This window comes from Abrus precatorius, unplaced genomic scaffold, assembly GCF_003935025.1.
Source record: "Abrus precatorius isolate BTA unplaced genomic scaffold, Abrus_2018 Scaffold6, whole genome shotgun sequence".
In the NCBI taxonomy this organism is placed as follows: Eukaryota; Viridiplantae; Streptophyta; class Magnoliopsida; order Fabales; family Fabaceae; genus Abrus; species Abrus precatorius.
In genome coordinates this window covers 11782216-11924664 of record NW_020874406.1, presented here as the reverse complement: position 1 = coordinate 11924664, position 142449 = coordinate 11782216, and the positions used below count along the sequence as shown (strand labels likewise).

Genomic DNA, 142449 nt, shown 5'->3' with positions numbered 1-142449 from the left:
GTCCTAGGTAAGCCTAAGACAAAGTCTATACTAATATCAACCCAAGTAGTTTTGGGTGTGGGCAAAGGTGTGTAAAAAGGCCTTGAGGTAAGACCTTTGATTTGGCCTGTTTACATGCAAGACATCTAGAACAATGTCTTTGCATATCCTTTTTCATTTGGTGCCAATAGAAATGTTCACTAAGAGTGCATAAAGTCTTATCCCTCCCAAAGTTTCCATAAGTCTCCCCTTATGACTTTTCCTAAGTAAAAGTTCTCTCATAGACCCTCTAAGTATACACAACCTATTGCCCTTAAACAAGAAATCTTTTAACCTATGAAAGCTATGTGAGACTGTAGACTCACAGGAGAAGAAGATTGTAGAGAAATCTTCATCCTCGTGGTACAACTCCCTAATCTTTTCTAAGTCATGCATATTAGCTTCAAGAGAAGTTAAAAGGGTTTGCCTTCTAAAAAAGGTGTTAGCTACAATGTTATCCTTACCCTTCTTGTACTTTATAACATAAGGGTATTGTTCTAAGTATTCTACCCATTTTGCATGCCTTTTATTCAATTTGTTTTGCCCTTTCAAGTATTTTAGTGATTCATGATCACAAGGTATAACAAACTCTTTTGGGATTAGGTAGTGTTCCCAAGTTTAGAGGGCTCTAATCAAGACATATAATTCTTTGTTATAGGTGGGATATTTTAATGTGGCACCATTGAGTTTTTCACTAAAATAAGTTATAGGGTGCCCTTCTTATAGCAAAACTGCACCTATACCTATGTTGAAGGCATCACACTCTAGCTCAAAGGTTTTAGAAAAATTAGGTAGAGTTAGTATGTGTACTTATATGAGCCCTTCTTTAAGCTCTATGAAAGCTTTTTATTGCTTTGGTCCCAATTAAAAATCACATTCTTGTTCACCAAATCATTTAAAGATGAGGCCAAAGTAAAAAAAAAATCTTTCACAAACCTCCTATAGAAGCTAGCAAGCCCATGGAAACTTCTAATCTCTCCAATATTCTTATGGGTTGGCCAATCCTTGATGGCCTTCAACTTAGACTCATCTATGTGTACTCTTTTTGAGCTCACTACAAAACTTAAGAAAATGACGTTATTCATGCTAAAGGAAGACTCATCTAAGTTAGCATAGAGGTTATTATTTCTTAATGCAAGTAAGACTAACCTCAAATGTCCTAAGTAAGCTTGTAAAGATTTATAATATATCAAAATGTCATCAAAATATATCACTACAAAATATCCTATAAGCTCCCTTAGGACATGGTTCATAAGCCTCATGAATGTACTAGGGGCATTGGCTAAACCAAAAGGCATAACTAACCACTTATATAATCCAAGTTTTGTCTTCAAAGCCATTTTCCATTCATCCCCATCACTAATTCAAATTTGATGGTAATCACTTTTAAGATTAATCTTTGAGAATATAGTGGAACCACTAAGATCATCTAACATATCATCTAGTCTAGGCATGAAGTGCCTATACTTGATGTTATGTTATTGATAGCTCTACAATTGGTGCACATACGCCATGATCCATCCTTTTTAAGGACTAACAACATCAAAATAGAACAAGGACCAAGACTTTCTCTAACCCACCTTTTACTTAACAAATCTCCTAGTTGTTTCTTTATTTTCTTGTTTCTTAAGGATTACACCTATAGGTGGGCCTATTGAGTAAGCTAGCACCTGGAACTAAGTCAATTTGGTACTTTATCCCTCTTAAGGGTGATAGTTCATGAAATATGTCCTCAGGAAATAAGTCCCTAAATTTTTTAAGTAGAGGAACTACCTTATTAGTATGAGTGAAACCTCATTAGTTAAGGCATAAAAATCAAAAGAACCTTTGCAATACAAAAGGTATAAATCTTGTTTAAAAAATAAGGCTTTCTTAATTTCATGTTTTCTAGCCAACAAACTTTCACCCTTAGGTTCTTCCTTGGCTTGGTTTCATTTTTAGTGTGTTTTCCTTCTTATCTTTTAGGGATCCTACGAGTTTAGATTCTTTATCCCTCTTAACATTCATTTTAATTTGATCTTCTATTACTTGCCTAAGTGTTAATAGATGTAGAAAATACTTCTTACTATTATGAGTAAAAGAGACAATGTTGGTAAAGCCATTATGATGGACCTTCTTATCAAATTGCCATGTTCTTCCTCAAAGAATATGACCCGCCTCCATGATAATTACATCACACAAAACCTTATCTTCATGTTTTTCAATGGAGAAAGTTACCCTAACTTGTTTATTAACTAAGAGTTCACCCTCTTGGTTTAACCATTGAAGCTTATATGATCTAGGGTGAGGAATAGTGGCAAGGCTAAGCTTACTCACTAACCTTTAGCAGGCACAATTGGTGCAAGAATTCCCATCAACTATTAGGGAACACAATTGGTGCAAGAATCCCCATTTGACCACATCATCATAAATTTCTATTTCTAGATAATTTACAACAAGCAAATTGATCCTAGTCTTAGAAAGTTCACAACTTTCCAGCCATGAGCTCTTTTTCATGAATCAAAATGTTATATTAAAGTTTGTATCTTAAGTTATATTCAATGCTTAGTTCATTGCAATGGGTAAAAGAATAAGTTCATCCTTACTCAACCTCAAGATATTTAGTTAGAAATAATGGAAATAAATAAACTGAAACTGAAATATATTGCAGGAAAAGAAATCATGTTCACAGAATGAGCTTACAACAGCTAAGTGAAATGAGAGAAGCTAATGTTCCATAACAAAAACTAAAGAAAAAAAGGATGTAACCTAAGATCCCATAAGAATCCTCTAGAAATGAAGTAAGAAATTTGCCCTCACTACCATTCTTACGTAAACTATACGAAAACCTAAAATTTTGCACCTCCCGAAAGACAAAAGATCTTTCTTTTAATAGAAAATTTTGCTTTTATATGCTCTGTCAGCATCGTGTCCCTCACAATCAGAAGTTCATGTCTCCACAAATTTGTTCTATAGTGATTCAATTCTTCTCTTCAATTTCAATTACCATTTTTCTTCTAATTCCTTCAAAATTCAAATGTCAGCAATTTACATGAATGATTCATCAATTTGTCAACAATTACAACATTTCATTGAATTTTCTAATTAATTGCATTAACTTGTAAATTTAATTCAATGAAATATGCCAAAATCCTTTAATTTTCTATATGAGTCAATGACTCATCACAACCCCAAACTTAAATGTTTGTTTGTCCTTAAGCAATTTTTTTTTCTTTTTCTATTAAACAGATAGGTTTAAAATTCTAGCAAACTACCCTTTTCCCTTCTTGCAACAGCAAAAATTAATTTTTGATAATCACAAGCAAACATCATGACATCGAGGATTGAATTAAACTCCCTTTCAGGATTATTGTTTCACTCATTGCTCTCAATGTATCAGCTTGTGTTTAGCTCTCTTTAATGCATTTGCTGTTATTCCTTGACCTAGATTTGGCAAATTTCTAACTCACATCTATTCATGCAATTAGTTATAATCAAAAGGACTTTATAAGGGTTAAAACTTGGTTAGGGTTCAGGTGGAATAAAATTTTTGGCTGCTGTCTATTCCTTATATCAAAGAAAGTATGAGGGATAAATTAGAAAATTCAAGAATTTGGATATTTATGTGCACTTCCTCATTGTGTAATTCAATTTTTCATCATTTCAATAATTCAAATTTAAGCAACAGCAATTGACTACCTAATTTTCTAGATATATACACCACCCCAAAATTAAATTCAGTGCTTGTCCTCAAGCAAATAATAATGCAACCCCAAACTTAAAATTTCTAAGGTATCCAAAAAGGTGCTCATACTTTCTAAGTCATAAAAAAGGACAAATTTGTTTTTCACTTTTGGCTTATGGTGAAAATATGCAAGAAAGAAAGTAGTCAGGCTCAAAGGGTTAAACAAAAAAATAAAAGAAAGGTTGGCAATATAGTTAAATAATTGTTCAACAAAAAAAAATAGCCTCAATCACCTTCTAACATGAAAGCATATTAAGAGAAAGCAAAAAATTGACAAATCTTGCAAAGAAAATAACAATTACAGTAAGCATGCTCTCAACAATGAAATTTGGACTCAATTGCTAACATGGTGAATAAATGAAATTTAAGCCAAATGATGTTCAACAATGATGAAATTTGTTTGTGAATTTGTAAATTGTGAGAGCTGTGCAAAAGTTAAGCAGGCATTTACTTTATGTAAGGGGTAAGGAATATCAGACAGGGACAATTTTTTAGTCAAAACAATAAAACGTAAGGTGCAAAAATGAAGTGATTATGAAAAAAAAAAAAAAGGAACTCCCCTGATAAAGTAGAGGCGTGAAACTAGCCTCCCCAACATTCATCAGAGGAGAATTTCAACTACCACTGGCTGCACAAATAAAAAAAAACATAAAAGAGTTTACATTGCAGAATAGTGGCAAAACATAATTTGTCCATGAACATCTATGTACTCGCAAAATAAAACTCATTATTCTAAGATAGAATTCCAAAATGAAATAATTACAAACTGAAAATAAAGCATATTTAAACAGAAATAGAGACAAAAGTAGTAAAATGAGAGGTAAGTAAAGTTGAGTGAAATTCTTTAATTGTCTTTATCTTCTTGGGCGTCAGCTACTGGGTCAGAATTTGTGATCATCAACTGCAAAAGTTCACTGCATGAAGGCCCTTCTTAGTCAGTGTCGTGCACTTGCAGGTCTTGGGCAATTTTATCTACCTTGGCTTCTAGCCTCATCATCTCTTGCATTAACAATTGTGTTTGTCAGGCTGTGGACTTGTGCAACTAGGCTTGTGATTTTTGTAGCTGGGATATGTCATCTAGCACTAAATTAAGTTGTTGTTTGCTGGTCATTGTAGATGAAGAAGATGTTGCAGTTGTCGGGTTGCTTGATGGTCTATCTAGGCGCCTATGTGCGTTTTTAGCAAAGATGTCAATAGTCGCAGCTGTAATCTAATAAATGCATATTTTACTAGGTTCTTAAGTAATTTTCTAGGTTATTTTTGATAGAAAATATAATTTGAAAAGTGAAAACTACAGAAAAATATATAAATGTTCAATAAAGTAAATTGTTGTCTTTAGTAATTCAAATTATGTGAATTTGATAGAGTTTTGATGTAATTTTGTTAGTTTTGTAGAAGATTCTAAGCTAAGAGTCTTAAGGATAAGGATCAACAGAAAAAATAAAAGAAAGTAGCAATTTTAGAGACAAAGAGCAAAGAATAACGAAGCTAAGTGTTGGGCGTTATCACCATTTCTGAGGAAAGTGATCATTCCAAAGCTTAAGCTCAGAAGCTAACCTGTTCGTTATCACTATTTCTGAGGAAAGTGATCATTCCAGAGCTTAAGTTCAAAAGTTAACCTGTACGTTAACACTTTTTCCAATAATAATAACCACGCCAATAAAGAAAGGCTTTGCGTTATCATTATTATAAATACTAGTGATTGTTCCAGACCTGGGGTAAAAGGAATAACCTGTGCATGATCACTAATTCTGACAAAAGTGAACACGAGCAAGTCTGAGTAAAAGGAATAAGTTGCGCATGATCACTATTTTTAAGTAAAGTGAATACGCGTAAGTGTGAATAGAAGAAACAAGCTGCGCGTGATCACTATTGTTGAGAAAAGTGATCATGCGCATAAGTAAAGAGCAAAACAAGCTACGCGTTACTACTTTTGTCAATAAAAGTGATCGTTCCAGAGAGTATCTCAGCAAAACAAGCTGTGCGTTGTTACTTTTGTCAATAAAAGTGATTGTTCTAGAGAGCATTTCAGAAAAACAAGTTACGCGTGGCTCCTATTGTGAATAAAAGTGATCACACGCATGCTATTTGAGGCAATATATCTCTGCGTTGCTACTATTATAAACAAAAGTGGTTGTTCCAGTTATGAAGACCACCAAAAAGCCTTCTGCGTGGTTACTTTATGTTATAAAAGTAACTACGCTAGAAACGCGATAAATTTTATAAATATGAAATCAGCTCAGAAACTTGGGATCTTTTTTTTTTTTTTTCATTTTCACACCTTAGAAAGAGTTAGAGAGGGAGATTGGGGGTGACTTCCAAGCTCTAGACCTTGAGGAATCGGGCCAGAGATTGGATTTATGAAGAAATTCTGCAGCTCCTCTTCTTCTACTCTTTCTCTTTCTTTTTCTTTTAGGAACATGTTCTGATTTCTTTTTGTTATGGATTGATGGATCCGATTTTGATATTGTAAATTGATTGTGAATCTGGATTTTAAGACTTTGATTGTATTGAATGTTTAATTCTTTCCTTAATGCAATTCTTGAATTAACTATTCAATTGAATTGAACCTAGAGGATTTTCATCAATAGAAGTTGAGTTAATTTCTCAAATCTGAATTGAATGTCAAGGTTATGGATATCTTAGGGATAAGAATTTGTGATCTTGTGATCTCTTAATTTCTCATACTTAATGCAATATTTGATTGATTTACACCTAAGGAATTAGGGTAGTTAATTGAATATTGGGATCATTGAGGCAAGGAATTGTCCTTTGATTAATCTAGTGAAATTGATCATCAATCAATTAAGGAACTTAAAGTTTAGATCTACTTTCGTTTTGCAATTGATAAAGAGGTGAAATAAGTCCTAACTTCATTCACATATAATTTCATTACTAAAATTCGTAGCTCTATTTTGTTGTGATTTTCTTATTTCTACACTTTATTGCTTTTGCTTGCAAATGCTCAAAACAATCCAAAATTTGTTTAGCTCAACTAGTTATTGATTTGTGAAGTGGTAATTGATAGAATTAATCCCTGAGGACGGTACTTGGAACTCAAATGAATTCTAAATTTTATTACTTACTACAACTACTACACTTGCTAGTTAGTGTTTTCTCAGCTTTGTGACATAATCCATTTTGACTTCTGAACAGGGATGTCATAGGGTCTATGGTAACATTTACCCCCTTACACAGTAGTGTAATTAATAATGGGAAAGCTAGGGAGCACTGGCTATTGTCGTCCATAATTTGTCTAATTTCTTGATAAATAACTTGGCCCACATTGATATCTATTCTCATAACAATACAATACAGCAGCTGGGCTCTCCTCAGGAGCAGGGTGGTGTTGTGCATAATGGGGCTTAGGGATCTAATAATAAATTGGAACCAAGCACGAGGAATGGGCAGGAGATCACTAACCATTAAACTCCTTGGTTCAGAACTTCCCAAGGGTGTCCATTCTACCCCAGGCTCGCACAAGATGCGAATGATGGCTTCATGATCAACTGGCTGCTCTAAAAGTAAAGTGTAACCTTCCTTCTCAATTGCAAAATTATTGGAAGGGATTTGCAGCTCCCTATTGATGACTCCAGGTGTAAAGATAACTTTGGTGCCCTCACCACAGTATGATATGGTGAGAGGGTAGTTGTAGCTTAGGGATCCACATTTCCATTGGTATAAAATTCTCTTACTAAGGTCTGCAACACTCGACATGTCAAACTACAAAAGAACTCTCAATGTCGGGTTTGAATTGTGAGTTGTATAGGTTCATACTCTGTCTCTTGCAGCTTAAAAGCTTGATCATCTACTGTTTTTTTGAGCTTTACATTTGTGTTGAAATGTTGTTCATGCATTGGAGTCCTGAATGGACCAACATTTCCTGATTCTTCACTTTTAGAGTCAGTTATCTGAACACAACTCCCCTTTGGGCAGTTGGCCATAGTCATCTTCCTTATCTGCAATTCACAGCAATTTATCAAAAAATTAGTGGCAGTGCAGAAATTTAAATAAAATTGAATACAACCCAAAATTCAAATTCAAAAAATTAGTGGCAGTGCTATTTGGTTAATCGTTGAGTAAGACTAGTAGAGAGTGTTTTGATTGAATACTTTACTCCTTTTAAATAGTGTTACATATGCTTGGGTTATATGAAAGCTGTATAATTGCCGGCTAGGGAGCATTGTGTTTACAGTGATGTATGATGGTGTTGTTGAAAATGGTTAGCAGTACGGGTTAGGGATTTAGTGTTAAGTGTGTTGTGCGTGTGACAACCTAAGAATTATAGTTAAGGACTTATATTGTCTCATTTTAGGAAGAAGTAAGAGTTTTGGATGTTGAGTGTCTCGCTCAAGCAAGATAGTTCTCGCTCAAGTGAGACTGAGTCGTGCAGATTTAGGTATTCTAGAGCGTTCTTGCTCAAGCGAGATTAGTCTCGCTCAAGCAAGACAAAATAAGATCTCTCCAACTGTCCTCTTTCCCAAACGAGAAGGGATCTCGCTCAGGCTAGAGGCAATCTCCCTCAAGCGAGAGAAGCTCGTTCAGACGAGAAATCGTAGGAAAACTAAGCAACTCTCTAGACCTAACCTCACTTAGGAGAGAACTACTCGCTCAGGCAAGATGCTTCTCACTCAAGCGAGGTGTTCCTCGCTCAAGCAAGAATAATAAAAATTTGAGATGTTTCACTATCTAGTTTTCTTACCCAGGTGAGGATGAGCTCGCCCTGGTGAGAGAGGAGCTCGCTCAAGCGAGAGTGCGCGGGCCTGGAGGGGTATTTAAGGAACCCTAGAGTAGAAAAATGTTCATTTCTCACCAGACAGCCTTTTTCTCTCAAGTTTTTCTCTGTTCTATGACCTCTTTCCCTTAGTGAAAGCCTTCTCAAAGCTAAATTCTTTTTTGATCAAAGTGAGAATATCTACCTTATCAAGATCCAGGTGAGTTTTTAGAGCTCAATTTTCCATCTTTACTCTTATTCTTTGTTTTCTCTTTCTCAAGAGATTTATACCATGTCATTCTGAGTAGATCTGGACCGTTCGAGCTGTATTTCATACCCAAATGCTTGATCTATCTCTTTGGGATTCACTAGAAGCATGATCATAGAACTCATTCCAGGTAAGGGGAGCTTAATTAAGCTAATTTGGTTCATGTGATATATAATCTTGTTTTAGCTAAGGATGAATTGTTGCATGAACAAGCTTTAGGGTAAAACTCAAAGTATATATGGTTGAGTGTATTTCTCTGCTGTATGATAAATGTTTGAAATGCTGTGATGGAAGATGATTGTGATAAATGTGCCGAGGATGTTAATATATGTGGAAATGTTTAATTAATGTTTTGAGCTGCTTAGTTTCCTTGTATAATATGTACTGAAATGCTTAATTAATATATGTATACACACACACACACACACACACACACACACACATATATATATATGGCTGTGTTATTGAGGCTGAATGAAAGTGTATGTATTGTTGTATTGCTGAGGTTGAGAATAGATTTAACTATGTCGTATTATGCTGATTTAGTTGTGCTACATCACATTCATCTTCATCATTCTAGAGCTGAATAGGACATTGAGTTGTACTTTCTGAATCCAGATACCGAGATAGGTCGCTCCTAAATCGAAAACGGTTCCTCTGAATTATTAAGACTGTGAAACTAGTTGGAACTGAATTGTTGCATTTGCATTAGATGGGCTGAGAATTGATTAAACATGTTTGATCAATTGACTGCGACTGTTGTGCTGATTGTTGTGAACTTTATGAGTTATGTAAATAATTTTAATATATTCATAATCTAGTGTTATGATTCTTATTTATATAAGCTCACTCTTGCACTTGTTGTGTTATTATGTGTGTGCTGCAATAATCGTATGGTGGTACGTGAGCAGGAGTGACAAGTGGAGTGTCTAATTTCCATATTGGAGAGTTTGGCTAAAAAGTAGTCTAGGCCAAAGATTTTGGGATATGTAGCTTAGTTTTAGTAGTCTAGGTTTTAGTGTGAACCTAAGCCACTTGGTTATAGATCTAATGTTTTGATGTAACTATAATGCAAAGACTTTATATTTTGAACTCCATTTGGAGTAATTGCTGTAATTATCCATATACATTTATACCATCTTTGTATTATGTAAAAATGTCTTTGGGGCTTCATTATTCTGCTGATTTGAATGTTAAAATCAAATTTTCTTTAGAAAAATTATATTATTTATAATATACTTGTAGTAACTCATAAATGAAATTAAATTGAGAGTAGTAGTTCAGAATGTCATTAATCATTTACAAAAAAAGGTTGTGACACATACCCTACAAGATCTTATAAGCAAGTAAAACAATTCATGCAATACAAGATCCTAACTAAGCATACTAGTCAGTGTGCATGAAATAAACTAGCAACCTACGCGCGATTAGCCTAATTAACTAGGCCAAATAGGGCCAAAAGTGCAATGTCCAATGTTTAATTGCAAAAAATTCAAAACCTACAACAAAGTTCTACAAAAATTAAAAATTTCCTGCCCTAACAAATAAAAGAAAATCTCCAAATACAAGGAGATTTGAAATGCACAAAATGAAAACTCCAAACTAATGTGTTTCTCCAATACAAAAACTTTCTAAGAAGCGCAGCTCCAAGTCACCAAGTATCAAAAGACAAGAAATTGTTAGTGAAAAATAACAATTAATATGTGAATTTTGGATCAAGGACCTCATCACTCTTCTCACCTATTTTACTCAAATTTCAATTTGTGTTTACTCTCTTTTTAGACCTTTTCAATAGTGTGCACCCTTGCCTTTTCTCTCTCTACTCTTAACTAACAAGAAAATCAAAGTAGAAAGTCAAGCTACTCTTAATTTGATCACCTAATACGCTACTATCATAGTGAGTCCTATGTTTATCTCAAAGAAGCCAAAAAAATGATACGAGACTTTAAGACAAGCAGAAAAGTTTGAAAGACAAACTAGCAAAACACAATTAGAATTAAGCATACTCAAAGAGAATATTATATGTATGACAAACTTGAATAAGAAAGAGACAAACTAGAATTAAGGACTTTTGAAAGTAAGCATTTTAAAGAAACCTAAAACTCTAGATTATACAAACTAGATTTAAGTTAAACACACAAAATTAGCTTTTGGTTTCACTTCAAGAAACTAAATTCATACATTCACAATTCAACACATAATATTTGCACACTTATGATATTCAAATTTACTCTTTAACCTTTGTTTTTTCTTTATTGTTTTCATTACTTTTTTTTTTCACAACTTTTTCTAGCAAGCATTTTTCTTTTGTATTTGTTCTTTTCTTTCTTTCTTTTCTCTTTTCTTGTTGTTCTGGCTTTTTCTATATTTATAATTTTTAAATTTTTCAATCAATCTGTAATTTTACACAAGTATCCACACATTAACAATACTATTTTTAGCAATAACACATTTAGTTCACCCTTGCAAGTTATCATAATTAACGAAAACAACAACTATAGTAAGATGATAGAATAACAAAACAAGAAAAGCACAAGTAGAAAGAAGTGATTGAATCAAGAAAATCACTACACAATGGAACTAGAAAATAAGAAAACAATGTAAAAGTGCTGAAAGGGAGATAATCCATATGATCTTTACCATGATGTAAGGATCCATCAATAAAAAGTAAACTCAAGTTCTCTACCTAGATTACTAAAGAGAAAAATAAGTTTCATCAAACTTACTAGATTTTATAAAATCTAAAAAATGAACCAAAGTTACCAAAATATAAAGGAAGAGTGGCTTATATAGACAACAAGCTACATTAGTGATTGGGTTATGTCTAACTACATAAGAAGGCAAAAGCCCAAAGTTACAAAATACACTATGAGACCTAATCATGAATTATACAAGAGAAATAGGTAGGTTTTCAAAGTGTGGCCTTCTATGAGCTTAGGCCCAAGGTGCCTCACTAGGCCCACAAGCTTCCCTAGGACTTCTTTGGTTTTCTTAACCCTTGACCTAGTCATAGGGCCTTGAAGTCCCTCTAAAGCATCTTCTACTTGGCTTAAGCTCTCCAAGCTAGTGAGGCTCTCATCACCATCAATCATTAGTATATAATAGAAGAGTCCATAACAAAATAGTCCATAACATAAGTCTGTGATTGTCTCCCAACACATTTGACATATGAAAAAGCTAAAAAGTAAAAACCTTAAACCAAATTATAAATTTTAGCTTCTGATTTATTAATGAAATTCTTGCATGATAAAAACAACTACATAGAAGATCCGAGAGTAAGCAATGTCATAACAAATCTATCCAATTATTGTCTATAGCAGTTAGGAACTATTCTACAATCAATTATTGTTAGTTAATCCAATATTCATAGAAAATCCTATCATTTCATCTCCTTGATATATAGAAACTATACGACATTAGCCATCAAAAGCTAGAAAGTAGAAAGCACCAATCCTGCGTAAAAGTCATTGCTTTGTAGTAAGTTTTGCCCTAAGACGAAATAATCCATGGATGAAATAACAACTATCATTAGTCATGAATGCTGTCCATGGTATACCAAAAAAGATCGTCAACTCATCATCGTCCTCTCCTGTGAAGGTATATTTTCCTTTGTACCTGATACTGTAGTCCTTAATGGGCTTTGTCATGGCAGACAATTTATTGTCAAAAGTAAAAGATGTTGGTCCTTTGCTTAGTATTCCTAAGAAAATTTCAAAGCAATGGAATGAGGTTTGCAGCTCCATACAACATTTAACTGCCAAGAAAAGACTCTACTCCTCTAGGTGGAATGGCTGTGAGCAAATATGTCCATTAGGAAACATGCCAACACAATGACTAATGATTCATAAAAAATGGATCATCGAGAAAAAAAGAAGAAGAAGTAAACATTTGTTCAAAAAGCAACTTATTTTGTTATATGTCTGTAGTATGTGGAAAGAAACAACTTTGCTGACACTATCAGTGGTTGAATTGCATTTGACTACAAACTGCATGAAGGAAGATCCAAATAATGTAAGGCAGTTTCACAAGTCATACGCATTTTTCTCAACATTCTACTACAATACCTTACGCACAAAGTAACCACAAATTTATCTGCAACTATCAATATATCCAATATATCAGCAGCAGATGTAGTTCCTGATAAAGAATTATTGTACATAAACTTAAGAAGGTCCATCATGGCAGTCTCTTCTGCTCCAACAAGGATAACTTAAAAAGAAAAAGTAGCATTATCTGACATTTTTAGATTTAAAAACTAACGTTAAGCATAGTATTGTATAAACTAAAAAGGAGGACAGGCAAAAAAGAGTAACAAAAACCTTCAGCTCATATAACCAACTAAAAGAACATTCTTCTCACTGAAATATTGCAGATCAGTTACCTGAATCATGAATTTGAAGAGTCATATTTCATTGCTCATATTCACTTATCCCATTTGTAAAACAACTATAAGATGAATGCAAGCAAGAAGTCATTGAAAGTTGGAGCATATGGAAAAAAACATCAAGATTTAAAAAGAAAATTAACAAAAGGAATTTAAATAAAAAAGCAACATAGGATATAGTACAACAATATACTTTATAAAAGAACGAGTATTTTGCTGCAAGAATTGGAAAACTTATAGGTAAGGTCCTAATTGTTAAATTTTTTGATTGACTCATACTCAATGATAAATTATTGCCATGGGAAACTTCATCACCTGATGCATTCATAAGAACTCATCACCAACTGCAACATTTAAATGCTTGAATAAATAAAAAAAAAAACACTTATACTGCACTAACAGGGTTTGCAAACAAAGAAATTCATTTTCACTTGGTGACTTATAAGACTATAGAATTATTATCACTGAAGCATCTATAAATTATCAAACTCATAACCAATAAAAGTAGTTGTAAGATTATATGCTACTATTGCAGAACTGAATGATCCAGTTCTTCCTAAAAATTTTAAATATAAAGTCAAGATTTATGCATATATAAGATAAATATGAGCAAATATTTATATATTTAACTATATTAATGAAATATATTTACGAGTTTAATAGTAAATGATTTAAATAATTAAGAAAGATGAACTGGTTATTAACTATTTTCATTGTAACGTTCACACTGTTATAAGCCATTTGCGCCCTATGTTCGAATCTGACAATAACATACCATAATCAAAAGGTACAACGGCCCGAGCGACCAAACTTAACATAAATGTAGCCACTAGAGCCATTCTAAAAAGAGAGAAATTAGCACTACTTAGTGAAATATGTTCTTTTAGAATCAATTTCAAACCATCTGCTAGAGGTTGTAACAATCTGAACGATACAAGAACTAAATTGAAACCATGGTCAAGTGTGTTGGTTCACATATAATGTCTTTAATGGCACCAAATGATGAAATGACATGACTTTCAAATGAATAAAGAATTATGTAAAGATATAATTGTTTACTTGCATCTAAATTATCAACTATAAATAATCTCCATTATTGAACAAGTAACGAATTTTTACTTTGTATAACAAATGAATTTGAGTGTTCTTAAATTTCAAGTTCAAGAGAAAAAATATCTTGTTAGTGCTAGACAAGAAATTTAAAGGTTTCATTGTATCTTGGGAGAGTATTGTCATCAACCCATAACAACTTTGTGTGGGGCGAATATCTCTCTAAAGATAGCAATTAATGTTGTGCCTTAAAACCAATATTTCAAATTCTTGTTCATCATCTTTTACACCAAATTATTAACAATTTTAGAGAGATTTTCTATTGAAGATGACTCAAGATCAGAATACTACTTTCAAGGCCATGAATCAAGAGTTTGTCAAACTAGATCGATTCGATGGGACAAACTTCAACTGATGGAAGGATAAAATGATGTTTATTCTTTTTATACTAATTCTCAATGCTACTGAAGATGTAATTAATGAAGAAAAGGAAAGGATTGTCTAATTGAAGAAAAAGTGTGATGAGACACTTGCATGCTGATGACACATTCTCAACACCTTGTCAGATACTTTATGATTTCTACATGTCAATTCCATTACCATTGGAGATTTAGAAGTCTTTAGAAGAAAAATACAATAATGAATGACAAAGTACAGATAAATTTATCATGTTGAAGTATTTTGAATTTAGTATGGTTGATAATGTGTCTATCATGGATCAAGTTCATGAGTTACAAATTTTTGTAAGTAGAACTCGTGATCTACAAGTAATAGTTCTTGAATCATTACAAGTTGGAGCAATTATTTCAAAATTGCCTTCATCTTGAAATGATTATAGGAAGAAACTCCTACATCTTGGAGAAGACTTCTCTGTTAAAATATTACTAAGGCATTTACGTATAGAAGAGGAAACTCGAAAACGTGATGTTGTGTATCTTTCTCAAAGCTCTAAAGCGAATCATGTTGGAGAAGTAAATGCCAATAAAGGCAAAGAAAGAAATCCTTTTTGGATGCCAAGTAAGATAAAAAGAGATAAAAAGAATGCTACCATTGCCACAAGAAAGAGCATGATATCAAGGAACAGTATAGTTGAACTTTACATCATGAAAGAAGTTAAACTTGGTAAATGTACTTCATATTCTAAATATAAGGAAGAACTTAGTTTTTGCTAGTCTTTTGTGTAAGAGAGGATTCAAAATTGTAATAGAATCCGATAAGAACATCTTGCTTAAAATGATATGTATGTAGAAAAAGGATATTATACTCAAGACATGTTCAAATTTAGTATTAATGATAAGTGAATGATTCTCTGTATGTTGTTGATTCTCTTGATTTATGGCATAGTAGATTAGCACATTTAAATTATAAATCAATTGAATATATGCAAGTGCTATAGAAAGTTTAATGCATGCAATGCATTGCACTAGAAAAAATATAGCTTTTGTTGTATGCAAACTATCAAGATTCACATGAAAATCAAGTAATCAACATTCAAAAACTTGTTTGGAGGACAAGTGTACCCGTTGAGAAGTAATAAAGGGTTCTAAAATAAATTTATAAAATATCATCCCACAAATATTGATTTTCAATTACTAAAAATTTCTTAATTCAATTGTTTGAGCCTAAAAGATATGAAATTAAATAAGAACCAGAATTTAATTATAAAATTAATTATGAATAAAAGCAAATAACACAACATACGTCTTGGTTAAATTTATAGGAAAGAAACCTAGGGCATATAAGTTTTTTCATCCAATCTTTTATGTTATTTTTCCATTTAACTCTAAATTTGATTTTCTTATGATCACCAATTATTCATACAAATACTATTAATATCTAATGATCATGCAATACTAATATTATTTTCTCTAAATTAATATCCCCAATAATCATGCAAGACATCAATTAAACAAAGTATAAAACACCTATGAACTTGTTAATTTAATAATGATTGAAAGAGAAAGATTGGTTTAGTCCACATAATCCCTTGTCTCGTTTTATCCTATAGATCCATTAACTAATTGAGGTACGGTCGCCTGACGATATAATTAATTAGGATTATAATTATGTGCAATAGGATAAAAGTTAATCACGAACGAAAATCAAATATAGATTAAAACTTCAAAATCCCATAAATTCATAAACAATAGTTCTCATAGCCTTAGCTATGGACTTAGTTACTCATGCTATAGAGAAGAACTAAAACAATCATAAACAAAATCATAGAGAAAAGCAAACTAGAAAGAGATGATTTTTTAGTCTTTAAGTACAGTCACTCGAAGCTCCAAGTTCCACTAAGAGTATGCCAATGATCCCGTGCAAGAGAGACAAGATGAAAGGTGTATCGAAAAACAAAAGACAAGATGTCTGAGGTCTCTCTTTAATAGGGCTTGAAAACCCTAAAAGTTCTTCATTAATTGGTCTTGTCACAGATGAGCATGGTCGTGTAAGGCCATAAGCACGGCTGTGCATAAGTTCGAAGCACTCCCATGCTTGATGATAGGGTCTGGGCATGCTGACTATTGCAAAGCTCTATTTTGTAACCAATTTTGGGCCCAAAACACATTTAGACCTAGTTGTGGTCTTTTTATGCTAAACTAGACAATATACAAATAAATCAATGTAAAACCCAAATAAAATAAAGTTCAAACATTAATATATGAGCTATAAAAAAAGGTCTAATTTAGACTTATCAGAAAGCTATAACAAGAAATCTTGATTATCTCAAGAAAACTATAAACTTGGGATTATATTACAGTAATTATACTATTGTATTGGAAGGTTATTCCAATGCCAGTTGAATTACAAATATAAGTGATAATAAGTCCACTTCAAGATAGATTTTCACCATAGGTGGTGGAACAATAAGTTGGGCCTTAAAGAAACAAAAATGTATTTCACATTCTATTATGGAGGCTAAGCTTATAGCTTTATCATCTGCTGGTAAAGAAGCAGAATAGCTTAGGAATTTGTTATATGATATAAAGTTATGACCACAACTAATAAATGTCATTTCAATCTTTTTTAATAGTGAATCAACATGTCTCGAGTACATACCAAAGTTTATAATAGTAAGTCTAGACATATAAGCCTAAAACATGAGTATGTGAGACAATTAATAGGAGATGGTATAATTACCATCACATATGTAAAATCTCAAGGGAATTTAGCAGACCCACTGATAGGAACCCAACCTTATTCTAATAGAACACTAGTTTTAAGGTTTAATGGGTAACAATTAGTTATTTAACAATTTAAGCACTGAGATATAGGATTTAGTGCCATATATATATATATATATATATATATATATAGAGAGAGAGAGAGAGTGAGTGAGTGAGTGAGTGAGTTAAAACTCTTAATGGATTAATAATATTATTTATCAAAGGATTCCACCTATATAGGAGTGGTGCCGCTTCAGTCGAGAATTTTAAAGATTTTATTCTCATAAATTTTCATGAAACCAAGATAAGCACATAGAGAGCAAACTTTACACTAAAGGAATGTGAAATATATTTACAAGTTTAATGTAGATGATTTAAATAACTAAGAAAGATGAAACGGTTATTAATTGTTTCTGTTATAACGTTCACAATGTTACAAGCCATTTACTTGTGACAGCAAGAACTAAATTAGAACTATGGACAAGTGTGTTGGTTCACATACAATGCCTTTGATGGCATCGGATGATGAAAGGACATGACTTTCAAATGAATAAAGAATTATATAAAGATGTAATTGTTCACTTGTATCTAAATCATCAACAATAAATAATCCCATTATTGAACAAGTAATGGACTTTTACTTTGTGTAACAAGTGAGTTTGAGTGTTCTTAAATTTCAAGTTCAAGAGAGAAATTTAAAGGTTTCATTGTATCTTATGGGAGCATTATCATCAACCCATAACAACTTTGTGTGGGGATGAATATCTCTCTAAAGATAGCGATTGATTTCGTATCTTGAAACCAATATTTCAAATTCTTGTTCAACATCTTCTACACTAAATTATTAACAATTAAGACCTTTAGCATAACAAGAATAAAATTGTCCATAGCAAAGAAACAAAGATACATGTGGTAAGAAGGTGCGGCCTCTTGTCATTGGTGGGGATGGAATACAGGTCGAGTATTACTACAATGGTGAGATTTTGGTCTAAAAAACCCATGTTATATGTGAAGGTGAAGTTGAACTCAAAACCATCATCAGCGACCTCTGTCGTATTTGAAATCAGTTCTTAATCACTTGCAGTTGTCAAGAATCAGAAGTAACTAACAACTCAAATAGATGTATTTTATTTTATCTTTTGAAAGTAAAACACAGTTTACTTGATGTAATTTTTCAGGCAACACACACCTACATGCATCCTTAAACACTTATCCAAAAATCATTTCAAGTCATACTAAATGCTCAATCTACATCACAAGTTTCAAAAGTAAATATACAAATGATATAATATAAATTTATATTTTTTGTAATCTTAAAATATAATGTATCTATATAAACAACTTCACATTTGTGCATTACTTAATTACTAAAGTGTTAACATCAATCTTTAAAATTATTTTTAAATAACTAAAGATGATAATTTTATATTAAAATATATCTATTAGATCAATAATACAAATAATACAAAATAATTTATTTTAAAAAAATATTCATTTTGGGTTGTTAAAATTAATCTTAAAAATTAATATTTACTTAAGTATAATATTAACAAAACTTTTTAAATGTTATTGATTTTAGTAAATTTGTACTATGATAAAAACCATTTCATTTTGCGTTGTGACTTCATTATTTTAAAAACTTGTGTACAAGAAATTACCAAAATAAAAATATTTAGTTAATATGAAAAATAAAAGCAATGAATAAAAATTATTAAATCTTATTTGAATAATGGAAACAATTAATAGGTAAATATACAAATAATATATTCTAAATTTATAAATTTTGTAATCTTATAAAATATAATGTATTCTCATTATATATGTCTACGTAATTTCACATTTGGAGCATTAATTATAAAAAAAAATTGTTAGCATTAATCTTTAAAATTATTTTTAAATATCTGAAAATGATAATTTTATATTAAACAAAATTTTTTATTACATCAATAATATGAAAATACAATAAAGTTTTTTTAATAAAAAAATCATTTTTGGGTGGTTAAAATTAAACTTAAAATTTGATATTTACTTAAGTCTAATATTAAGAAAACTATTTAAATGTCGCTAATTTTACCAAATTTGTATTCCGATAAAACTACTTCATTTTACGAGATAATGTAACTTAATTGATTAAAAAACTTGTGTGCATGAAATTACCGAAATGAAAATATTTAGTTAATATGAAAAATAAAAGCAATGAATAAAGACTACTAAATGTTATTTGAATGATGAAAATTAAAAGGTAAATATACAAATGATATAATCTAAATTTCATTTTACGTGATAATGTAACTTAATTGCTTAAAAAATTTGTGTGTGCATGAAATTACCAAAATGAAAATATTTAGTTAATATAAAAAATAAAAGTAATGAATAAGGACTACTAAATGTTATTTGAATGATGAAAATTAAAAGGTAAAAATACAAATGATATAACTTGCAAATATAATGTATTATCATTATATACGTGTACATAAATTCACATTTGCAAAATTACTCAATTACCAAAAATATTAACATCAATCTTTAATATTATTTTTAAACAACTAAAAATGATAATTTTATATTAACAAAAAATATTTATTACATCAATAATATAAGATGCAATGGAGTTTTTTTCTTTTAATCTTAATTTTGGATAGTAAAAATAATCTCAAAAATTGACATTTACTTAAATCTAATAACAAAATTATTTGAATACTTCTAATTTTATCAAATTTATACTACACTAAATTATTTCATTTTACTTAATAAAACGTGACTTATAGCTAATAAATATTAGGTAAAACTAGTATTTTGTTCTCTATTTTTAAAATAAATTTCAATTTCATCCTTATGTTATTTTTTAGTTTATTTTAATCCTTTAATTCTAAAAATATTTCAAATATATTATTTTTTCGTTAAAAACACAACTCTATTAAAAATTTATTTATTTTATATACATTCTCCCGTGCCTCTACTTTTTCCTCCCTTCTCATTCATCTTGTTGTTACTACTATTAATAATAATGACTTTCACACTTTTAATTATTGCCAACAATCTTCTTTCTTTATTGAGATGACTCACTCAACATCTCCAATTTCAAACTCATCATTAACTTAAAAGAATATTATATATCTTCTTTAAATTGATGATAATAATTTCTCTAATATCTTAGATATTAAAAAAATATTTACACATTTTTTAAATAAATTAGTAACTTCAATATTTATTAATATAAAATTAATAATAATAGTAATAATTTCACGTGTGAAGATACAAAATACCCTCATAATTTACATAATACCCTAAAAATTACTAAAAAAAATAAACTTTTATCAGTGTTAATATTTTCTAAAAAAAATAAATTATTTGAAATATTTTCAAGAGTTACAGGACTAAAATAAAGATAGTAAATAAAGTTACAAAAATTGAAACTTTCCTTTAAAGTAGACGACTAATTTTGCCTAAACATTATTTCATAATAAATTGTAGGGAAAGTGGAGATTCCAAGTGGGGTTAACCAAAGTATTCACCTAAAAACGTGAGATTCTCCCACTTTGGACAAACATGTTAGGCGCTGGCAGGACTCATAATGATGGAAAGAAAAAATGAATGTAAAATTTATGTACATGGGTTGAATCCATATCTAATCGTTACCAATTCTTCATGTACTTTATTTATTTGCACCAGGAACCCCATATTGAGAACAGTTGTACTACTATCACAACGCTGACAGCAATGTTCAATATATTGCTACTTAATTACCAAAGAAGCTGAAACCAACACTGAGTTATTGCGAACACTTATTGTTAAGTTGAAAATATTTATCACTAAAACTTTAAGACCATCGCAAGCCCCCCATCAAATACGACATGAAAAAAGTGACTAACACCCAAAAAATGAAGTTACCAAATAACATACATACTAAGATTACAGGAGCGATGGCACGATACATCTTCCGATCACATACAAACTCAGCAGTAAAATATAAAAATTCTAAGGGCAACGAAACAATACACAACCAATGTCTTTAAACAGCAACTTGTCCAAAGAGCTGTTTGCGGATCTGCAGAAAGAAACAATAAACTTTAGAATTGTACTTCTACATTTTCTTTGAAGGGGGAATATGCAGGAATTAATGAATGCTGACACGAAACTATTGCAGATCAAAATATCAACTACATAGAATGACAAATATATTTACAGAATAATTACAAAACACCATTAAGACAAATGACCTCAAAAGGAAATTTTGCAATCTATACTGTCTGCAAAGACAAAATTAAACAAACCAAAGAGGTAAAGGAAATGTAAAGGAAATTGGGCAAAAGTCCTAAGATGGAACATCTCTATTAAACAAGGAAACCGAAAGCGCAAATCACTATTGGCATCAGGGATATCTGGACCAGTCTAGCAGATTATTAAAGTGAATAATATCGAGGAATGAAGTGCAGGCAACACCCAAAGAGAAAAAAAATCTTGAAGAAACAGAAAAGTGTCACAAATGCTCTGAAGTCATCTGAACAAATACTTGAATTGTTTGAAGAACTCCGTCCCTTTTCACTGTTCAACAGCAAATATTAATCTTAATGTCCCTCCCAACATGCTTTATAGTCCGTCAGTGTTAAATCTCCCAGTTGTTGCTCACAGTGTGCATAATTCACCAAATGCATTTTATTTCAACATTGGAAGTCCGATATTTTTTAATATTGATTATAAAAGAACCATAACCTTGGCAACAACTAGTTTTGTAGTAGTTGAAAATATTACAATAAAAATTAGCAGCAAATGTCTAGCATGATCATTATGACACAGAAAGATGCAAAGTGTGACCAATAATTCATCGCAAAAATTTACCTCTGGTAGCTTTTTACGAAACACCACATCCAAACGTGCATCAAGGGTGTTTTCACACACAATCTTTCCATCTCGAGAAGCCAACACCACCCCTCCAGAGCTGAACAATGACAAATATAATCAAGCATGTTGAAATTAAATTATCAATGCCAAAGCAGCTAGACAAATAATATTGTTTCAGGAAGCATCCCCAGTCAACTATACAAATGTCAAACAGTAGTTACTTCTAATTTATGATTTGTCACTAATGGTTCTACTTTCTAACCTAAAGATTATATTGCAGCCAATCAACTAAAAAGGCAAAGTGCAGATGAGAACTAGAAGCAAAGGCCTGACTAACAGAGCCAGACAAATTTATATAAGCCCAATCCCTAAAATAGCAGGTAGTTTAGAGTATGAGCTAGTAGCTGAAGCCTGAAGCTAAACAGTTGCTCGGGATTTAATTATAACAACAACATTACCAATAGGGATCATGGGAATTATGGTGGCTGGGGGCAGGTGGAAGATAGATGTTGTCAATAATGATCTCTGGTGGATCACCACCAGCCTTCTCCGCATACTCTCGAGTAGCTGAATCCAACACTTGCTCTACCAAATGCACATCATCTTTCCGACACCGTAACAAGACAGAAGACTCCTTCAACCTCAGCAAACTCTGCCAAATACAATCACTATATTATGTTCCAAATCCACAAACACATTCTAAGTAGCCCAATACAATAACATCAGATTTGTGAAATAATATTTTTTTTTTTTTTAGGGATGTGGGGGGAGGGGGGGGGGGTTGAGATGGCTTTCAAATACAATCCTTATATCATATTGCAATGACTTAAGAATGACTTGTAAACTTGTAAAAGGGTAGAGAATTGAAATGCTCAGGGACTGAACACATCTCCAATGACATCAAACACATCATGGTGAGGGAGAACATTGGTCAGTGTCAAGTGAGCAATTTAGTTATGATTTGAAACAATGCATTGGTTCATCTGTGTCTCCAGATAATTGCAAAAATCTCTCATTAACATATTCGATATACTAGTACCATCTTAAATAATACAGAATTAAGGCAGGATAAATAAATAAATAAATAACAATGGTTGCTCTAGAAAACGGAAATGTAAGAAGTAATCTTAATATTATTTTCCAAGTAGACTTAAGATGGCCTTGTCACCAGGAAAAAAGATAAAAGGGTAGGATTGAAACCATGACATCAACACACAAACTGTCGTCAGTGACATGTCAGCAATTAGTTATGTTTTGAAACAATGGCATTGGTTCATCCATGTCAATGTATAACTGCAAAAACTTCTGATGAACTTTTTTCTTTCCTTTTCTTTTTATAAATGCTTCTTGTGAATATATTAGTTGCATGTAGTCATGTACAATAATAATACCATCATAAATAACAAAAATAAGGCATGATAAATAAAAAGTAACTAACATTGAATTGCCTACATACTGGTTGCAAGTTTGCAACTCAAAAATGAAAATGTGAGGAATGATGTTAATAAAATTACTTAAAAATATTAGGTGAACAAAGTACAATATGAAAATCTTAACTGACCTGAACAATGAGATCTTGTAAAAGGTTTTTGTACACATGATGATCACGGCTCACATTCAAAAGTTCCTTGGATGCTGCTTCTTTCATGTTATTAATCACGTCATCTTGAGCTTGAAGAACTTTAATCCGAGAAGCATTCAACTGCATAGAGTACTCGCTGCAACAAACAATCATGCAATGAAACTTAAATTTTCTGAACTACCACCATTTTTACAAGTTAGAATAAGGAAGATATAGATTATTTAACTGCAAGAAACAAACAAATCTCCAAAACTAAACTCTTGATCTCACTCCTTAATAGGAAAAGGAATTTTTTCAATCATGATGCTTTGGCAATAACATCAAATGAAAGTCATTCGCCGTACATGACATATGCCCATAGTTTGGAAACGAGTAAATAATGTAGCTAAACAGTACCAAAGGGATCCGTTAGACTTGACTGTAAGTCAAGCTTTAGTAGTAAGCACAATCGTCATTAATCTTTGTGTCACTATCACATACAAGGATCAATAACTGCGTCAATACCTTTATGAAAGTTTAAAGTTGGGAATTACAGTAGAATTCACCATATATAAATGACAAGCGATGAAACAGTCGAATGAATTTTTCTTCTATATTGATTTGAAAGAAAAATACATAGAAGCAATGGAGTAAGTTACATCTTCTTGCGAATTTCAACTTGCTTCTCTTTGCGCTCGTACTCTTGGCGGATCTTCTTTTTGTCGGCTTCAACCAACTGCAACTTCTCGATGTTGAATTCCTGCAGAAAGAGAGAGAGAGAGAGAGTAATTCAGAACTAAAGCATCGATTCGATGGTGATTCAATCCAAACAAAGGGCAAAACGAAGAAACATGCAGCGCAGTGTTGAAGTGAGCGTAATTAAGTACAAATCAACGATCTAAAGTGGAAAATAAAATGATCGAGCCGAGAAACTGAGAGATCAATTAGAATGGTGAAGTGGAAGTATGGAGAAAGGAAGTGATACTTCTTCGGCGGAGACAGAGATCTCGTTTGCTTTCTCCTCGGCTTCCTGGCGGATAAACCTGACCATCTGCTGGATTTGCTTGGAGACATCTGCGTCGTTCATTTTCACAGAGGCTTCGGAATCGAATCGGAGAAGATCGAGGGAAAAGGGAAACTGCTACTGCGGAGGTGTGAGCCCTTCGCCGATCGTCGTTTGTGGATGAGAAATATGAAACGACAGCTAAGCCTTTCTATGAACCTTCCAGGCAATATACCAATAAATACCCTCTTCTTTTAACCTTTTTTGTTTTATTATATACAAATGTAAATAAACTGTAATTTTTTAAAGGGTCTCTAAAATATTTAGTAAAATATTATTAAAAAAATATTATGTTTATTATTTATTATTTATCATTTAAATTTAGATCACACAGTTTAATAAAATTATTATCCTGAACTTAAAAAATTATTGATTAATTTTCTCCTTCATTTAATTAATTAATTAATTAATTAGCTTTTTATTATTAATATTATTCATTAAATTTTAATATTGAAAATAAATTACTTTATTTGTTTCTTTTTATCTGTCATTTTGAATTTAATACAATGTTTTTTTTATATTTTTCTTACACTTTATAAAAATCTCAATGATTTTAAATAGTTGTTATATTATGGATAATTAATTATTGTAAAGTTTAAAATTAATAAAAATATAAAAAATTCTTATAACTTAATTGCAGATTAATATATAAAGTATATTTTATTTTTAATATTTAAAATTAATGTCTAAATCAATAAATAAAAAATAGCTAAACAGATTTTAAAAAAAGGTAAAATTGAAAATTAAGTAATAATTTTTTTATAATTTAAATATTAATTTATTTTTAAAATGGTTTAAAATAATCTTAAGAAAAAAATTAAGAAAATACATTTTATGGATTAATGTGTAAGTGAATTAGAAAAATATTTGTGATTTAATTTATTAAAATTTAAACTATGCGATAATGAATTATTTGTAAAATAATTGAGAACTAGAAAAGGATGAAAAATATTATCTGAAACTTTTAAACGAGAAATAAAAAAGAATAAAAGCATGTTTATTTTTATTTTCTATGAATAGTTTTATTTTTAAAAAATAAGTATATTTTTTATTTTTTATTTTTTTTAAATGGAAAGAAATGTAATCTAAATATTTTATAAAACAATGATAGATAAAAAAAAATGAAAGAAGCATCAGATATTACATGTGAATTTTTTTAATTTATGTTAAAAAAAATAGATACTAAGAAACATTATATATGTTTTATTAAATAATTTAAATTATTATATATTTAACATTTTTTTACAATTTTGAGGTTAAAATATTTTCTTAAACTTATTAACAAGTGTTTTCCGACCTACATTGATAAAATTAAATTTTTTTAATAAAAATTATAATAATTGATATTTTATTGAAAATGAATAAGAGGTAAAAAAAAATTCAAAATTTTAAAATTTGACTTTTAAATCATCATAGAAACTTCGTGCTTGAACACGCTTTTGTTGTTGTTGAACACATATGTTCCTGAAGATACTTAGATTCAGGAATTCATAGCCCTATACTAAGTCCTTATAATGTTTTCAAAAGGAAAAAGTCCTGGATCAACAAGGTTAACTTATTGATTCTCAGGAAACAATCGCTAATAAAAGAGTATGTCCAATCCACTCGAATGGACTAGTGTGATATACCTGCCACCAAAGAAGAGAGGTATATTAATCTCGAGATCCCTAAAACCTTCATAGACCATTGGAAGACTGAAGGATATATTGTTCTACACTTTGGAGCAATCAGATTAGTCCTATACTGCATGGTAGGAAAAATCTCCTAGTTACTGCCAGAATCTCTCTCCTTGATAATACTTACCTCCACTATAAACATGTTGTTATAACTACTCTTTATGCTGGAAGTGTGGTTCTCACCATCTTCCTAAATTATAATGTCTCCTTGAAAGATAAAACTCTTCCAACCAGGTTGAAAGTCCAGATTCAACTCACTAGAGCTGAACAAATAGAAGAAGTCATCTCTGCAACACTTCATCATCAAATGATCTATAGGCTACAGAATCATGCCCATGACCTTCCTCTTCCAGGAATGGTAAATGACAATCTCTTTGTCATAGCTAACAGAAATGAAGACGAAGTCCCATCTATTATTCAGGTTCCAAGACAAATTCCTAAGGAAGAACTCCTTAAGCTGATCCCGCTTGAGTGGACAACCAACTATGAGAAGATCAGGAAAAACAACAAACCAATCCAATCTTTTGAAGCTACTTTCAGAAGATCTGTTGATGGTGGTGTCCGAACTATATTTAAAAAACCTAAAGATGAACCAAGCCCTTCTTCCAACTGCTTCCAATCACTTATGGTTGTTCCTGTTGGAAAAGAACACAGAATTCCAGTATACAGCTTTAAACCTGATGGATCTTCCATCTTTTCAGACAAGTTTGATGGTCACTTCATGTGGGATGTTGATCCTTCCATGTGTGATCCTGACTGTAACTGCTGGATGCATACTGGTGAAACATCTGATGAAGAATCAGATGATGATGATGAAGACAATCTGAGAAGAAAGAAAAAGAAACTGTGCAAGCCACCTCCGAAGCCTAGAAGAAGAGACCCTGGATTTACTTCATGGGTAGGAATAAGGAACGAAAGAAAACCTTTGTCCATCTATGATGAAGCCCTAGAAATCTTGAGAAAAGAAAGCCTATTATCCATACCACCTTGTGATCCAGACTTGATCACATGGCCTTCGCCTCCAGGATTGTGCAATTCTTTCAGCACATCCTTAAAAAAGGTTTCAGTTCCTGTTCCCTGTATGATGTTTACAAAGTATGATGAAGAATTTCTTTCATTAGAAAGGAAAGTGGATCCAGTCACTAAGGTCAATACCAGACCTTTAGTAATACCCACTGAAGTACAACCTGATGGAGTCCTTAAAGCTCCATCTCAAGTTAAAGAAGTTCTCAATTGGCAAACAGAGAATTCTTTAGCTCAAAATAAACTCTTAAAGAAGATGGACGAAAAAATGGACCGAATTGTTGAAACTATTCATAAGAATGAAGAAAGACTCCAATATCTTTCTGATAAACTCAAAAGATGTTACAAAGAATCGCAGAAGCAAATTGCTAAATTGGAGTTAGACATCTCAAAACTGACAGAAGAAAAAGTCATTTTCACTGGAGAATATCATAAAAAAGATAGAGAAATTAGGAGACTAAAAGAGCAAGTCAAAGAAATGGATGAATTGATTGCTGCTAAACGACAGAATAGGGAAGCTGAAGTAAATCCCTTTCTTGTTCCACCTCCTGTACAATCAAGTTATTATTCTCCTTTCAGTCCATCTCCCTTTTATCAAGGTACTTTTACGGCACTATCATATTCCTTACCCTCTGCTTACAGACCTAAACCTAGGTCTTCTACACGTGATTCTAAGGGAAAAGGAAAGATGAGCATTTCTTCTTCAGAAACCATTAAGACAAAAAGCTTAGAATCTTTTGAAGAAGAAAAATCTCCACCAAAGAAGTCATCAAAAGAAAGTCAAGAAAGAACACCTTTTATAGGCGTAACACTTGAAGAAGATGACCTAGCTGATGATTCAAATTCCAGCTTATCCGAAGAAACTGAGAAGGATTCCCATGAGGGATCTTATGAATCTTCAACAGCTGAAGAATTCCAGAGTGAATCAGATTTGTCAGAAATCAAATCCTCAGACGAAAAATTCACCAATATTACTGAAATGTTGATGGTTAATACAGCACAATCCAGTAATCAAAGAAGATCTTTTTTATGATTCACCTGATGAAGAAGAAGAAACCAATAGACGAGAAAAAAAAGGATCAAAAATTAATGGAGGTCCTTATTTCACTCTTGATGATGTTTTTTCACAATATTGGAGAAAAAGATTGCTTGATTTTGGAGCTTGGTTAGATACTCAATTCATGAAGTTAGATGCGGATCCATACAAATTCATTGAAGAATTCTGTTGCAGAATGACTAGCACCCTAAAAGAGTGGTACCACAACCTTGGCAGTGTCAAACAGGACCAGTTTCATCAACTAGGGAATACTCGCCAGGTTCTTGGAGCCATACACCAGGAATTTGTGGATGACATGGATCTCTATGATAAAAAACACCAGGCAAGAATATTTTGAGATGAGATGTTGTTCATTAAAGAAAAGTGATTTAGAAAAACATCATAAAAGAATGGTAGAAATTTTCTATCTTCTTAATGGATACAATGATGTTAGTTTAAAAAACACTTATGTTGCTTCTCTTCCTCAAGAACTACAACCAGAGATTCACAAACTTATTGCTGCCCAAGGACAGGATTTAACTAATCTAAGCCTTGGCCAAATTCACCAGAAGACATTGGAATCTCTTGATAAATTGTGCAGGACGCATCTATTTATCTCTGATGTGATGAATGAAAGATCAAAGTTCACTAAAGCCTGCAAAAAAAAGTACCTTGAAATTGGATGTAAGGACAAAAAGTGTGTCTGTTCATCCAAGAAAAAGGGAAAAATAAAGAAGTTTTCAAAGAAGAAGAAGAAGATGAAATACTTCAAGAAGAAGAACAAAAGAGGAAAAAACAAAGGCACGAGGTGTTTTATTTGTGGAAAGAAAGGACACTTTGCCAAAAAATGTCCTAATAAGGATGTCAAAGCTCAAAACCTGGTATAATCATTAGACCATGTTGAAGGGAACATTGAATCAGAATATTCTGAACAAGAAGAAGCAGACCAGGATATTGTCTTTACTATTCAAGAATCGTCTTATGATTCTTCAGATTCCTCTAGCAAAGAAGAAGAATATATTCCTCTTTATTTTACTCAAGAAGTAAATAGTATTCTTCAAACTCCATCACAACCTTGTGTGGAAGTACAAGTTCTTATCAACAAATATGCTACACCAATCAAAGCCATAACCTATATGGATACTGGAGCACAAAGAACCATGATGAATCCAGAGGTTCTTCCAAAAGAATGCTGGACTCAATATACTACCAGTTTTGTAGCAACTAATGGAAAGATTTTCAATACACACTTGATTTCCAAAATGCCCATTGGAATTAAGTTGTTTCCAGATTGCATAATTTGGATTAAGCCCATAGGAACTCATCTTCCTAACAAAGATATTCTTCTTGGAATGGATGCCTATTGTTTGACTGATAAACTTTATATTCTTCCTAGAGGAATAAAATTCAAAAGAAATTTTAAGCCTTACATGGATGTGCTGAAGCTCTACTCTCTTGAAGAAAGTATAGAAGAATATTCTGAAATAAAGGAGCAGCTGAAAATCCTATGTGCAGATGATCATGAGAATTTCTCTCATTCTAATCCAATCTGGAACAATCCAGATTTTTTTATAAAACTTCTTTTCAAGCTTAATGAAGATATCAATCCTACTAAAACCACTCACCCTGGAATGAGTCCAAGTGATCTTCAGATGGCTAGACAAGAATGTAATGAACTTCTTCGTCAAGGATTGATTGAACCAACCAAATCAGAATGGGCATGCCAAGCATTCTATGTTGAAAAAAGATCTGAAAAGCTCAAAGGAAAAAAGAGGTTAGTAATTGATTATAAGCTTCTGAATCATTTTTTCAAAGATGATAAATTTTCAATCCCAAAAACCTCCTCTCTTCATACCCTCATCAAAGATGTCATAATCTTTTCCAAGTTTGATTTAAAATCAGGATTTTGGCAACTTGGAGTAGATCATGCTGATAGATACAAAACTACTTTCTGTATACCAAATGCCCAATATCAATGGAAAGTTCTTCCATTCGGTTTAAAAGTGACACCTTCTCTATTTCAGAAAGCAATGACCAGAATCTTTGAACCTATCCTTGATAGTATACTCATCTACATAGATGATGTATTACTATTTTCAAAAGACACAGAATCTCATAAAACCCTTTTAGACAAGTTCTTTAATCTTGCCAACACTTATGGGATTATGCTATCAGAAAAAAAGATTTAGCTAGCTCAAACCCAGATAGATTTTCTGAGAATGCATTTTTCTCAGGGAAATTATCAACCACAGCCTCATATTGCAGAAGAACTCCTGAATTTTTCTGATGAAAATTTTACCGTTAAACAGAACCAACAGTTTCTTGGAATTTTAAATTATATTAGGGATTTTATTCCTAATGCAGCAAAGTATACAAGTCCCTTGTCAAAATTGCTAAGAAAAAATCCTCCACCTTGGAGCACTGAACAAACTGAATCTGTTCAAAATCTTAAAAAGATAGCTCAAAATCCTCCACCATTGAAGATTCCCGGAAATGGAAAAAGAATCTTGCAGACATATGCTAATGATCACTACTGGGGAGCTGTTCTACTTGAAGAAATTGATGGAAAAAAGGCATATTGTGGCCATGCCAGTGGACAATTCAAAAAATCTGAAAAGCATTATCATACAACTTTCAAAGAAGCCCTAGCAGTCAAGAACGGAATCCAGAAATTTGACTTCTATCTAAGAGGTCACAATTTTGAAGTTCAGATGGATAACTCTTCTTTTCCCGCCTTGCTTGATTTCAAAAACAAAATGTCACCTGATCCTCAGGTTCTCAGATTAAAAAATTGGTTCTCCAGGTATGATTTTACTGTTAAACACATCAAAGGAGAAAAAAATGTTGTCCCTTGTCTGTTGTCCAGACCAAAAAAGCCTATTGCCATTGTCACTTCCATAAACACCTACCATTAATTTTCCCACTCAATGTTGCAGAGACCAGTACCAGTCAAGATCCTCTTCCTATGTTTCCTCCAGAAATGAGGAATGACGGTTTCATTACACTAGAATACATCAAAGATTTTGCTTGGAATCATATGTTCCATTATCTAGCTCTTTCTCTCTCCAACCATAATGTCAAACCAAAACCCTCATGGTTCCAACCTGATGCACCATACTTAAACATCTTTGCTTTATTAATGGATTTTCCCATGATTGAAGAAGATGTATGGTATCTATGGTGTGTTTCTTTTTTATTCCATTATCCTATAGTTTTTCCCACATTCAAAATGTTTGAATTCCTTAATAATTCTCAAAATAATTCATCTCTGCTGTGGAAGTTTCTCACATGGTTTCAACCCATCCATAACTGGAAAAGAGATGTCCAAATTGAAATGGAAAGACTTAGCATATGGAAAGAAATTAATCTGCCTCCAACCGAGTTTCCAAAGCATGTAACGGTGGTGATTGTTCACAGACCATATTTTGAACATTCAGTATCAAAATTTCTTTATACTCAAAATCAAGTTAAAGTCTGGAATACTTATCAAAGCATTCTTGAAATATCAGAACCAGACAAACCACCCTTTAATCAGGCAGATCTGAATGTTCATCTTTATGTCGAAAATGGAACACAAGAAGAAATGATCAAGGTAAAATCCACATGTTCTAAATTAAAGGCAATGGACATTATTTGTCCTCCAAATGCTGATAATCCAACAATGTGGGACAAAATTCAAAAAGTAAATCCGTCAGTAACCTGCTCTAGTATTACTTTTGGAAATTGGAAGACAGAAAGTCATGTCATATTTCGTGATGAAGCTGAATCATCACATGCTGCAACAATAATGGATTCCCAAGATCACCAAGAAGGATGGGGCACTGATGATGATCCTAACATGTCACCAAGTCACGAGCCTATCTTCAAGGACTGAAGAATCTCTGATAAAGCAACTTTATGTGATAAAGTGTCTTTATATATTATGTTTTTAGTGTGACTCAGATGTACTTAAAGTTTTTCTTTTGTATGCTTGTTTAAAGTCACTTTGTAAAAGGTTGGAATCTTATCCAAACCTGTCTGATGTAATAATTATGTCTACTGTCTATCCTCTATATAAGGAGGAACTCTTGCCATTTGAAGGCAGACCAAATTTAAATAAAACTTGTGTGTTTTCATATATCATGAGTTGTTTCTAAATTTATCTCTCTGAAAGCTTTGTTTATAATGACTATCCTCTAATCCCTGACTAGAAAGAAGTATGCTCTGCACTTGCCATTTATTGGATCCTGTGCATCAGAAAATTTCTAGGTAAAAGATCTTGTTGCTACGGTCCTCTTTATTGTAATTTAGAAAGAATGATCAGCATAAGTATAAGAAAAATGCATATGGGTTTGCTCAAAGTATTAGAAAGTGTTGTTGGTTTCTTTTTGGGTTATGATATAAGGGGCTCCGGTGAGTAATGGTATCAGAGCCTTCAAATTGTTTGATGCTCATATCCTCAGAGTTTATTGGCTGGACAGTTGACAGACCTGGAGAGACTGTATTCACAGTCGCTCCTATCTGTAACAATGCCACGAACTCTTGTATTTAATCAGAGCCTAACGTTTCTATTGAAGGAGGGGATAAGTGTAATAATCATTATAAATAAAGTAAGGAAGAGTCTCCACAAAATCATGAGTATAACTACAAATACTAGCCAAACTTCTTCTACTGAAATTTCTCCTATTCTCCTAAATTCACCAATCTCTCTACCAAAAGACTGTATCAGAACTGCTTCTAACAGATTAAGAACTTGATAGAATACACCTATGTTCTTGAAGATGTTCAGATTCAGGAATCTATAGCCCTCTAATCTATCTATCTATCTGGATTTGAGTTACCTGAATCTTTTTTTCCTGACATTATAATCTTACAAGTGTTGGCAAGATTAAAAACTTGTCTAAATGATAACAAAAATGGGACATCGATCTCGTTCTCGCTCAGATTTCTTTTCACCTAGTTTGGTTCCCTCTTTTTTCCGCTCAAAACAAACTACGTGCGTCAAAAAGTCTAGTGGGAGGGAATGTTTGTAGAAACAAAAATGCAGTGCAGCGTTCGTTGGGTTAGACACACAGAACTCTGTTGAATACGGGATTAAGGTCGAGGTTATCGTACCCTTCCCGGGCTATGTTTATATTTTTCCCTCGCAATTGCCACTAAATTCATTTTTTTGTATTCGATCTCAGCTTTTAGACATCTCTGTTGAAACTTGGAACAGAAAAAGCAGATACACGAACCCTGAAACTGAAAACGGTTGTAACGTCGTCTTCATAGTTCAAACTCGAAACATCAAGGCTCAACCAAACAGTTATCTTTGTTTATTAAACATCGATTTGCTCCTCTTTTTTTCCTCCGAACCCAAACTACAATCTCCGGATCTGAATTTCAGTCTCCGATACACACTTAGATGAAAAATTTCTGACACTTTCTCGAACGAGAAATGCGTAGCCGGGGATCACAAAGCCGGTTATCTGGTCACTCTTTTGGATCTCGAGTGTCTGTTCTCATGCTTGCCATGGTTGCTACCATGGCTACCATTTACGTTGCTGGCCGGTTAGTTAGCTATTCTATTTTCAAATTTCTTCTCCTTATTCATAAATCTTTCTTTTAACTTCCATTTTATGCCGTGTGATGCGCAGGCTGTGGCAGGATGCGGAAAGTAGGGCATATTTAATTGAAGAGCTTGAAAAAAAAACTGGTCAGGTATGATGTTAGTTTTCATACATTGCATTGCTTGTGTGTGTTTTGACACCGAAATTTTGTGGTATTGTTATTTGAACCTTTCCTCGTCTGTGCGTGAGTACAATGCAATCGCTAGTGTGTTTGTTTTTAATTTTTAGCTGTCGTCATAGGATAACAATGAGGCAGTATAGTTCATCCGATTTCAGGGTCACTTGGCTGTATCTGTTGATGATACACTTAAAATTATAGCCTGCAGGTAATTTTCTAATTGTTCTAGTGGTGCCAACGTCATTTTGGTTGCTGAATTCGAATTTGGCTGTGAATGATCTTCATCTTTTCCTGACGCTATTATTCTCTTATTTTCAGGGAACAACATAAGAAGTTGTCAGCGCTTGAGATGGAACTAGCTGCAGCTAGACAGGAAGGTTTTGTTCCAAAGCACTTCTCAGGAAATGATGGGAAGCATGCTACCAAGAAGGTGCTTTCAGTTATAGGAATAATGACAACCTTTGGCCGAAAAAAGAACCGAGATGCAATCCGTAAGGCTTGGATGCAAACAGGTAGCTTTTCCGTTGGTTTGGTTTCCTATAGCAACATTATTGCACGTTATGATTCTCTTGTTTAATTCAGGAACACCTGCTATGTGCAAAATTATTTCAGGGTAGACTATATCAGGTGTTCCGTTATTATTTCAGGTTTTCTTCAGTTTTATCATTTTCAATATTGTATCTGAATGAAATATGACCAATAACTAGGTTTAGGATGCATTCCATTTCCTTGTGAAGTCAAAACTCAGAAGTTTGGACACCTAAGTGTTTATCACTTTTCAGTTTTGAATAATCCACTATTCCTTAACTTTTGTTACCCTATTTCTGTGCTTTTATAACTTATTTTGGTTTATTAATGTCAATATGATTAATTATATCTGAAAATAATCACGTTAATAATTTTTTCATTGATGAACTTCTCTACTGTAAATATAGCTTCCGTTTTTTAGGCTTTTAACATTTTGATGTAGTTTACAGAAGTAGAACTTATTGATGCTTCATTTGCAGGTACCGCCATGAAAAAACTGGCTGATAAAAAAGGCATCATAGTGAGATTTGTAATAGGAAGAAGGTATAGTTTTAGTGGTTCAAATTCAAATTTAGCAAATGATTGGCTTTTTTACTTTTTGATCCAATTGGCATTTCCTTCTATGCAGTGCAAATCACGGAGACAATTTGGACAAAGAAGTTGAAACAGAAAGCAGTCAGACCAATGACTTCATCATTCTTGTATGTTGACTTTTATACTGACAATTTCATACAACAACATTTCACGTGGCTATATGGACTGTGATTGAATGTGTAGGCCTGATAAAATGAATTAAAGATGCTTTCAATTGTGAAAAAAAAAGTCTTGGTTTGATAGAAGTATGGCTTTATTCTTTTTTGAACTCAATTTTGGGAAATTGGTAACTTGGTATGGCCAAGGTTTGTTCCTACTCGTTTGTAGACTATTGAGCTTGATGTGATGATGGAATCTTGGTTGATATTTAGATGTATGGCACAAAGTTGTATGTATATTAATACGTTCAACAATCAAATATTATGTTGTCATTAGCTTTATTGTTACTTCACAGGATAATCAAGTGGAGACATCTGAAGAGAAAGCAAAAAAGATAAAATCATTCTTCATTTATGCAGTGGACAACTGGGATGCTGAATTTTATGCTAAGGTCAATGACGATGTCTATGTTAATCTTGGTATGTGGTCTGTAATTCTGTCAGGTGTTGAAAAATATAATACATCTCTATTGTTATATATACATATATGTACATATTAGACTCCTTGCTTACTGAATTCAGATGCCGTGAGGATTTTTCTAGAGTTTGATTCAGTGGACTACTCAGACTTGTTGTGTAACATTGTCATCATGAATATGCAATTTCTGATCAACCATTTTCTCCCATAAATTCTTTAGGCTATGTTTGGATGTCATGTTTTGGAGGAGAAAGAGGGGTTAGTGGGGTTTCACTCTTATTTGACAGTTATTTAATTAGGAGGAGAAATATTAGGCAATTTTTTTATTCAGGTTTTTTAATTCTCCCATTGTGGGAGACTTTTCTCTCTCTTACTCTCTCGTACTTTTTCATAATTAGAATTTTTTTTTTTTAAATGTTAATTTTTAAAGTAATAATTTTTTATAAAAATATAAAAATAAAATTATTCATTTTTAGTGAAAAAATATTTATCTTTTATTTTTTGAAAAAATAAAAAGGATAAAAAAATATGAACAAAAGATATAAAAAACAATAATATCATTTATATGATTAAATCTTTCATTACTCTCTTCTCTCAATATTAAATATCCAAATAAAGAAAGGGTTTTATGAGAGAAAATACTGAAAACGTTCCCTTAATTCAACAGATTCTTAGGGATTAATATTCAGCTCCTAAAACTGATATCTATATATGGTAATAAAATAATTTTACAATAAATAGGTATAAATTACATCATATATGCATAATTGTTCTGACATTAATATCCCTCCTCAAATTGATGCTGGTAAGTCAACCAGCAACAATTTGCCAACAAGAAACTGATTCAAGAAGAAGAGTTCTCACCATATCAAGATGACAATTCTTTCTCTCAACTTCATCATTTTGTGGTGGAGTTGAAGGACAAGAATGCTGAGAGATTATTCTCATGTTTTGTAGAAACACTTGAAATTCTTTAGATATATTTTCCACCTGAATCATATCTCAAAATTTTATATGTTTGGAGAATTGAGTCTCCACGAAAGATACAAGTTGTTTAAAAATAGAGAAAACCTCTGCCTTAGACTGAAAAAAATACACCTATGTAAAGCGACTGCAATCATTTATGAAAGTAATAAAATACTTGTAGTATGCATGAAAAATAATGGGAGCAATACCTCAAACATCACTATGGATCACATCAAAACATTTAGTTGCATGGGATGAATTAGTAAGAAAGGACATAACTGTACTTTTTTCAAGTTTACATGTGGTACAATCAAAGGAAACATAAAGAAAGTGAGAATTTTTATTGCTCCATGATCCAATTTTAAACAAGGTACTAAGAACATAAGAATTTGAGTGGCCCAGGCGCTTATGCCACTCTTGGTTTCCAATTTTAACATCAGTACAAGTAAGGGAAAATAAAGAAAATTTAGGATAAATCGGAGGAGAAAGATGTGTAGGAAAGAGTGGTCCCACTTTAGGCCTTTTCACGATTATTTCCCCCAACACTTAATCCTGTACAATACAACCACAAGAAGAAAATTGCACATTACAATCATAATCATGATCTACTAATTGCTCAACAGAAATAAGATTAGTAGATAGGCTAGGGGACACAAAAACATTAGTCATGGAAGAAGAAATATCACCAACAACACTTATTGGCAGATAATTGTCATCATTAGTATGTACTTTTTGACTTCCATCATATTTTCAAACATTAAACAGAGGTACAATTGTATTTGTCAATGATTAAAGGCTCCGGAATCAAAATATCAAAGGATAACAAGATAGAGAGTTTATGTGAAAACTTGTTTCTACCTGTGAGACCTGTCTCGTTACATACTAATTGTGAAACTTTACAAGAGAGAAGATGCCAAAAATGCTCCCTTCATTCAGCAAATTTTCAGGGATTATATTCAGCTCCTAAAATTGATATCTATATATTGTAATAAAATAATTCTACAATAAATAAGTATAAATTATAACAGATATGTACAGCTGTTATGATATTAACATATCATTCAGATGTTTAGAGGAGACTTAAAAATGAGCTATGTTATAGGCCTCACTTGTAATATTCTGAACGTTACTATGGTTTTCTTTTATGATACTGGAACTTAATGGATCTTTACTTGGTTATTGATAGTGTGAAACTATTTCTTCTACAGATGGCTTTGGAGGAGTGCTAACTTCTTATTTGGACAAGCCCCGTGCTTATATTGGTTGTATGAAATCAGGCGAAGTTTTCTCTGAGCCGTGAGTATTGTCAAAATGCTTCATTGGGCAAAAAGAATAGTTTATCATTGTATTACAATATCTTTTTGCTTTTTCTCATTTTGTCGGAATCTTATTTTATAGGACAAATAAATGGCATGAGCCAGACTGGTGGAAATTTGGCGATAGAAAATCGTGAGTAATACAGACTTAATTAATCATTATGCGCACACACACACACATATATATGGAATATTGATAATAAGGCTGAAATTGTCCGGTCTAGCACATTACCAGAGGTATTGCTTGGTTTGAGAATAATTTCCAAGTTGTTTTTTATTTAGCGCCAGTATGTACGATGCTATTACTTTTAAATTCTTGTTTCAGAAAGATTTACCAAATCTACTGTTATGATACCTTATCAAAATATATTTTGTTCCCATTGTATGAATTCTTCGATGAGCTTATGCAGCAGTAGAATTTTGATCAATAATGATAATGAGCGAGACTGTTTCTATACAAAAGTTAAGCATTGACAATTTCCCCCGAGCATGATGTCCTGATGAGTAGCATATGCCTCAGAAGTGGGATTACTTTTTTAATGGTTTTCCTAACTAATGAATGTGCGTATTTAAAGGAAAAAAATGTTTTTTAATTATAAAAGATGTATACAAAATTATAATAGCTGTATGATTTAAAAAAGAAAAAAGCACTATAAAACTGCTTTATTACTTTTCTCAGCTTCTAAAAGAAATTCTAAAAAAAATATATCATAAATCTGTTCCATAAAAGCTTATCCAAAAGCATCTATCCTTTGTCTAAATCATGGTATTAGATTCAGAAATTGTTTCTCTCCCTTCCTGGCATTTTTTTTTTTTGTTGACATTCATATTCGTGCTTGTTTGATTCAGATACTTTCGGCATGCTTCAGGCGAGGTCTATGTCATTTCAAAAGCATTGGCACAGTTTGTTTCAATAAACAGGTATAGTTCCTTGTTTTGGTATGTGCATTTTTAAAAATCCTTGTAACAATTATATCAGAAGGTGGGATCAGTATGAAATGTTCACTTTGCAGATTTATTCTTCGTACATATGCACATGATGATATAAGCACAGGATCATGGTTTATTGGGATTGATGTGATGCACGTTGATGAAAGAAAGTTGTGCTGCTCCTCCTGGTCCCCAGGTCCCTTTCTTTCTACCCTCTTTCACATACACAAGCTTGTAATTTATGGTTAGGAGTTAGGACCTTATCCATTCACCAATTATGGTTTGGATAATGAATCATCCTACAAATATTGCACACATTGGCTTAATTGTGCTGTAAGAGTGAAATAATCCCTGGGTTATAACCTTGTTGAGAGTCATTATGATATTATGTTTGTGCAAAACACGGCTCCCCAGTCCCCACTACTTAAGCCACTTATAGTGGATCAATGGTGGCAATCTAATGTAGTTTGCACAAAGTAATAGTCTCAGTATAATTTTCATGAATTCAGGTTAAATAAGACAAGACTAGCAGGACTGTAATCAAACAAATCATATTGGATGCATTAACTTTACTGTTTTGAAGTTGTATCAATCTTGATCCTAGGCTGTCTCCAGTCATAGGCATTTAGGTTGGAAATTGGAATGGGTTAAGTATTACTCATAATGGATCCGTTATGATTTTTCTTAGAAAAGAGACTTAGCATGTACGCACACACAAAAGGTGATGGATTTAGCCATTTGCACAGTTCCATTTAAACGAATTCTTATTAAATATTTTTGCTTCCCATCTTTCAGGGGCAATTTGTGCAGCAGTATGAGGACTTGCCACTGAATTTGAGTAACATAAAAGGAATGTATAGCAAACAGAAACTGTTACTTCCCGCCATTATTTTTGCCTCGGGTGATTTTCAATTCAGATAATCTCAACCAGCAGTTGATTCTGCTACTTGAAGGCAGGGGAGCTGTTGGTTAGGAGTTCTGCCTCTGACAATAGATACTTACATACATGCTCCTTGGGATGGTCGAAGGTATTTTGAGAAATTTGCATCATGTGCTCGTCTGATTTTGAGAAACTGCTCCTTCCCCATTTAATCATGTAATATAAATTATAAATAGCTCTCCCCCATTCTTGTTAAACTATTCATTTTTACCCCGCGGGATAAATGAAAGAATCTCATAGCAACTTAATTAAAGGAAACATTTTTTTTTTTAAATTTTCTTATTAGAGTTGAGATCCACATTGATTTCACTCCTGATTGAGGTTGGTCGTTCTTACTTTAGACAATCTATGTTGCATAGAGCACCACATGCATTCAAGCCTCTTCTGCCTAGTTTATTTTTCTTTGAATAACATCGAGTATGTCAAGGGCACTGTCATAGTTCTTTACAGAGATGTTTGATATATATTTCTGTAAACTTTGCGAAGTAGATTTTCTTTACATATGATAGACATGGTTGTAGGTATAATTGAGCGATGATGTTTGTGAACTTATTTCTTTTATACTTTATTGACATGCAATATCACCCACCCGCCCACACAATACTGTTTTCCTTCTTTCTAGTGTGGATGTCAATTTTTATGATTGTACTATTTTTCAAATACTCTAATCGACTACCGTGTTGTCTTGCATTAAACCCATATGGGAACTTTTTTACTGAAACATTTTATGGATATTATTTGGGGGCTTTATCCCATGACTTTGCTTAGAATGTCTGCACAATTTGAAATGTTAGTTAACGTAGGATCTAATTATTATTTAATTACTTTTTTTAAACGTCAATAGGATCGACATTTATACCAAGGGTAGGAAGATAGATTAGAGTTTACAAAACTTAAAGCTGACCTGGTTTTTAAAATCTAAGATTTGAGTCAGACTATATTTTAAGTTTTCATCTGACTTTTTTCGAAGTTAGTTTACTTTAGTTTCTTACGCATGCTAACTAAGCTTTTATGAAAAAGGCATGTTAAAAAGGTTGAATTCACTTTAATAAGCCCTTTGCCTAGAAAGAGACAAATATTTGATGGTCCACTTAAAAAGATATAATTATTTTATAAATAACCTTAGATATAATTATTTTAATTAAGTTTATTACAAAATCTCAAGTTGAACTTAATAAATAATGTGGGTTAGATCATAACAAGTGAACCTATTTCAATTCTTATTTATACCCCCTGATATTGGCATGAGAGATGAAAAGAAGAAAAAAGAAGTTTAATTTCTCCGTAAATTCGGGTGGAACTTGGATTCTATTCTCCCCCCGGTACATCGACCGGGAGCTGTTCTGGTTAAACACCATATGTTGTTAGAAGCATGCAACTTCCCGGAAGTTCCTCAAAAGGCTGTTTCAGAGTACACTTTCATTTTGGACCAATGAGAAAAAAATGACACTTTCATTTGCGTATCTGATGGGCAGTTTTTCCTACGCTTTCAGTCTGGGAAATAATAAATTATAAAATGCTAAGTTACAACCTCCAAGTTCTAACTGAAACCAGTCTCGTTTAATTTTATTTGGCTACGAATTCTAATATCAAGTGTGAACTTCAAATTTGCTTTTAATTGGTCATTCAAAATGGAGAAATACTTAATCAGTCGTAAAGTAGTATCATATATTTAATGGTTTAAAATTTAATATCAAGTATTACCATAAAACTAAGAAAATATATTCTATTTCAAAGCATCGTATATTTTAATTAGATGAATGGACTACTTTAATCATCCGATATTTTTCTCTAAAATGGCCGGCGCTGTTGGACTATCTGCACTCTTAAGACAAGTTTTCGGTTTATGATTTGTTAATTACTCTTGCAGCATGCAATTGTGTTCATTAGTTTATTTTTTTATTCTTATTTATTTCACTTATTCGTTTTCCCATCAAATTCATGCATGTTGACTAAGCAAAATGCACCGACTATTCTGACAGATAAGGTGCTCCAATCTTCCTTTAGCTTCTAACTCCAATCCCACGTTTTGAGGACTAAGTTTTCCTCTTTTTCTCGTGTATTTATATCGTATAATTTATACGAACTGAAAATGATTCATTCCAAACAACCCCAATGGTCCTTGTCACTGTCTCACATTCTCATGTTTTTCCCCTTTCACTCTATGACGGATCCAGCACTAACCTGTTGACCAGGCTTAAGCTCTGACTTGCACGATCCACACAATTCCCTCGAACCAAATTCAAACTTGGCTCGGGTCTAATCTCTTGGGGGGTTTGAAAGGGCATACTCTGATAGGTCACGTAACTGGGTCGTTAATTCTGGTATTGCTGAGTCACATGTTCGTATTTGAGTCACAGTAGCGGTTGAAACTTGAAACCCACCTGTATAGATAAACCGTAGAGCCAAATTTGAAACTAGTCATGCCCATAATCATAGATTTGGTCTGAGGATTATGTTTATGACCCCTTCAGTATATGGCTTTTTCATTTATCTAACCCATTTCCTTAATTCGTCATAATCATCCACCCTTTATTATCAAGTGCGTGCTTGTTTAGTCAAAAAATTACATTCATGCTTCAAGCAATCGCTTCGTTATGATAAATACACATGTTTTGGCTAAAATTTCTTTGTTTAAAATTAATTTTTTAACGAGTAGAAAGTTCTAGCAAAAGTCAACGATTTTTCAAATTTTGTTAAAAAAAACATTCTGCAAATATAATTCACAACGTTTTTAATAATATATTTGTATTTACACTTGAAATTAATGTTTATTTTATCATCTGTATACAATTATTTTTAAGATATAATTATCAAATATTAATTAGTTTTTTAAGATAAATTTCTGTTTATAATTTCACACTTTTCAAACATATCCTTTTTTATTTCACTTAATTCCTTTAAATTTGGTTTATAGTAACCATGATTAATAAACCTATAATCATAACTAAATTAAGTAAAAATAAAAATTATAATATTTTACATTTACACAAATTATAAAAAGTTAAGTACAGAATTATAAAAGAAAGAATATAATTTATTTATTTATCTTCAAATTATTTCAATTTTTGTTTATCTAATTAGAGATAATAATGAATGAATTGTGAACAGAAGCTGTGCAAAAGTGGCAGTACAACTAAAAAATCAAATTATAAAAACTCTGAAATTTGATCAAAGTATTTTATATAACATACATTTAACGTGTTATAATATATATATATATATATATATATATATAAAAGGACAAGATCTTCTCGTACTAGTATAAGTTTAAAAACTTACACTTAATCTGAATATTTTATTTAATTTATATTAATAAATTATAATTTATTACTTCACCGTCTGTTAAGTTAAATAAAAAATTCACATTGAGTCTAAAAATTTTTAAATTTAAACTAGTATAAGAAGATCATTCTTTATATATATATATATATATATAATATTTGTTATTAAAAATTCAAAATTTATTATCATTACAATAAAAATTAACATTATTAATATATATAAAAATTAATAATAATTATGGAACTAATATACATAACATTTGAAAGAGATTACTAGTCATTATTATTCTAAAAATAATAACTAGTTCATTTATTATTATTAGAAATTATTTTAAATAATATTTTTTATAACAATTTTTAAATAAAATAATATTTAATCAATAATTAATTTAAATTAATAATTTATATATTATTATTCAAATATATTATTATTAATTATCATTTCTTAAAATTAATGTTGTTTTTATTACACGATATTATTATAATAATTATATTTTTAAATGAAATAAATATAAATTAAAATTATAAATAATAAATTATTCATGTTCAATGATAAACTTAAATATAATAAATATAATAAAATTTTAATTAAAATATATCTTCAACATATTAAAATTAAAAAAAAATACTTAGTATTTAATTAAACAACTAAAAATAAGGTAAAAAATATTCTCATACATTTTGATCCTACAAATAAAAAATTAACATTAATAAATACAAATCAATTAATTAATTAATTTTTAGGAATGTAATTAATAATGATTAAAGTAATTAATAAACTTATATCAGTGAGTACGTGAGTCATCAAATAGCATGTTAAATGATACTGCCTCTAGTTCTTTTTATATAAAACAAAAAATCAGATCACTATAACCAAAGAAAGCAATTAAATCAGTTATGTTTTTTATAAATATCAATTTTATTTCAAAAATACACATGATATAGTTAGTAATTTGTATATTTAATGATACTAATAAAAGAAGGATATATAAAAAATTTAACAATTAATGTATTTTAAATCTATTATTTACTTCTTATAATAAAGATAAAAAAAATTCTATTTTATTTCTTATAAAAAAGATCATAGAGAATAATTCTTTTGATAAGATAGTTCATTGACGTTTCAACTTCATCTCAAGGTCTTAATTTAATTATTTTTGTTGAGATTTAAGAATTAATATTTGAACATCAATCAAATCACATTGAGATTGCAATTCAATTTATAGTTGAAAATTAGTCTCTTCTTACTTCTTAAAATGTTAGTCAATTCTTGCATTTATATTTCTAAATTATTTTATTTTTCTTTTTGCATTTTCAACTTGATTTTAATTATTTGTTTGTTTATAAATTTTGTTGTTATTGTGCACTTACAAAGTCAAGTGAATGTGCAAAATGCTCGACCAATGACACTGGTAGGAGTGAGCCTAGATTAGATTTGTATAAATTCAATTTAAATCTATTTTAAATCTAATTATGTAGATTAGATTTTAAGCCAATTTATATTATATTTTAAAAAATTGGGTTAAAACTAGTTTTTGAATTTAGATACAGTGTAAAATCAGTTTTAATAATATACTTCCTCAGCATAGCAAGATATATATATATATATATATATATAATACAAACAGAGAAAAGGTAAATATCACATGCAACAAAATTTAACAAAATGAGTAGCACCTATTACTTTTTTCAAGTGAACCGTCTTGGATCAACCATTCAGCATAAAAATTGGTTTTATTAAATGAGATCCAAAATTTATCTCAAGCAGTAAAAGAATGGGTTGGATATCTAATTTTTAAAATAATCCATATTTTTAAATTTAATTTATTTTAGTTATGGATATCATTAAATCTAAATTTTTGTCACACTTTAGACATTAGAGCTTGAGAAATATCTTCTTGATATATATCTCCTATATTCTTTAAATCTTCTTATTTCAACTATCACAACTTTTAAAAATATTTTTTCTTACCATAAATTGGGACACCGTATGGAGTACACCATGTTCCATTATATCTGACTCATGTGACCCTCTATATTTTTACAACATTCAACTATTCATCAAATTTTGAATCTTTCTTCTATTAAAAATGAACAAAAATAAATAAAAAATTAAAATAATAGAAGTTAATTGATAAATTACTTAAAAATAAAAATAATACACATTAAAATTTTCTGTTTTACATTTAAAAATGACTAAAGCATGATATACATGAAATTTTTTATATCATTTTAGATAAACTACCAATTAAAAATTGTAATAAAAAATATCAAAATTATCTTTTGGAGTTAAAATTACTCATATTTTAATCATAGAAAAAAATGAAGTTCTATGAACTCTTACAATTTATGGTGATGACAGTCACACAAGGAAACAATGTTCCTTCACAAATACATACAATAATTTATATATAATGCATACAAAAATAACATAAAACACAAAAAAAAAAAAAAACAATTTCAAATGCATTTTGCACAATTAATTTTATACTACTACTAGATTTAATTTTTACTTTCATCGATTAGTTTTATTTTTTCAAGCTCTTCTCCTATATAAAATGAAAAATGATTTATTATTATAAGTATAGATAAAATACATAAACTAAATTTAAAGATAGTGAAGTAATTGCACTTAAACTTTAGAATCACTTTATTTGTTTTTTATTAGTCAGTTTCAATTCTCAGGCGACACATAATTTTACCTTTAAGATATGTTCAATACAAATAGTGATGTTTATTCTGATATTAAGATTGCATTTGTTTCATGTAAATTCATTAGAAAAGAAAAATCAAAATATTATAAATCAAAATATTTTGTTAAGTTATAAAAATATGCATAAAACAAGTAAACAACAAAGATACACTAAACTTAATATAAAGACCAAAAAAGGTCAATTTAACATTGTAATTATTCAATATTATATATTGGACAATATAAAATATACTTATTATAATGTAACTAATAATGACTAATAAAATAACATTAATCTTCTTATGTTTCCATATTGCATCTACATTATTCTTTGAATATTTCTTTTTCAGTTATTAACTTGAAATAGTACTCGTTTGCATAATACAAAATGTTGCTTTAGATTTTAGACTTAAAAAAATTTGCATGCTTTTCACAAAAAGTTGTGGAGGAGATTGAATATGAAGAGTTTTTCCCTTTGTCATTTTTTTTGTCTTTTTCTTTTGGAGTTTTACATTAATAGTATATTCAAGTCTCTTTCTAATGATTTACTTGCCTGAAATAATAGAATAATTTCAAAAATAATATTTTTACTTTTTTTAGAAAATAAAACTACTATATATATTTAAATTTATCTCAGCTTGTTCAATATTAATCACCTGTGAGTTATCAAGTGCAACATTAAATTGAGTTTTGTTCACTCATTTTTTTTAAGAAGTATAAATTGATCATTAAAGACTCTTTTAGAATTCAATACTAATGGATTTACTTTATGCTAATACAATAATTAACTATAAAAATAAAAAAGAAAATATAAATGAAATTATTAAATGACAATAAAGAACAACACCAGTTAATCTTATTCAAAGTCAAAAAAAGATTTTTCATAAATATACAAATTTAATAGTAAAAGTTGCATTTACCTTTCTTTACTTTAGAGCATGAAAAATTGTCATACTAGTCTTGTTTATGAATTTAATATAGATTTTTCATCATTTTCAGGTCTATATTTTTATTTCTTTATCTTTAATCTTTTGATCTTCATCATTTTTGTTGTTTTTGATGTTCTCAATTAGATTAGTTAAAAATAAAGTCACTTGAGACAATTTTAAATCTTCTATTTCTACTTTATTCTTTCTAATTTTTTTGTAGTCTCTATATGTAACATGATTTTGTGTGAAGTAATACCAATAAAACCAACTGTATTAATAAAAAACACAATTCAATAAAAAGAGAGAAAAGATAAAAAAAAAAAATAAGTGGAAAGAGATTATAATTATATTTCCTACTGTAAATTTTTTTTGTTCATAATGTACACTTAATATACATCTATGACTTTTTCTAATTTTACTTCATAATTTATTCTACTTACAAGTCCATCAAACTAAGTGGAGCACTCTGTGCACGATATTAGAAACTATAATTTATTACATTTTCATCTTTTTTTATCAATTATATTAGTCTTTTTATTTTAATAAGCATTTGTTCAAAATTTGAATTATTTCTAAATCAAAGAACTATATTAAAATCAAAATATTATTTTATTAATTTATAACACTATTATATAATATACTTAATTTAAATTATTTTAAACAAAAATTAAATATTATTTAATAATTATTTACTCACGTAAAAAATTAATTTTTCTACATATTTTCTACTAATTTATAACCTTAATTGCTACACTATATCTTGGAATAAAGATTTTAACGTCTTAACAGAAAGAAAGAAGGTTGTTAGAGAGTGCAGGTGAACTGTGGCATGACAAAATCAATATTTACGGGATTTAAATTATTTATTCAGGTAAGAAATTAATTTTTCTAAATATTTTTTACTAATTTACAGGATTTTAACATCGGAACATAAAGAAGGAAAGTTGTTAGAGACTGCCGTTTGATTCGTTCTATATGTATATATATACATAGCAACCTGTGAACTGTGATGTGACAAAATCAATACAACAGCTTATTCACGGTTTGTCACGGAAAATCCCTCATTTTCACCCGCCGTGGTGACTCACATGTTATCGTGACTGGATTTAGTAACGTTTGGTAAATCATCCTTGCAGAAGAAGGAAGAGACACTTCTACCATTGAAACTGGAAAGAGACTTTTATTGGAATTGGATTAGAGATGAGTAATTCTGCAACCGAGGGTAATAAAAAAGTAGCTTCTGCATCGATTGAACATGTCAAGGACAGGAATGGAATAGACCGAGTAATTCTTCGACACCATCGAGGACCTTCAGTTCTGGTTAGATTCTTTACCTTCTGCACAATCTTCATCCTTTCTTTCGGTTTACAAACTTTCTTTCGTTTCTTCAGGTTACTTTACATGGAGGACAGGTTCTTTCTTGGAAAACAGAACGTGGCGAAGAGTTGTTGTTCCTAAGTAAGAAGGTAAAGAATAATTCTAATATGAAATTCTCTACATAATCCTAACACCGTAATATATCTTTATTTACTATTTTTAATAAAATATTTTAAAAAGATATAGTATTTTCTAATGTAAACTGAGACTGTATTGTTCATTAATAATTATTAATTAATTAATTTTATATTGATTTTGTAAATTTAGGCTATCTTTAATCCTCCAACGCCGGTACGAGGGGGGATTCCGATATGTTTTCCACAGGTATGATTATTTTTTTTATTTAAATAACACTGTGAATTGCATAAAATAGATAGATAATAAGGAGATTAAATTTTCCAGTTTGGAAACCGAGGGACACTGGAACAACATGGATTTGCGAGGAAAAAGATCTGGGTTTTTGAGCAAAGTCCTCCACCGCTTTCCGGTGATTTCAATGAAAAAGCTTATATTGATATGCTGCTCAAATCATCCGAAGATGATACGAAGACATGGCCACATAGGTATCAGCTTAATTAACAGCTTTCCACCATATTTTACTAACATCAATTAAATGGGAAGACGTATAATTAACTGTTGCTGTGAATTTCGTGACATTTTAAATTATTTTATTCAGCTTCGAATTTCGCCTAAGAGTATCCTTGGCACCAGACGGTTGTCTGACTCTGATATCTCGCATCAGGAATATCGACGGCAAGCCTTTCAGTTTCTCCATTGCTTATCATACATATTTGTCCATCTCCGATATCAGGTCTGTTTGCTATTACAACAGTGTATTAATCGACTTTTTTCATGAATATGTATGTATTCATATGGTTATTTTCTTAATTTTAATATTGGAACAAGCATAACGTGCTTTAATTATTGACAGTGAGGTGAGGGTAGAAGGGTTGGAAACTCTTCACTACTTGGACAATCTATTGGAGAAGGAACGTTTCACTCAACGAGATGCTTTGACGTTTGAGTCTGAGGTGACGCAATCGTGATGGTCTAATTATTCAGTTAAGCCTAAGATTTAATGAGCTTGCTAATTTTTTTATTTTATTTTCCCATGTTTTAGGTGGATCGTGTATATATCGATTCTAGCGACATGGTAGCTGTTTTAGATCATGAAAAGAAGCGAACTTTTGTGATACGAAAGGAAGGGCTTCCAGATGTTGGTAAGTATATTCATGGGTAACTGTTATAACTCAAAATCAAATACAATTGTTAGGCTTAAGTCATTCTCTTACACAAAATCTAACAACCCTTATCAACTTTGGTATTGCACAGTGGTTTGGAATCCCTGGGATAAAAAATCCAAGTCCATTGTGGATTTGGGGGATGAAGAATACAAGCACATGCTATGCGTTGATGGTGCATCAGTTGAAAAACCAATCACCTTGAAGCCAGGTGAAGAATGGACAGGCCGCTTGGAGCTCTCTGTTCTCCCATCTAGTTGATCTTTAGTTTGCAGACACAAAGCAATTACTAACGGGGAATAAATCACTAAGCATTGTTTTCAAGCGATAGTTGTTTGTGCAACTCTTGTAACCTCAAATCTAAGGCCGTGACTTTTTTTTTTCTTTTAGCATAAGCTGCCCTTGATTATGAAAGGGGACAGGGAAATGAAAATTACTGAAGAAAAAGACAAAGTGGATTGATATATTTAGGAACTTGAAAATGAATTGTTTTAACTTGGTCAAGCGGAAAATAATTTCATTCTCCAATTTCAACTTAGCACGGCGTTTCTGCAAAGAGTGTTCCATACCGAGCAAATTGCTGTTGTAGGACCCATACCCACTTCCAATAAACAAATTGAATAATTTTATTTCTTTTTCCTTTTTCAAAATGATAAAATTCTGCATTTGAAAGAACAATCAACTATGTGATGCATTAAATATATTTTCCTAAAAATAAACATTAATAACTGTCCTGTGTATTGCTTGAATATCTTTAATTTCAGATAAATTTTTAAAAAATAAATTAAAATGACCGAGTAAAAACATTTAAAAATATAAATAATCACGTCTTTTTAAAGAAATACAGATTATTCTAGTGACAAGAAACTTAATAAAAAAATATATACTTCTAAATCTGTGATTCGTGAATAAAAAATAAAAAATAAAAAATAAAAAACATTCTATGATAGTTTCAATTTTTTTTATTTGACTCGAATTGTTTGTTTTGATATCAGATAATTATTTTTTAAAAATATCTACATTCTCTAATACAAATATAATTTATATTAATTTATACATATATTTAACGAGTTAAACTAATTTTATTTAATTTTAAATTAAAAAGCATATTTTAAGTGGAAAAAGAGTTATGTTACTTTACTTTCAATTTGCAATAAATTTATTGGTGGACAAAAAAGGTGGTTATGTGGTGTGTAGAATGAAATTTATCCTTGATTGTATTCGTTAAACTACTCTTCAAAAACCACTAATGGTTAAGTAATATATAAAAATACATTAAATAAACAAGCAGAGAGTTAGATTATGGACAAGGAAATTGAATGAATTGCATGGATAATTTATAAAATTCATTATTATCATTATTACATTAAAATATAAAATTAAAATAGCCGTACAATTTATATAAATACATTGATAGACGCACGCAACTATATACCCCCGCCGGCTTTAGCATATCAATCTTAATAGCGATTTAATCCGTACAACTGTTCTTGCACCAGAAAAAGGAAATAAGGCAATGCCTGATTTCTGATACCCAGCCAAATGAAGCATAGTAAAAAGAAGTTATTTTATTTTTTTGGTAAAAAAGTGATGTGAATAGTTAACTCTTTTTTTGGGTTCAAGTGGCAACTCTCTTAATTAATGAAAATAAGAAAATGCACTCGTTCTGAAGTGGACCCAATAAGCAAGGGTCCAATACTTCCTGCTGGGCCATGATTATCTGTGTTAAAGGACCATTCGAGTTGGGTCAACCTGAAATGAGACCCAGTTCAAGAGTCACTATCTTCTGAAATATTCTGGGCAAAATATTGTGAGATCTTTCAATTGTTTTATTGTTATTTGGGCTCATTGAAATGCCTTTCTAGTGGGGTTTTCGTTTTGGACCTCGAACTGTTGACTGAAAAAAGAGAGGGAAAGCATCCAGTTATTTACATTAAATTAATGTATAATTTTGCAAAATTACACGTATAACTTTTACATAAAATATGCGTAGATACTTCTTATACAAATAAACGAGGCAAAGAAAGTGGTGGAGTGAGGACATCTGAGTTTAAAGGAATCCACATGATAAATTTAATCGTATTTATGCTTCCAACTAAAACAGGGTCGATGATAAATTGTTGTTTATTTTGATCGAAATAGGTACTCTCTCTCCCATTCTTTTCCATTTTTATATTTTACTTGTTAAATGAGAAAATATGAAATAAAACATGTGAAGGCAACAACAGGTATCTTGATACCAATTTAATTTTAGTTGGAAGAAATAAACAGTAGTTACTCGCATGAAATTCTGATTTTATCACATTTTCTCAATAGGAGTATTCTAATATTATACAGCAAAATTTGGGTATCCTTGGTAGAGTGTAGGTGCCAATCTCACGCTCACATGAGCCTGCCATTAATGCTCTCTAGCAATAAGTTACAGCATTTCCGACGCCGTTAATTTTCACTTTTAACCTCGCATTGGATGCCACACTTTTTACCGATCACCGTTATTTCTAACAAATCATAACTTCGTACTTTTTATTCTTCTCATTTTTGCCTCGTCTTCGTTTGGAAATTGTAGTGCTGTTAAACGACGACTTTAGAGTAGCAGAGTCAGATCTGGAAAGTAAACGACACGAGTGATAGGGCCAAGTGAGCACCCTCTGCTTTTAACTCTGCTTTCCTTCTAATAATAATAAATCTTAAATTTTACCTTGGCCGCAACTGCATGCACGTTCTTCTATGCAATTTTCTGTGTGTCTGCTTCTAATCCCGTTCTTTTTTTATGCCCTTTCTCACTTTCCTTTTTCTCTCTCACGCATTTTCCTTTCTTTTGTGTTTGTTTGTTTGCTTGCACTAGAGCAGTTGCATTGCATTTGGTTTCAGTGCAGAGCAGAAACATCTCGTTCTCTGCTGGAACATGGATTTTTTTGCACGCGTTTTGTGTTCAATCTACATTGTGGGTTTCGTGCTCTGGCTAGGAAATGCAGGACCCATTGAAGACAAGCGAGTTTTGCTTGACTTCATTGAAAAGTTTCCTCCCTCAAGGCCTCTCAACTGGAATGAGAGTTCTTCCCCGTGTACCACTTGGATTGGTGTCACTTGTAACGAAGATAAGTCACGGGTCATTGCCATTCGATTGCCAGGGTTTGGATTTCATGGCACCATTCCTTCGAATACAATAAGCCGCGTCACGGGCTTGCAAACGCTGAGTCTCAGATCCAACTTCATAACTGGGCATTTTCCTTCTGATTTTTCCAATCTCAAAAACCTTTCTTTTCTGTATCTTCAGTTCAACAATTTCACGGGGCCCTTGCCCGAATTCTCTGTTTGGAGGAACCTCTCTGTTCTCAACTTGTCCAATAATCGTTTCAGTGGCAGCATTCCTCTCTCGATTTCGAATTTGACACTGCTTGTTGCTTTGAATCTCTCAAACAACTCCCTCTCTGGTGAAATCCCTGATATTAAGTTGCCCCAGCTGCAGCAATTGAATTTGGCTAACAACAATTTGCACGGTGCTGTGCCCCTCTCCCTCCAGAGGTTTCCTGAGTCAGCATTTGTTGGAAACAACGTTTCCTCCCATGCAACTCTCCCCTCTTCAAAACCGGGTTCTGAATATGAGAAACATGGAAGGCTTGGTGAAACTGCGGTGCTGGGAGTTATCGTTGCCGGTGCTGTTCTTGGTCTTGCGGCATTCATTGTTTCTATCTGTGTGTGCTGCTTGAGAAGGAAAAAAGGAGATGCCTTTGTTGGGAAGTTGCAGAAGGGTGATATGTCTCCGGAAAGAGTAGTTTCAAGGGACCAGGATGCAAATAATAAACTTGTTTTCTTTGAGGATTGTAATTATGCCTTTGACTTGGAGGATTTGCTAAGGGCCTCTGCCGAGGTATTGGGGAAGGGAACGTTCGGTGCTGCATATAAGGCTGTCCTAGAGGACGCTACCACAGTTGTTGTGAAGAGGTTGAAAGTGGTAGCTGTTGGAAAGAAGGATTTTGAGCAGCACATGGATCTTATTGGAAGTCTTAAACATGAGAATGTGGTTCAGCTAAAGGGGTATTACTATTCCAAAGATGAGAAACTGATGGTGTATGATTACTACAGTCAGGGGAGCGTCTCCGCTTTGTTGCATGGTATGTGGTATGAATTCTTTTTCTGTTACAAGTTACTTTCGAAATAGACATTGGTTCTCAATTGTTAAGGATCTCTTGTTTTTTGGTACTTGAATGTGGTTATTGCTTTTTAATTTTGAGTGTTTCACTTTCTTCCAATGGCTGCATTCAAAGGAAAAGGTTGCTTCTACATGCTGGTATGTTAAACAAGTTTAAAATGTTGTTTCTTGATAGTCTTCTTTTGATCCGGAATTTAGCCATGGCAAAATTAAATGGATACATAAGATTTTAAGTTTGAAAAATACTTTTTGGTTGTATGTGTTTTCTGAAGCCAAAAAGATCTTGGCTTCTCTCTGGAGGGCTTATCCTCTGTTTCTCATTGCTGTTGTTCTACATTTAAATGAAGTGCTTTATGTGAAGAACTCAAATGCCTCCACGATTAACGTATTGGAAGCTCTTGCCTGGAGTAAGTTGTGTACAGAATCTTCTTGTACCAAAGATGACCATACATCAAATTAATAAAACAATTAAAACAAATCTATCTTGAAATTTTTATTTCAGTAAGTACTACACCCAACACAATTATGCTGTCCAAACTTCTGTAAAGACTAATGCATTCTGAAATTTTCAGGTAAAAGAGGAGAGGATAGGGTCCCTTTAGATTGGGATACTCGGATGAAAATTGCTTTGGGTGCTGCTCGAGGCCTTGCCCATATCCATTCCGAGAATGGTGGGAAGCTTGTACATGGCAATATCAGATCCTCAAATATCTTTTTGAACACAGGACAGTGTGGTTGTGTATCCGATCTTGGCCTGGCAACCATAATGAGCTCAGTTGCCATACCCATCTCGCGAGCTGCTGGTTACCGAGCGCCTGAGGTTACATACACCAGGAAAGCAGCACAGCCTTCAGATGTTTACAGCTTTGGTGTGGTGTTACTAGAGCTTCTGACTGGGAAATCTCCGATCTACACAACTGGTGGTGATGAGATTGTCCACCTTGTGAGATGGGTTCATTCAGTTGTGAGGGAGGAGTGGACAGCTGAAGTATTTGACTTGGAGCTAATGCGATGTCCCAATATAGAGGAAGAGATGGTGGAAATGTTACAGGTAGCAATGTCATGTGTGGTAAGGGTGCCTGATCAAAGGCCTGAGATGTCAGATGTTGTAAAAATAATTGAAAATGTCAGGCAGATTGATGTGGGCAATCAGCAATCATCTGAGAACCAAGTTGAAAGTGCAACACAGCCCCCTTTAGCCACTTAGCATAAATTTTTTCAGCATGGTAGTGACAACTCCTCTTCCTTGTCCTCCACCCCAAAAGGAAATGAACGATAGAGATTTGCTTGCTGCCTTTATTTATTTGATTTGAGTGCATCTGAAAATGTTTTGTTACAAATTCTATGGCCTTTCCCCCTTACAAAATCTGGTCGCTGAAACGGCCACTTTCACTACGTTTTTTCCTTGTAATTCTTGTTCAACACATTTGCTTTTACCCCCGAAGAAGAACTAACAAATTTGATTGATTTTATATTATAGTATTTTAATGCGAGAAGGGGTAAAAGGAAGCACCCGATGATGATGCAATCGGGTGGTTTCTTGTCTTCTTGCTAGTTGCTAGACTGAGTATACAAAATATTTTAGAGGTCCATTTACAGGTCATGGTCATAAAGATTTATATGAAATCCTATAGTATGTCATGATGACATACTCAATTATCTATAAACCTAACCACGTTAAGCTCTTTGATCATTGTTGTAGTTCATACTTCATATATATTCTATGCTTCGTTATCATACTTAATTAGTGACAACAGTCACAATTGTTATTGACACGCATCACATGTAGATGTGTAAATACTAGTCAACTAACTGCAAGAAGCTGGACTCAAATACGCATAATGCAGTTCCCTTTGTGATGGGAGGGTTTGGTGATTTTAATATCTCATGTATTGTGTAATTTATTTACCAGTAAATGTTGTTAATATCGATTCGCGCGGGGATATTAGCTTAGGATAGATATCTCCATAGACATTGTAATAGTCTGTACGAAAACCTTTCCTATATGATATTCGGGTGTGGAAATTGATTGTCCACCTACTATGCACGTTAAGTTTTGCCATAGATGAATTCATTCTGTTGTGCAATATATTGAGGTAGATGGCTACTTTCTCTGGTAGTTAAATCTTTAAATGTCTCAACGTGTGTGCATTTCTGGTCACTAATGAAGAAGAGGTAGCTCTGTATAGTAGCAAGGAACATTATGGGTTTTATCTTCATTATTTCATGATGGGATTATGTCTATGGCGTAAATTCAATAACATGTCAAAGGATTAGAAGCTCTGGAGACTGGCAAGATAAATAACGTTTAACCAACTCTAACTAGAGATCTCACCGTATGACTTGTGCTTGTCATACAAAGCTAATTATATAAAAATTTTGGTATGGATTGCTCTTCGAACTTCGATGTTACTAAAATTTCTCAATTTTGCGGACAGAAGATATTACAAAGTTGGGCTCTTATAAACATAAGGCTCATTTTGTTGATGGAATTTGGTTTATCCAGTGACGATTATACACTTGACTTGTAGGGTCTAGATTTGGTTATTAATTTTCTTTAGTAAGTATTACGGTCTTGAAGCTTATGGCAAGCCTTGAGTTTTTTCTAAGCTTTGTTGAAAATCTAGTGTAGGTGGAATGAAGTGAACAAGAGCAGACCAAAATAAAATAAAATTATCATTTCATAATTTGGATATAATAAATAAATTTACTGATAATAAATCCATTCATCTTATCATATATCCCTAAATATGATGGAGAAAGAAAAAAAAAATATATATATATATTAAATAAAATGAAATAAAATAAAATATATGAAGATTTGTTCGTTTTATCTTTAATTTAAATAATAATAATTAATGTAAATTTATTATACTAAATATTTTATTGATCCAAACATAACTTTTAAGCTTGTAGAAACAAAACAAAAAAAAACGCTTAAGGTATGTCTGTTTGGCTAGTGATGGTTTGGGGGCCGTGGGAGAAAATGGCACCAAATAGTAGATGATCTTATGTCCCTTAATCCTTTACAAACAAATAGATTAAAATAAAATCATACCCTCATGTAGTCCAATGCTATGTTGGCAATGCTTTTCTTTCTTCCTTTCTTTCTTTTTGGGTCAAAAGGCAATGCTTTCTTTAAAGTGAAAAAACTGAAAAATTATGGACCTCCAACTGGTCCAGTGAGCGTGGCCGTGAGTCCGGTAACGCCACAAAGGCTCTCTCTCTCTCTCTCTCCCTCTCCTGGCCCAGAAAAACACTTTCTTTCTACATTTTTCCGTAGTTGACCAAAAAAGTGGAATTTTCTCAAATTTTTCCGTGGAGTAACAAAACCGCAAAAATATAATTGATGGCCCATTGATTTGACCATGGATTGGGTTGCCGCAAAAGATTTCTACAGCTTGAATGTTCTGTAAGAGAAAAGGAACTGGGGCATCTCAGAACAATTGACCCATCCCCAGAGATCTCAAAAATGAAAATAGACATGGCTGGAAATTAGTGTTGGAATTGAATGGACAAGCTAAGATGGTCTAATAAAAATGTTTTAAGGGTACACTGCTATACTAAAGTTATAAATAACTAGAGGAAACAAAGTTTTAAGTCTACACAGACTGAGCTTCATAATAGATATAAAATCATTCTTGGGCGTTACATTATTATTATATTTTGCTAGAGAAAAATATGCATTACTTGCATAACTAATCCATACGCTTGGGAAAGGGTTTTTTTTATAAATAGGCCTGCTTCTTTCCATTAAGCCGAAACAATCTCCCTTCGGATTGGGAATAATGAACATTAATTGTATTTACATTAATAAGACAAAATATAATAAAATTTAAAATCATAGAATATATATAGCATTTGCTTTTGATCACTGTTTATACTATCCAAAAAGTAGACAAGACTCGGAGTGTGGAAAGAAAACATTGAAGGAGTTAATTTTCACTTTGGAGTTTTATTATGGAAAGATAACATTTGATGCAGAAGCGATGAGGGTGCCGGTGATGCACATGCGACCGCTACATCTTTATTAACTTCGCCAGTAGACACCTTTTACTTTCCTGCTCCACGTGTCCCTCTCGCCCCAAGGACTCAAAGAATAACAAAAGTTGTATAGAAAACATTTTCCTTACATTAATTAGACTTAATCTGATAAAAGTATTTACTTATATCACAAATTCTTGTGTAAATATTTGTGCTGATTATAAAATATTATTAATAATAATTATACGAGTTGCTATTGTTGAAATAAGTTGTTTACAATTTTAATTCCTTAAATTTTATCTTAGATCGACAGTATTATAAGTAAAGCAAATGACTTTATATTGTCTAGTGAGAGTGGTAATATCTCCGATCCCTCTCTTTTTTTGTTTTTAAATATTAAATTAAACATAAAAAATTTAAAACATTTACGGGTTTCTAAAAACCATGCCTCTAATCTCTAATTGAAAATGATAAAATAGAAAGAGTTGAAATATTAATTGTCCTCCAATTGAGACAAACGGTGAGAATGACAGGATGAGCTCCATTCCATTCGGGAAGATCTAAGTAGTGATGGACGACTCGATTCGCCACATGTTCCTGAAATTGCTACGTACTGACGTGGACCGTTCTGAGAGATAAATGCATGCTAATGCTAATGTGATTTTAACAACATAAAATATATCAATTTTAATAATATATACAAATAATCAAATATAAATTAAAATAAACATCCTTAAAAAAACGAAGAGAGAGTAGTATTTAAAGGCTTAATTGTCTGAGACATTATGATGGTGTAATGATAATAACTAAAAACAAAGCACATCTTGGCCACACTGCTCATTGACTTCAAAAATAAAAAAAGGTACATATGAGTGCGGTTAAACTTGAAAATGCTAAGAACCAGAGCTTCTCTCTATTTTGTGGCTCAATGCTTGCATCAAAGTATGCAATTACACCTTGGAGACCATGCTTATTGTCTTCTGCCGTGCCGTTTATCTCTAACGCCATTCTACTTCCCATGCATCTTTCTTCCCCTCAATTTTCTTCTCCAATAATTCTACTTAATTATTAAATATTCAACCCCATAACTCTATATACAAATTTAGAGACACGGCCATGTCGTCTTCTTAGAAACTTGCTTACTTGTTATATGTTCTTTTTATTCCGATTTCATCTTTCAATTAACTCCAAGTTTCAACTAACTAATCTACTATTTCATCAATATCTCTTTCAAAAACAAAATAAATTTTATTTAATGTCTTAAAAATATTGATTAATTAGAAATTATATTTAATATAATAAATAATTTTCTATTATGTTTTAAAAATGCGTGTTTTTTAAATATATAGAAATAAAAAAATTCAAATCCCAATTACTTGTCACGACTCAAACAGAAAATGTGAAAAATAAAATTTCTTTAACAAAGTTGCATGCCAAGTACACATAAATTAAAATAATTCATGCTAACCATTGGCGCCAATTTCTAAGGTGCCTGTCAAGTCGCTATTTGATAGTGTTTTTTTATATATATTTTAAATAAAAATACATTTCATTTTAGAAATTAATTCTAACACATTTTAACTATATTTAACAAATAATAACATGTAGGAGACACGTTTAAGCCGTAATTAACTGTTATTTGAGACGTAATCGGAAGCAGATTTAATAAAATTGTATCATGTCACAACTTATGTGATATTATAGATATTAAAAAAATGAGATTTAAAATTCTATTGCCTGTATTGTCAGTCAAAGGGGGACTGATCCGATTCCAAGTGTCTCACCTCACGTGATTGGGCTGGCTTTTGTCCTACCCCACGTGTCGTCTTTTTATTTGCCTGACTTGTACGGACGTATCCTGGACTAATGCCGCTACACCCAATCCTAATTACTTACTTCTCAGATTAAGGTTAAGTATTTATAAATAAATTATATAGTTATTATATTAAAGTTATAAAAATATAATAAATAATTTTTAATAAAATTTTATTATTATTAACTATTTATTTTTAATCTTAATAATTGATATTGACAAAAAAAATAAATTTAAATATGGTTTTAAAATATTAAATTTTAAAAAGTGTTCAAAATATATTAAAAATATGCTGAAGATATGATAATTATAATTTACAATAATTGTAGGTATGAAAAGAAAATGGAAAATGGAAAATGTTATATCCAATGTTTATTTGTAATTCTTTAATCGAAAACTTTATGAAGATCCAAAAAAATATATAGAAAAAGGTTAAATTTAAACTACCCAGACTAACCGTGATTGAAAGTATTTTAGCGAATAGGTATTGGATCCTATAAAATAGGTTTGTGGAGGGAAGAAAGAGTAGCTATAGCTCTTCTACTTGAGACTTTTAGTATCTCTTACCATCGGCAACCTTTCAGTACCTCATAGTTCTTTCTTCCCTGCAGCTCTTGGTTCCATAACCATTCCATCCCTTACATTTTTAGGGAGTACACTACTCCCTGTGCCTTTACTGCAGCTATCAGGGTTCCGTTAGTTTACCATTTCAAAGCCATACAAAGAAAGTACGCGAATCACTAGCACTTGCTGAGCCTGAGCATAGCAGAGCACAGGTCGTAATTTCGGCAACGCTGCTTAATCCCCTTTTTTTAATTTTTCTTTATGTTTAAGCTTTCAGGCAAATTTTATGCTCATTTTTGCCCCCACAATTCACAGGCCACACAGCTCTTGGGTCAGCCTCACACGCCTTCACTTTTTTTCGTACCTTCTGTCCCCTGCTTCATTCAACAACAACAACTTGTTCTGCACTCCCTCTACCATTTTTCATTTTTCTCTCCTTTTTAACGTAACTTTCCTTTAAATTACTACTCCTTTAATAACTTTCCCAACCATAGCTATTCAATCCATAAATTCACTCTGTATTCTCTCTCTCTCTCTCCCTTTCCCTTAACCTTCTTTATTCTCTTCCACCTCCCCGTGTCCCAAAGAATATCTCTCTCTCTTCCTTTTTCCCTTTTCCATCTCTATTTCACCCTTTCACTGCCTCACTCACTCCACCGTTTCGCCTTCGCCTTTCAACGTCAATGCTATCCCCAACCCCAAGAATCTAATACACCGACATGACACCGGCACCCACCAACCACACTCACCACCTCGAACACACCCAACTCTTCATACCCGCAGAACAACACCCCCCAATCAAACACCCATACCCACGACTCGTGAGGATAACTGTCACTGACACCGATGCCACCGACTCCTCCAGCGACGAAGAACAACCCTTCCGCACTCTCACGCGCCACCGACACAAGAAGTTTGTCAACGAGATTTCCATCGTGTCCTGCACCGCCGAGAACGACCGCGTCGTTTCGAAGAAGAGAAGCAGGACAAAGTCCAAGGCCAGAGCTTCAGAGTCTCGGCAAGTGCCCTCCGGCAAGAAGTTCCGAGGAGTGAGACAGAGGCCTTGGGGGAAATGGGCCGCGGAAATACGAGACCCTTCGCGACGCGTCCGGTTATGGTTGGGTACCTTCGATACTGCTGAGGAAGCTGCCATGGTGTACGACAACGCGGCTATTAAGCTGCGTGGACCCGACGCGCTCACCAACTTCATAACGCCACCTGTCACGTGGCAGGACTCGTCGGAGCATAAAGACCCGCCGGCGCCGGTTAACGGGTACATTTCGGGGGACGAATCTCAAAGCAAGAATTTGTTTTCTCCCACTTCCGTGCTTCAGTGTTGTTCGTTGTCCGAGGAAGCAGAGTCCGTAACTGGCAAAGACGATGAATTATCGTGCGTGTCGGAGAATTTCTGCGATAAGACGATGCCAGTGGATAAGACCAAATCGGAGTCACCGTTTTCGATTCCAAGCGATATAGAATTTGACTTCCGAGGTTGTTGGTCGGCGCCGGATGTGTTTGACAACTTGGATAACGTGCCGGAAAGTTTGTTGTTCTGCGATGATTGGCACGGTGTGTTTCTCACTTCTTGTGAGGATTTCGGCTTCAAAAGTTGGTATACGCGCAGAAATCGTGACTTCTTCCAAGACATCGACGATTTATTTGTCTCAGATCCTCTTCTTGCTCTTTGACTCCATGAATTCGTTATTTAACAAATGAGACTCGTCACTGCGTTGCCCTCCAAATCGGCAAGTTTTGTATCGGCGGGAAATAGCTATTGTAATCACTCACTAATCGTTTTTCTTTTATTATTATTATTTTTATTTTCGTTGTGGTCGTATTTGTAAGTTGTAACATTGTAGTAATTATGCTCAATCCTTGAACGGTTGGACCTTTTAGTTTACTATATAATAGTAGTAATTATCTTTAATTATATTGGCTGTTTTTTAAGGTGACATCAAATTATTGGTTTAGTGTCCTACATTGCTTGCCATGTAAAGTTCAAGCAGGATTTTTAACCCCAAAATAGAGCCTTTGTGATTGTAATTACAGTAAAGCCCACAGAGTTGCTATGGACTGTTACGTGGTTAAATAGAGACGGCCGTTCTGGTATGGTATATCATATATGTAAGTTGTAAGTTATGCTGTGAAATAATTTTAAAATTGAGAAATAAAAAATGTATTCAAAAATTATAAAATTATGTAGAAGTAGGATTTGAAGAAAAAAAGAGTTTGAGGTTTTTTTTTAATAAAAAGTGTCATTTTGAGTAAAGATGATTTAACAAATTAAATTTATAAATATGATAAAAAGAAGAAAGAATTTGAAGCTTTAGATTAAAAATATAATTATTTTTTAAAATAAATAAAAATAAAAAATGCATACAGCTTAAATTAAAAGAATATAAAATGCAATTAAACGTTAAGATTTTAAAACATGGGTATGCATGTTGGGTTCATCAATTAGAACAATTGGGTACATGCGCGTATGAGTCTTAACGGTTTATTAAATGAATTTTACAGAGAAGGTTTACAATTAAGCTGTTTGTTGCACATTCAATGATTTACAGGGAAAATTTCAGATGTGTTGATTTAGGCATTGCTTGGTGGGGTAAATTTACACCTGCCAGCTTCATTCTTCGCCACATATACAAACCTTGTCAACGATTTTCTCGCAGAAAACTACACAAAGGGGTGATTTGGTTTGTGGTACATGCTGTGACAATCTCCCATTGTTACTAAATGTTTTTGGAGATTCAATTCAAACAAGAAACAGTGTTTTTATTAGTATGTTTTATTTTGCCTTTTTTTGTTTATTATGAGCCATTGATTAAGAAGCTCATTCAATGTTTGGCTGTAAACAGAAAAACAAAGCTCTTTTGGCTACAAATAATGCGAGATTAGTCAACTAAATCAAATTCTAACATGGAAAGTCAACTGTGTCAATTTTTATTTTTTGGTTATAATTGGCGAAAGAGCAAGACTTTTGGCCCCCTCAAAAGCCAGAACTTGAGATACCAACAAGCTTCTTTTTCGTTTTCATTTTCTGTTTTGGCCGAATTGAGGCCTGTTCCCAACGTCCCAATAAAAGCAAAAGAAAAAAATACGACAGGATCTCTAAAATGCCAAGTGGCACATAAAATCACAATTGAGATTGAATGCAACATGAAAATGCGTTTTGGCCTTTGGTTTGAACCCAAATTCTGACATATGCAGAAGGGTGCAAGTGGCACAATACTTGGATACTTTTCATGGCACTAGCTGAGCAGAAAAAGCAGATACTCGTAGCCATTGCATTTGGACCACGTTAGACCCGTATTTCGTGAGCGTTTTCATTTCCATGCCATTATCCTTTTGCTTTTCCTGCATATTATTACACACTAAACTCTTCCTCTTCCCCATATTTCACTACAGAAACGCCATTTCTAATAGAAGGGGTGCGTGTTAATTAGTCCATAAACCTGCAATACTAATACATACATTTTAATTCCGGCTTTCCCTACTCATTTTTCTTCTAAAAATTGTATTCTTTAAATTTATTAATATGATCATTATTGATATTAAAGTTGTTTATTTTTTCACTCATCCTTTACGCAGTTTATGTTTGAGAGCAATTAATTATTGAGGAACAGTCTTTCGTGAAAAAGGCTCCAAGACCCGCCACTCATATATGTTTAGCAATTATTCGGAATTCAGTTTATTCTCGTTTCGTTGTTTTATTATAAAAAAATTATTTTATGATTAAAATGAAACACATTATTTTAAAATTATTTTTCACTAAAGCTAATTCATATTTATATTTTTATATACAAAACTTGTTTTATACAATTAATAATAAATATTTTTTTACAACTAATCCAAACAGATATAAAATAATTTTTGAATGGTGTACAGTGGAGGAATTATTTTTTTATATATGATATTTAAAAATAATATATATCCAAACATGAAAACTGAAAATTGTATTGGCATTTTTTAGTTTAGGTGCAGAGATTCATAAATTGAACAACGAAAAAAATTTAAGTATGGTTTTAAAAAAAAAAAAAAACTCCATTAACACCCATTTTTTAAAAAATTATAAAAAACCACTAAAAAATGTTATTGACAATTTTTAAAAAATAATATAAAATTTTAAAAGTACTATAAATGTCAACATCAATTTTGACAATTTTGAACTGCCGAGTTTTAAAAGTTTCTCATAATCTCATAATTTCATATTTTAATATTATATTTTTTCAACATAAAAAAACTGTACAGTAAAGACTAAACTATATAAAAAAATTATTTTACTTTTTAATAGTAACATTAATGTTTCGGGTTGAAATAGTTATGAAGAAGCAGATGTTGCATCAATGCTATTCCACTAAACCACCACGTTTCATTCATTAAATTCTTTGACGTACCACATTAACTTTAAAATAAGATCTTCATTCATTCTTGAATGTAATGCAGCATTTTACATAATTTTTCTTAGCCATTTAAAAATTTTTATTATTATTTTTTCCTTTTCCTTTAAACTCCTAAAGAAGTATCACTAAATATATTTGTGTCATATGTTTTAACCTCTTGACAGCAAAAAATGAAAAAAGAAAAGAAAAGGTACACCTCATCCATGGACCATACATGGAACAGACATATATCTTATGGTTTGAAAACAAAAATTAACAAACATGCTCTTCATGCTAAACGAACGAACGTCTCTTTCGGTGTTTAATGAGTCATATTTATGTAAGCCTTGGTCAATAAATGTGTCTGATATGGGGGTGTAGTTTCACAAAGATAGTCATGTGCAAGGTTAAGATATTTAATGATCCACTTGAAGCATGTGTATGTGTGAACAAGGGTGAAGACGTTAAGCCACAGATATGTCACTGTCTACTAGATCGAGGATGGCAGGTAATTTTTTTTATAAGAAAAGGCATGGCCTGCATAATTTGTCTTAATCTATTACTGGGATTTTTCAAACTCAGCATCATCAAGCCTCTATTACAGGGCTTCAACCATGTTCATCTATATATTTGGTCCCCTACCCTGGTGTTATACTATTAGATTTGTGCCTATGCACTTTCCATGTCTTGCATTTTGTATCATCATCATCATCATCATCATCTTCGTATCATTTATTTATATATAAACACTTTAATTTGCTCTTTCAAGAAGCAGCAGAAGATAACGTTAAACCTGGCACAGGTAACCCACCCAAAAGTATTCCCATATACCAACACAGAAAACCGAAAAATGCCAAAAAAGCTTCCACGTATGGATTCACATTTTAGAATCACAAAAATACAGAGGATCTTCCATGTTATTCAATCGCAGCCGTACATTTATCCACTGTAACGGTTTCTACTCTCTTCTTGTGATCATCTGGTCCCACGGTCCCCGCATGACACGTCTCATCCAGCTCAATCAATATTGTTTCATCCACATGATTGTGACCGCAGTCCCATCTACATGCATGCACTGTTTTTCCTGATATCTTTACCACATTGTATTCATCGTTTTCAAGTTTTATTAAACAACTCTCAAGTTATTTTATTTTATTTTTGTCTAAGTATCACTCACTTTTATGTCATGAGCTAATAAATGCTTCAGCCTTTGAAAATACACTGTAATGGTAACATTTAATTCAACTCTCAGTTGTTCATCTCCCAACATTAATGTCTTATTTACTAATGGGATAAAGTTGGATGTAAAAACAATACTAACCTGTGCCATAGTTCTGAATAAAAAAATTAGACATAGTTTTTTTTAATAAAAAAGGCATATATAAAAGTGGTTTTCCCTTTTGGGTTACAAGTAAATATTATATATATATTTTCTCCTTGTGACGGGCTACTGGCCTACCGCATTAAAAAGATTAAATAAGAAAACGCAAACAAGTCAAAAAGAGTTTCAAGTAGTAGTTTATAGGCAAGTGCTTTTCCTGAGAAGCCACATCAGCTTCTGGGCCAACCAGTGTTGGGCTTTATGATGTTGCTTTTGTTCCTCGGAGCCCTAATAAACGTTAGATTAGTCGCTTCGCCACTGACCAGAGAGCTACGTAACGCTGGACCTTCTTGGTGGAAGGGATTTGTGTGCCTCCTAAGGTTTTCTGTTTTCAATTTTCTTTAATGGATGGAACTCAATACCAATTAACTAGTATCCATAAGAATTCAGGGCTAGTTTAATTTGAATAGCGTATAATTATTCTCTATGCTTGGGCATTGTTCAAATAATTAAAAAATAGGCGTTGTAAGATGGGGGATAGGGATGTTAAAATTTAATGAAGGAAAATTACATATTTGTATGATTATAAAGAGAAAAAAAATCACCGAAGTATATGAGTTAATACGATATTCAATTAAATTTTTAAAATCAAATGGATAGAATCATTGGGGAAAAAAAACTATTTGGTATTAAAAATCACATCAAATTCTTTGTATATATTGGACAGGTGAAGAAGTATTGTAATACTCATTGCCAATGGGCCATGGCCCAAAGGATGTAAATGGGGCATGCTGGAGAATGCTGAGACGCATATGAATAGAAGCCGTTGTAAGATTGGGTTTAAGTGTTTTGTTTTCTGTCACATATTTTAGGAAGGGATACACTTTGGAAACACCGAGAGGAAGAATAAAATAAAGATATTTATGTCTTTTGTTTTTGTTTTTTGTTATTGGGCTCCTTTCATATTGTTGGGCTCTTTTTCGTTATTAATGGAATGGGTGTCTCTACATAAATTAATTTACATTTATTCCTCTTATAATTCATTATTGCTGTCTTCTCTTGCCTTTAATTTCTCAGTATTTTAAATTGTCAAGCGTTCAATCGAAGACATTTCTCTTCATTAAATAAAAATTTCACTCGCCTTTCTCAAAATTGTTTTCTCAACAGTCAGTGTACTATGGTCAGGAGAAGACTTTTTTGTCCCTTTAACAGAGCTGTTGTTAAATTTGTGTTGAGAGCAGGGGAAATGGTTATATTGATTGTCGAGTTTTTCGTCCATTTATATTCTTCACTTGTCATTTGTCTTTTAATTATATGTTGGTAGTCAATTATGGATTTGTTTGGTGAGAAAAGGTTTTTTTTACGGTAACGATGATGAAGGTTAAAATAAATGTTTTGTTGGCCTTATTTGCATATCCTGCCTCACCATGATGGCAAATTGTACTCAAGAGTAGTGGCTTGCCACAACATCGACAGCACAAGAAAACAATGCAGATGTGACATGATGTGAGCTGCACTTGATCTGGCTTTATGAACATGATACCATATCGATATTGAATTATTGATATCTAACATACAAATCACGGTTCACATATGGAGTTGTCTCTTTGGACTCAATGTACATGGCTTTGCCTTCGTCTGCAAACTTAATTACGGGAATACATTGAATTGTGATAGCAGATGTTAAAAGTACAATTGGGTTTCAGCACTTTCTTCCACTTGTTTTAAACTAGCATTAGTTATCTGTGTCAACAGAAAATGAAGCAATACAATTTATATGCTTGATCTTTTATTCCCATGTCTTTTCTAATAGCCTCTACTGTTCTCTTCTTTTTCTAATTTTAATTGTTTGCCGTTTCATACCCAGCTTAATGGTAATTGGCAACACTAACCTGGAGTTGATATTGCCTAATTTTGTTTCCAATTTACAGTGTTCTTGAACATTGCGAACCTGTGTTAATAGAAGTGTTTCTGGCTAACAATGAATAGAAAACTTGGAGCTTGATAATTGGCGGGTCATGGCAAATTTTTATGGAATTTTCATATTAACTTGGATTATAATTAAATGGTTAATTTTTTCTAGTTAATCTTTTTCGGAATTTCACTTGGTTAATTTTTTTTAACATGCACTTCACTTCACTTCAGAATTGGTATTTGTAAATCAAATTTAGCCAAAAGCTGGTGATGCTAAGAACTACTAAGCAAGGCTAGAAAATTGGGAGGAATGTAAAATGCCATCACTAAATAGAATGTAACATTGGGTACCAAGAAGAAGCCAGTAAATATACATCCCTTTCATCACTGGGAAATGCAACTTAGGGAACTTTTTTCTCCCAAATCTTGGCATTTCAGGCTTCTTGCTGGCTCCATAAAGTTGTTATAACTAGAATCAATTACTATATTATAATCAATGCTAATGGTAACAGCATCAATAAACATAACAACTTCTTTAAACAAAACACGATCAATCCATCAAAAGGTAGAAGAGAGGTCAGCGGAATGGATGAGATACGTGAGTGCGAGAGCCAACATCATAAGCACGTACGCAATCCCTTGATCTATGGACGTACCTGAGAAATAACAGTAATGAAAATGATGAATGCGAGAAAGTACGTAAAAAGTGTTGAGATCCAGCGAAGAAATGAGAACAGATCTAGAAAGAGAGGAATAAATAGAGATCGTTACCGTCGCTGGTAGGAGCAGGTGCCGGAGCAAGGGATTGAGAATGGACGGCGAGAGGCATGTAAAGAGTGAAGATGAGAGAGGCAACGACGGCCACAACTCCGAAACGGAATGAAAATGTGAACGCCGCCATGCCTTAGCTTCACTCAACTCAATCTTTGTAACAGTGGTGTGGTGAGAGACGCCGCTAGGCTTTAAGAGGCCGTTACAGAGAGGAGAGAGGCAACCGGTGAAGCCGGTATGCAAAAAGCCAATGTGGGCTCCACCCGCATGTTACGCTTGCTGAAGCTTAAACCCCATGTGATTCCCGGTTCGGTTTGGATTCCAAACCAGCCATAGCTGACACTCTGTCATCTTTTTCCCTTTTGGCGCCATATGCTTTTTTCTTCACCCGCTCTCTCTCTCTCTCTCTCTCTCTCTACTTTCAGTCATTTCTTACACAGGTATTTTTATTATTTTGTGATTTTTTTTCACTCAAAAGTAAGACATTTGATGTTTATGATTATTTTTTTATAATTTAAATTTTAAAAACAAAAGAAAATAATTGTAAATAATTCCCCTCTTAAGCTATCTGTTGGAGCTTTTGTTTTGGTCAAGAAAGGCTGACAGAGCTAAAACTAATTTCCTTAGGTCGCTTCTTTTTGGGCCTTGGCCCACTTAAAAAGTCAATTTTTTTTTTTTAAAAAACTGAAGACCTTAGTCTATGTTTAACGTAACTTATTAAAAAGTTAATTTATATTTTAAAAATAATTTAAAGTTGAAAAGTTATTGAGAGTTAAAAACTATAAATTTATATTTTTATTACTAATCACACATTAAACCAAAATTTTGGTGATTATATTTTAAGAATTTTAATGACAGAATGGCAACTGACGACTCAAAATACCATTAACATTTGAGTGGCTTAAAAAATTCCCATTAGCATCTGAAATTTATTTGAACAATTTTTGAATAATTAAGATATATATACAAAGTAAACAAATAATTAGTTTTGAACTTGGGTCGTTGGAAGGGAAAAGCCGAAAGGTTTTGATCGTTGGGCAAGCTGGCGTTGAATGAAAAATTCTAAAAACGATTGTCTCTTTGCTTTGCTTTTGCTAATAATTTATTTATTTATAGATGAATTAAATGTGGTGAGTGGAAGACAAAACGCGCGGGAACGTAGGGCACATGCAACGACCAATTTGCATGCATTCTCATGTCTTAGACCATAACGAAACTCTGAGGTAGAAGAAGAAGAAACTGCTTCTTCTGGTTGAATCCTTTATTGCATTTTAGTAACATTTCCTCAGAGTTTCTGTTTTCCTTTCTCTTCATCTCCTTCCTTCCGTTTTATCTTACACTTCTTAACTCGTCATCATCATCATCACACTACCCTGCAACCACGTTTCTAACCCCCCCCCCCCCCCCGACATAGGAAAAAGTTTCAAACTCACCATCTTCATCATTCTAGAATCGTTTGAGGCTTAAACATCATTTTGGGAGGATTTTAAACGGCAGGTACTACGAAATTGCATATGCTTGGATTCATATTTTGCATGCTTAGTTTTTTATTCTTTCCAATTCTGATTCAACGAATAAAATGTCATGATCTGAGGTGTTTCTTTTTCAATTTCAAGGATTGAAGGTGAGAATTATATTTAGAAGCCGGAATGGAACAGTTCCGGCACATTGGAGAGGTTCTCGGGAGTTTGAAAGCGCTAATGGTGTTGCGCGATGAAATTCAGATCAACCAGCGACAATGCAGTTTGATCCTTGACATCTTCAGTTTGGCCTTCGACACGATCGCTGAAGAGATAAGGCAGAACCTGAAGTTGGAAGAGAGGAACATGAAATGGAAGCCACTGGAGTTTCCATTGAGAGAGTTGTGTAGGGTTTTCAAAGAAGGGGAACTCTACATAAAACAATGTTTGGATTCCAAGGAATGGTGGGGGAAAGCCATCATTCTTTCTCAGAATCGAGACTGCGTTGAATTCCACATCCACAACTTGCTCTGTTATTTCCCTGCGGTTATCGACGCTATTGAGAATGCAGGGGAGGTGTCAGGGTTGGATCAGGACGAGAAGGAAAAGAAGAGAGTGATGTTAGAGAGGAAATACGACGTGGAATGGAACGATCCGAAGCTGTTCCAATGGAGGTTCGGGAAGCAGTATTTGGTTCCTCGCGAGATTTTGAAGCAGTTGGAGAATGCTTGGAGGGAAGACAATTGGAGGCTTATTGAAGCAATAAAGGAAAAGAGGGGTTCTACTACCAAATCCATGTTTACAAAGAACGAGCAGCGCCTTGCGGAAATGATGCTCAAGAAACTGTTGAATGGGTCAGAGATTTCTCCTATTGCAGTGCTTATAGGGTCTAAGGATTACCAAGTTAGACGAAGGATGGGGTGGGGGAGAGAGTTTAAGGAAATCCAATGGCTGGGACAGAGCTTTGCATTGAGGCACTTTCAAGGGGAGAGAGAAGCACACGAGGCTCAAATTTCCACTCTGTTGTCACTTTCTCACCCTAATATATTGCAATATCTTTGTGGGTTTTATGATGATGAGAAGGAGGAGTTTTCGCTTGTGATGGAGTTGATGAACAGGGACTTGCGGACCTATATGAAGGAGAATTGTGGTCCACGGAGACAGATTCTATTCTCTATCGCAGTTGTGGTGGATCTCATGCTTCAAATGGCTAGAGGCCTGGAGTATCTACATTCTAAAAAGATTTACCATGGAGATCTGAACCCCTGCAACATCCTTCTTAAGGCAAGGAATTCCCAAGAAGGTTATTTTCAAGCAAAAGTTGCAGGGTTTGGGTTTACTTCTATGAAGAATGGTGTAAGTCCTGTTAATGAGGATCTCAACCCTTCAATTTGGTATGCCCCTGAAGTTATGACCGAACTGGAACAAACGGGAAATGCTTCTACCTCTTGTAGGTACTCTGAGAAAGCCGATGCATATAGTTTTGGGATGATATGTTTTGAGTTGTTGACAGGGAAGGTACCCTTTGAAGACAATCACCTTCAAGGAGACAGAACCAACCAAAATATCAAAGCAGGGGAGAGACCTTTGTTCCCATATCGTTCCCCAAAATACCTTGTCAATTTGATAAAAAAGTGCTGGCAAACTGACCCTTCTCAGAGACCTAGTTTCTCTTCTATATGTAGAATTTTACGCTACACCAAAAAGTTTCTTTCCATGAATACAGAGTACCATGTCATCAACCCTGAACAAAACCAGCTTGAACTGCAAACCCCTCCTGTTGATTGTTGCGACATAGAAACAACATTCCTTACGAGCTTTCCAATGGAAAGGGCATCGAGTGTGTCTGCTGTGTCACAAATACCTTATGAAATGTTTGTCTATAAAGTTGTGGAAAAAGGGAAGATGAATGGGAGTAATACCAAAGTTAAGTGTTGTGAGGCCACGAAGGATAAGGCCTCCGTTTGTATGGGTGAAAATGAAGAGCAAAACAAGATTTGTGGTGATGATAATGCATCCATAGTGGAACATTCAGTCCCTCCAGAAACATGTTCAGGATCGGTCTGTGTTGACACGCACCCTATATGTTCCGAAGCCCCGTCGAGGAAAAGCGTCTCAATAAAAATCTCGACACAAGGAGTGAACGCCAAGAAAGACCAAGGTCAGTTTGGTTGTTTGCACTCAATTCCTTTTAATTTTTATTCTACCTTGAAATTTCCTCGTGCTATATATATGTACTTTCCAAGAACTTTTATGATGGGTGTTAATCGTGTATTTTGGTTTGTGATGACAATTGGAGATTTTTGTTTAATTCTTATTTTGATATATAAGCATTTCAAAAATATTCACAAGTATTTTGATAATATGATCAGTTTAATTGGAATAAACTAATTTTTATTAAATTGGTTGAAGCAGGAATGCCAAAATTGCGAGGAACAAAATCATTACCATCATCTTTATCTGGTAAAGTTTTAAGGACAATTAAGGCAAACAAACCATCATTGGCGAGTCCTAGTAGAAGAAAATATATCCAAGTCTCTGAATTGGAGCACAATTCCAAAGGAAATCAAACACCGTTAAGGTCAATTTCTTCGAAAACAGTTAGGAGAAAAAATTGTGAGGGTAATTTATCAGATTTTAAGTCCAGTTTAAAGTTGAAAAAGAAGGAACAATCATCATTAACTACATATGGCAATGTCACTAATTCTAGCAGTGGTTTAAAGACGAAGAAGTCACAACTGACTTTGAACCCTTCTTTGAGCCCAGGAAGATTAAGACGTGTCAATACTGAGACTAATTTGAAGATGCCAAAGGGCTTAACAACAACTCATGCATTGAGCACTTCGAGAACATGCATAAGCAAAACATGTGGTGCTCATGTCTCAGATTTGTATGGTGGCATAAAGATAACAAGAAGTCGACTGTCACCATTAGCATTGAGTCCCTTAAGCCCTTATGTGAGAAAAGGCAAAGCATGTACCCTTGTCTCTGACACTGAGTGTAGATTTATGAAGAAAAGAGGAAGCTTGTCACCATTGGCATTGAGCCCTTTGTGCTCATATGTAAGGAATAGCTGTGGCCATGTCTCCGATTAAGGCCTTTTTTCAATTTCAACCGCTATGGAAGATTTGAAATCATCTCACGTTTTGAGATTATTTAGATCGTCATCACGTCGTCATCACCTTACCTTTTTCTTAGTAGTTACTGGTTCTTAGACCATTTTGCATCATCCAAATTTTTCTGAGATTTATAATCATTCTTAACACGTGTATCATTTATTAGAGTAAGTGAACACAAAAAATGTAGCTTTTTATGGGAAGGTTGGAAGCATAGTTTCATGTTTGGTTGTATTATTTGCAATCTTTCAAAGTTTTCCTTGTGGTTTTAGGACTATGATTTTGAGCAACTAAATTTTGGGTGGATATTTGTGTCATAATTGGATGTTGCCTCCTTTACTTTGTCCTCTTTTTTTTTTCTCTTTTCCATCGGTTACTTTTTTTAAAATTCTGTTATGTTTTTTTTTATGATTCTGTGCATAACTGCATGCAATGTGTTAGGTATGCATTAAAAAAAGACATGGATAATATACCTTCGGATTAAAAATAAATTATTTTATCTATTATATTTACTTTAAATCAAATATACATTAATTTTGACATAATTTAAAAAAAATCTTGCGTTGACTATTTCAGAAAGAACTTTATTACTACCTTTCGCTAGAAGGATTAATACCATTGCTACTCAAAGATTAAAAAAGAAAGGAAGGGAACATTAATATATTCACAAATTCTTCAGTTAATTTGGAGATCAATAGGCGAGCGCTGATCACCTGCCCTTGATTGTCACCATAAAAATGCTCGACGTCATTCTCAAATCATATAATAAAACATTTATGTTTGCTAAAGTAAAATAAATTATGTTAACAACGAATACATATAGCCTTGCGCAAGGGACAGCAACCTAAAACCAATATCGTCTACATAATGTACTAGGGGATATATACAAGGTCCATTGTCGGTGGAGAGCGCCACCGAGAAACAAAGAAAGGTGAGGGTTGTTTCCAATTGAAGCTATATGCTATCCTCTCATGGTAATGAAGTTTGCTTTATCTTTTGATAACAATAATTTTTCCTATAACCTGATAATTGCTAGTCCTTTATAAATAAATAAAAAACTTGATAAGGACCGCAATACAATTTACAAAGTATCATACTAGCTTTGCACGGCTACGGGGTACTTTGTCATGCTTAGAAGCAACTTAGCACCTGCCGTTCCGATTCCAAAGTCTTGACCTTTTTCCTATATTCAATCTCCTTCTCAGATTGATCTCAGGGAAACTGAGGAATAACAAGCCTTTTCTGAATAAGAAATTCTGGTTTGAAGTCCAAGCTGGCACATCATGATGAATCCAACCTTCAAAAAGATCTGGATTTATTTTATAAATCTATTTTTCTTCATTCAATTATGCCCGAAACTCGAGTCTTTCTACTTTGAATTATAAACTAGAGCTCAATGTCGAAAGAATTTTTTATACGATCCCAACAGTTTGATGGGATTTGGCCTGACTGCCCGAGTGACGAGCAAAACTGCAGGAATTCGCAAAATTGTAAAAATAACCATCATCAAGGGCAAACTTTCCTTTTAAACCATCTGTAACACTTTTACACATCCACTTGAATTGGCCGCAATAAGCATGTCTGATTTCCCTCTCCAGCACACACTTGAAACAAACTGACCATTGTCATCATCGGTCTCTCTACCAGAAATGGGATCAACGGATCCAAATTTCTGTGAAGTGATTGGCATTGGAAGTGATCTATAATAGGTGTAAACCTGCAAGAAAACATAATGAATGAACATACTATTGTATATACTAGTAGCACAATAGGATATGCATAGAGCATAGTGAATGAACATGTTAAATTTTAATAAGTTAAATGAAGCAAAAAATGTTCTACTGGAAACTAATATATACCTCATTTGTTTCTGAACCACATGCAATGTATCCATCAGCCACTGACAAACCCACAAAATTCTGTCAAGGGAAGAGGCAGAAGAATTCAACCAACCAATTTGAGTAAACATAAAAAAACTCGGGTCAGCTTAATGACAAACAGATCAAATTTCTGACATTAAGACATAGGAGTTGTTCTCAGAGCTGTCAAATGATTTTGGGCAAAGATAATCTGGATTTCACAAAAATTTGATTTTTGCCGTTCAGAATTTTTAGATCATCAACCATAATCAGATGCTACATTTAACACCAAAGTGAAGTTCTCCAAAGAACTTTGAAAGAAAGTGACAAACAAACCTAGACTTTACAAACATAAATTCCATATAATGCTATAAATTATAAAATTTAAAACCAAACCTTCTCATTTGTATGTCCTGACAGGGTTAGGCTGCAAGCACTAGGGGATGCACCCAGAGGAGAGGTTTTATTGAGATCCCAGATCTTCAATGTATTATCAGTAGAAGCAGAAACAAGTGTTTCAGAGTCTAAGAATTTGACATAGCTTACAGCTTTACGATGGCCAGCCAGTACACACCAGGGACTTCTAAGATTGCGAAGATCATAACAATATGTTGAGTAATCCGCAGATCCAAACGCCAGCAAGTGGGAGGAATGAGCAGAGAATTGAACACAGCAGACATTAGCAACATTCCTGATTGTGCCTAAACAGTTCCTCTGCAAAACATTTTGTACTGTTAGTTCTTGATTTAGATATTGGAAAGAAAATTTCATGCATTTCTCTATTTCTCGTAGCATCGTGAGCTGATGAAGAGACAATCTGATGCAAAATTTATCCATACAAATATAATTCAGAAAATCATGGCACTCATATATATACCCTGTTCATAAACAAAATGGTTTCCACCGTCACATTATTTATTTACAAAAATAAAGATAAAACAGTTGAACAAGGAACCTTTCTACATACTACTGGAAAAGCAAAGGCAAAATTATTCTTCTTAGATTCAATGCCTTCCTGGTATGAAAAAAAAGGTTCATTTGGTGACTTGCAAATCATAAGATGATAATGAACATTAAATATCAAAACTTCTGATATTCATACTATGCTTTAGGTCATAAATACAATAAAAGCTCAGAAAGAAGCTACATTCAATTACGTTGTAACCCTAGTTTCTCTCTTGGGTTACCAATTTTCTGTCAAGCAACATCTGCACATCCATATGCTCACTCGCATTTACCAGCGAATTTGTGTATTAGTACATGGGAGAGAGTTTACCTCACTGATACTCCACAGCTTGACAGTACAATCATCACTTCCACTGGCAAATTTTGTAGGGCATACTACAGAGAAGTCAACAGACCAAGCCCTCTTTTCATGTTCAGTGAATTGAGAAAATTCTTGACCTGTACTAGCATCCCATAACTGAAAATGAATCAAATCAAACAATGTCATGACTAATGCAGAAAATCAAATTATCAAGAAATGATTGTATTCTTTCAGAATCAACCCTTCCCCCTAAAAGAAGCATTTCTCAGTGATATTGGGCATGGCAGGGTGACAACCTAGTGAATGGATACCATTCTAAATTTATGTAGTCAAACAATGATCACCAGTCTCTATTATGATGCTAAATAATCCTACGCTATTTTCAAGCTTTGCTGGCCCACAACCATGTACAAAGCACATGTACAGATGTACATTTACAAAGTAGATATATTCTGACTAATGAGTATGATTCGGGCAGTTTTGCCACATTAGCACAAAGTCACAGCATAAAATGACATTATTTGAAAACATCTTACACATTAATGAAAACTTTGGAAGGATAGTCTCTGCATGTCCACAAGCACACATGCTTTTACCACCAAATTGTAACTTTTAATGAATGTATTGCATCTTATTATTCACACACACACACACACACTACAAATATTCATGTCCAGAGCCAGCTTCAATGTTTCATAGTAACCAATTGACTAGGAAATAGACATCCCTAGAAATTTCAAGTTTAAAATATAATCTTATATGCAACTTTAGAAAATCAAGGAAACCAATATCTCAAAGTCAAGTTATTAACAATTCACTACAAATTGATAGCAATAAAATATGAAACCATTCATGTATTTTTACCCAACAGCTTAAACTTTTGGGATAATTGGTTCATGACATGGTATCATATCCTCCATGTCTAAGTGGTCTAGAGTTTGATCTGTGTTGCCCCATTTTTCTAATAAAAAAGTTGAATTTCAGCACAAGGTAAATGGACCCATGCATTATCCACACTTCAAGCCCAAAGGACTCTTATATGAGTGTGTCAGCTATATAACATAAAACCATTCATGCATCTTTGGTTAATAAATAGTAAAAAGCTTTTCGGATTGTTGGTTAAATAATTGAATATTAGATGTTCAATTCCAAATGAGACTCACCAATCTTGAGAAAACAAGAACTGGTTCTTCATTTAGGGAAGATTTTTAGCCTAAAATATTCAAGTGACAAACTGAGTATACCCTCTAAGGTAAACCGTTTCATTTTGAGTAAAAAAACATTTGATTCCACATAAGAAGCAAATGGATCCTGCAGAAGTAACGGATTAATACAGCAAAGAATGTCTTCCAATAACAAAACAATGGTTCAGACAGTGCATTATGCAAAGCATACCTTCACTATACCGTCATAGTCTGTAGAGGCAAGATAGTTCTTAATATAGTTATTCCAGCAAACACAGCTGAGTTTTGATCTGTTTGACATCTCAACTACTGGATAATGGATATCAACAGAGTCATTGCAAAGTGCACTAAACTCAAATATTTTTATTTTCTTGGATATGCCAGCAGAAGCAAAGTAATCTTCATCCCGATCAAAGCTAAGAGAGCAAATTACATTTGCAGGATTGTTAAAATCAGCATTTCTTAGTACACCACGCACTTCAAACTTGCTATAACGTGCATACTTGCACAAACCATCAAAGAATATTCCTAAAGTATCTTTCCTTTTAGGTTGTTCCTCGCCTTTTTGAGCCGCATACCAGTTCTCACGATTTCTTAGTATATCTTTATCTGGGTGAGTCTCAGCATCTGTTTCGGAAAGCTGAACTTTGGATCTCATGTAAAAATAAGCTCTTTCAAGATGACATATATTTCTCATCAGTCTCACTTCATTGGAATTAGAGGTAGGGGATATTGAGGGCAAGATTTCCAAACTCAAAAGTTCCTTTTTAAGAGGCAAAATATCTTTCTGACAAGAGTAATCACTCTGCAAGGCAGAGGAAACCAAGGATTTCCTTGAACCATGCCTCTTCTCCACCTCGTCTATATCCGATTCCAAGCACTTGATTTCTTCTACCAATTTGAAGGCATTGTTCTGCTTCTGCTCTTTTAATGAGACAAGGAAATGCAATAACAATTCTGATTCTGCATCTTCTTGGTCAATACTTGATGATAATTCCTCACTATACAAATCTTGCAATCCATTAATCACCTCAGATTGTAGGATTTCCCTGTTATGCAACAGAAGTTATAACTTTAGGGAATCATATCAACAAAACTTATAACTTTAGGGGATATCAATAGAGTACAACTCAAATTTGAAGTCCATTATTTTAGGAATAGCAGCATATTTAACTAAAAAAACTCCTAAATATGTACTCAAAAACAGAAAAGCATATAAAATTTAAAAATTCTCTTTACCATTTTGATGGGACTCAAAAACCAACTATTCATTAATGTAACTTTTATTGAACATCTCAGATAGAGCATATAGGTTGCAGATAAACCGTGGAATACCATATCTCTAAAACCTAGAAAAAAATTAAAATGAAAGAAAGAAAATATCCCACAGATCACAGAGCACAGGGCCCAAGCCAGATGCCAAAAATTCCTTCCAAATTCTTCCTGGACAATTCCCTTCCCCAAGTTCCTCTCCTAATAACTCAGAAATCCCTCTCTCCCTCCTCCACCTCATGCATAAACCCTATACCTCCTCAATACATGCTCTCTTCCTCCTGGAATAAATTCTCTAAATACATAGCCCATGACTCAACTGATCAAGAGATTAACCCATTTCTTCTCCTTGACCCTGATCTCTATGATAGGTCACTCCATTGATAGTTTGTCTAAACAAATTACTTGGTTAATCTCCATTAGTTGGTTAGTTAAGTGAGTTAGTTGAACAAGGCATGTTGCCTATAAATAAGAGTGGAGATTAAAGAGGGAGGGGAATTTTGGTGAAAGGAAATTGGGGCCTTCATGGCATTAGGAGGTGCAGGCCCTTGAAGTTCTGCAGTGTGAGTTTTGTAATTGGGATTCATCCCTAATTCTTCTGGATAAAATACCTAGTTCCTATCACTCTATCATGTCCAAACAACCAGCTATGTTTCAATGCTAATACAATTGAAAAAAGTAACACATTTACTCACTTAATAGTTAGTAATATCCCACGGACATTACAAGAGAAGGATAAATTTTTCAATTCTGCTACAATAGAGTTGAATCCTACACAATCTGGCCCTTAATTAATAATGTCTGTAGCACCAATACAATGCTAGAAAACATAAAGCAATATCCAAAAGATGCCCAGTAGGGAAAGGGAAGGGAAAGACAGGATCCTTTGATAAGAATCAATTTGATATAACAGAAGAAATAAGTATAATAAATGCAGTGTACTGAAATATGTAATATTGCACGGAAATAAAGATGAATTAGTACCGCAAATACAGCAGAAAAGAAGAATGCACAGTAAACTATCTTGAGCTATTCGAGGTGCTCAGGGCCTCCCAAATGGAATTACTTCCCACAGTACTCTCCCCCTCTCACTCTCGTTACCCCACAATATATCCGGATTTATTCTCTCTCCTGACAGTTAGCGCACATACGCATAAATTCACTGCATAACAAGAGAGTGATTCCCTGGTCCCACCCTATTTCTCTTTCTCACATATACCCTTCCAAACCTTTTATTATTACTATCATTCTCTCCCCCTTCAAAACTATCCTTGTCCTCAAGGATAGAGTTAGGAAATTCTTCTTCAATCTTGTCAACTAGCTCCCAAGTATCTTCAAACTCTGGCAGTCCTGTCCAGTGAATCAGCACTTCTTTCTCCCCATGATCATTCATCCTCCGTGCTACCACTTTCTCAGGGGTCACCTCTAAATGCCATTCGTCGTTCAAACAAGCTGGCAGTGGTTGAAAGTGAACTGTTGGTGCCACCGATTTCTTCAACAAAGACACATGAAAAATAGGATGCACCTTGCTGTCAATAGGTAGCTTGAGGTTATACACTACTACTGCCCCTATCCTCCGTTCTATCTCATAAGGGCCATAATAACGAGGGCTCAATTTCTGATTCACTCTTTTAGCTAAGCTTTTCAGCTTGTATGGTTGTATTTTCAAATACACCTTGTCCCCCACTTGATACTCCACCTCTCTTCTATGTTTATTAGCTTGAACTCGCATTACTTCTTGAGCCTTCAGCAACTGTTCTTGCAGTTCTTTTACCATATCATTCCTCTCAGCTGTCAATCTGTTAACTTCCTCCACAGCTGAATGGTGTACATCTCCTCTGATCAACACGGGTGGGTCTCTGCCGTATAGAGCCTAAAAGGGAGTGGTCTTCAAAGCAGCATGATAATTGGTGTTATACCAATATTCTACCCAACTCAACCACTTAGGCTACATCCTTGGTTTCCTACCCGTCACACAGCGAAGATAAGCTTCCAAACACCTGTTTACTACTTCAGTTTGCCCATCAGTTTGAGGATGATAGGCACTGCTGTACTTCAATTAGTGCCTGCCAGTTTGAATAATTCTGCCTAGAAGGAGCTCAAAAAAACTCGATCTCTGTCTGACATAATAATACTAGGAAAACCATGCAATTTAACTACCTCTTTGATGAATACTTTAGCTATGTCTTTGGCAGTATAAGGATGGCACACATCTATAAAATGGGCGTATTTTGTCAACCTATCTACCACCACCATGATAGTATCCACCCCTCTAGCTTTCGGTAGCCCTTTTTGAGTATCCACCACCATAATATTTCTGCTGTATTTGAGTATATCATCAAAAAATACTAACACAAACTGTTTCAAAAATGGTCTCAGAATTTGGTTCATAATTGCCTGAAAGGTTGAGGGTGCATCAGTGAGCCCAAAAGGCATCACTAAGTACTCATAATGGCCTTCATGAGTTCTGAAGGCTGTCTTAGCAATATCTTCCTCTTTCATGCGAACTTGATGGTAACCCGACTTTAAATCCAGCTTGGAAAAAATATTAGCTTCCCCCAGTTCATCTAATAACTCATCAATTACTGGGATAGGAAACTTATTAGGTATTGTAACTTTATTTAGTGCCCTGTAATCCGTACAAAACCTCTACCCTCCATCCTTTTTTTAACTAAAATAACAGGACTTGAAAAAGGACTTGTACTATGCCTAACAATACCAGCATGCAACATCTCTTTCACTATCTTCTCAATTTCATTTTTTTTATCAGAAGGGTACCTGTATGGCCTGATGTTGGGGATTGCTTCCCCTGGTTTGAGTTCAATAGCATGGTCATGTTCCCTCTTGGGTGGTAGTCCATTAGGGAAAGACCTCCTCAAACTCTGACAGCAATTGGGTCCACACAGAATCATTATGTTCGGTCATAAGCATAGACTCTGCTTCCTTCTGGTACTTCACTAAATACCCCACCCCTTCATTCTGAAGTGCCTTCATCATTGCCTTCCATGATACATGCACTGTACTCAATGCTGGATCACCATGAATGACAAACTGCTGTCCTGCACATTGCCATTTCAAACTCAGATTTCTGAAATTGGCTTCAATGTTACCTAAACTAGCTAACCACTCCATTCCCAACACCATCTCTGTGCCTCCTAATTCCATCAAGAAAAAATGATGTTGAAACTTTACTCCTTGCACCATAAACTCTATATCTTTACACACCCCCTTATTTCTTACCATTTCACCCGAACCAACTTCTATCATATATATTAGAGTGTCCATCATTTCAATTTCCAACTCAGCTACTAACTGAGGGGCAATAAAGTTGCTTGTTGCTCCTGAATCAATGAGAGTCAAAACCCTCCTCCTTTTAATCTCACCCTACACCTTGAAAGATTTATTTGAAGTAATTCCCTCTCTACTTTGCAATGACAAGTGTAATGTTTCAGTTCCCCAGACTCCTCAACTTCCGTATCATTTTTCTCTTCTACTTCATTTTCCTCTGATTCCTCCCCTCTTTCACACAACATCAGCTTTATGTGCCTAAATTTGCACATATGTTCTTGATTCCACTTTTCACCACATTTGAAACACAACCCTTTCTTACTCCTCTCTTCTAACTCAGCTGTACTCAACCTCTTCCCCCTAATTACTTCATTCTTTTCTCCCGAATGCATTCCCGCCTTACCTCTTTCTCTCCTGTTTGTTCTTTCTTCCCAAGTGCTACTGTACTTTGAGCTATTTCCCTTCCAATCCATTTTCTCGTTTACCTGACTCCCCTTCTTATACACTGCCAAATTCTTCTCCTCTATCAGTAAAGCACAATCCATGAGATCTGCTAGATCTACATAATCATACAGTTTCAGCTTTGCTTGTAATTCCTCCTTGAGTCCATTGAGGAAAATACTATCCAACATTACATGTTCCTCTCTATCCAGAGTTGCCACATGAAGTTCGAATTTCTCCCTATACTCCATTACTGTCCCTTCCTGCTTCAAACTAAGCAACGGACCTAATGGGTTGTTAATTAGGCCAGGGCAAAACCTTCGTTTCACTACCACCTTAAATTCCTCCCACATACGCGATTGTGCTTGATCCTCCCACCATGAAACCAATTCAGGGCCTTGTCTTCAAGCGCGATTACCACTGCATCTAACTTGTCCCTTTCGTGCACGCCATTGATGCAGAAATACCTCTCCACACGCACAACCCACCCATACGCATCATCACCCAAGAAAACTGGAATCTCCATTTTACGTCGTCCTCCTCTATAGATCATCGTTGAACTCCCACTTTGTACCGACTGTGATCGCAAACGTTGGGGTGGTGTCGCTTCATCATCAGTGACATTGCCATCGCCTCTTCTTCGACTAGGTGCTCTGCGTTGGCGCGGATGAACGGTGAGCTCGTTCATCTTACGAAGCATCTTAGCCATGGCCGTTTCCATGCCTCCGAACCTCTGTTCCAAAGCATCCATACGATTCTCCATTTTCCCTCGTATCAGTACCATGCACAACCCCAAGAATGACGTGCTTTGATACCAAATTGATAATAATCAATTTGATATAATAGAAGAAATAAGTACAACGAACGCAGTGTACTAAACCATGTAGTATTGCACGGAAATAAAGATGAATCAGTACCGCAAATACAGCAGAAAAGAAGAATGCACAGTAAACTATCTTGAGCTATTCGAGGTGCTCAAGGCCTCCCAAATGGAATTACTTCCCATAGTACTCTCTCCCCTCTCATTCTCGTTACCCCACAATATATCCGGATTTATTTTCTCTCTCCTGACAGTTAGCGCACATATGCATAAATTCACTGCATAACAAGGGAGTGATTCCCTGGTCCCACCATATTTCTCTTTCTCGCATATACCCTTCCAAACCTTTTATTATTACTATCATCCTTGCATACAAACCTTATGACAAATGTTAACAAACATATAAGAGATCATTGATGAGCTTGATGATGACAACTATTAATGTTGAAAACTCTTCGAACATCAACATAGATGGAAGAACATCATTTCATTAAACAATCTTTAATATTGACAAATATAATAAAAAACAAATGAGTGATATGTATATCACATGTTTGTGAAATCCTTATTTTAATAATGTTATTGAATTAAATCTGATCTCAACTACAATAGAAAATATTCAATACTACCTTGTTGGTGGGCGTGATGATGGTTCAGGATGCAGCAGCCAAAGACAAAAGCCTGCTTCCTTGGGATTTTCTGATAGGAAAACTGGAGGAAGAATCCTATGACGAAGATCTGACATTGCTGCAATATGTGCTCTTTCAGAGTCAAAATGGCCAAGTAGCTGAAAAAATTGACTCAAATGAAATCAGTTGCTGAACTTACTACACATTAAATCGCTTCCAATTATACTAACTGTTTGATTTTAATGACTAGAAAGATTTGCAACAAACTTCCACACCAGTTTTATATTCAACCTAAAATGAGGCAGCCATTTTCCAAAGAAATGTAATTAATATTTGGTTGAGTCTAACTAAGAAGATGTCCGTTCAGAGAAAAACCAAAGGAAAAACTTTTATAGACAGAAGCAGATTTCTATATGCAATTCATAAGTTCATATGTACAAAGACATCTCAATTTTATGAATAAACATTAAAGAATGCACGAAAACTGCATTTAACATTTAAAAATGAAGAGAGACGTTATGAACTAATCTACACACCTCGAAAAGGAGGACACCAAGGCAGTAGATATTTGATGATGTTGTGCAACCTCCCTCAGGACTCGCATACCATTTATTTTCCAATCTTTCACATAAAGAAGTCACTGGCTTTTGACATGCATTAGATACACGAGGGATGCTGGACATTCTACCAATGTTATATTTAGAAAATTGGGTATCTTCCTCATATTCATTACAATAATCTTGCACTCCAACTGTATGACTATGAAGATTCCTATCGCTAGCAGTTTCAAGACACAAGTCACTGCCAGCAACTGTTGAATTTTCATTAATTTTTTGCTTCTTTGACCCCATTTCAAGAGAGGGAAATGAAACTTGTTCTGACAGCCTTTTTCTAATAAAAGGATTATCTGAGTGAAGAACTTCAGAATTTACAACACCATCCACCATCTGTTTTAGAATAGGAAAACCAACATACATGACCTGGTTTGATGACAACAATTTAATATAAGATGGACACAGGTTATGCAAAGCAACTCCCTTAGAGTGAGAGCCATCCACCAAATCCACAATCTTCCTAAATATATTCAAACTTTCCACTTTGCTTGCTTTGTGGTGCCCAGATTTCAGCCATTCCCTCAAAGTCACACCATCACATTCAGACCTGCCAGATCTAGGCATAGCACCACAATAAGAAGGAAACTTTGCAATTTTGGAACCAAAGCTCCCTGATACACTAGAGTTCAAGTGAGTACTGACACCATTCTTCATCTGAGTCTGATCATTACCAATTTCGTTCTTCACTTGATTCTGATCTATGCCAACGCCAGTCTTCATCTGATTTTGTTCCGCTTCAATTCCAGTCTTTATCTGGGTTTGCTCTCTAGACTGAGCACAGAAGCCATCAAAAGCTGGACCTTTATAAACAATTCCCTTGCCCTTTAATGTATTTTTAATGAAAAACTCAGCAAATCCTGATTTGGATATAATTTTTGTCCGTATTCCTGGATGAACATCATCTGCGCCCTCTTTATTTTCAGCAGCTGTCAAGTGTTCTATGACATTACTCTGGCCATCACTAAGAGATTTTCTAGCTAATATTTCTGGGAAAGATGTGGATCCAATATCCTCCCATGCACTAGATGTAGCCTGTACACTGTTTCTATTTCCAATATCACTTAGTGAATTTCCGATTCCTGAATTACTAGCTAGTTGATACAGATTCTGCCAATGGTTCTGCCTATTATACATTTGCTCTCGGTTGATTGATGTACCAATATCCAAACTTGAGCCATTGTAACTTTTCACTGTTAATTCTTCAACCATGACATTAGCATCATCAATAAAATGGTTTACATGAGGGGGTTGTGATGGAGCTGCATGGTTGATAACTTCGACTACATTTTTACCTTGCAGAATGTCATCATATTCTCGAGGTGGTATCTGGGAGTAGTCCTGCTTAACAGGAAGTAGGAATTCTTGGGATTTAAAGATTTTTCGGCGTTCTGTGTTAGGGGAATACTCGTCATCCTCCTTGTTCTGGCGCTGTGAATTCTCAGCAATCTCTAACTGAGTTGCCCCATCAGCCAATTCTTCATCCATACTGTAGTTTTAACTTTCATCAACATCAACAAACTTAGCAATCAAGACATAAACTAAAACTTCTCACATGTTACATCGAGCAATCTGTCACATGAATTTAAAAAACGCGTTAATTAAACGTAAATTAGTTAGCGTTCTATGCAATCACAGTGGAAAAAAGAAAAAAAAGTCCATGCTAGGCTGTCTGAAGATTCAAAAATTGAAACAACAGTGAATAAAGGGAACAATGAACACGTTTATAACCTCACGGCGAATCTCATTTCGATTAAAGAAAATAAAAAATAAATACCAACAATAATAAACATCAAAGATATTACCATGTAACAGATGGAAATAAATAAACAGAAATTGATGAAGAGCAGAAAAAAAAACTTATGTTGAAGCGAAGAGAATGGCACAAAAAGAGGAAAGAGGACTTACGAGAGAAAGCGATTGTTTTGTGCAACTTGAAGGCGGTGTAGCAAACCGTGCAGAGGAAGAACAAAGGCTAGGTAGCACTTCTCTTCTCGCAATGGGAACCCACTAGTATTGCCGGATGCCAATAGAATCATGAGGATAACGGTATAAGGGTCGGGTTTCATTATTTGGGTTCGATCCGACCCGTTATAAACCTCTTTTAAATGTTCTCATTAATTTATTTATTTTTTTGCTAACAATGTTCTCACTAATTTACTTCTGCAGTTCACCCGTTTGTTTATATTTAACAGATAAATATTTCAATATAAATAAAACTATTGATTTGTCATTTAAAATTAAAATCTATCTTTCAAAAAAGACGAATGAAACATTTATTGTTTTTTTTTTCTAAACAATCTTTTGAGCTGGAAAATCTATTTTTTTTTTGCTATTTTTGAGCTGGAAAATTTTAAAAACTAGAGATTTTATTAATTTCATAACTGAAAAATATAGAAAGATAGAGTAACTATTTTTATGACAATCGTGTAATCTCACCACGAATGAAACACTTCTTTTTTATTTTTTTTAAAATCACTGTTAATTGCATAAAATCAATCCTTTATCAGAAAGCGATTTAGTATATATTATATAATTTTAGTTTTTATAAAATTTGATGATAATATTTAATATCACGTGAATATTTTCAGTCGTTTTATTTTTTATGTGTTGCAGTTCTGAGATAACATCTTACTCTTATATGACATTTTGAAATATATGGCACTTATTATGAGTTACATTTGTAAAACGTTTATTCTATTTTATTTTTCCTGGTATCGTTAAAAAAAATGATAACATGCTTTTCATAATTTTGAACATTTTTTACAGTGAAAAGTTAATTCGATTTCATTAAATAATTTTATTACTAATGATAAAGTTAACATATAATTATATAATAATTGAAAATATCAAATCCAAATCACATCTTGCGTCCCCCACCTTTAAAAAAGAAGGACAAATGGCAATGGATGTTCCACGTAGATCGACTGTGGATTGCAACCTCCGCAAAACCGAAAGCGATGATCGTGGTCCACTAGTATGTGATATTCTCTGCTTTCGGGTCCAAACTTTTCCGTCTTCGTTAAGTGCATGTTTGTAAAACTAACTAATAGATTTCAGAGGAATTAGAGATTTTGCTGTCTCTGTGGGAGAATCAAAATTCAACCACGAGTGAAAATTTTTAAATGTAAGTCAGGTTTCATTTCAAAAGATAATTCATATTTCATTTATAATCATAAATATAAAGGTGGATAATGCATATATATATATATATGTATATGTATGTATATATAATAACTTCTCTTTGTGTTTTTTAACATTTGAAATTTTAAAATAAATAAAATAATCTATATATTTGATTTTTTATAAAATCTATTCAAGACCTCAATATATGTTTAACACTTAATCACTTCAAATATTTACTTAATTCAAATAAAACAAAAAATCTGATGAGTTAAAGAAAGGAAGATCATAATTGATTGACCATAGATGCAATAAAGATAAAAAAAAGGATAATTAATATATTTAATTATCAAAATATACTAATAATAATATAATATACATATTTTTATTGGCTTTTTATATGAAAAAAAATTAATATTATCATAATGTTTTAGGAAAATTTTAAAAAATATGACACTAATTACGTTTTTTAGTACTTTTAAAAATTTTCTATTAATGATTTTTTATTTTTATTATTTTATTATTATTTTTTGAAAAATTATTATTAGCAAATTTTGACTTTTTTTTTTTTTTGAAAATCACTATTGGGACTTTTGAAAGTTGATATATAACTCCTTATTTTATCATTATTTACACTAAATGATTTTTGAATCCCATATTTCTATAATTTAAAACAAAAGTTACATTTTGATGTATATAATTTCTAAATCTATATGTAAAAAAATATTCCTATGTATATTATTTTCAATTTTGAGAAAAAAATTATAGTTACAGATGAAATATATCATAGATAAATACAATAAGATAGAACATTAAACTGTTTTTTTTTAAACTACAGCTTAATGCAGTTTTCAAACAAAATAATAACAAGATGGCTTAATTATAATTTTAATACTTATACTCTAATTTATGAATGATTTTAATATTATGGTTTTATCTATTCATTTAATTTTTTTAATTGTTTAGTTTTGAAAAAGCAATGTCTTAATTGTTTAATTTATAATTTTTATTTAAAATATTATTTAATGACTAAAAATCTAAGTTTTTTTATTTTAAAATCTCATATAATATATATTAAATGCTATAAATATAATACATTTATTCTTTTTACTTACATAACTCAAATTTGCTTATTTTAATTAATTTCTTTAACACATTAAATTGTTATTATAAAGTGTAGTATTTATTAGTATTAATGTATTTAATTATATTGAATTTTTTAATAAAAAGTGTTATATATATATATATATATATATGTAATATTTATACATGTTTAAAAAATGTTTTTAATTTATTTGGAAAAAAGTAAACCAGTGTTATCAAATTGTTTTGGGCTGGGCCTAACGTTTCGCTTAAAAATTTGAAGAAGCCTGTATTTTCCACCTTCTTTGTTTAGTTTCATCTTCTTCCCCGGTCTCGTTAGGGTTTACAGCTCGGTACGCTGCGAAATTCGAAAACAAATCTCCACATTCTAATCCGTAGACTGTGGCCATGTCTTCATCCAAAGACGCGGACCCAACCCTTGGTTACCTTACTCGGAAGGACACGGAGGTGAAGCTTCCGCGGCCAACCAGGGTAAAGAACAAAACCCCCGCTCCAATTCAAATAACCGCCGAGCAGATTCTTCGCGAGGCTCGGGAGCGTCAAGAGGCCGAGATCCGTCCTCCGAAGCAGAAGATCACCGACGCGACAGAACTCGGCGAGTATCGGTTGCGGAAGAGGAAGGAGTTCGAGGACCTAATTCGGCGCGTGCGATGGAACATTGGCGTGTGGATCAAGTACGCGCAGTGGGAGGAATCACAGAAAGACTTCAAACGCGCTCGCTCCGTTTGGGAAAGAGCGTTGGAAGTGGACTACAAGAATCACACCCTGTGGCTCAAGTATGCGGAGGTGGAGATGAAGAACAAGTTCATAAACCACGCTAGGAACGTGTGGGACCGTGCTGTTACACTTTTGCCTAGGGTTGATCAGTTATGGTACAAGTACATTCACATGGAGGAGATGCTCGGCAATGTTGCCGGCGCGAGACAGGTTTTCGAAAGGTGGATGAAATGGATGCCTGATCAGCAGGGATGGCTCTCTTACATTAAGTTTGAGTTAAGATACAACGAGGTTGAGCGAGCCAGAGAGATATTTGAGCGATTTGTTCAGTGCCACCCGAAGGTTGGGGCATGGATTCGATATGCTAAATTTGAGATGAAGAATGGAGAAGTTTCTAGGTCCAGGAATGTTTATGAGAGAGCGGTGGATAAGCTCTCCGACGACGAAGAAGCGGAGCAGCTATTTGTTGCTTTTGCTGAGTTTGAGGAAAGGTGTAAGGAGACAGAGCGTGCAAGAGCTATATATAAGTTTGCCCTTGATCATATTCCCAAGGGAAGGGCAGAGGATTTGTATCGCAAGTTTGTGGCCTTTGAAAAGCAGTATGGTGATAGGGAAGGGATTGAGGATGCTATTGTTGGGAAGAGACGGTTTCAGTATGAGGATGAAGTGAGGAAAAATCCATTGAATTATGATTCTTGGTTTGACTACATAAGGTTGGAAGAAAGTGTGGGCAATAAAGAAAGAGTCAGGGAGGTTTATGAGAGGGCTATAGCCAATGTGCCTCCAGCAGAGGAAAAGCGGTATTGGCAGCGCTATATCTATTTGTGGTATGTTTGACTTGGATTCCATTCTTCTGACTTGTTGTTTATTCACTATTTATACTTTTTCTCCTAGTATTTGTTAATCATCTATGTTTATTTAGGATTAATTATGCCCTCTACGAAGAGCTTGATGCTGGAGACATGGAGCGAACAAGGGATGTATACAGGTATGAAGCCTTTTGTGTTCTTAAAGTCTTGAATTTGGTAATTGTGTTGGGTTTGCTTTAAGCGTTACTAATCACTTATCATGTTTTAATCTCTGCTTTATTGGTCACTTGTGCTTAACACTACAATGCGCAAAGAATAATCACACTAAGAAATTATGATTTGTGAGATACTTTGTATCAAATACAATAAGTTTTTCATAGTTCAATAATTTTCTATATATTAACTGTTAGTGGGTGAGACTTGTGACATAATTACCTCATAACTGTCCAAATTAAGAAAGTCAATATCCTTAGATCGTTAAGCATTAAATTGTCAATACATATATACGCATATACTTACAAATTTCTGGATATCATTATTGATTGAATAATTTTTATAACCAATACTGACCAGGTTAATTTACTGGATGAGATTGTGATATTTTCTATCACATGGTGGCATAATTTGAAAGATTGTTGTCAAAATGAAACTGCTAAAAAATGTTAGAATGAATATCACAAGAACAGGCTGAAATCAAAGGGGATGGTAAATTAATAATCATAGGCCCGAAGATGTTTCCTTTGCATGCCTGTGCACAAAAACACATATATGTACTCCAATTTTGAATATATGTTTTAATTTAGTCTTGTTTGGAATTTCTCTTTCACCATTTATTAGATACTTCACTTGGCCCCAAGTATCAGCACTTTGTTGGTTAGACCCGACTGAATAGCAGTTATGTTGACAGTGTGCATATAGAATGAATAGGACGGAAAAATAGAGGTGGGGTTTTACATTTGGTGTAGGAATTGGAAGAGCCAGGACACTTTAAATTTCTGGGTCTTCATGATATATTTTTCTTAGTACTTTTTCCTACTGGATTCTGCAATCACATTTGGTTAAATTGTAGGAAAAATGATATGTAACTATTTGTTTTCTACTTTCATTGCAGTATTAGCATCAATAGATTATCCTATTTAGTATTGACCCTACTGATATTATCTGTGACTTCAATTTCTTTAGGGAGTGTCTCAACCAGATACCTCACCATAAGTTCTCGTTTGCAAAGATATGGCTTCTAGCAGCTCAGTTTGAAGTACGTCAGCTGAATCTCAAGGGTGCTCGACAAATATTAGGAAATGCCATTGGAAAGGCCCCTAAAGACAAGGTAACATATATGTAGATGCTACATATTATAACTTACTTTTCACTGCAACATGGTTAACTTCTCACACAGCTTTACCCTTTGATAACAGATTTTTAAGAAGTATATAGAGATAGAGTTGCAGCTTGGTAATATAGATCGGTGCAGAAAACTTTATGAAAAATATCTGGAGTGGTCTCCTGAGAATTGCTATGCTTGGAGCAAGTATGCAGAATTGGAGAGATCTTTATCTGAGACTGATCGGGCTAGAGCAATTTTCGAACTTGCAATTGCTCAACCAGCACTAGACATGCCTGAGCTGTTGTGGAAGGTAAACACAGAATTTTGTATTGTATGCTTTGGAACTGCATAAGTTAGCAATTAAAACTTTGGATGATATTATTTATCATCACTTGAACAACTGTAATGTTGACAGTGGAGAATACTGCATGTGAGCTATGAAAATTGCTTTAATTTGTTGTTTTGCTTGTTTAAATTTATTTTTCTTGTTCCTAAAATTTGTGAATAAATTTTGTTTTTGTTTTGTAGTAAAATGTTCACAAATTTTAGCACTATTTAATGGAAAAAATGAGATTTTTTTGGGGTATCATGACCAGTTGAATGTGTTAATTGCTCCATAAAAACATCTAAATATAGTTATGCCCTCTTTTGACAGCCTCTGATTTTTTTTATCACTTCTCTGACCTTTATTGTTGTCTTTTACTGCATACTTTGATAACTATTTGCATTGGTCATAACCTAACTATGGATTTGTGAATACAAACAGGCATACATTGACTTTGAGACTGCCGAGGGTGAGTTCGAAAGAGCTAGAGCCCTTTATGAAAGACTTCTTGATCGAACAAAGCATTTGAAAGTTTGGATAAGTTATGCTGAATTTGAGGCTACGGCTGTGGACAAGGACAATGTGGACTTAACAGAACATGAACAAAAGAAGCAATGCATTCAGCGTGCTAGAAGTATGTGATCCTTTGCTATGCTCTCGTGCTGTTAATTTATGATTGTTTGTTTTCAGTTTGAACAAATGTGAACAATTTTTTAATTATCTTTATATTTTGTGTTGTGCTTGCAAACAGGGGTGTTTGAGGAAGCTCTTAACTACTACAGATCATCTGCTCCTGATTTGAAAGAAGAAAGGGCAATGCTATTGGAGAAATGGCTCAACATGGAGGCTTTGTTTGGGGAGCTGGGTGACGTTAGCTTAGTCCAATCTAAGCTGCCCAAGAAGCTCAAGAGAAAGCGGGTTATCACTGAAGATGGTGCTTCGAGGTATATTAACTTACTCAGCTCATCTTTCGGGTAGTTCCCAAGGGTTAGTTGGTATGGTTTCATATGCAACATTTGGACAGCTATTCAGCCTATTCCGTGGATTTATTTTCTGCATGTCCTCGTATATGAAGTCCACTTGATCTTTTGGCATTTTGCATCTTGACAAGCCCGTTTGTTGTCTATTTGATTTTAATTTTTTAACCATCAACATTTTTCTTACTATTCTATTTGTGAGCCTTTTTTCTTTCTTCATACTTCATTCTTGTTTATTTTGATTTTGCAGAACTGAAGAAATCATCGACTATTTGTTCCCTGAGGAAACTGAGACAGCCTTTGGCAAGATCTTGAATGCTGCTCAAAAATGGAAGATGCAAAAATTGTCTTCTGGTGATATTTAGGAATATCTTGTAGCTGTCAAGCTTGTATATATGGGCAAGATTTTTCTTGGATAACAAAAAACGGTAGCATTTGCCGCCAAGTCAATCTTGGGCTTTTAAAAGTTTGCGACACGCATTTGAGGAACATCTGCTTTTAAAAGTTCAGGCCCTGGTTGCAACTTGTAAATCGCAATTTTCTCTCACGAATGATTAAGGCTATGTCAATGCTAAAATCAACTGTTGAATGCGAAGATGTATCATGTTTGTAACAACATTTACTGGGTTTATTAATTTATTTTTGGCCAATAGATGTTATTTAGGGTAGATCACATACTTGCATTTTACTTGCACGTGCCATGTAGATCAAATGGATTTGACCCGAGTTAGAATTTTTCCTAATAGTAAATTGCCTTGAATACGGGATGCTTGCAAATCTAAATGAGTAGGATTTCGATGCATGTTTTCAGTAATCTTGAGAGTAGATATTGATATCTTGCAACACTGAATGAAATTGTCATCATGGTTTTGAAAATCATTTAGACACTTATCATTTTAGTAGCTAGTAACAAAATTTTTAACGTTTTTCTAAATTTATTTTGAAGTAGTGTTAGACTGTGATACTAGCATTCTTTTATATATAAAAAGTGTTTCACACGTGTATAAAAACAATGTATAGTTTTAATATGTATCATGATTGCTCACTAATTTTTTTATTTATTTATCTTTACTAAACATGAATTGTCCCACACACAATTTAAAATTAGTTTTTAGGATTCATTTCTTATAAATGATTTTTGTACTAGTTTTGAAGTTACAATATGAGCTTAATAATAATATTGAATTATTTAAAATATATTTACATTAATATTTATTCAAATACACATGTTAAATCATTTTGTAATATTCTATTATTCAAATATACCTGTAGTTCTTGACCAAAAAAACAAGTCTTGTAGTTTAAAACGATTAATGAGATTTTCTGTGCTCCTAATTTTCTTTCAAATAAGCTACTACTCAATAAATTTATTTTGAATAAAAAATTTATGTATAAGTTTTAAAGTTGCCAAAATCAAAATAAATTATGAGCATGTCTAAAACAAATATAAAAATGCAAGCTTTTAATAATGTTATGCTTCTAAATATATTATTTTAAATTTTTTAAGACATAAATTAATTTCTTTTAACAAAAAATTATTTATTCACTTTAAGAACAAGTAGATATATGATAAGGATAAAAAAGGAAGGGGGGGGCGGGGCGGAATATCCTCAGCCTCTTTGAAATTTACGGCAAAAAAATAGAGTTTTTGTCGGTCCACATGAATTTGTTTTCCATATATTTCTATTTCTAGTGCTCCAAACCAAAGAAACTGTATAAAAAAAATGTGTTTCTTTTTTCTTGACTTTATCTTTCCTGCTTATTTATCAGAGTGTATATTAAAAATTATTTTCTTTTATAGTTATTTTTTATATTATTCTCACAATTTTCTTTTATTATACGCAGAGAGAGTAATCCATGCTTATTATTAGCAATTTTTTTTCAAAAGAAAAAGGAAAAATTACCCCCAAAATTATTGGTTTTCATTCTCATTACACTATATTTTGCCTTCTATTATTTCCCCTTTCCTTTTCAATATTTCTTAATCCAATCGGATTGGTGGAAATCGAGTTCCATTCCCAGGTACTATAGCTGCTTTCCTCTTTAATGTTTATTAAGAGAAAATATGTTTCATTAACATTCGTTGAAGAAAATATGTTTCCTGCTTTTCTCAGAAGATGAAAGTGCTTGGAATTTGAATCTGGAATAGTTATTGTGTCAAGATTCTGAGGGAACATAAAGTGCATAAGAGAGATGATAATGCATAATTTATGAAATTGTAAAAATTTAACGAATTCACGGCGTAATTGATTGTTTATCTTGATATCGTTTCCATTCCATCCTTTTTAAAAGCCGATTAGAGATAGTAATTATAAATTTGAGGATTGATTTAATTGATTGTGAATAGAAATTGTTTTTATTAACATTGGGACTCCCTGGGTTGTCTTTTTTGGTACATTTGGAGTTACGTTGTACATCTCTGTTTGTGAATTCATCTTCATGCATTGTATATAGAATTTATAGCTGCATCGATGGATTCGAATGTTTGTGCTTTATCGATGTTTCTTCTCCTCTGGGAAGTTGAATATATTAGATTCGTACCCAATATCCAGGTTTTGAACCTTTTAATGGTTTCTCCATTTGTCATTCTGTTATCTCTTGATGCAAGTCCAGAAATTACGCTTTGAAAATAAACTGAATGTCATTATTGAATGCTTTTACAAAGTTAAGAACATTTAGAACAAGGAAACAAACATCAACATAAAATTGTAATAATTATTTATTAAAAAACCCACAATTTCACTCAAAAGTTAGGGTATCTTGGGTTCAATTTTTTTAATTGTAAAAATACATTTCATTTTGTTTTGTTTCTTATTTCAAAGTTTTACAATAAAAGCACTAAAAGTAATAAGTATAATTTTTATAAATTTTATTATTTTCTTCACAAATATTTAAAAAAATAATAAAATATTTCATTAAGCAAAATATCCTAGTGTTGTATATTAGTCCTTCAAATATATTTCAACTATATCGGTCTTTTAAAACTAAAATATATTTATGTTAATTATTTAATATTTTGCAAAGCTATTCTCTCAAAATTGGAAATGATTTCCAATTTTGAGTAATCACATTAATTTTCTGTATGAATGTAATTTTATAATTTTATATTTTTTGAAAAACAATATGATTCTTCATCTTAAACACATTCATGTAAAAAAAAAGTTAGAAAAAAAGGGGCAAATGATAATTAATGAAGTTACTCGTTAGCAAGATTTAAAAATTAATAACAAATTAAAGATGAAAATAGGTCTGTCTAACAAAAGTTTACAGTCTAATCTTTTTAAGATTACCTTAATCTATTTAAGTAATAGATTTAATTTAAATTTTTTAAAATATTTAATTAATTCAATAGATCAAACTTGAGTTAGAAAAAAATTATTACGCCTATTAAAATAACTTATTTAAAATTTATAATAATATATTAAATAATTTTATATCAAAATTATAATATAATATAATATTAAATAAATTAAATTTAAAAAAATAAAATATTAAATCATAAACTTTAATCTTTTTCTGTTACTATTATTTGATTTGTGCATAACACCAATTTGTATTTATTATTTTAATATAAAAAAATATAATTTTATTATATATATTTAAAGTATTAAACTATTTTTTTTATATTTTATTTAAATATAAAATTTATAATCTTTATAAAGATATACTTAGATAAATAGTTTAAATTGTTAAAAAAGTTAATATACTAAAATAAATTTTTAAAAAATTAAATTAAATTTAATAAAAAAATTTACAACAGATAATATACTAAACTTAAATTTTAAAATTATTAAATAAGTCAGACTTATTTAATACAAAATTTAGTCTAACTCAACTTATTTTTATTTATGTACCAAACTCAATAATATTAAACAGCTAGATCAATCGAGACTTTAAGTTAAACATTCTTTTTACCACACATTTTCTTCTAAACCTAAATGAAAAAATGTGACAAATAGTATACAAAAGATACGCAATTTTAAGCGAATCTATTTTGAAACTGATCCAGGAATCTAAGCGCTTAGATGTTTCGGCTGTAGGAAAAACACGCTTCTTTAGCTTTTAGATTTCATTCTTTTTCTTGAGTATATATTATAGCAAAGTAAATATTTTGTGTTATCCAATTAAATCCTCAAATATATTAATTTGCTTATATTAATCAGTGTCCATGAACAAATAATGTATTATGACTGTAAAAATCATTGAAGTTGGAGCCAAGATTTGTTGTCTTATGTCTAGGCTAATATTTTCATTTCACTCTTACCAACAAAAAGTTTCAAGGACTATTGCTAACAATATTGTTATTTGTAATCTGAATTCGTTACGTCATTTTTCTTTTTAGAGATTGATATGATCAACTTTTCAGTGATAGAGATGTTTTATTATTGTTGACCCAAAAAAAATGTTTTCTGATTTTTGCCAAGCATATTGAAAAACTATCATGAACTACAACTACTTCTATTTCCTATTAATACTATGTTGTTAATACATTTATTTACATTGAATATACGTAAGCTTATATCGCAAATAATTGCCTTTTAATTTGTCATGTCTGTCTTCACTTCTTAGTTTCAGGGTTCTTAATCACTTGCCAGGAAAATGAAGAGTTCTTTCTAAATTTAAGTTTTCGAATGTTCCCAAGTAAAAGGATGATCAAGCACCGCTTAAGGGGATTCTCCAAGTCCTTTGGAAGCCAAGTTGATCCTGAAAAATCTGAACAACTTAAAAGAACCAAAACAGGTGCAGATTCTTTCTTGTCAACATGCACACTTACGATGCACATGACTTTTAAAATCCCTAGAAGAAGAGATCAATTGCTTTAACGTGAATCTAGTAAAATCTTAGTTTCATGCCTGGTTAAGCAGAGAGATTTTTTTGTAGTACGCGTTTGTTACTACTTTGTACGGTAAACATCCAAGTCTAATTTTAAACGATTAAAACATAGGCTTCACTTATCCTTCGCACTTTGCAATGTCATGCGTCTATTTTCACTCTCGAGTATCTTGTTACTCCTATTTGTGATTTTTGTCTAAAATAATTTCTTTTATAATTAATTAAAAATGAAAATATTTTTAACAAAAATCACTTAAATGAGTGTTAATAGGTACATCGAGACTTTCTTTGACATAACTTTTTAATATTTATTCGTCAATGTATTGTATGTATAACTATTTCTCATTCTTCACAGATATTGAAAACAACCTCACAAGAATCGCAAAGCTTATTAAAAACGAAGAGCAAAGTAAAAAAGATGGGAACTCAAGGAAAGAGAAAGAGCTGGTGGGGCTAATTGAGGACTTCTATAATCAGTACCAATCACTGTATGCACTGTGTGGTCGTCTTACAGGAGAATATGTGAAAGCATCTCCTGGCAGATTAGAGAGGGTGTCTTCAGTGTCTTCCTCTAGCTCAGAGTCGGAGTACTTTTCCTCAGAGGAAGTAGATGGCTACACAGATTTCAACGATTCAAACCAAAGACTTTTCTTGAGAGAAAGGGAACGTTCTACTCTTACCAACAATACTCGTGAAGTAGTTCTAAAGACTCAAGCATCAAATGAGGCAAAGGAGTTGGAGAAGTTAATTATTCAAACGAAAGAGTTGGGGAGCTTGAACCGGCAGAAAAGGAATCTAGAACTTCAAGTTGAAAGGCAAGTACGTGAAATTAAACAACTAGGTGCAAAGAACAGTGAGTTGCAAGCCCGAGTGTTGGAGCTTGAATTGTTGTTGAAAGAGAGCAAAGGAACGGTATCTGCCTTACAGGCAAAACTCAAAAGCAACGAGGATCAAGCAACGTCCAAGATTGCTGAATTGATGGCACGAATAAACAAGCTCGAGCAAGAGGCAAAATCACTGCGGACCCAGAAAGGCAAAATGGAAGAAAAGACAAGGCGCAATAGAAATGAGACCTTATGCGAAAAGAAAGACTTCACGGACCAGCTTTCTGTCGTACAACAAAATTTAGATTCTGCCAACAAGAAGAACAAAGCACTAGAAACTCAGTTGGAAAGAGAAAGAGAAAAAGTTTCCCAATACATGGTTCGGATAGAAAATCTGGAGGAGAACTTAGCTAAGACGACATCAAGTGAAAAGAGTCTGCTAGTAGAGAGAGAGCGTTTTCTTGCAAGGATAAAGGGCCTGGAACTGGAAGTGGAGTCTCGATGCAGCCAACAAAACGATTTGGAGGAACATTTAAGAAATACAAGGTCTGTGATTAACCGGGCGGCAGACGAAGGAAAGGCCCTGCAGGATAAGAACAAAGAACTAGAAAGAGCAATGGTACAGAGAGGGGAAGAGATATCTGCACTTTTGAGGGAACACGATAACTGTAAAAATGGAGCTTCGATACAAGCCACAGCTTTAACAGCTGAAGTTGATAATCTGAGACTGGAGTTCGACGCTTTGCAGGATCAGAAAAGCAAGTTGGAGTTACACAATGAACGAATCCAAAAGGAATATTCAGAAAATCTAGCCAAGATGGAAAGTCTGAATGCCAAGTTGGAAAGCCGGGTGGCAGATCATGAGGAAACGATAAAGAAGCTAACGAAAACCATTGAACAAATAAGTGCAGAGAACAAACAAGTCAAAATTTGGTCGAACAGGTTGAAGGGGCATAAGCAGTTAACAGAGAAGAAAATGGAAGAATTGGCAGACGAATTCCGGAGGAAAATGGAAGGCAATATCCGCCTCTTGCACCAGAGGATCCATGTGGCAGAACAGCTGAATAATGAAAACAAAGATAGTTACAAAATGACAAAGCAAAGGTTCGAGCAAGAGAACAAAATGCTTGGAGAGAAACTTGCTAGTTATGAAGATGAACTAAGGACGCTGAAAGTGAAGGGGACTCCTTCACAAATAGAGGCTGATATAAATGGGTTAGAATTGGCTGCTCAAAATGGACTAAGTTTGGCTGCAGGGAAGGTTGAGGAGCAGAGAGAGTATGTATTAGGCCTTGTCTCTAAAATGTTGGGAGAAGTTCAGTTTGCAAAGGTTTGGATAAGGGAAAGAAATGGGGAGATGAAACAGCTAAAAGACAAGGTGGATAGCCTTACATTGTTACTGGGTGACAAGGAAGAGCAGGAATTGATGTTGAGAGAGAAGGTGTGGAAGTTGGAAGCCAACGTGAGCAAGGAAGGAGGGGAGAAACTGAACCTGATAAAAGCTGTGAGCCAGCTTGAAAGGAAAGTGGGAAAATTGGAAAAGACCCTTAAAGAGAGGGATGAGGAGTTGGTTGGCCTTGGGGAGAAGAAGCGAGAAGCAATAAGGCAACTTTGTTTTCTGATTGAGTTTCATCGCGATCGTTGTGTCCATCTCATGGATTTGATGTCGAAGAGGAGGGTCAGTAACAGGAAATGAGTTTAAAACGTCACTTCCTGTCGGTCACACTTTTTTCCCCCTGGCCATTGCTATCCTCCCCTCCGATAAAAACTCTCGCTAGCCACTATATTTCCTCGCCAAAGAAACACAGATTTTTTTAAAACGTGTGTAAATATCATTATTGTTAACTAACTTTTAGGTACAAGGTTGTCCCCAACTGGTAACCACACTATACCTACCGGCTCCCGCCAACAACGATGTAAGCAAACTCCTTTTACTATAACGAGGAATTGTCATTCTTCTCTCCCTTCAGGTATTCTAACTTTAGTACGCAGCTTTCTTTTGGAAAATATTTGTTTAACCATTTAAATTGTCTCTCTTTTGATTTATGGTGGAATGTTTGTGAGACGTGTATGTGAAAAAAAAGAGAGTAAAAACTAGAAATAATAGTATCATGTTAAATACGGAGTTAATTATGCGAGATGAAGTTAGATAATTTTCCACTATTAACCCTTCTCCGTGTCCTTTAGTTATGAGAAGTGTTGGATAGTATGAATTTATGTCCCTTCTACTGAGATGAAGACGTATGTAAACTCAACATTTGCTCCAAACATTGTACAGGATTCAGGACTTTGCGGATGTCACAATGCATACAGTGTGGCACCTTAACACAAAATTGTGGCCACTGAATGAAAATAATATGTAGAGACTAGATGAAATATGGATATGAAGTGGACATAGAGATGGTTTTCTACAATTGAATCTTCAAATTTCATTTACAGAAAATGAAATATAAATTACCTTGTGATACTATCATTTCTGGCAAATGCCAATAGAAACCCAACGAATTGCTAATTCTTCAATCAGTTATTCTCAGTTCTGCTCCAAGCATATCCTTGACCTTCTCGTATGTCACGAAAGCAATAGCTATAGAAGGGACCACCTGAAATGAAAAGAGTAGGATTGGAATCATAATGCTTTTCTGCCGTATAAGCTCATTGTTACGAATTTGGTGCAAAAATGTAACCCTGCAGTTTCTTAATGGATTGTGTGTCCGAAATTCAAAGTTCACGCCAGTCGGATAGGTATCAAACCTCTGGGATAAACATAATTTTCCAACCAAAAAATATATATTCCTACTAACCCAGAAAAATGAACATGATCATTGAGCATTATCACATGACAAGGAAATTATGCAAATGGCCCAGGGATCAACTGACCTTCACTGAATTGGGAACTAAGCCCTTGTATAATGCTCCAAATCCCTCACGCTGCACAGTTTTCCTGAATGCATCAACCATGCCAGTATACTCAACTTTGCTATTCACCTCACCAGCTACCACCGAAGCAGCATCTTTCCAGCCCCCCATTTGCATTCTTCGGCGAATGACATCAAGAGGGTAAGCTACTGTCTGGCCAACAGTTCCAGCAACAGCTCCACAAGCAAGCCTTGTGGTCACATTTAGCTCGGAGTCTTGAGCTATTCCAAATGGTTTGGATCGAATGAACCAGTCTTTGAGAGATTCATATACAGAAAAATTAAGACCCACATACGGTATCTGCAGACAACATAATATTTTAATGCAACTAACAAATCGGAAATATAAAAAAGGCAGAAAATATGAAATAAAAAGTTAATTAGTACCATATACCAATCGTTTCAATAATCAAGATCTGTTTACTTACTACTCCTATGACTGAAGGTAGCCAGCCTTTATATAAAGCTCGAGGGCCTTCTTCCCGAAAGACTGTTGAAAGAGCATGAAAAATTCCTCTGTATTGGCGAGGAGACGCTTCTGTCTACAAAATTACTGAAAGTAAATTAAAGATATAGCCAGCAAAGCAAACGATTCAATGAGTTAACTCATCTTCCACCAGCACTACTTCTAGAATCATATCCAAATAAACCAGAATTCCAAAAAAACTTTCTTTAACAATACCTGGACAGTTAGCCTTCCTCGCACCAGGTCCATTGGGTAAGTAGCAGACATGGCAATGATTCCCGCACATGCGCCAGCTCCAAGACGCAGAACAGGAGTGAGCTGAGCTTCTTCTGAAAATAAGAGTTGGTTCGGGGAACGAAAATCAACCACAAAACACATGGACTAACGATGACAAGCCAAAAAAAGGGTAGGAAAAGCACATTAATTATGAATCACATCTCCCAGACAAAATCATATATCACTGCTACCTATTTTCACTATTGCTGAAGAGGGTTGATTCCTTCGCTCACAATCTCTTCCAAAAAATGCCATCATAGCAAGGATAAGTTACGCTGAAAAACTGACGTAGCGAAGCCGTTTGCCAGCTACAAACGGCTGCCTTTCTATTCTTCTCGATTCTCTATTTCTCTTTTTTCACAACTTCTCTATATTAAAAAGCTTTTACTTTATTTTTCAAAGCACCCACTTGTAACAAAAATGAAAATGCAGAACGGAATGCTCGTGCTAGTAATTCTAATACGAATAGAAAGCTGTTTTCAGATAAGATAAGAAGTTCAAACGTCCCTTCTAAATATTAACATCAAAATCAACAGAATAAAATCATCAGATTGAAGACAGTACTCTTCTATTAATTAAAAATTCTAATGTGTTCCCCGTGTAATTTTGCCATAACATGATCACCAGACTATTATATGATCGATGGACGGACCAGTACAGTACTGTTTCACTACTGTACTGGACCATCTAAGTCAAATAATGTTCAGATGCATGATAAAGTGATCGAGAGGTGCTTTGGTGTACCATTTCCAGATTGCCGCTGGTAGAGCCATAAAACACCCCTGCAATAGTATTAAGCAATAATTAGAGGGTGCCTGACGGTGAATGAATAAATTGACAACAGACCAAGGAAAAAAGTATCAGAAAACAATTGTTGAGAAGCATACTTAGATGCTTGTTCATAGGTAAAGAATTTTACTGCTGAATTTGGGATAATACGAGCACAATTAGTTCCGTTTCCTTTGAACATTCCTCTAAAACCTTCAGTTTTCCATATATATTTTAAGCCTTGAATTGATCCAGTGTATTTTATATTCTGACTGTTTTGTACCTGCATTTTCAAAAGGCAATTTGTTTTATTCACTGAACATTATAATATACAAGGAGCACATTCGTTCCTCTCGAATACATTTTTTTCAACATTCATGGCTTCACGCTACCAGCCATCCACACGCTCTCGTGCTGTATAAAAAGAGTTTAAAATCTTTTTTTTTTTGGAAGAAAATGAAAAATAGCCTCATGAGGCAGACAGTCTATGTAAATACAATAAATTTTTTTGGGAAAAGACGGCGTGGATGGAAAAGGAGTGGAGGAGATTGGTTAAAAGGTAACAGTAGTAGTAATAGTAATAAACTTAATGAGAACTACCTGCAGCAGAATCTTCAATCTCTCCAGAGGAGCCACAGCTGTTCGTGACCTATAATAGAAGTCAATACATAATGCTTGATTATTATACGCAAGATTGAAACCCATTTCATACGTGCCTAATGAAAGGTAAAACGTGCCTTATCAATGCCAAGTAGAAGCTATAGCTACGAAGCTTGTTTCGTGATGTTAATGGCAAATAGACTTTATCGTACTAGATTTGACTCTCATCCTACGGATCTACCGATCCAGCAATTCAATACGTGTCGAAAGAATTTATATTTACTGGATACAAAAATAATATTTTATCAAATTTTTTTTACCGCTTTTATATTTGACCAGATGGAAATCAAATTAACATAGAGTGCGTTATAATGTGTATTTTTATTTTGTTGATTAAAAAATGTTATATATGAGTGATATTAGTTCTTTTATACAACATTGTTGGAAATCAGATTTTACATATTTCTACAAATTATGTTATAACTATACACTCAACAACTTTATCTTGAAACGTTTGCTTTTTCTCTCTAATAGTTCTCGTGTTAAATGCAAATATTAAATAAAATCGGAATAAAACTATAATGGATAGATAAAAAAAAATTTTATTTATTTATGATCCATAAAAATATATTAAAAATTAATTAATTCATAACTCATAAATAAAGAATTATTTAACTCATCTATTGACTTTTTTTGCGGATAGATATTCAATTCATCTATTTAAAATGTATTATATTTTTTTTATATAAAATAAGACTCATTATTTATACATTTTTATATTTAAATATTATCGAATCCACAACCCCTATTTCTTAAAAATCTATTTTCAACTATTAAACTTTAAATTACTTGATCGAATATCAGATGATATGATTGAAATTCATACATCAATATATTAAATAATTTATATGTAAATAAAATTAATTATTCACCTTAGTCAACGCAAATAAAAAATATATTAAAACTTATTTTTTAACTTAAACAGCGTTGTGTCTATAAGCAATTATTCTTAAAGCTATACTATTTATACAATAAATTTTTGCAATAATAATGTTTTTATCTCTCTGTTACATTTTCTGTCTTGTTACTTCCTTTTTCTCTTTTATTTTTATCTTTCTAATTTATTATTATCATTATTATATTGACACCCGTGCTAAACGTTATTTCTCTTATACCTACCTATCTCGGTTATCACTGTTTCACAAAACTAAGTTAAATAACCGTTGAAGAGTTAACTTTGTAAACACACGTCTCAAAGTCAAATCGAAGACAATCACATCATATATTCATTGAAAGTAAAAGCGTGAAAAAAAACGTAATGATATTGAAAGTGATAAAAAATAAATTATAAAAAACATTGTAAAAATAACATCATTCAGTTTAATATTTTTATTATTATTCCTAGTTTTTTTAATCTCTGCAGATAAGAAGCAAGTTGAGTTGACTATTCTTCATGCACTACAAGCTAATCATGCTCTTAACATACTTTTAAATAACAATAAAATATTTTTTATTTGGCATTACTAATGGTTTTTTTTCACTGGCCAAAACAGAGGGGGAAAATAGTTAAATAGTCGAAGTGGCTTCATGCACGATCGAACATGCAAAACAATGAGTAACTTCAGCTCTTAATATTAGAAACACCACGAAGAAATCGTTGGATTGAAGAGAATAACAAATGAAAGCGAAGGACGATCTTCACAACCAGTGAAATGAAAAAGAACTTTCGAAATCAAAAGTAAAAAACAAGAGGGAGAAAAATGAAAAGAGAAAAGCAACGAGCTATCAAACAGTGCATCTGACAACCACCAAAAAAGAAAGATTAATAAAAAGAAAACGAATATATATGTATATATATGCAGTGAAACTCACAGTCCACCGGCAACTCCGCCGGCAACGAGAGACTTGCATATGCTGAGAAGCGTACGAGATGGAGATTTTACCCCTTCACCTGGAAGCTTGGCTTCGGCGGCGACATTGGCGATCGGAGGGGTTGCCGGCACACCGGTCTTTCCGGTGGCATCTTCGGACGCCATTTTGCTGTCGAAATGAGAGACCGCAACGAATTCTAACAGTTATAACAGAATGGATCGATTTTGCTTTTGAAAGAGAAGGCAGCGAAAGAAAGGAAAGTAAACGATATAACAGAATCGAAATGAAATTTTTCTTGTTCCCAGATTTTCCTTTCAAAAAGCGACTATTATATGCGCGCGCGTAGTCATAACGTGTGATCTGTGACTTCTGGGTTGGTATTTCTGTAATTCTGAAGCCTTTTTATTCATTTTAAATTTTTTTTTTTTTTGTTACAGTTTCGTCAAGCAAGGAACAACCCATGGTCTGCTTTCCGTGTCACGTTTATATGGATAATTCCTAATTTAAATTCTGATGCTTCGTATATATATGGATATAATTTAGGTCACTAGTTCTAAGTTTTATGATTTGATAATTCACATCAATTGTCAAATTCATATATATATTAAGTTTATTTGTTAAGTGAATCAGTTCGAAAAAATCTTTAAACCTTATATATATTTTGAACCATTTTTAAATGTTCTTTATCTAACTGACAACATTTTTAAAATAAATATAAATAACATAACCATATTATTATTTTATTATCCATATTATATTAATTTTTTTATCTTTTCTTCAAAATTATATATTTATTAGTTTATTTGGAGCCTTAAAATTATTACCCTACATATATAAGTTTACTAACCTATATAAAAGTATGAAATCTTATTTACTAATTCTTAATTTCTTATCACGAAATATAATTTTAAATAAATTTTCAGCAGATTAAACTTTAAAATATATTCAATCTTTTATATATATAAACATGTCAATGTGTGACCTATCTTTCCTAAACACCGGATCTGTTTTTTTTTTTTTTTTTCAAGTAAGACGCGTATCAAAATTTTCGTTACCTCATAGGCTGTTTTGATGAGATTGTAAATAAACCAAATGATATAATATATAATTAACTTTTGCTTCTATCATCGTAAATTTCAAATAGTTAAGTTCATAACGAAAACCAGGAACAAGAAATTTTAAAAATATATATGTTTAAGAAAAAAATTGTTATAGCTAGTTTTAATCCCTTATTCCTAAGACTTTAGGAAAAAAACATGAGTTCTTAAAAACTACCTGTCTCGTTCCTCTTAACACCAACTCGACATATAGAAGTTCCAAGAACAAAAGTAGTAAATAACTTTGAATTAGGGTATATAATGTTTAATTTTATATAGAAAATAATAATTTAAGGAGACAAACCGTTTTATTTTCCTAAGAAAGGAAAGTTAGCCTCACTCATGAACTTTATTCGAAAACGACATTATAAGCAAATGTCATGCTTCACGTGATTAAATTAAGTGATTTTTTATAGAATTTTCCGTAAGGCTCACAACTTCCCTATAAAAAAAGGGGTCAGAAATTACAGAACTTTGAAATATATAATAAATAAACAAAAAGGATGTATCACGTACAAGTGCAAATAAGTCACAACATAAACAGTGAAGGACTGAAAGGTCAGACATATTTTTAAATAATTATCATTAACTTTCTTTTTTTTTCCATTTTGCAATTTTTTAAGTTGATTTAAAAGGAAAAAAAAGGTTATTTTTACAGAATCTTACTCTTATGACCGATAAGCATAATGCAGCATACAAATGAAGTGTACGAATACATTGATTTTTAAAATATACGGAAACATACGACATAATATAAACTAAAATAACATAAATAATAATAAAAAGTTTAAAGCACATGTAAGTTATTAGTTGTTAAATATAAAAATGTTCGTTTTGAGGTTTGACTTTTAAATGATCATATGACCGAAAGGAGTTTTTTTTAATTTTGAAAACTGTGTTGGAAAACGTATCCCGCTTAGTAAATATGTCATTAAACAAATAGACCAATAATCATTCATTTTATTTTGCTTTCACTCTATAAATATAATATTTAATTGTTTTTATTGACACACAACTAGAGGGGCAACATATTAGTGTTTATTTATTTATAGAACCCAAAACAATGTCCATGAATACTTTACATCTTGCTATATTAGATTAGACTTTACCATCTGACATTGTGAGAAGAAGTGCAGTGTCCTCTGGCCCAATGGACTCTAGCCCAAATGTAGGGCAGGAATCAATGTTGGCCCACGCGCAAGAAGGTTCTTTCTAACTAGCCCAAGTTAGATCCACAATAGCGAATGACGATTGCTACGTTGACCCTCCCAAAATTGATTTCTAGGAAATAAAGACCAAGAAAACAAAGATTGCTAAGATATAGATCCTGCTGGACGATTATGAATAGATAATACAGAATAGAAATAACGTTATCCTATCTAGAACATTATTGCAATTAGTTATTTCTTAAGTCTATATAAACAAGATGTATCTGGAAAATCAACCTATTAACTACTGTTTGCTTATATTAATACGTCTTTGATTCTTATCTTGGTTTCAAGGCTTGAGAATGAAGGTGAGTTTTTGTGTGAACTAGTACCACAGTGAAAAAGAAGGCTTGTTTGCTGATAATCTTGGTTTTTCATTTTTCCATCTCTAGTCCTCAGCCTTCCATTTTGCTTTGACTCTGCACTCTCTTGTTTAATCCCCCTAAACGTACGCAGAAAACAAAAATGAATAACTAGGAGAGTTAATTAAAGCAAAATAAGAATTAAGATCCAATCATGCCAGAGAGACCACACTTTTTTGGATCTTCATACGATGTTTATCCAACTTATGTTTTTCTTAACCGACCCGCAACCTGAGGGAGACGTACGAATCAGCTACATTATTGGATCATTGAATTCGCATGGCGTGATGTGGCGAGATAGCTAGTGACACACTTTATTATTAATCTATATTTTTATTATTAGCTAAAATATATTAAAAATAAAAAAGTATAATAAAAAATATTAATTTAAAAATAAGACTCACATAACATTACTATCTACGGAATACCAAAAATTACTACCCGCTTAAAACAATGTAAACTCTTGCAATCTGGCTGGCTTTATAGCCATATATATATAAAGTCAGTAACACCTTCATTCCCACACGTTTGACTAGATTCCCATCACTGTAAAGAAAGATTCTCTTTTTATTTGCACCTAAATATATGTATACATTTTGTGTATGAGTTGGGGGGTCATTCGTTAGTCGACGGTGACGCTGTTCATGGAAGAGCCTCCTAAAGGGGACCTTATCTCGGAGAAGGACGGGGGAGCCACTTTCGTTCTCCAATCAAAAGGTAACTGTGGTGTCTCTAACTCACTCACTCTTACACATTGATGATGGTAACTATATGGTATTGAACATTATTTATGATAAATAGGAGAATGGTGGCACGCGGGTTTCCATTTAACGACGGCGATCGTGGGTCCCACCATTCTAACGCTGCCTTACGCGTTCAGAGGAATGGGGTGGGAGCTGGGTCTCTTTTGCCTCACGGTGATGGGAGTGGTCACCTTCTACGCATACTACCTCATGTCCAGAGTGCTTCATCACTGCGAAAAAGCCCATCGCCGCCACATCCGTTTCCGGGAACTCGCTGCTGACGTTTTGGGTCTCTCTCTCACTCTTCTTTTTCCTTCTCAAATCAATGATCCATCAATAATGTGCTCACCGGAATCAAACTATAGTCCTTTTTTTAATAATATTAAATGTTATAATTTTTAATTATTTTTTATTGCATATATTTAAAAATATAAAAATTTAAATTGATAGTAATTAATTTAAGTAAAGTATGATGTCCATAGTTTAACACATCTTTTAAATATATATATATATATTCACAGCTAAAAGTATCCCATTTAAATTCTGAGGAGACGTTTTCCTTCTTCGTAGGGAAACGTAGTGTCGGTGTCCCAACCTGAGTCACTGCGTACGAGTCTGTAGACAACAACGAGTACATGCACTGATGTACGTCGTGTCACTTATGAGACAAGTTTCAGGATGTTATTGGGGACATTGATAGTTATCCAACAAAGTGTTTTGTCTCTTAATGAATTCTGTAAAAAATCTTCGGAAGAAAAACATAGAACATAATTTGCATTATTTAAGGTGAAATTAATTGAATGCATCTTGCGACTTTCTTTGTGGCAGGGTCGGGATGGATGTTCTATTTTGTAATCTTCATTCAAACGGCAATCAACTGTGGGGTTGGCGTAGGAGCAATCTTACTTGCAGGCCAATGCCTTGAGGTTTTGTATTTTTCTTTTTATCCTTCTCTATTTATTCATTGATATACATCTACCAGTTTCTTTTTGTCCTTCTGTTTTCATTTACACATAATAAATAAAGTTTTGTTAATTCATTCTTTGAAAATATAAATTGATAAATAAAATATTTATTTTTATTATTTTAAATACTATTATCACCCCTGTAAAAAACTAGTATTTAAATACTCTGATCTAATATTTTCTATTTTGAATGTTTAGACCTGCTTCTTAATTCTTAAGACACGTGTTAATGAATCCGAAAAACATAAAAACTTCACATTCATGACATTTATATTGTCATGTTAATCATTCAGTTAGCACTATATATTAATAGCTTTGACCTTGTGGTGAAATATTAGACATTTATATTATCATGTAGACATACTACATAATTTAAGAGTTTTATTAACCTCATTCTACAGGAAATTTAAGCATTCACAAATAAATTTTTTTATGAAAAAAGTATAGTTATTGTATTGGCGTTATAAAAATACAAAAAATATTTCTCTTTTTTATAAAATTTTATTATTATTAATTAAATGATATTATCATGTGGTAAGTTAATGATCTTGGTAACAATATTTCAATTGTTTACTTGGTGAGTTAACATTTTTTTCTTTTTCCTTATATCGTGACAGATCCTGTACTCCAGTATTTCACCACATGGATCCCTGAAATTGTATCACTTTATAGCAATGGTGACGGTGATTATGATAGTTCTATCTCAACTTCCCACTTTCCATTCGCTGAGACACATCAACTTATGTTCGCTGGTTCTTAGCCTGGGCTACACCGCTCTTGTAGTTGGTGCCTGCATTCATGCGGGTATCCCCATCTCTTTATCCCTTAATTACAAAATCAGACGTTTAATATTGGTTTCCTTGATTTATTTTTTGTGTTATTATGATTAACTGTAAATAATGTGTAACGACATAAATCATAGTACTGCTATTCCTTTTATTCGAAATTGGTGTCATAATTGGTACCTTCCACATTTGGGTCCTCTGACTTATAGTTGAAATTAATGTTTCAATTGTCTGAACAATTTCCAATCATTTCACAGGTATGTCGAAGAATGCCCCTCTAAGGGACTATTCCTTAGAACCCAGGAAGTCTGCAAGGGCTTTCAGCGCCTTCACTTCCATCTCCATACTCGCAGCAATATTTGGGAATGGCATATTACCTGAGATACAAGTAACAACAGTTATTTTTCAAAGTTAAAATTATATTTTTGGGTATCCTCCATATGATAAAGTTCAATGTAGTGTCACTTGCTTTGCCAAGAGGCGAGTAAAACTAACGAAGGCTTCTTGACGTTACTTTTGAAAATGTCATTTTGAATGCAGGCAACTTTAGTGCCTCCCGCAGCTGGGAAGATGGTAAAAGGCCTTGTTATGTGCTATGGTGTAATTGGTGTGACTTTCTACTCAGCTGCAGTTTCTGGATATTGGACGTTTGGAAATAAGTCTAATTCAAATATTTTCAAGAGTCTGATGCCAGATGATGGACCTTCTTTGGCTCCAACTTGGCTCCTTGGCCTTGCAGTCATCCTTGTTCTTCTCCAGCTCTTTGCCATCGGACTGGTAAGCCATCAAGTTCTCTTCTGTGGAAAGGGCCATCAAACTATTAAGTTTTAGTATAGGATACGTTATGTAATGAAAAATGTTAAAGATCAGCCCTTAACATTAATTTTAAGCAACTATATGTAATCATTACTTCTGTGGAAACGAATTTAATCCATAGGGACATTTTCACTCTTATCCATTAAAACTATATTAATATAATATTAAATTTTCTTAAATAATATATTTCAAATGGTTAGATTTAAAATGCATCATATGTGGTGAAACTTAGTAATTAAGAGGATCTGGATCCTACTTTTGTATGTTTAAAACAAGCCTCCAAGGTTGATGGTAACGAAATGGAATGTGTATATAAATGGCTATAATGATTGTCTCACCATGTCACAGGTCTATTCTCAAGTGGCTTATGACATAATGGAGAAGAAGTCAGCTGATGTGAATAAGGAGATGTTTTCCAAAAGAAATCTTGTTCCTCGTATAATTCTTCGGACAATTTACATGATTATATGTGGCTTTGTGGCAGCTATGTTGCCATTTTTTGGAGACATCAATGCTGTGGTGGGAGCTATTGGTTTCATCCCTCTGGATTTCGTTCTGCCTATGCTTCTATACAACATCACTTACAAGCCTCCTAAATCATCCTCCACTTACTGGGTTAACATCTCAATTATGGCAGTCTTCACGGGTGTTGGAATAATGGGAGCATTCTCTTCTATAAGGAAATTGGTTCTTGATGCCAATCAATTTAAGCTCTTTGACAATGATGTTGTTGATTGAACACATGGATACATAAATTATGCGAAAGCAGGGATTTTTTTCTGTAAGATGGGTCCCCAACATTCGGTTGTACCAAATGCTAATACTAAGGTCGGATCATGAACCTTGTAATCTTAAAGGTAGGTTTACTGCTTAGTGTACGTTTAAGTGGTGATTCCATTCCCTCAACGTTTTTCCTTTCGAGGAGGGTGGGTTATTCTTGTGCTAAAATCATGTAATGTTTCTGATCTTGTTTAGTGAGACAATGATTGTTCCTTGTAAAATGGAATGAATTTATAGTCTGTTTTGTTTACTAATATATTTTCTCTAATTATAATTATAATCTCACTTCACAATAATTTTAATGTTTAGTTTTATATTGTGTTATTCAAAAAGTGGCTATGTGTTAAGGTAGTATTCTAAATAATACTAGCAAAGTAAAAAAATAAATTAATTAAAAAACGGCTTTGTGAAAGCATAAGCTATCAACCAGAAATGTTTTTGGTCAACATAGTCGATTGCTAGCGTCATCTCCCATTGAGCAAGCTTGGGCTTTGTTTTTTATGATTTGCTATTCTTTGCGGTATAACTAGTTTGGGCTTTTCCTTTGTGCTGTATTAGTCTTAGTTTCTTTGTTAGAGAAAAACAAACCTGGGACTCTCTGAAACCCAAAAACCAAAAGGGGAAGAGTTTTTATGAAATAAACAAAGCTATTTTGATATAAAAAATTCAAAATAAAAAAAAATTAAAATAACGGGATTCTATAGTTTTTTTTATTTTTATTTATAAAAGTTATATTTTTCATATACAAGTAAATTAACTTTCTTTTTGCATGATTAAGTTAATGTAAAGTAAATAAAATATAACATTTTTATATAATTAAAAACAATCATTACTTTCCTGTAAATTGTGTTTTAAATGCATATTCTGTGTATGTTTTATTGAAAGATGTAATTATCTTTAGTTTTTACATTTTTTAATAATAAATTTTAAAATATTCCATGTCAAATAGGCATATAAATAAACCAAGTCAAGCGGAAGTATTTGAATCTCAAACTTAACTTATGATAAAAATGAGTGTTGAAACTATTAGCACAAAAAAAATAAAGAATGTTGAAACTTGACTCATTTATTTAAAAGAGTTAGATTTAAAACTCAAACTTGATTTGATTAATAATTTTAAAACTTGACTTATTTTTTTAGCTTGTTTATAATTTTTTCATTGATTTACATGAAAATAAAATATAATTTTATCTACATGAAAATAATTTAAGATTAAAATAAACAAATTATTATAAAAATAGTATTTTTTTTATGATCACTTATTTAAAATATAACTCTTGAAAATTAAAATTAGGCAAATAATATACACACAACAACAATATAATAAATAAATAAATAAAATATAAATATCAAATTAAATATAATAAACAAAAGAGTAAATTGCATTTTTTTCTTATCAATTTTTAAATTATATAACCCTCTCCTAAAAAATTAAAATGCATCACAAATTTAATCTAATTAAAATTTGTTGTTAAAGCATTATTAAACACTTATATGCCCTATTTTAAATATTTGAAATTATTTTATTTACTGTAGTCTAACTTTTATTTTCATGTCTTAATTTCCTAAATCTTTTTATATTTTATCTTTTTCTTTGAATACGTTAAAGTTGCAAGTTGTTTGATGAAAATAATTTTTGTTTTGTTTCTTTATTTGATATAAAGATAAGCTTTTTAAAATATTATAAAAATAACAAGTGTTTTATTGTTATTATTATAATACATTTATTAAAAAAATTATTTTAGTAAAAAATGTCAAACATGTATTTGATAGTGCTTTAACAAAATGCTTAAAATATATTAAATTGTAATTTGTAATGCATTTTAACATTTTAAAGAAGGAATTTATATAATAATAGAATGGAGATAGTAATATATGCATATTTCACTACAATAAGATTAATTTTTAGTGGTAATTGTTATAATTTTTAGTAACAATAAAAATAGTCATTAAAAATTTTACAGACAAAAAAATTATTTATTACTATATCTAATGTTGGTAAAAAATTATTTACTACTATAAAGACTTGATTTATTGCCGTTAAAAACTTTAATTTATAGTGACAAATGTTAATGATAATTTAAATGACCACTAAAATTGATTTTAATTTTTTAAAATTTATTTACTAAGCCTTTATTATTGTCGGTAAAATTTTAAAATTATTTTTATTAATAATTAATAATCTCTTAAATATGAATAATTTAATTAGTATTTCTACCTACAAATTTTTAAATAACAATATATATATACAATTATTTCAAAGAAATAATATATTTGACATCCTTAATAGTCAAATTTTATAAATTCCATTAGTAATCAAAGTTCACACATCATAATAACAATAGTTTTATGTAAAAGCAAATTTAACATAAAAACATAATATTTGGATTAAAAATAGAATTTCAGATCAAGTTAGAAAATATGTGAATTATATAAATATGGCAGAATTTTTAAATGTATATTTACACAATTTTTTATAATTAATTATATCTTTTATTCAATAACTTCAAAGCTTCTATTATTTGTGAGTTGTTGACTAACTTCAGGTTTCATGCTGCTACTGAAACCATATTTTAGTAAATGAAAAGGTGAAATAGCTCTTGGTTTTTGAGATTCTATGGTGTTTCAAGCATTTTCTACTTTCCACTACTCAAGTTCTATTTCCTTCCTCTACAATGCCAATTTGAGATTGAATAACTTCAAGTTCAATGGATGAAACCCTCTCAACAAACTTAGTGTGCTATTTGTCTCTCCAATAGCATTAAGTTCAGGATTGATATGAACAAATATCAAAGTTTATGCATGCCCACCTATTGATAATACAACAAAAGAAGCAGAGACTTAATTTTACATAAATTCAAACAAGCAACTGACTATGGCAATAACAATATCAACATTCAAGTTTTATATCCTTTTTTAGTCCAATCAAACACCTTAACCATTAAAAAAAATTATGCTAATATAATAAATTCAGTAGTAGATATGGAAATATTACCAAACTCAAAGTTTTTAGTCCATTGTAATAAGTAATTTGTACCAAAGATAAAATAATTAAATGGTGGACTAGTATTGTCCACAAGCACAATGAACTAAGCATCAAAAGATCACAACACTGAAAGATGTATGATCAATAAAAATAATGAAAGGCTGAAAATTAGGATAGACACAAGATCATTAATAGTACAATTACAAAACCACATCCAAAGCAGTAAAGAAACACATTAAATTTAATCTAAAAAACGTCGAACTAAAAAAATTCAACATAAATTTACATTAAATCAAAGTAATTATTACATATCTGCATTAACTAGTAGTTCATTTTTCCTCTTAAATCCATAGATGACACCATGGAGAAAGTAGAACTCACTATTTTCCATGCACAAATCACATTTATATTCCAATAAGAGGTATTATTCCAAAGATACAAGTAATATAACTAGAATTTGAAACAATTATTATAACAATATGATCATGTTCTTAGTGAGCCTATTTAAGACTATGTTTGGATTGAAGGAAAGAAATGAAGTGAAATGAAATGACACTAGGTTCCACTATTTGGATTGCTTAAAATAGGATGAAAATTGAAATGAAACAAAATCAGAAGGACTACATTCCATTCCATACAAACATTACCTATCTTTTTCTTCCCTTCTAATGGAAGGTATAGGAAGTAACCAGCCATTCATTTCATTCCACATAAAAAGATTCAAATTCAAACCAATGATAACTTTACCCAATGCCACACCATTCTTTTTCATTAAGTACACAAAAACATAGCATAAACGCCAACAAAAAAGACAGCACACAGTTTTACTAGTTCAAACAACCCATATGCAACTAAATCCACTTGAAAAGTGGAAAGTTAATACCTATAGTGGGAACACAAACTAAATCTCAACCCCAACCACCAACCTCCTAATTTTAAATGTTGAATTAAGGCGAGCATTAGCCTTGCAACGCCTCTTGTTCTCAAGCACTTCTTGTTGGATCAACCAATGTAATAACCAAAAAAAAAAAAAAAAGATCACATTAAATTATCATCACAAACAAAAACCAAGCAAATCTTCAAAAACAAATTAGTTTATACCACTTGGAATTGCACAATATAACCAGGGTTTATATCATGTATCTCTCTCTTCTCTCTCACTTCCTCCATTGCTTCCTTATCAAAAATCTAAAGAGTATAATAACACCATCAATTTTCACAAATGATACGACATGAATATTAAATTATAAACAAGGAATTTTACAATTACATTCACATTATAAGTCAGTATATTTTATCAATATCCCACAAGCATCACCATCAATTTAGCCTAAACTAGTTAGAATGCAAAAGAATTTAAAAATAAGCTTTTATCATATTAAACAAGTTAAAATTTGCTTATACATTAACATATCTCCAATACTGAATTAGAGAAAGTAGACAATCTATTAACAACCAGCCCTTCTTGTGAATCCTTATTGGAGATATTTGATACCATCAATAGGTAAAATGACATTAATGATACAAATAGAGCGTAAAATATTGAGAATCCCCTGTATTGGCAAAATGTCTTAAAATTAACATAAAAAGTCAATTATGAACAAAATAGAAAAAAATATTTTTATAAAAGCATTTTATTGGTTATTCCATTCAATTTTTTGTGCACTGCTCAATTTGCCATATCTCAAGAACAAGAGAACTCAAAACAACTATCAATTTATAAATCTTCAAGAAGAGAATATAAAAAGGATCAAGTTTCAAAATTGTTAATTGTTAAAAAAATAACCTCCATAATCATATGACCAAAAAGTTTAGTATTATCTCTCCATACATCTAAAACTAAACTCACCGGTAATTGAAAGAAAAATGAACTAATTGAAAACTGAGTTGGATTTTCTGAAAATCAAGAAGAATACGGATGCATTCTTCTTAGATCTACCCATGTGATGAGAAAAGGATTTTGGTTTGCAGAAACAAGATATCCATGCAATGAGAGAGAAATTTTAATTCACAGAGAGAGATTTTGGTTAAGAGAAACAAAATACTTATGTAATGGGAGAGAGATTTTGGTTCACGAAGATGAGAGAAAAAGTGAGAATTTTAATTTTAAAAGTTCTGTATATTTTTAATTGACATTTATTTTAATTTTTTTTAAAATTTATCTTAATTGTTAGTAAAAATTAATTTTTTTCTGACTAATATTTAATAAGTGTACTGGATAGGGGAACTGATGGACCCAACATATAGAAAAAGGAAACCGAATACCTACTCGACTAGTCTGAATCAGTATCTCTAAGATTTAAAGATAACTTAATAATTAGAATTTTATTCAAATCATGAAAAGGGCCAAAAGTCAAGGTTGACTTTTGGCCCATTAGCCCATTACAGTGCCTATAAAAGAAAGGTAGGAAGAGCAGGTTGAGGGTTGACTTTTCATTATTGAATACCATTTATTACTCTGAGTCGAATCCTGATTTCAACATCGGAGTGCCTTTTGCAGGTACCATCCCACGTCAGCAATTGTGAGAAGGACACCAAATCAGAGGTTCGAAGACAACTATTTCTCTAGCAAGAAGGAACATTTTGGCCCACCGTAGGGCCCGATTAACTTCATTTTTCAAGATTAAGCATGGTAATGACGAGAAGCCAGCAGGAAGGAACCTCTCGGCAACAAATGGAGAGCGTCACACCAGAGGAACCAATACCTGAAGTGGTGATGCAGGGAGGAACAGAGGAAAGCATTCTAGCTGTACTAAGGTAGCTTAAGGCAGAAATAACAGAGATGAAGAAGGAGCGAAAAAGAGATGCACTGGAACTCTCGGCCATAAGAAGGGAAAATGCTGGCTTAAGGGAAGAGATAAGGACACATGTCTCCTTCCAAACTACTCCCGTCATCCAAGATCAAGGGGAATTCTCAGCGTTGCAAGAGAAATCAAGGCAGGTCTATCAATCGGTAACCAGAAATGACCGGGACAATCTTGTGAACTGGAGCCCATTCGTTCACCATATTCTGGAGGCTAAGCTGCCCGATAATTGGAGAGGGTTGGCAATAAACAAATACGATGGCACATCTGACCCTGGAGAACACGTGGATGTCTTTACAACATAAGTCGGTCTGTACACAGAAAACAACGCCTTATGGTGTAGAATTTTTCCTACTTCACTCTGAGGACCTGCACTCAGTTGGTTCACCCGACTCCCCCCTTTATCCATCGACTCTTTTGCAACTCTCACAAGACACTTCAACTTACAGTTTGCCACAAGCCGGCCTCATCCCTTAACATCCTTGGCCCTAGTCAATATTCGTCAAGAAAAAAGAGTCTCACTTAGAGCGTTCATGGAACGCTTTGGCAAAGTGACTCTTTCAATCCATAACTTGGAACATGCAGTGGCTATGCACCACCTCACAACAGCGTTAAAGCCAGGACCCTTCGTTAATAGCATTTGCAAAAAAACCCCAATTGACCTAGACGAGTTAAGGAGTCGGGCTGCGAAGTATATGCAGATGGAAGAATTATCCGAATACCGGAACCAGGTACGGATGGACCAAGGATCCAACTCAAAAAATGCAGAAAAGAGGGAAGCTTTTAAAGCTAGGCAGGGAAACGAGAGAAGAAATGAACTTGAACGACCACCTCGGGGACCTAAGTATCCTTCCTACACTACGCTCAACACTAACTGGTCCAGAGTACTTGATTAAGCGTTGGCCACAAAAATATTGAGAATGCCTAGACGCGCCAACACTCCTCCTCGGGCAGATAAAAGTAAGTCTTGCCGGTACCATCAGAACAGAGTCACACTATCGAAGAGTGTATAACACTGAGAGACAAAATTGAAGAATTAATTAAGGACGGATATTTAAAAGATTTCGTACAGACAAATCCCATGGGGCAACCTAACAAAGGAAGAGACCGTCACCTTGAATCACCAAGGAGATCTGACGGCAAAAAATTTGAACGACATAGGAGCAGGTCCAGGGAACCTCCAGCTAGAAGATATGAGCAAGAGAAGTATCCGAAAAGGGTCATTAACACTATAGCCGGAGGGTTTGCTGGTGGAGGACCTACCCATTCGGTTAGAAAGAGGCATCTCAGGCATGTCCGTTCGGTTAATAATGTTTCATTGGGCAGCAGAATCCAGATCCTGCCTATTACGTTCACTGACGATGACTTTCAAAGAGTCGATCCGGTGCAGGATGATCCCATGATAATTAGTGTAGACATTCTTAACTGCACTGTTCAAAAAACACTAATTGACCAGGGGAGCTCGGCCGACATCCTGTACTGGAATACATTTAAGCAATTAGGCATCTCGGAAGAAGAGCTCAAAGAATATCACGAATCGTTGGTCAATTTTTCTGGAGAACGAGTAGAGACCAAGGGGTGTATTGACTTGTATACCTCGTTTGGATCAGAGCACGACGGAAAACATATAAGAGTTACTTATCTTGTAGTACATGCGAACACATCTTATAATATACTACTTGGTAGACCATCCCTGAATAAACTGAAGGCCACAGTGTCCACTCCGCACTTGGCCATAAAATTTCCATCTGAAAGAGGCCGAATTGTTACCGTCCATGCTGATCAAAAAATAGCCAGAGAATGCTACTTTGCAAGCTTACGGCTTAGACCCTTTCATGGGAATAACCGAGATGTCAATATTGTATCCCCTCGGTTGGAAGAAGAGTTAGATGTTGAACTTGATCCTAGAATGGATGAGGAATATCGGGTTGAGCCTAATGAAAACAAGCAACCCTTCCAACTAGGAGCAAAGCCAGAACAAGTTGCTTATTTAGGGGTCAGTTTGAATGCACAAGAAAAGCAAATCCTCAAAGGGATGCTATTAGATAACGCCTATTTGTTTGCTTGGACAGCCTCGGATATGCTTGGCATTGATCAAGCATTTCTTTATCACCACTTATCGATCTACAAATGGGCCAAGCCGGTAGCTCAAAAGAAGAGAAAAATTGGTGGAGATAGAGCAAAGGCAGTAGAAGAAGAAACCAGCAAACTAATACAGGTTGGCTTTATCCGAGAAGTCAGGTATTCAACATGGTTAGCCAACATCGTCATGATTAAAAAAGCCAACGACAAATGGCGGATGTGCATGAACTTCACGGACCTCAACAAAGCATGCCCAAAAGACGCATACCCCCTACCAAACATTGATACCTTGGTCGATGGTGCAGCCGGTCACAAAATACTGAATTTTTTGGATGCTTATTCTGGGTATAATCAAATACGAATGTATCCCCCGGATGAGAAAAAACGGTATTCATCACAAATTCGACAAATTTTTGTTATCGAGTGATGCCGTTCGGTTTGAAGAATGCAGGAGCAACATACCAGCGACTCATGAACAAAATTTTTGAAAAACAAGTGGGTAAATGCATAGAGGTGCATGTGGACGACATGGTAATTAAATACCTCGCATTGAAGCAACATCTTGACCACTTAGAGGAGGTATTCGGAGAAGCCAGAAAGCATGGTATGAGGTTTTATCCTGAAAAATGCACATTTGGTGTAATTGGCGGTAAATTCTTGGGTTTCATGTTGTCTAAAAGGGGGATTGAGGCAAACCCCGACAAATGTAGAGCCATCATCGACATGGCCAGCCCTCGAAATGTCAAGGACGTTCAACAACTGACCGGGCGGATTGCAGCCCTCGCTAGATTCTTGCCAATAATGGCAGAAAGGTCTCGGCCTTTCATTAAATTATTGAAGAAATCCTAAAAATTTGCTTGGTCCAATGAATGTGAGGACGCCTTCGTACAATACAAACATGTGCTAGCGACGCCACTTGTGCTAATTAAACCAAAACCTAATCAGGAAATGATTGTTTATTTGGCCGTGTCCGATCACGCCATCAGTTCGATTTTACTTCAAGAAACACCTGAACCGAATCCCGTATATTTCGTCAGCAGAACACTCCAAGGTCCTGAATTCCGATATCAATTAATGGAGAAAGTAGTACTTGCCTCTTAGTCCACACAGCTCGTCGGTTAAGACACTACTTTCAGAGCCATCGGATGGTGGTACGTACAAATTGTCCGATGGCCAAAATTTTGAGAAAACCAGAGTTGGCTGGTCGGTTGGTAGCATGGACAATTGGATTATCTCAATTTGATATCCATTTTGAGAACCGACGCCCTCTTAAAGCCCAGGTGTTAGCCGACTTCATCAATGAATTCACTACATAACGACATACCACTTCAGACATGTGAAATTTGCATGTTGATGGATCATCAAACCAATTAGGCAGTGGAGCTGGGGTCATTCTTGAAGGACCGAATGCATTCGCCATTGAACAATCTATCCGGTTTGAATTTAAGGCATCCAACAATCAAGCTGAATATGAAGCTTTACTCGCCGGTCTCAGGCTAGCAAAGGAGATGGGAGTTAAACGCATTACTAGTTGGAGTGATTCAAAAATTGTAACCGAACAAGTTAACGATACATATCAGGTTAGGGACTCGGTCATGCTTAAATATTACCAGGAATTCAAGAAAATAAAGGCAGAGTTTGAGGAGGTATGTATTCGGTACACACCAAGAAACATGAACGAACGAGCCGACAGGCTAGCTAGGCTGGCTAGCCAACGGAAACCAGGGCAGTTGCAGAGCGTGGTTCACCAAGAAATCATCCAACCCAGCATCGCCAGACAAGAATGCATGGATATAGAAAATTTATCCCATAATTGGATGACCCCACTCATCCGGTACCTCACTGATGGCAACTTACCAGAGGATACAGCTTCAGCTAAGAAAATAAAAGCACATGCAGCCAAATACCTTCTTCTCGGCAAAGAATTGTATCGAAGAGGAATTTCAACCCCTATGCTTAAATGCCTAGACGACGATCAAGCTAACTACGTCATAAGAGAAATCCATGAAAGTATTTGTGGTACCCATTCGGATGGACGAACTATGGCAGCGAAAGTCCTCAGCGCCGGATACTACTGGCCAACAATAACTCAAGATTGTCATTTGTTTGTAAAACAATACATTCCCTGTCAACAACACGGTCCTCACCTGCATCAACACGCCGATACTGTTCGCCACATTAGCTCTCCCTGGCCTTTTGCCATTTGGGAAATGGACCTCCTCGGTCCTTTCCTTTTAGCAAAAGGGCAATGTAAATTTCTCCTCGTCACCGTGGATTATTTCACCAAATGGATTGAGGCCGAACCCCTCGCCACCATCACGGCTAACAACGTGAAGAAATTCACTTGGAAAAACATCATTACACAGTTCGGCCTCCCTCATGCACTAATTACAGATAATGGGTTTCAATTTACAGATCGTCGATTCAATAAGTTTCTGGAAGGCCTGCATATCAAACACAGAGTTACATCTGTTGAACATCCTCAGACTAATGGCCAGGCCGAGACCGCAAACAAAGTGATCTTACATGAATTAAAAAGGAGGCTGGGTTCGGCAAAGGGAGAATGGGCAGAGAAACTGCCCGAGATATTATGGGCTTATCGATGCACGCCGCAAACCACAACAAAAGAAACTCCCTTTCGGCTTACCTATGGTACTGATGCCAGTAGAGATTGGGGAACCCTCATTCCGGAGGGAGAATTTCGAAGAATCGGCTAATGAAGAGGCTCTGGCCTTCAACTTGGACTTAATAGATGAAATACGTGACCAAGCTGCCATTATGATCGAGGCTAACAGAAGAATGATGGCTAGAAAATTCAACTCCAAAATCAGTCCACGACAATTTTATAAAAATAACCTAGTATGGCGAGTAACCGGAGATGCACGCAGAGATCGGCGAGAAGGGAAGCTGGCAGCTAACTGGGAAGGCCCCTTTCGGGTAACAACAAGATTAAATAACGGAGCATACAAGTTGAAAACATTGGAAGGAAAACTAATACCGAGAACCTGAAATGTCACACATTTGAAGCATTATTATAGTTAAAGCCTTGTAATGCATAAACAGGTGTACTCTTTTCTTATCCCAGGTTTTATCCTCTTAAAAGAAAGTGAAAATGGGTTTTCCTGGGAAGGTTTTTAACGAGGCACCTTATCAATAAAATTCTTCTTTTTCACCTATACAGTTTTTTATGCACCAGGATTATCTTTCAAGCACCATCGAATTATTTCCCTCCCAAGTACCCCCACTCGGTTAAGGATGAATCAATTATATTTCCCTCCCAAGTATCACTTGGCTAAGGTCGAATCATTTCCCTCCCGAGTACCCCCACTCGGTTAAGGGTGAATCCATTACAAGTCCCCCCCAGGTATCACTTGGCTAAGGTCGAATCATTTCCCTCCTAAGTACCCCCACTCGGTTAAGGATGAATCAACTATATTTCCCTTCCAAGTATCACTTGGGTAACGTCGAATTACCTCCCTCCCGAGTACCCCCACTCGATCAAGGATGAATCCATTACAAGTCCCCCCCAGGTATCACTTGGCTAAGGTCGAATCATTTCCCTCCTGAGTACCCCCACTCGGTTAGGGATGAATCAACTATCCAAGTATCACTTGGGTAAGGTTGAATTACCTCCCTCCCGAGTACCCCCACTCGGTCAAGGATGAATCCATTACAAGTCTCCCCCAGGTATCACTTGGTTAAGGTTGAATTTTCCCCAACCGACTAACCCTACTCGGATAAGAATGAAGCGTTACTAATATTTCAGTGGCACTTAGTCGGATTAAATTTATTTTTCCCAAGTACCCCTGCTCGGCCTAACGAAGAAGCTATTACTAAGAACGAATACCGCTATATATCTTTATATGTAACAGGAAAGTAGTCAGTTAACTTGTTTTAGCAAAAACTAGGAATGACACCAGTTAGAATTTCTATTTCTTTGTCAAAAAGATTACAAAAATTTGGACACTATCAGCCCATGAATATAAAAGAGAAATTAAACTAAATTCCCTTCATCTCCACCATCTGGACATGAGATATCAGGAACGGTCGCCTCTACATCAGGGGCTGCAGCATTGTCATTTATATTTATCCTTAGAGGGACTTCAGCGTCAGGTTCTAAATCTTCATCTACGTCATTGTATAGCAAAAACCTACTGCCGAAAAAATCTCTAGTAAGATCGAAGTGGAAGTCAGAAGGCACTTGGCAAAAACCATAGCACTGGCGAACGGCATGATTAAAGCCCGACTCATGTTCACTAGCCACTTGAACTGAACACTTGTCGGCAAAGGCTTTTATTTCACCATCAGCCCTGTGCCTTTCAGCTGTTACTGCCTCCTCCATCTCAACGGATTTGGCCCTCAAAGACTCCTCCAATCCTACAGACTTTGCCCTCCAAGCCTCCATTTCCTCTTCCCTCGCCTTCAGCGCTCGTTCAGTAGCTTGGAGCCAGTTTTTCACTATATGATAGTGTTCTTTATATTGAATAACCTCGGCTTCCAAAGCCTTATTGGTTTCGGCCAGATTTTGCCGAATCTCCTCATTTTCTGCAAGAGCTTGCTGAGTGACAGCATACTCATTTTGAACCTTCCTCATCTCCCGTGTGGGCTCCAGAGCCAGTCGTCGGAGCATCATCATAGCTCGGATTTGAAACTCCGAGAAGTATTTCCACACAGACTCAATTTCAAGGTTGCTAACCGCTTCCTTTCCTGCGTCCGACAGCAAGTCAGAAGCAACTGCTCGGCCAGCATGAACACCTTGGTTGAGGAAGGTGTCGGTCAAAAAGAAAGGAGGGAAGACACTATTCGAGGAACTCCCAGTGCCGGACGCCAGGTCACCCCGGCCTTGATGTCGGCTCCCATCTGAGCCACTCGGCCTTCCTGAATGAGAGTGCTTCCTCCTCTTCTCTTTGTCCGCCTCTTTGCTCTTCTCCTTCTCCTTGCCCTTGTCTTTACGCTTTTTTGGTTAGTTTTCGGCAATGACAAGGTCTCGGGGAGGAGGTTGCGGCTCGGTCGCAACAGGAATATGGTCCATTTGAGGATGTCGATGCTCCTCGGTGGGCGTGTTCTCAGGTGCCCTAGACTTCAAAGTTTTCTGATATGTCGGCACGTGAACATCACGCTGAGCCATTAAACCTACAATAAAAGCAGACAGTCAAATCAATATCATTTAAACCAAAAATAAAACCCCAATAACGTAACATATCATCCATGTCCAGGCGAGGTTGAGGAGATTTTAATACTAAAAGTATATGTCGGGCAGGAAGGTCTCGGGGAAGAGACTTTAAATATTCCAATGCCGCTAACTCCCTAACCGACAACATATCCTCGGGAATCCAGTCGTACCGGCAAGACACCCGGGTCCAGCGGAAAGGAAAAAGAGGACTATTTTCACTATCAAAGAAAAAATTTCTACCTACGGAGTGGACGGTTACTTTGAAGAAACCGATTTTAAAACCCTTAAAAGACGAAGCATAAGGCTTAAACAAAGGCAAGTCTGGTTGCCTTATTAAGGATATCCAACTAGCCAGGTCCGATGGACGGGTACAAAAAAAATGAAGAAACAATCCTACACTAGGTTCAATGTAATGAAATTTACAAAGTACTCTAAAAGCCTGAATAGCCGCCCACCCATTCGGATGGAGTTGTGTCGACGCTACATTTAAAACTCGCAACACTCCCATTTGAAAGTCATTAAAGGGCAATTTTATACCTAGCTCCCTAAACATATACTCATACACGAAGAAGGTGTCGGTCATCCCAGCACCCCCTTGAAAAACAAACTCAGGGTCTTCGGTTTCATCCCCACGACAAGGATTAATGAATATGGGGTAGGGATCGGATGGCTTCCATAATGAAATGTCCACATGATCAACAAAAGATTGAAGATCCTTATTTCTTCTATACCGAGAGAAGTAGGCAACTACCTCACCGTGTACCCACTCGTATCCAGGAATAGTACAAGGGGGAGGTACTAGTCTCTCCCTAAGGGGGCTCATGCTCGGTAAAGGTTCAGAGGAATCAGAATTGTTGGACTCTGACGATTCGGCTTCATCATTGCACTCCCTAACGCAAATCTCTATGTCTTCACCACCCCCACTAGGTCCTGAACCAAGTGCTACCCCCCCCTTCATTTTTCTCAGCATGTTGACTATCGACACTAGTCGGCATAAACGACTCAGATAACAAGTCTTCCCATTCTAAGGATCCGGCCATGATAAAAATAGGGAAAGAACGAAGCGTACCTCACAATAGTCGGTTTGAAAAAGAAAGTTTGAGTACCCTTCGGTTTGGAGCGATAGTATATACTTCTCGGTATAGAGACAAAGTGGAGAACAAAGTACCTGGACCACCACGTATTTATAAAGGGCCCTCGGGCATATGAAAGGTCACATCCCTCTCCAACCGATAGATCTGTCCTAGATCAAGTGGTCAAGATCGAGTACCCTTTTGTTTCTCGCACACATATCGAGGAAACTCTAAAAAGTACTTGAGATTCTCGAAGAATCCTTTTCCATTTTTTATTATTTATTTTTATAAATTTTATAAACTTTTATTATTATTAATTTACTAAATTCTTCTGATTACATTCACTTTATTGAAAACCGAATACCCTCCTCGGTATTCCTTATCACTCATCAAACCGAATCCCCCCTCGTTCGACTGTTCCCCTAGTAATTTAAAGCCCTCAAATCGTACCTCTTTGGGCTTGGGAGACTAGTGTACTAGATAGGGGAACTGATGGACCCTACATATAGAAAAAGGAAACCGAATACCTACTCGACTAGTCTGAATCAGTATCTCTAAGATTTAAAGATAACTTAATAATTAGAATTTTATTCAAATCATGAAAAGGGCCAAAAGTCAAGGTTGACTTTTGGCCCATTAACCCATTACAGTGCCTATAAAAGAAAGGTAGGAAGAGCAGGTTGAGAGTTGACTTTTCATTATTGAATACCATTTATTACTTTGAGCTGAATCCTGACTTCAACATCTAAGTGCCTTTTGTAGGTACCATCCCACGTCAGCAATTGTCAAAAGGACATCAGATCAAAGGTTTGAAGACAGCTGTTTCTCTAACAAGAAGGAACAATAAGTATATTAATTAAAATTTGAAGAATAATTTTTTGGTAAAGTATTTATGGTTACAAAATAATGGCCAATAAAATTTATTTTTGTTATGGTGTTTTAGAGTGAAAATTATAAATAAAATTATAATGTATTTAAGTATGTATATAAATTAGAGCTACTTACAACCTATTAATATTAAATTTATAAAATTTAAATTTGATTCATTTTAATAAGAGATAAACTAACAACATATTAGTATTTTTTTTAAATAATTAACCATAACTTCAAATTTAAACTTATTTATTTAATTAAATAAACGAGTTTGACTAAACATTTAATAATCTGCATCAAGCAGTTCATCGAATGCTCAACATTTATCAACAGAAAATATTCAATATAATTATTTGTAAAAGTTGTTAGTTATATTTTCCCCTCTAATATATATATATATATTTTTTTAAGGCCTCATATTTTATTAATGAAAATCAAGAAAATATTCAATATAATTTTTTGTACTTTTTCTGTTTGTATTTGTTTCGCACAAAATGTCAATATGAGCTTAATTACGTTCATATTTCAAGCTTACTACTACAAAGAACTTTCGAATTCTTCCAATTATTCTCTAATCAATCAATGAGTTTATTATTGTTATTATTGTTATTATTTTGTACTTAAACTATTCCATGGATGAGACTTCAACAGTCGAGCTTAGAGATCCTGGAAATTTTCTTCGCAGCTTCACAATTCCCAGATAAATTTTCCTTTTGCTTCTTTATGTCTGTAAACAAAAAGAAAAGAAAAGAAAATAGTATATATTTGTCCAACTACGACCAATTAGTAAGCATCTCACATGGGATAATATTTAAGAACAACTCATAAATTACATCATCCATGACAATGTCGATAGCTAACGCGTCCGTTTATTATATATTACTGTCATGATCCAAGGGTAACATCTTATTATTACACGTACCCCGTTTCCCATCTGTTCTCATTAATTTATTTATATAATATAATACTTTTAAAATCATCATATGAATCATACACGATTGAAGAATGCTATAAAGTTTAAAGAATTAAAGCTGATCTGTTTCTGAAATATCTTTGTTTGACCGATATTATAATTAGCTCTGGTGTTCTCTTAGTTTATTTGGATATGAGAAAAGAATATTGTATATAATATCATATATAATAATATTTACACATAACTTATTTTATTACAATATATATTTTAAAAACACACTTCAAAATAAAATAAAATAAAACTATTTTTTTTCTTCTTTTTTTTCTTCTAATTATATCAAACATCATATCCTATGGCATGTCTCTCTTTCTTCGTATTCTCTTTATTGTACACAATGGGAAGTTTCTCTTTTATGGTCCATATATGCTGGACGTGAATAACTTAATTATAAGGAGTAACCTTTCTGGTCACTAGTCATAACTAACGCGTTTGATCCTTCACCAACCAATACAAAAGCTATGAAACGTCACCTTATCTTTTGTCTCTCTCGTAAATCTTCTCCTATATAGTTTTGGCACATACAAAAAAGACACGACAGTCTCATAGGATTCCGGTTAGTAGTTATTAGTGTTTCATATGGAGAAACTCTCAGAGGAAAACCAAAAACAAAACCAAAACCAATTTTCAGCGACAAACTCATCTCCTCTTTACGATAACAGTGAGTTGTGGGATTGTGGCAGCACACTGTATGACTCGTTCGAACTCAACTCCTTCAAACGCCAACTCGACTCAGCTATAGCAAATTCCCCTAGAACCCTTTCCATGTCTCATTTACCAGAACGTCGACGTTTACCACTTGCACCAAATTCATCGGTCATGCCCAGAAAGTCCTTCAACATCTCTCGCTCCTTTCAGAAATTTCTTCGCTCCGTTTTCAAGTCCAACAATAAATCCACCACTGCTAGTTTCCAAGGAACAGACAAATACTCCAAAGAGAGTTTCTACGTTGTTTATGATAAGTCTGGACCCGTTCTCTCCACCATTCCCGAAGTTCCAGAATTTGAGATTGGTGCACTTTCGCCGGAGATCTCTTCCTTGGTCAGAAGGTCAGCTTCCGAGCGGTTCACTGCCACCGCAATCGGTGTTTCCTGCGCTTAGGAGATTACGGATTTTGTTTTAGACGTTAATAGTTAATCTATTTTTTAAATTAGCGTTGTCTTGTAATCAATTACTAGCATATGTGAATTAGCGTGAAGAAGAATGTTACTGTTTTAAATACATAGCTTCACGGTGCAATTCTTGTTTAATCTTTCAACTTTGAAGTATTGGCGACGTTGGAATCTGCAACTTGGACGAATATATGTGACATTTAATGAAAATAAATACTTTGAAGTTAACGTGACTTTTTCTACAGGTCCACAAAATTAGATAAAAAAGGACTACAAATGCAGATGGAGTTCAAAATTTAAAATAAGCATATTATTGCTATGGTTGGCTCAATATTTGAAATGACATTAATTTCACACCATAACATCCACAGCATCTTATGTTCTCATTCAAAAAATAAAAAATAAAAATCAAAAGAACAATATTGAACGAATACTACGGTTATATCAATTGAGCTTTGAAATCGATTCGGATGAATAAATGAGATATTTAATTTAAAATATGATGTATAATTATAACTAATTAACGATTAAAAATTAATGAATGAAACTTTAGTATATAATTTCATGATTTATCATAATATTTTTGTGTGTAAAATTTATTTTATATGAATTTTAAATTAAATAATTAAATGAATGAAATTTATATTTAATATCACGTAAATTTCAAATACTAAAGTACATTTATGAGCATTAAAAAATTTGTATAGTAGCACTATTTTATCTCGTCGTGAATATCAGATGGGTGTGCAGGCATGGGGCCATTCCGCCATGACTATCCATGCTGGTGTGGTGTTCGAATTTCGAACAGTGGAGCAGATCTAGAGTAGTAATTTTGATGGGAACTCATATAAATGCAAAGATTGGACCAGCTTACATGTTAATTTTCTGAATTAAGAGGTAGGGCCATGGAGTTCTTCCATGGACCGTAGTCGTAATCGAGTGTAGGTTCGTAATTAATTCAGTGGCAACATCTGTTGAGAACTTGGAGTGAGTTTTGAATCTTTATTCTTATTTGTATTTCTTGCTCATAATAGAAATTCTATAACGTTTATATTCTTACCACAATTTTATTTAATTTATTAAACCTTATTAAAAATCATAAAATATTATAATAGTTAATATATAAATAATATTAAAGGTCATTTTTTAATAAAGTTTATTATTTATTAATTTTTTATTATATTTACTTTTTGACATTTATTAAAAAATTAAATATAAAATTAGACATAAATAGAAAGTCTTATTAAAACTATCTTACTTTTACTACGTTTTTTGTTTTGGGTCGATATTTTTACTACGTTAAATGAGCCTAGATATGTTGTGTTTTGAACTACAAATACGTATGTTATTTTATTTTTTTAAAGCTTACACCTCTTGTTATGATAAAGTTTTTTTTATTAAATATAATTTTTAATATATATTTAAAGACATATAATAGAAACATAATAAATAATATTTATTATTAAAAAATAATGGTTAATATCAATATGTTAAAATTTATAATTTATAATAAATAATTTCTTATGTATTCTTAAAAATGTGTATCTAAGAATATATATTTATTTATTTATTTATAAAAACTAAAATCGTAGAAAACATCTTCTATTCCAATTTTCAATTTTTCCTGACTAAAATATTGCCTTTGTTAATTATTTTTTGTTTTTAAAAAAGTAATAAAAATTATCATAAGGCACTTTATAAATAAAATTTTAATCTTTATAATTTACATCACATGTTTAGTTTTAATTCTTATACTCGAGTTGCTTTTTATTTCTATAGTTAAAAAAAATACTTTTATCCCCATTACCAATAATATATCAAAACATGTGTTTTGAAAGATATAAACATTCAGAGTAATGTATTGTATATTGAAAGGAATAAAATTTAAGGCACTAAAATAAATTTATAAAATTAAAGTTATAAAACTATAAGGTACAAAAGCCAAAGTGTTAAACTATAAAAAGTAAAATTAAGATAAATTATATAACTAATAATGCATTTAAACTAAAAAAATATTATACTCTACCTATTTGAGTATATCAATTTTCAAAGCAGGATCCTTTTTAATATCCTCTAATCACTCAACGATGTGGAAAGTTGTAGGAAAAAAAAAACGCGCAGAGTGTTAGGCCAATAAAACAGTCGCTTGAGAAGTTGAGATAAAACAAAATATACGTTTAACAAATATAACTTATCTTAATTTAAATAATTATAATAAAAAATAAGTATTTATTTAGCCTGTCAATTATAATTTTGACAGCAATTTCATCCGAACAATTCAATACCAAATTTGCTAATTTGCTTCATAGAATATTATTTTAATATTTTTTATTGATATTAATTTTTAGAATCAAATTTAAACGATTAATAGTAATAAATATTTTAAAAAATATTTTTTATTTGTCATTGATATTTAATATTAATAATTTACGTTAACAAAATTGTTATTTTAATATTTGTTATAAATATTTTACTATATCTTATGTTTTTAATATTAATTAAGTATTATTTAAAATATTCTAAGACTAACGTCTCACGTATAATTAATCAAATATAAAAAAATTATTTAATTTAAGATAAGAACTAGTATGTAATTTTTTAAAATGAAAAATTATATTTCTAATAAAAACTACTTTATTTAAATCATTGATGTAAATATCTTCAAAAGATATATATTTAAATTATATTTTTTTTTAAAACAATATTTAAATTATACTTGAAAATTTATTTATATGAAAAGATTATTGTAATATATTTTGTATTGGATACCGATATAGTTTATTTATATTTTATATTTTTATTTAAAGCCAATTTGGATGAAAATTGGAAATTTGGAATAGCGTTACCCCCCAACTGAACAGTATACCCCAGTGGCATGTTAAACCCCAAAAACAGTGTTTAGGTTTGAGGAGTTTCACGGAAAGAGATGGCGAAGGAGTTATTGACGCTCGATAATGGCACAACATGCACTTCATGGAACTACTCTTCTACCAGACTCGCTGCTGGTTCCGTCGATGGCACGCTTTCGATCTTCGATTTCCCCGACCCACCCTCTTCCTCCCTCCGCTCTTCTTTCAAATCTAGGGTTAGTATCGATACTCACATTATTAATATTTTGTATTTATTTACAAACACCAGTTATTGTTCATTTTTATATCCTCGCCTGTTTTTATTCTCTGTATGATTTCTATAGTCTGTATTTATTTTCCCCTGAAACTGTGAAGGTTCTGGAAGGAAACATCGTCAAGATTGTTTGGGTTCCGCCAGAATATGGCGATGCAGTTGCGTGTATTTCCGCTGATGGAATTGTGTCATTGTGGGAGGAGGTTGTGGAAGGTATCATTCATTCTGTTACTTGCTAAAATTCGTTGATTTATTTTTTAAGTAGTTCAATTCGCTCAATGCTGAAAGCCCGAAAATTAAATTTATGTGTAGATTCACAGCCTCTTCAGTGGAAGATTTGTAGAAGCTTTGGAAACAGTTCAAGCAAAGTCCTTGATGTTCAATTTGGAATCTCTTTGACTAGTTTGAAAATGGTGAGTTTTAGTGCTGCTAACAATTCCATTAAATATTTATTCTGGAACTATATTTCTTAAATCTAATTTTCAAATAGCCATTCATAATTATAGTCATCTGTTTTCCTGATGCAATTTCACATTTTTCATCTATCACCTTGACAGCACTCTGCTTGCTTTTCATGTGCAATCCTGGAAGAATGCATGAAGTTAATATATCAATGACTTACTCTTTTTCACTTACTTTTTTATGAATATTAAAGGTTGCCGCATATGCAGACGGTAATGTACAAGTTTTTGAGCTCTTGGATCCCTTGGAACTGAAAAACTGGCAGCTTCAGGTGAAACTAGCATGTTTTACTTTACATATTTGTCAAATTATACCTTCTCTTTGAGACTTGTAATGTGATACTAAATTTTCTTATTACTAGAATACCCACTTATTTTCTATGTTGTTCATTCCCATTCTAGGCTGAATTTCAAAATGTTATTGAGTCAGTATCTGCATTTGGAAAGGCTACGTGTCTCTCTGCATCCATATCTTGGAATCCACAAAAGGGTGGAAACCGGGAATCCAGCTTCCTTATAGGTTTTAATTCAAATACATCAGAGCTTAATTCTTCCAAGGTAATTTTTGTCTACAGTTTTGCCCTGTTATTTTATCTTGATTTATTGTTACTGTTCTATGGTATGATTATTGCATTCTAGACTTGCCTCTTCATCTCTTTGAATCGTGCATAACCTTGCAAATGCTACAAACTGTGACAATGGGGAAGATTTCAGTATTTTTAACGACAGAAAAATAGTTTTCAACATTTTCACTTTTCCACAGGTATGGGAATTTGATCAAGCTCATCAAAGATGGCTTCCGGTGGCAGAATTGGCACTTCCTGAGGACAAGGGTGATCAGGTTTATGTTGTTGCATGGGCACCAAATATTGGCAGGTAAATATTTGCAAAAGTTTAGAGATCTGTCAATCACTTTTAATAGCTTGGACTTCCATATCGAGCTTGTCCTGGGTTTCATGTTAATCAACACTAAGGAGGTTCGTTCTACTTAGCAGTGGTAGTTATTTACCAGGGTGAATGAAACTGTTCAGTTACTATGCATATATTTATAACTGGTTTAATTTTCTGGTAGACCATATGAGATCATTGCTGTTGCAACACCCAAGGGACTTGCAATATGGCACCTTGGATTGAACCCTGATCATAATGGGAGACTCCCGGTGGAGAGAGTTGCACTATTGTCAGGTCATGAAGGCATGGTACGTCTTATTTCAGAGACCATTTAGATGTTTTATCATGGTTTTTGGTAGATTATATAAGAAGGCAATGGTAACTGGATTTCTTGGGTTAAATGTTGTTTAGGTGTGGCAAATGGAGTGGGATATGAGTGGAATGACATTGGCCACTACAGGTCACGATGGAATGGTCCGATTGTGGCAGTCTAATCTCAATGGCGTTTGGCATCAGCAGGCTGCGTTTGAACCCTCTTCTTAGCCACTCGTCTACTATTATACCCAGCCGATTTATGTGGCAAACGAATCTCTTAAATATTTTGGGCTCTGGAGAGGGGTTCAAGGGATCTCTGTCTGCTTTTTAGTAACATCCGATATCTAAACCTCAATTCAATTTGTTGTAACTTGTAAGTAGTAAGCCGACGTGGGTTTTCTTCCTTTTTTCCCCACCAGTATTAATTATTGATTAGGATGACGTGTATTCTGTTGTAGTTTAGGTGGACCAAGATACTCGTGTTACATAAAGGCTATGATGCAGATGGCTTTCCTTTACTATCTCACCCAAGTATCCTGCTGTTTGTACAAATAATTTCGCTTTCAAGTAGCTTAAGATAAGATTTTCATTTGCTCTATATTGAAAGAACACGCAGTTCTTTATCAAAAGGAGCTAATGGTTCCTTTTTATCTTCCGTTGCGATGTTCTGCAGCCAAGTCGAATGGTTCATAACATTTGCAATTATGCCTAACCGGTAAGAGTTTGCCACATAGACAACCTCTGCCGGGTCTGTGCGGCTTGTAGACAAAAGACGCTATCACCTTTTGTGACATGCGCTTCTACCCGTTGGCAGTTTAACAGATCATGTAATATCTTACGCTATGTATGGAGGTTTCCGAGATAATGAAATAGAACAAAATGGCATTGGGTGAAAATAAATGTAACGGGTTTTTCTGAAGGGTGAGTAAAAGGGCTGTGGAATATATTAGAACGAGAGATATGTTAATGATTTTTTTGTCACTTACTATCTCATTGTGTAATCAGCTCAAAACTGGGAGAAATTATTTTCTTTTCTTTTTGTTAGAGGGGATGAATTCTTTTTTTGTTTTGATCCAACGAGAGGATAAATTGTACCAGGCTTTTGATGTTCAGATTTGCTCCATTTTTGTGCCTTGCAGCACTCACTTTCTTTTAATTGAACGGGCCCGGTCTCTCAAATAAGTCTCGTTGTCATGTGTATTTTGGGCCCAAAAACGCGATTGGTTCTTCATGTAGGGAAAAAGAATTGACCCAAACAAAAGTATGGAAAAAGAGATTAAAACATTTGAAGATTGACAATAATTTCTGAACCCTCGCCGAAGTTTTCCCTCAATCATGCTTGATTCTTCTCCGATTCTGCATCATGATCATACATCAACCCTGCCCATAATTAGAAGGCGGGGGGCGGGGGTTTGGAGTTAAATGTAAAGCTGTGATTGTCTCAGCTTAGAGTTTGAGTGAGAACAGATATGGATACACGACTAGTTTAGTTTAGCATCCCTATAGAGGCACAGTATAAGCAGAACATTCAATTCTGGCGTCGATTGAATAAAAGTATATTTATTCTCAATTTATTATAATCTAAACTCATTGATAATTTTACAGTAATTTACCTTCTACTCACTTTGAAAATAATCTTAGGATTAAGCAGGTTTGTCCAAACCTTTCCTTAAACAAGATAGCGACTTGCCTTTCTACGTTTTTAAAGCATGCCAAAATTTTTAAACATTATCGTCAGATTGTTGAAATGTGCTTTAATTGATTACTCTCAGCTTTTATTTTTCCACAAAAGATGTATATTGTGCGTTCTTTATACAAACGCAAATTTGGAGCATTCGTATGTCTGAAAGAGTTGACTAATAAAAAAAGTATGTCTGAAAGAAAATCCTAGTACGCTAAAATGTAGCGTTTATATTATGCGTCTGTTTTAAAATAATAATTATTTTAATGTTTTACCTTATCTTAAATTATTAGTCTCATCATAGTATAAATTTTTCTAATTCAAATTAATAAAATTGAAATCTGTATATTTATTTTCCAAAGTAAAAAATTAAGTAATAAAATATATAATGAAATCTTATTAACGAGTATTGTGAGGACAATAATTACAAAATCAATATAGAATATTTTAAATTAAATTTACTTTAAATATAAATTGAAAGTTATAATAAAGTTCTTTAATATATAATATTCTGCATTTAATTTCTTTTAAATTATTTAAATTTATAAATATTTAGTCACCTTATTATTTTAAATGAAGGAAATACCTATGCATGCATTTATTAGTGCTATGTATCATTGCTGGTCCATTATTCTGTTTGAAGTATTAAAAATTGATATGGAACGTAATCTAATATAATATTATTGTTTTTATATTTTATTTATTTTTAAAAGAGTTGTAAATAAGAATGGTTGAGGCATCCTTTTCTTTTAAATGGTAACCAAACATAGTACACGTAGCATGACATTTATTATCTAGTGCAAATAGAAGAAAAACCCCGAAGCATTTAATTGAAAGGGAAGTTTGAATAAATTCCCTCTGTTTCGAGTGAGAAATTAAAATCGAAAATCGGAATATTGGAGGCTGATGTATCGGTTGAAACGATCCAAGCAACATCAGAATCTGGATATGGCTTGTCAATGAGAGATGGAAAATAACTTATTGTTTCTGGCGTGTGTGGAGACAAGAAGTTGCTAATGCTACTCAACATAGGATCATTCTCAGGGACCGAAGAAGGAAGCAAGGTGTGGTTATCTTGTGTCATGCATCCGAATGGATATGCCATTTCTTGATTAACAGTTAAAATGTTGCTGAAATTTGTTGGGTTTTCTTGTGATGGGTGTGCATGGTGAAGGTGAACGACGTCACTATCATAACCATGCGTTTTCTCTTGTATGTCTGGTGACTTTGGCGGCAAAACGGCATCGTTTCCCTGGCCACAGGTGTGGCTTCCTCGGTAAACTATGTCAAAGATAGTGGCGTCTTCATCTGATCTCTGTACGTGCTTCGTGGCACAACAACCTCTAGTGTTGCGGAACGTGCACCTATAATAGTTTCTGCAAATGTAACAATAGATTGTTAATTAATTATATTTGATGATAATTGTGATTGTTTCTTCTATCAAGCTCAAGTCCTCGCACGAACCTGGGATATTTTGCACCAAGGATGTCTTTCTGTCCATATTTTCTCCAATTGTACCCATCTTCATAGGGTCCTTCAACGCCACTCTCGATCTTCACTTTAACATGATCCATCCATTCTGGCACCATTTTTCTGAAACCAATTTTCACACACACAAAAAAGGATCCCATAAGTGTTAAGATATATATAAACGAATAGACATAACCGATGCTAGCTAATTTTTAAGAAGTTGATTTATGCTATTAAAGTGTAAAATTAATGAACCTTTTCTTTGGATTGTGTTTAAGCTCCTTGACGCCCCCTGGAACGTTTTCCCTCGGAGAACTTCTTTCGACGGATACTGGGGACTCTGGTGACGAAGTTTTAGTTGCATGTTGCATGGTGTGTGGCTTGGAAATAAATGCATTCCATCTTAGAATTAGTAAAGACTTGTCATAACAAGATAATATCCTTTGTAAGAGGGAGTCTCGAGTGTCAACTGAAGAGGGTATCTTCAAGTCTGCTTCCAACTTTCTTGCTATCTCCAACCCCTGAATTAGTTCATTGACGAGTGCTTTCTGTTCCCGATTCCTTTCACTTTCCATGTTCTATCTTATCTATTACCTCACAGTGTGATTGAGTATGGTGGTTCTTGATATCTAGTTGTGGCCGAGGGCAATCTAATTGATGTTTAAAGAAATGAATCCTTTGGGTTTTAAGGTTGCAAATGAGTCCAAGTTTGACTGAGAAAGCGACTTTTTGAGGTAAGACTGGTAATTTGTTAGTGAGAAAAAGAATGCTGACCAAGTCCAGTGTTGGAGATTGAGAAATATGATTGGTCCTCACTAATTTGATTTTGCAATATGTAAGGAAGATTTCAAGGTCAGAGTTTGGAATGATAGCAAGGAATCATAGAATTTCCAAACACGCGTTGTCGCTTTGATTCCTTTACAGCTCTTCCCCCGTCCTTTTCTTGATGTATCATCCTCTAGAAGAGAAAGCATAAATAATAATAATAATAATAATAATAATAATATAACGATTTCACATCTTTTATATACCCTGGGTTTTAAGACAAAAAAGTTATTATTATTTTATACTCTTTTTTTCTACATAATGTTTATTTTTCCCCTTTTTTTTAATCACTGTATTTATTTTTAAAAAGTTTTATCTCTTTTTTTTTTCAACTTATTTTGCACATTAATAATTGGGTGTGAAATGAGTATTATTCAAGGAAAAAAAATATAATATGGGACGAGCATATTATTTAAATAATGATTTTTATAATTTTCTATTATATCAATTACTTTATCTTATATTTCTCTTTCCTCTTAATTTTCTTTCCATTGTATAAAGTTTCGTACAAAATTTATTTACAAATTTAATTTCCTTTATTGAGATGATAAAAAATATATATTTTACACCAGTGAAAATATTTAAAGGATAAAAAATTAAGATTGAAATGGATAAGATTGAGAATGTTTGGGGATTGACAAATATTACTATTTTTTTTAGTTATTCATTTTTTACGGATATTTTAATTTTACTTATCTGTCTTTTATTCAAAACTTTAAAATAATATTTATCATTTTTAATTATTCTGACATTTTATTTAATTTTTATATTTTTATATATTCATAACATGAAAATTATTATTATTATTATTATTTTGGAAAGTTAAAAAATATAATTTTAATATAAATAAGAGATATTAAATGTGTTTCTTATAATTTTTATACCATCTTTAAAAATGGAAGGGAGCAATATTAACTTAGCTTAGTGTGAAAAAAGTCATTAACAATTTTATTATAATAAAATTGGTTCAAATAATACATATTTGATTCTTTATAAGTAAAGTCTCTAAATTTGAATTTAGTGTATAAAAAAAATTCTTACTGAAAGAGTTAGCTTAGCATGATGTAGATGTTTCCAATATATATTCCCACAAAAATATGCATTATGGATATATGTTCAAATATATTAAATATCACTATATACCATTACAATACCAATAGACACTCATAATATATATGAATAACTTGTTTATTACAAAAATTATACCAACAAAAATAATGTAACACCTCATTTTTGTCTGTTAATAATTGACTTTCCTTTATTGCAGTGTTTTAATTTGTTAAAGGGCAAGGTGAAATCTTGTCAGGTTTAATAAAACGGTAGGAATGCAAGTCTAATAATTCTTATACTTTGTCTGAACTATATATAACAGTAAATTTAATTGTTTTATTCGTAAATTAATTAATTTAGTATCCTATCACGACTATACGGCCTTTATTTATTAATATGAACGTCATAAATTTTCAAATTAATTAATGTAGTACTCCGTCAATGGCGAATAATGTCAATTGAAAAGCGTGAAGCATGTTGAGCGGAGGGAACCGAGGCCTATGTGAGAGAACTATGTACAAATTTTTAAATAATTATAATCTTTATAATTAAATTTTTAACTCTTTTAATTTTGATTATTTATATGTGATTATATTATTTAAATTTACTTTTCTATTTTTATGTAATAATATTTCTTCTCACTATATATATATATATATATATATATATATATATAATTATTCATTATTATGTTTAGATATATTGAGTGATGAGATGAAAGGGAGAAAAGGTGATTTTTCTAATATTATTTCCATGCTTGCTGAAAAAGAAAATAATGATAATTAGAGTTAACAAATTGTTTTAATATCGATCATCATGCGTAACCAAATCTGATATGTTTAATTGTTTCATGTAAGTACTAAGCATAACAAAAGATTGAATTATTGTAAAATGAAAATCGAGAGCATCACGAAGGATCAAACATAAACGCATATCTTATTTTTTTTCTCCTTTTTTTGGGGTATAGACTAATGCAAACCGTTTCCATATGGAGCTTCTGTGAGACATTCATGACGAATTAGCTAATGGAAGTGTACGTTCGACGAGAGGGAATACAATGGGATATAATAATTCTACAAAATCCAAAACAAATTAAATTTATATACCAGAATTATGCCCTGGAAAATATATATATATATATATAAATCACCAGTCTTTGGTTTTACGTTCATTTCTTTTAACAGAGAAAGCATCGCCGTGTCTCATAATCCAGAATCTCTCTATTTCTTCTGCTTTTCGACCTGGAATGCGACCAGCTATCAAATTCCACCTGTTCCATTGTAAACCATAAATTACTTATACAGCAAGAAATTCGTATAGAATGCTAAGAAGTATCCTTAAACAGCTTGATAGTATAAAATGTAAACATCAATCAAGATAAAATATCAATGAAAACTTCAAACTTGATTCTTACTCCAGTCCCCAAAAAGCTTAGACGAGAGAAAGCCGCAACCAACTGGGTGCGCTATTCATGGTCATGATCGATTGGACAGAAATAGAAATTAAGGATAAGAAGCAAAGGAAATTAACTTTGTTCAATTTTACCTTACAGTTGAAATTAACGAAAAAAAAAATACTGGAATGGTACTAATCTATTCTTATGAAAAATACTTGTTAGGTCAAGTCTTGTATTTATATAATTTTTTATATAAATCTTTCACCTTTTTTTATTACAAAAATAATTGGAGCTCTTACTTTCTTTTTTTGGCCTTTTTTTCCTTCGTCCGCTCTACTCCAAAAAATGGGTGTCAAGGTACAGGTTTTCGGTCAATAAGGAAACTTTTTTACATTCAACCTCACTTTTGTCTTTAATAATGATTGTGGCCCACTGACAATTCGGTACAATAACTTTACTACCAAATAGTCAAAGTTCCGGCCAGATGGAATGTATCGCTAATCTTATTGAAGGGTGAATTCTACAATTTACCCAAAAGGTTTAAAGTGCATGCCCGCAATTAGTTTCTAACCATGGATGCATCTAGTATTTTAATCAAATATTAATTTGATTTTTAAATCCATAAATGAAAAACATAACTTAATCTAAGGTTAAAATTCTAGGTGCATCCATGTACAATTAACTTTTTGGATGCATGGTAGAAAGCCTACCCTCGTTGCAGTACCTCATTCCCACTAAAATAAACCGAAATGATAAAGAAATGCTGAAAAGTATTTGGTTACACCTCCAATGGTGCTCAAGATCACCCGGAATGGCCTATATGCCAATTAGATATCGTATATCTCGTGTATAAGAAGCACAGGTATTGATTTATTTCGAAACACGGTAAGGTGATACATATTATATATATAACATACACTCTAAGTATTCTCATATCATATGCGTTGCAGTGGAAATAGTTCTACTTAATTTGAACCTTGAGATGAGCAGATGCAGAAACTAAAATCCTTGTTAAACTGTATATAAATGCAATTAATATAGGGGAGTTTTGATTGATTAAGAAAAAAAAATGCAAGGAATTATAAACGAGAAGGGAACGAATATATATATATGCATGTATATCCATAGATATATCCTTACCTATCACCAACTAGCCCGTACATCCTGCGAATGAGATCCTCCTCTTGCTCGCTCATGTCTATGAACTCCCATTCATTACTGCTCACTTCTGCACCCGTAAACATTTATTTCAAAAAATCATATATATGAGGTGCGTTCAGTTATTCATTATATGATCATACATTAAACGCAACCTTCGATCAATCTCTTAATCATTACATGTCTAAAGAAAAAGCCTAAATCAGATATACAATTAAAAAGATGGAAACATAGAAACAACTTATCAATAACGATTGAAAAACTGCAAAAGGCAATAACATATCTAATTAAAGTGATGAAAATGGATGCATATATGGGATGGGATGTAACAAAAACCTTGAGAGCTTGTCGTTGAGGTTGTGGACATCTTTGCCTTCTTTTGGGGACGCTGATCAACTAGTTGTAGAAACACGGAGCGGCGCAGGCAACTTGGAGATGTGAAGATTATATAATTTGTCTTGAAAATGTGGAAACATAAGAAAACTTTTACGTCTAGCTCTGCCTGTGGGTCAGTCAATCTAATGTTAAATATAATATTAAACCTTCTAGAGGATATGTACACAACACCTAGGCTTCCTTATTTTGTTTAATAATATTCCACGATTTCCAGCATCATGTTGCTATGGGTCCTTTTTTAAATATTTCCATTTTAAAGAAAGGAAAATGATAGATCCACTTATATATATATATATATAACAAGAAATACAGATTCTTCACAAAATAGCGCACGTACGAGTGAACACATCAAGCAAGAGAAGCAAAATTTTGGGTGGATTGTTTTTTTGCTTTTGATCTAAAATACCTGTAATAATCAATGAGATTTCTGTATTTATTTTATGTGCACTTATATTATATATCTAACA

General features: G+C 33.2%; 17 protein-coding genes across 20 annotated transcripts; 11 read left to right on the top strand and 6 right to left on the bottom strand.

The window, feature by feature from the left end:
* Positions 1 to 20955: 20955 nt before the first annotated feature.
* LOC113868602 (V-type proton ATPase subunit E-like) lies at positions 20956 to 24943 on the bottom strand. The gene is made up of 6 exons (XM_027504330.1): positions 24711 to 24943; positions 24385 to 24485; positions 23726 to 23882; positions 22623 to 22816; positions 22162 to 22261; positions 20956 to 21370 (listed from the first exon to the last, which is right to left on the bottom strand). The coding sequence occupies exons 1-6, from the start codon at positions 24810 to 24812 to the stop codon at positions 21335 to 21337; spliced, it is 690 nt and encodes a 229-aa protein (XP_027360131.1). The 5' UTR covers positions 24813 to 24943; the 3' UTR covers positions 20956 to 21334.
* Positions 24944 to 33172: 8229 nt separating this feature from the next.
* Positions 33173 to 40468, top strand: LOC113869284 (hydroxyproline O-galactosyltransferase HPGT1-like). 3 transcript variants are annotated; one of them, XM_027505530.1, is made up of 13 exons: positions 33173 to 33601; positions 33689 to 34055; positions 34142 to 34205; positions 34391 to 34440; positions 34551 to 34744; positions 35240 to 35303; positions 35389 to 35461; positions 35809 to 35932; positions 38105 to 38192; positions 38295 to 38345; positions 39062 to 39133; positions 39226 to 39338; positions 39938 to 40468. In XM_027505530.1, the coding sequence occupies exons 2-13, from the start codon at positions 33943 to 33945 to the stop codon at positions 39958 to 39960; spliced, it is 1029 nt and encodes a 342-aa protein (XP_027361331.1). In that variant the 5' UTR covers positions 33173 to 33601; positions 33689 to 33942; the 3' UTR covers positions 39961 to 40468. The 3 variants fall into 3 exon arrangements, with proteins under 3 accessions (XP_027361331.1, XP_027361330.1, XP_027361332.1); XM_027505529.1 differs by lacking the exon at positions 33173 to 33601 and having other exon boundaries at positions 33642 to 34055; positions 39831 to 40468; XM_027505531.1 differs by lacking the exons at positions 33173 to 33601; positions 39062 to 39133; positions 39226 to 39338; positions 39938 to 40468 and adding an exon at positions 38538 to 38653 and having other exon boundaries at positions 33642 to 34055.
* A 7528-nt stretch (positions 40469 to 47996) lies between these two features.
* Positions 47997 to 50137, top strand: LOC113869445 (putative glucose-6-phosphate 1-epimerase). Its single transcript, XM_027505767.1, has 8 exons — positions 47997 to 48307; positions 48379 to 48453; positions 48632 to 48688; positions 48767 to 48927; positions 49041 to 49175; positions 49296 to 49395; positions 49485 to 49584; positions 49697 to 50137. Exons 1-8 carry the CDS (start codon positions 48188 to 48190, stop codon positions 49864 to 49866), a joined length of 918 nt encoding a protein of 305 aa, XP_027361568.1. The 5' UTR covers positions 47997 to 48187; the 3' UTR covers positions 49867 to 50137.
* Positions 50138 to 52395: 2258 nt separating this feature from the next.
* Positions 52396 to 55041, top strand: LOC113869623 (probable inactive receptor kinase At4g23740). Its single transcript, XM_027506050.1, has 2 exons — positions 52396 to 53720; positions 54331 to 55041. The coding sequence occupies exons 1-2, from the start codon at positions 52511 to 52513 to the stop codon at positions 54963 to 54965; spliced, it is 1845 nt and encodes a 614-aa protein (XP_027361851.1). The 5' UTR covers positions 52396 to 52510; the 3' UTR covers positions 54966 to 55041.
* A 5326-nt stretch (positions 55042 to 60367) lies between these two features.
* Positions 60368 to 61901, top strand: LOC113869778 (ethylene-responsive transcription factor CRF1-like). The gene is made up of 2 exons (XM_027506250.1): positions 60368 to 61483; positions 61556 to 61901. Exons 1-2 carry the CDS (start codon positions 60839 to 60841, stop codon positions 61805 to 61807), a joined length of 897 nt encoding a protein of 298 aa, XP_027362051.1. The 5' UTR covers positions 60368 to 60838; the 3' UTR covers positions 61808 to 61901.
* Positions 61902 to 68179: 6278 nt separating this feature from the next.
* LOC113869786 (arabinogalactan protein 41-like) lies at positions 68180 to 68648 on the bottom strand. Its single transcript, XM_027506257.1, has 2 exons — positions 68508 to 68648; positions 68180 to 68392 (listed from the first exon to the last, which is right to left on the bottom strand). The coding sequence occupies exons 1-2, from the start codon at positions 68635 to 68637 to the stop codon at positions 68295 to 68297; spliced, it is 228 nt and encodes a 75-aa protein (XP_027362058.1). The 5' UTR covers positions 68638 to 68648; the 3' UTR covers positions 68180 to 68294.
* LOC113869785 (probable serine/threonine-protein kinase DDB_G0268876) lies at positions 68316 to 73062 on the top strand. The gene is made up of 2 exons (XM_027506256.1): positions 68316 to 72128; positions 72383 to 73062. Exons 1-2 carry the CDS (start codon positions 70157 to 70159, stop codon positions 73060 to 73062), a joined length of 2652 nt encoding a protein of 883 aa, XP_027362057.1. The 5' UTR covers positions 68316 to 70156.
* A 657-nt stretch (positions 73063 to 73719) lies between these two features.
* LOC113870000 (protein SPA1-RELATED 2) lies at positions 73720 to 86449 on the bottom strand. The gene is made up of 9 exons (XM_027506588.1): positions 86363 to 86449; positions 86010 to 86026; positions 84380 to 85943; positions 83844 to 84001; positions 77605 to 78442; positions 76219 to 76365; positions 75339 to 75656; positions 74943 to 75002; positions 73720 to 74800 (listed from the first exon to the last, which is right to left on the bottom strand). Exons 3-9 carry the CDS (start codon positions 85940 to 85942, stop codon positions 74609 to 74611), a joined length of 3276 nt encoding a protein of 1091 aa, XP_027362389.1. The 5' UTR covers position 85943; positions 86010 to 86026; positions 86363 to 86449; the 3' UTR covers positions 73720 to 74608.
* A 2449-nt stretch (positions 86450 to 88898) lies between these two features.
* LOC113868714 (crooked neck-like protein 1) lies at positions 88899 to 93604 on the top strand. 2 transcript variants are annotated; one of them, XM_027504551.1, is made up of 8 exons: positions 88980 to 89359; positions 89459 to 90225; positions 90321 to 90386; positions 91390 to 91534; positions 91623 to 91841; positions 92298 to 92490; positions 92608 to 92800; positions 93084 to 93587. In XM_027504551.1, exons 1-8 carry the CDS (start codon positions 89069 to 89071, stop codon positions 93196 to 93198), a joined length of 1989 nt encoding a protein of 662 aa, XP_027360352.1. In that variant the 5' UTR covers positions 88980 to 89068; the 3' UTR covers positions 93199 to 93587. The 2 variants fall into 2 exon arrangements, with proteins under 2 accessions (XP_027360351.1, XP_027360352.1); XM_027504550.1 differs by having other exon boundaries at positions 88899 to 90225; positions 93084 to 93604.
* Positions 93605 to 97984: 4380 nt separating this feature from the next.
* On the top strand, positions 97985 to 100186 carry LOC113870172 (COP1-interactive protein 1-like). The gene has a single exon (XM_027506770.1). The coding sequence runs from the start codon at positions 97985 to 97987 to the stop codon at positions 100184 to 100186; it is 2202 nt and encodes a 733-aa protein (XP_027362571.1).
* A 639-nt stretch (positions 100187 to 100825) lies between these two features.
* Positions 100826 to 105551, bottom strand: LOC113870171 (mitochondrial adenine nucleotide transporter ADNT1-like). The gene is made up of 8 exons (XM_027506769.1): positions 105388 to 105551; positions 103516 to 103564; positions 103035 to 103198; positions 102892 to 102929; positions 102088 to 102200; positions 101834 to 101947; positions 101368 to 101706; positions 100826 to 101090 (listed from the first exon to the last, which is right to left on the bottom strand). Exons 1-8 carry the CDS (start codon positions 105549 to 105551, stop codon positions 101007 to 101009), a joined length of 1065 nt encoding a protein of 354 aa, XP_027362570.1. The 3' UTR covers positions 100826 to 101006.
* A 3147-nt stretch (positions 105552 to 108698) lies between these two features.
* Positions 108699 to 112101, top strand: LOC113869854 (probable GABA transporter 2). Its single transcript, XM_027506355.1, has 7 exons — positions 108699 to 108771; positions 108856 to 109086; positions 109626 to 109723; positions 110380 to 110566; positions 110805 to 110935; positions 111088 to 111324; positions 111712 to 112101. Exons 1-7 carry the CDS (start codon positions 108699 to 108701, stop codon positions 112099 to 112101), a joined length of 1347 nt encoding a protein of 448 aa, XP_027362156.1.
* Positions 112102 to 120441: 8340 nt separating this feature from the next.
* LOC113870170 lies at positions 120442 to 122732 on the top strand. Its single transcript, XM_027506768.1, has 2 exons — positions 120442 to 120827; positions 121394 to 122732. Exons 1-2 carry the CDS (start codon positions 120442 to 120444, stop codon positions 122730 to 122732), a joined length of 1725 nt encoding a protein of 574 aa, XP_027362569.1.
* A 5924-nt stretch (positions 122733 to 128656) lies between these two features.
* Positions 128657 to 129309, top strand: LOC113869795. The gene has a single exon (XM_027506271.1). The coding sequence runs from the start codon at positions 128684 to 128686 to the stop codon at positions 129203 to 129205; it is 522 nt and encodes a 173-aa protein (XP_027362072.1). The 5' UTR covers positions 128657 to 128683; the 3' UTR covers positions 129206 to 129309.
* A 2734-nt stretch (positions 129310 to 132043) lies between these two features.
* Positions 132044 to 134634, top strand: LOC113869678 (protein SEH1). The gene is made up of 8 exons (XM_027506126.1): positions 132044 to 132301; positions 132441 to 132552; positions 132652 to 132752; positions 132995 to 133072; positions 133203 to 133358; positions 133564 to 133676; positions 133873 to 133999; positions 134103 to 134634. Exons 1-8 carry the CDS (start codon positions 132143 to 132145, stop codon positions 134232 to 134234), a joined length of 978 nt encoding a protein of 325 aa, XP_027361927.1. The 5' UTR covers positions 132044 to 132142; the 3' UTR covers positions 134235 to 134634.
* A 1772-nt stretch (positions 134635 to 136406) lies between these two features.
* On the bottom strand, positions 136407 to 137753 carry LOC113869816 (probable WRKY transcription factor 53). Its single transcript, XM_027506308.1, has 3 exons — positions 137413 to 137753; positions 137152 to 137280; positions 136407 to 137063 (listed from the first exon to the last, which is right to left on the bottom strand). The coding sequence occupies exons 1-3, from the start codon at positions 137730 to 137732 to the stop codon at positions 136514 to 136516; spliced, it is 999 nt and encodes a 332-aa protein (XP_027362109.1). The 5' UTR covers positions 137733 to 137753; the 3' UTR covers positions 136407 to 136513.
* Positions 137754 to 140178: 2425 nt separating this feature from the next.
* Positions 140179 to 141980, bottom strand: LOC113870169 (transcription factor TRY-like). Its single transcript, XM_027506767.1, has 3 exons — positions 141923 to 141980; positions 141569 to 141656; positions 140179 to 140302 (listed from the first exon to the last, which is right to left on the bottom strand). The coding sequence occupies exons 1-3, from the start codon at positions 141951 to 141953 to the stop codon at positions 140179 to 140181; spliced, it is 243 nt and encodes an 80-aa protein (XP_027362568.1). The 5' UTR covers positions 141954 to 141980.
* Positions 141981 to 142449: the final 469 nt, after the last annotated feature.

Excerpts from the sequence above, each read along its gene's own strand:
- LOC113869445 (XM_027505767.1), top strand. The coding sequence starts at position 48,188 with ATGAGTAATTCTGCAACCGAGGGTAATAAAAAAGTAGCTTCTGCATCG. Across the intron at positions 49,176-49,295 it reads TTGTCCATCTCCGATATCAG|TGAGGTGAGGGTAGAAGGGT; the intron begins GTCTGTTTGCTA and ends AATTATTGACAG. Across the intron at positions 49,585-49,696 it reads GGAAGGGCTTCCAGATGTTG|TGGTTTGGAATCCCTGGGAT; the intron begins GTAAGTATATTC and ends GGTATTGCACAG.
- LOC113869778 (XM_027506250.1), top strand. The coding sequence starts at position 60,839 with ATGACACCGGCACCCACCAACCACACTCACCACCTCGAACACACCCAA. Across the intron at positions 61,484-61,555 it reads TGTCCGAGGAAGCAGAGTCC|ACCAAATCGGAGTCACCGTT; the intron begins GTAACTGGCAAA and ends CCAGTGGATAAG.
- LOC113870000 (XM_027506588.1), bottom strand. The coding sequence starts at position 85,942 with ATGGATGAAGAATTGGCTGATGGGGCAACTCAGTTAGAGATTGCTGAG. Across the intron at positions 76,366-77,604 it reads ACTATGACGGTATAGTGAAG|TTATGGGATGCTAGTACAGG; the intron begins GTATGCTTTGCA and ends ATTCATTTTCAG. Across the intron at positions 75,003-75,338 it reads CAGGACATACAAATGAGAAG|AATTTTGTGGGTTTGTCAGT; the intron begins GTTTGGTTTTAA and ends TTCCCTTGACAG.
- LOC113869623 (XM_027506050.1), top strand. The coding sequence starts at position 52,511 with ATGGATTTTTTTGCACGCGTTTTGTGTTCAATCTACATTGTGGGTTTC. Across the intron at positions 53,721-54,330 it reads CGTCTCCGCTTTGTTGCATG|GTAAAAGAGGAGAGGATAGG; the intron begins GTATGTGGTATG and ends TGAAATTTTCAG.
- LOC113868602 (XM_027504330.1), bottom strand. The coding sequence starts at position 24,812 with ATGAACGACGCAGATGTCTCCAAGCAAATCCAGCAGATGGTCAGGTTT. Across the intron at positions 22,817-23,725 it reads TACAAGATCTCATTGTTCAG|AGTTTGCTGAGGTTGAAGGA; the intron begins GTCAGTTAAGAT and ends TGTATTTGGCAG. Across the intron at positions 22,262-22,622 it reads AATTCCCATGATCCCTATTG|CTCTGGAGGGGTGGTGTTGG; the intron begins GTAATGTTGTTG and ends GTCATTGTTCAG.
- LOC113870170 (XM_027506768.1), top strand. The coding sequence starts at position 120,442 with ATGCCGTTCGGTTTGAAGAATGCAGGAGCAACATACCAGCGACTCATG. Across the intron at positions 120,828-121,393 it reads TTGCCAATAATGGCAGAAAG|TGGAGCTGGGGTCATTCTTG; the intron begins GTCTCGGCCTTT and ends CCAATTAGGCAG.
- LOC113869786 (XM_027506257.1), bottom strand. The coding sequence starts at position 68,637 with ATGGCGGCGTTCACATTTTCATTCCGTTTCGGAGTTGTGGCCGTCGTT. Across the intron at positions 68,393-68,507 it reads ACCTGCTCCTACCAGCGACG|GTACGTCCATAGATCAAGGG; the intron begins GTAACGATCTCT and ends GTTATTTCTCAG.
- LOC113869795 (XM_027506271.1), top strand. The coding sequence starts at position 128,684 with ATGGAGAAACTCTCAGAGGAAAACCAAAAACAAAACCAAAACCAATTT.
- LOC113868714 (XM_027504550.1), top strand. The coding sequence starts at position 89,069 with ATGTCTTCATCCAAAGACGCGGACCCAACCCTTGGTTACCTTACTCGG. Across the intron at positions 90,226-90,320 it reads CAGCGCTATATCTATTTGTG|GATTAATTATGCCCTCTACG; the intron begins GTATGTTTGACT and ends ATGTTTATTTAG. Across the intron at positions 91,535-91,622 it reads GAAAGGCCCCTAAAGACAAG|ATTTTTAAGAAGTATATAGA; the intron begins GTAACATATATG and ends CTTTGATAACAG.
- LOC113870172 (XM_027506770.1), top strand. The coding sequence starts at position 97,985 with ATGTATTGTATGTATAACTATTTCTCATTCTTCACAGATATTGAAAAC.
- LOC113870171 (XM_027506769.1), bottom strand. The coding sequence starts at position 105,551 with ATGGCGTCCGAAGATGCCACCGGAAAGACCGGTGTGCCGGCAACCCCT. Across the intron at positions 103,199-103,515 it reads GATTGAAGATTCTGCTGCAG|GTACAAAACAGTCAGAATAT; the intron begins GTAGTTCTCATT and ends TTGAAAATGCAG. Across the intron at positions 101,948-102,087 it reads GAGGAAGGCTAACTGTCCAG|ACAGAAGCGTCTCCTCGCCA; the intron begins GTATTGTTAAAG and ends GTAATTTTGTAG.
- LOC113869854 (XM_027506355.1), top strand. The coding sequence starts at position 108,699 with ATGGAAGAGCCTCCTAAAGGGGACCTTATCTCGGAGAAGGACGGGGGA. Across the intron at positions 109,724-110,379 it reads TTGCAGGCCAATGCCTTGAG|ATCCTGTACTCCAGTATTTC; the intron begins GTTTTGTATTTT and ends ATATCGTGACAG. Across the intron at positions 111,325-111,711 it reads AGCTCTTTGCCATCGGACTG|GTCTATTCTCAAGTGGCTTA; the intron begins GTAAGCCATCAA and ends ACCATGTCACAG.
- LOC113870169 (XM_027506767.1), bottom strand. The coding sequence starts at position 141,953 with ATGTCCACAACCTCAACGACAAGCTCTCAAG. Across the intron at positions 141,657-141,922 it reads CTCAACGACAAGCTCTCAAG|AAGTGAGCAGTAATGAATGG; the intron begins GTTTTTGTTACA and ends TTACGGGTGCAG. Across the intron at positions 140,303-141,568 it reads TACGGGCTAGTTGGTGATAG|GTGGAATTTGATAGCTGGTC; the intron begins GTAAGGATATAT and ends ACAATGGAACAG.
- LOC113869284 (XM_027505529.1), top strand. The coding sequence starts at position 33,943 with ATGCGTAGCCGGGGATCACAAAGCCGGTTATCTGGTCACTCTTTTGGA. Across the intron at positions 34,056-34,141 it reads ACCATTTACGTTGCTGGCCG|GCTGTGGCAGGATGCGGAAA; the intron begins GTTAGTTAGCTA and ends TGTGATGCGCAG. Across the intron at positions 39,134-39,225 it reads CAGTTTGTTTCAATAAACAG|ATTTATTCTTCGTACATATG; the intron begins GTATAGTTCCTT and ends TTCACTTTGCAG.
- LOC113869678 (XM_027506126.1), top strand. The coding sequence starts at position 132,143 with ATGGCGAAGGAGTTATTGACGCTCGATAATGGCACAACATGCACTTCA. Across the intron at positions 132,302-132,440 it reads GCTCTTCTTTCAAATCTAGG|GTTCTGGAAGGAAACATCGT; the intron begins GTTAGTATCGAT and ends GAAACTGTGAAG. Across the intron at positions 132,553-132,651 it reads GTGGGAGGAGGTTGTGGAAG|ATTCACAGCCTCTTCAGTGG; the intron begins GTATCATTCATT and ends ATTTATGTGTAG.
- LOC113869785 (XM_027506256.1), top strand. The coding sequence starts at position 70,157 with ATGGAACAGTTCCGGCACATTGGAGAGGTTCTCGGGAGTTTGAAAGCG. Across the intron at positions 72,129-72,382 it reads GAACGCCAAGAAAGACCAAG|GAATGCCAAAATTGCGAGGA; the intron begins GTCAGTTTGGTT and ends TGGTTGAAGCAG.
- LOC113869816 (XM_027506308.1), bottom strand. The coding sequence starts at position 137,732 with ATGGAAAGTGAAAGGAATCGGGAACAGAAAGCACTCGTCAATGAACTA. Across the intron at positions 137,281-137,412 it reads AAACACAATCCAAAGAAAAG|AAAAATGGTGCCAGAATGGA; the intron begins GTTCATTAATTT and ends AATTGGTTTCAG. Across the intron at positions 137,064-137,151 it reads CTTGGTGCAAAATATCCCAG|AAACTATTATAGGTGCACGT; the intron begins GTTCGTGCGAGG and ends TTACATTTGCAG.